At 43.5% G+C, this 108,839-nt stretch overlaps 4 protein-coding genes across 4 annotated transcripts; 1 reads left to right on the top strand and 3 right to left on the bottom strand.

Moving 5' to 3' along the window:
• Nucleotides 1-10,271: 10,271 nt before the first annotated feature.
• LOC134582797 (uncharacterized) lies at nt 10,272-13,448 on the top strand. Its single transcript, XM_063439450.1, has 6 exons — nt 10,272-10,481; nt 11,072-11,221; nt 12,032-12,154; nt 12,350-12,460; nt 12,796-12,913; nt 13,219-13,448. Exons 1-6 carry the CDS (start codon nt 10,416-10,418, stop codon nt 13,251-13,253), a joined length of 603 nt encoding a protein of 200 aa, XP_063295520.1. The 5' UTR covers nt 10,272-10,415; the 3' UTR covers nt 13,254-13,448.
• Nucleotides 13,449-20,945: 7,497 nt separating this feature from the next.
• Nucleotides 20,946-31,687, bottom strand: PSMD4 (proteasome 26S subunit ubiquitin receptor, non-ATPase 4). The gene is made up of 10 exons (XM_063438902.1): nt 31,604-31,687; nt 27,764-27,904; nt 25,917-26,031; nt 24,402-24,488; nt 23,911-23,979; nt 23,453-23,668; nt 23,100-23,208; nt 22,880-23,011; nt 22,272-22,339; nt 20,946-22,188 (listed from the first exon to the last, which is right to left on the bottom strand). The coding sequence occupies exons 1-10, from the start codon at nt 31,627-31,629 to the stop codon at nt 22,018-22,020; spliced, it is 1,134 nt and encodes a 377-aa protein (XP_063294972.1). The 5' UTR covers nt 31,630-31,687; the 3' UTR covers nt 20,946-22,017.
• A 20,599-nt stretch (nt 31,688-52,286) lies between these two features.
• Nucleotides 52,287-77,621, bottom strand: PIP5K1A (phosphatidylinositol-4-phosphate 5-kinase type 1 alpha). Its single transcript, XM_063439627.1, has 17 exons — nt 77,060-77,621; nt 75,668-76,984; nt 61,320-61,354; nt 60,877-60,969; nt 60,584-60,714; nt 60,178-60,295; nt 59,621-59,773; nt 59,112-59,411; nt 58,734-58,939; nt 58,381-58,464; nt 57,375-57,423; nt 57,201-57,285; nt 55,390-55,527; nt 55,184-55,313; nt 55,019-55,099; nt 53,772-53,880; nt 52,287-53,148 (listed from the first exon to the last, which is right to left on the bottom strand). Exons 2-17 carry the CDS (start codon nt 75,708-75,710, stop codon nt 53,146-53,148), a joined length of 1,758 nt encoding a protein of 585 aa, XP_063295697.1. The 5' UTR covers nt 75,711-76,984; nt 77,060-77,621; the 3' UTR covers nt 52,287-53,145.
• A 4,893-nt stretch (nt 77,622-82,514) lies between these two features.
• On the bottom strand, nt 82,515-93,173 carry PMVK (phosphomevalonate kinase). The gene is made up of 5 exons (XM_063440093.1): nt 92,920-93,173; nt 90,098-90,161; nt 89,593-89,745; nt 83,200-83,329; nt 82,515-83,023 (listed from the first exon to the last, which is right to left on the bottom strand). Exons 1-5 carry the CDS (start codon nt 93,000-93,002, stop codon nt 82,875-82,877), a joined length of 579 nt encoding a protein of 192 aa, XP_063296163.1. The 5' UTR covers nt 93,003-93,173; the 3' UTR covers nt 82,515-82,874.
• Between the last annotated feature and the right edge of the window lie 15,666 nt (nt 93,174-108,839).

Here is a 108,839-nt window from a genome sequence, read left to right as displayed (position 1 = left end):
TGTCTAAATATACATAGGGATTAAGGAGAGAGCGTATATAACTTTTTTTCCTTTGGTTTTTAACTATATATTGGGGCTGATGTGTACTGTGGTCATTGCTGCCGCCCAGGAGTGATGGGAGTGAGCGCAGGACTTCTCTTTTTGTATTAAAAAAAACTTGCCTACGCCAAGATGGCGCCTGCACATACCCCGGTCTCCCTTCCGCCAACTCACTCACCTGGCCTCCAAATCCTCAGGGGCTCTCTGCCAACGCTTTCCTCAACGCTGTTACAGCTCTGCCCTCCATTCTTCTCCCTCTCTTCCCCCCACCCGCCCCCAGTTTTAGGGGTCCACAGTATGGCCGAGCCCCCTGCAGTGATGGGCCCGGTCGCAGTTGCGACCACGGTGGTTCCACCTCTGGCTCTATACTATCCCTGTATATCTGGGATATGGCTCAGATCTTTACGAACACTGTATATCTGGGATATAGCTCAGCTCTATACGAACACTGTATATCTGGTTAGTAAGCTCGGGTCTTTAAATAAGACATTCGCCTGGGGCATCGTTCTGTCCGGGACGCCCACCGGGAAGTTTCCTGGTGGGCTGCTCCTGTTTGGGGCCGGAGCACTGGGCGAGCGGCTCTTTAACCAACCCACAGCACAGCCATTTCCTGTGATTGTCTCCCTCGAAGCTGCTGCCAATTATGTGCTTTACTGTAACCCAGCGCCCGTGCGGAACCTAATACCTTCCTGCAGGAAGGGGAAGCTGGGATGTGATCCAAGCTGCCCCCTGCCTGAGAACACTGGAAATACTCTGAAGGGAACAGGAAGCAGTCTAACTAACTGTACATCTGGAATACAGTGCAGGTCTTTCCAAGCCCTTTATGTCTAGCATATAGCTCAGCTCTCTACTAACCTTGTATAGAAGGGATACAGCCCAGCTCTTTACTGATCCTGTATATCTGGTACATATTATTCTAACCTTGTGTTTTTGGGATATGATTCAGTGCTTTACTAACCATGTACATCTGGGGGTATGGCTCAAGTCCATACTGATCCTATATTGCCCCAAAAGTCCCTACCCTCTTTGTTATTATACAAGTTAGTTTCTCTTTCTCATTAATCATCCACAAATTATTGATCAGGTAAGCAGGAATTACAGAATTAAAAAAGGAAAATTCCAGCAAATAAGTGCATTTGCTTATCATGTTGCAGCATTCTAATGGGCTATTCTGATTACTGGAACCTCATGTCCCCCTAAAATAAAAAGGATAGTTAACTCTAACCAGGGGTGAAAAGATTCAGATTTATACATTTATAAAGAGACAACATATTGCACAGTGCAAGGCATGTAGTCTAGCAGCAGAGCTGAATGGAAACACTCATTCACAGCTCCAAGCCATTTAAGTAATTTCTTCTTTTTTTTGGAAATCAAACCCTGACTTGAGCAGCTGGTGGCACGCACGAGTAGGGCTGCAGAGCCAAAATGGGTCGAAAGATCGAAAAACAAAAGTAGGACAGTCCTCAGATTAGCTCCTGCAGCAGGTGCAAGTCGGAAAGAGGCCCAAGATGGCTGCCTATCCAGAGGCCTACTCCAATTTCTCTGATGAACTGTCTCTAGTGGAAAAAAAGTGGTTTTACTTGCCAGGCTGGCACCAGTATCTCCGGGTCGAGATACATCTCCAGTGACAACAGCAGTTTTAAAACCTTATTGACCCATGTGGCAAAGCTGCAAACAGATCTCCAAGGCCTGACAGGCCGGTTGACAGTGTTGGAGACTACCTACGGGAAGCACACTTAGCACCTGGCATCTATGCAGAAGATGATACAGGGACTTCAGCGACAACATGACCTGTATGAATGGGGATTTGCAGCAACGGAGGACTTGCAGCGCAAAAACAGTGTGAAAATATGGGGCATCCCGGAGGACAAGCCGCCAGAGGATTTGCTGCATGTGTTAAAGCGCCTCCTGGTGGCTTTATTACCCACACAACGGGCTAAGGCAGTGGTGCTGGATGTTTGCTTCCGCAATCCCAAGTTTCCAAGAGCTCCAGAAACAGTTCTCCTGGACCTGGTGGTCCACTTTCAGAATGGCAACGACAAAGCGTCAGTACTAACTGCTGTTAAGGAACAAACACCGTTCAATGCAGACCTCGAGAGGCACGCCAGCATGGGTAACGTCCCTTGGAACATTCACAACCCTCATCAAGAGACAGCACCCAGTACCGCTGGTGACTGCCCTGCATGCTAATGGTCTTCAAGCAGGACTCCTAGCATACAGTGCATGATCTCTGAGAGGCAACAGCCCTACTAGCCACACTGTTACTGCTGCAGGACTCTCTGACATCTACCAGGCCCTGAGCAGCCACTTCTGAAGCCCACCGATGGGACCCAGCGAGGGTGGCCGCATCAGACATATATGCAGCAAGCCAGCAATTACCAGATGAATACCCTAATGGGACGGATCATCTTCACCTAACTTTGCCTTACTTTTTTTTTGTCATTCTTTCTTTATTCACGGTCAATAATTCAGGTTACATGACCATAGAGCTGACAAATGGTAAGAGATACGTAAAATAGACATAACCAACCATACTGCATATAACATGGATAAGAATGAAGCATTCTAGGCCGTAGGTTTTTGTATTTTATATGAATATATGTAGTAAGTTGTATACTGCATCCAATACCCTCTGTAAGCTAAGTAAATGGTAAATAGTATAAGGGATACTTAAGGGTATGCCGCCTGCGTAAAATATTATGACCAAGAGGAGTTGTACCTCTATGTTGTTCGAGGGGGCTAGAGACCCCACTTAAGAAGTGGTGGAATAGTTAGTGTAACGTGGTTGAGTAGTGGGGAGTGAGAAATCATAGGGTCCTTATGACCATTAAGGGTGCCTGTTAGGCAGTGTCAAGGCAATGTGGCATTTAAACAAGTGCCATATACTCGATTGCAAACAAAACTATAACAGTAATGAACAAAAAAGAAACATAAGGTATAACAGTAAAGCATGCAAGAGTGTACACATAGGGCACTATAGTGCGGACTTTGGCGCTATCAGTGCACTGGCACTGTTAAAGAGCTTCCTCTGCAGGCCGCTGGTATGAACGGTATGACCCTCTCCGGGTCCAAGGTTGCCAATGTCGGCTGGGGTGCGGTCTCAGGGGTCTTTATGGATTGTCCAAGCTGGAGCAGAACACCAGCCGTCTCCAAAGCCTCCAAGACTTTCAGTGTTCCGGTGTCCTGGGTGATAAGTAGACAGTGAGGTGTATCCCATTTTTATAGCATTTTGTTTGTGGCTAATGCCTGCGTTAGCGGTCTCATGGATCTACGCCAGTCCACGGTGGCCTTGGATAAGTCTGGATAAAATGTGATGGTATGCTCCTCAAACTTGAGTGGAGTCTTGTGGTGGACGGCCATGCAGTCTTGTCCTTGTTGTAAGTGGAGAATTATGTCTCTGCCCATCTTCTGTGTGCCCATAGTGGGTCCCGGAATGAGGTACCAACTGTCCAGGGTCATACATAGCTTTGGCATGCTTGGAAGAGAAGAGCATAGATAGTCTGCAGAAGAGGTGCGGGAATTCGGCCACCTCCATAGCATCCGGTAGTCCGCGGATTTTGATGTTCTTCCATCTCTGTTTGTCTTCTAGTACTGACATGCGGTCGTCGGTTTGCATTTGTGACTGTTGGAGTTTGGTTAGGGACTGCCCCAGGGTAGCAATGCGGGTCTTGTGAGCTGCAGTGTTGACCTCTGAATTGTGGAGACGAGTCGAGAACCCATTTACTTGCTCCCTGAACTGCCCGATGTCGGCTGTGACGTAGTTCGTCCAACAGGCCCCGCAGAGTGTCCTCTGTGACCGGAGGCTTGTCGGTTTGTTTCTGCGGTGAGTACGGCTTCTTGTTGTCTAGCCGGGCCTTTTAGGGCCTAACTCACCACAAAGACAATTCCTCACTGGTAGTGCGGGACGGTTGCGTCTGAGAGCGGCACCATGACAGGCCTCTGTGAAGAGTGCAGCTTCTTATAAATCGCCAATATCGGTCGTTGTAGGGGGTCGATCAGGCTTGCTCTTCTTGCTCCGGCGTACCATGACTGTAGTTTAGTGGCAGGTTCAGTTATTGCTAATGACTGATCGATTTTCTCGTAGTTTAAGCTCTTTTTGGTGCAGATGCAATCGGAGATTCAGTGTGCGACTTGTCAATATGGCTGCTCACTTGGCCTTACGTTATTTGTTTCTTCTTTCCATGGTTTTGTCCCAGTTTTATAGTTAATTTTGTGCATTCCAATAACCATTCTTTACCCTCAGAATAATTGGTCATTAGACCACATAAATACACCCCAGCCTCCCCTCCAAGCTGTAGTAGTGCTGCGATCATGATATAGTGAGCACCCATATAGACGGGTGTAAAACTCCTTGAACCAGCTATACATCCTGTATAATTTGTTTTTCAGGAAGTATTACTTTACAGAGAGAGTAATGGATGCATGGAATAGCCTTCCAGCTGAAGTGGTACAGATTAACACAGAGAGGGAGTTTAAGCATGCGTCGTATAGGCATAAGGCTATATGCCTTATCTGTTACCATCCCATGTCCGTCACATTCTATGTTTCTGCTCTTAACATGTTCTACCAACAAGGCAAGCGATTCAGGTATAGCCTAGCACTAGCTCGTTTACAGTATTGAGCTATATGTATTTTGTACAGTTTAGAAGTGCGAATCCAATACATAAATTTTCATTCACTGTGTGCAACGCATTTTCCCATTTTGCACCATGTCACGTGCACAAAAAATCCAGTGCATGCCTACTATCACCAATGTCTTATATATTATTATTATTTTATTATTTATATAGCGCCAGCAAAATTCCGTAGCGCTGTACAATGGGTGTGAATTAAACCAAACATAAAGAATTACAAATTGCACAGTGCACCACTTGACATTTTCCATGAATAAAATGCCGACATATTCGACAGTGCATCCCAATATTTTATTAAGAGAGGCACACATATTTTCTGCATAACATCATATACCATTAATATTATTTTAAATAGGCCAATATTGTTAGCAGTATGCCCATTGACTTATTAGGCGATTTAAGTCTGCATGTTTGTGAAATCAAAGGGATTAATTAGCGTGGCTAAATAATTCTGAGATGAGGTGGTTAATATAAATTGGGTTTGTTCCCCCCCCCACCCCCCCTATGTGAACGTGCTTTGATCTGCAAGTACTCAGGAGGAAGACAAAGAAGTCCTTTGTGATAAAACTCCTCCTCCACTGGATGAAATGACAATACCTAAAATCCTACAAGGAACGGTGTTTGAGACATAGGGAGGGTGATGGGGGTTCTGCAGTCTTACCTGGCAATGTCTGTGACCATCCCATGTCCCTACCGTGGTTGAGCATAAGTAACATCACTGCAAATTGGAGATTTCTATGGGAAAAGCAAGTCTTATGGCTTGACTGGTGTTTGCAGATCTGTGTTTAACAATGTATTGAGTATCCACTGACCTCAGGTGGAAGGGGTTTTCAATTACAATTTTTCCCCACCGTAATTTTCTTGGTTTTTGCTTCGCAAGTACTGCCAAGCCTCAATAGCAAGCCAGTAACCAACCTCACGCTGATGAGACACTGCTGTGCTAAACACTAAAATATTATGGACTGGCAAAGTAATGAATATTTGTTTTCCATTTGACCGACATTCGTTTTAAGTTAAATACAGTCAAAAAGTATTTTAAACTAGTCCAATTAAAATTACTATATTTAATAAGAGAGTAGCCCTTCTAGGAGCAATGTGGATATGTAACTTGGCCCTCTGAATGTTTGTGAACTACATTTCTTATGATGATAACCTCTCTAGGATACCAACGTTATCCATACTTGAACTGAGACTTAAAGCGGCTCTGTAACCCGAAAAAATAGTTTGTTTTTTTTAATAAAGATCTTATCTTATTTCATGGAAATTCCAACACCGTCAAAAGATATCATAAGACAAAGTAGGGACAATCCTCAAGTTGACAAAACTTGAATACAAAGCTATCGCTTTTAACTTTTGTTACTTTTCCTTAGACTTCATTAGTGACAGCTGTGGGAAAAATACTTTTTCCTGCTCATTGCGAGACAATATCTATGCAAGCTTTCAGTATTTCAATTTTCGCAGGATCTTACATAGACATCAGTGTTGTGCAATCATGCATGTACGCGTGTACAGCACCGACATGGGCTCCTGGCAGACGCAGCGTCAGGAGCTAAAGAAGATGGCGGTGTGTGTGCAGAGGACAATATCAGATAAGTAAAAGTCACCTTTGTGGCTTTCCCGGCTAACACACACCAAGCATCGATGTCACCATTGCTGATTTTTAATAAATATGCAACAGCCCCAGAATGTGACATAGTCACTTTAACAGGGTTATCCACAAAAGTGAAATTTCAAAGTGAATTTCGAATTGAAGGTCAGATGAACCGAATCGGAAAAATTCTCAAATTCAGATATGCTCTTAGTTCAGTTCTTTAAATTTGAAATTCTTGCTTTAGTGAATAAATCTATAAGTGTGTAAATTCAGGAATATTAAGCAAAGCTAAATCTTTCAGAACCTTCCATAAAGTGTCCCCCTGGACATATAGGGAAGGGGGAGCATGACTGCTGCCCAGGATAGTGGGATGGTATAATGGGAGCAACAATGTTGCAAAGATGGAAGGATTTATAAGGGGGGAGCAGGGGAGGAGACTTACCAGTCAGAAGGAGATTGTCAGACCAGTCACCCTGGTTTAATTTCCCACCCTCCCTCCCTGGTTTGTGTTGTGGTGTGTTGGTGGTTTCTCGTGTTTTTTCTCATTGTCACAGCTGGCGGTTTTCCCTGGACAGCGGGATCGAAAAGGAAAGGAGTATGACGCAAGGTCACCTTGGGGAGACGACAGTCGGCGCAAGGCTGATGGCTAATGACGGCTGTGTTGGGCTCTTGGCGAACAAAGAAGGAGAACTGCCTGTTGGGTCCTCACCCAACAGCTGGCAGGAATTAAGAATTAACTTTTACTGTTTAATAAAGCTGTGGCCGTTGCCCTTATCCACTTAAAAGGTGTCCAGTGTATTATTTTGGGGGCAACGGTGGGATGGTATATGGGTCAGCAGTCAAGTCACTCGACCTCCTTAGCTATGTTCTTAAGATCTAGGGATCAGTGATTTATTCTCAAGAGATTATTCACTAAAGTAAGAATGGCCAAGAATGCAAAGTGCATTTCAAATTTAAGGCAATAATAAACTAACTAGAAGCATAGATGATTCGATAATGTTTTCCCCCACAATTTGACTACTTTGGTCTTACATTTGAAATCCACATGAATTGAATTATCTTGAATGTTTCTGCTTCACAAATCCCCCCCTTTACTGAAATGATTCATATATATTTTCAATACAATAGATGTGGGGCAGGATAACATGTCTTCACCTAATAATACAAACTAATTATAAGATTTGTTTTAATTTAAAAATGAACACTTTGAATGATAAATGTATGACAATCGTGGATCGGCATTGTTTGGTTGGTAAAAATTAATAAATAAAAGTGCACTGACATGCAAGCTTGACTGAACGCCCTTCGGGCTAATGGGAACATTAGTAGGGATTTATTCACTGAACATTGAATTGGGAAGGATTGACAAGGAAATAGCACATTTAGGCCAAAACAGGTCAACTTTGAAAAGTACCGGAGTAAAAGATTTTTTTCCAGTCTGACTACTTTAACCTGGAACTTCCAATTTTGTTGTTAATTTGATACAATTTTCACATTTTGCTGGTGGTTATCAAGGAAAAACAAGAACTAATCGGGGGGAAAAGTAATAAATAAGGAACAATCACCATGGAAACTAAAGCACCTGTTTTTCCTTTATAAACTGCAGGATTCCAGATCAGGCTTTTCTGGGGAGGGTAGTGTTTGAAGGGAATGAATGCAAGGTGGTGGGGGAGTGGAGCCGGGTGGAGGGGGAGACACCGGATTTTGGTGTGTAACTGGGAATGTCTTTGTGCTAGAAATTCTGTACAAATAACACCATTCATTGGCTTTGGAACCAAACTGGAATCCATAACAGAAGCTTCTTGTACTAAAGACAAGGTGCTCACAAAGCTCAGGTAACAAGCTTCTGGCAGGCCCAGCAACTCAATTGTCAGGATGGAAGTCAATACGCTTTGGGGCTGGAAGGCCAGCAAAGCTCTATCCTCCATGGTGGGGGCAGTAAGAAGGTCAGGAGGGGTTAATAACTATCTACAAGACAAATGGACTGACCTCAGATTTCTAATCGCCAAGGACTTATCGGATAGTAAGAAAACCTGTGTCCCGCTCCATACACAGTCATGTATGTCACACTGATACAGTAATAACAATCTCCACATTCAATGGATACAAGAAGGTAGACACTGTAGAAATAAAATGGCTTCATTATGAAACAACATAGACTGTTAAAGGGACATTAAAGGCTTATGACAAGTGAACTCATCATTACTTAACATTGGTACCACATTAACCCCTTAAGGACCAAACTTCTGGAATAAAAGGGAATCATGACATGTCACACACGTCATGTGTCCTTAAGGGGTTAAAAGGAATGTTGGCATATTCTTGCACATTTTAAATATAGCTCACCATTTTATTAACACACAGGTAAAGTATGATTAAAAGGTTCCCTGCACATGATTTGTCATGTGTACTTTGCAAATAGTGTATATTTGTGTAGTACGTTAAAAAAAAAGGGGGTACGTTTAAGGCGCTCACTATACTATATAACGTATAATGGTAATGGGCAGCAGTAACCTATAAAATGATTCCCAAACCTTGTAAGTACCAAAGGAACAAAGAGAAACAATAGTGCAATATGATATATCCAGTGGGTGAGTGTTAAAATAATCTAATATAGTATCACTCACATTTCCTAGAGCTATCTCAGAGCTCTGCTGTAATGTGCATGGACGGAACAATCCCCGTCTAAGGATATAGGAAGCTCTAGTCCACTCTTGTATCTCCGCTAAAGTGCAATATGCAGATCATAAAAAAAACAAAAGGATATTGCAATAGTGAAGTAAGTACTTATAAGTGCTCAAAACAGAATAAAGTCAGGTACTCACATTTACTAGAGCAGAACTTGCTCCGGTATATACAGCATATGTGGTATAATCCCCACCTGGGACTAGGATAGTGCCAGGAAGTAAATGAAGATTTTTGTTTTTTAAATGGATATAAAAACTTTACCATTTATTCAAAACAATAAAAGCAGTATAAAAGTCTTCAGAGGGTCCCACTTTACGCGTTTCACCTCTAGAGGCTTCTTCAGAAGTGTGGGAATGTGTACGTATGCATATGTATGTGTACGTATATCATTTCTATACCTTACTGTTTGGGGCGCGGTTTCCTTCCACCCTTTTCTATACTCTATATTCGTGTAGTAAGTTGATAAAATGTCCCTGTAATGTAATATTACAGATAAAACTATAATAAACATTATTTTTATATATCAAATTTTAAAAAAGCATATATATAACTACTTGTCCATTAAACACAATACTTCACTCTCCTGCCCTCGCCCCCCCCCCCCAAAAAAATACACTATTTAGTAGATATATCCAAATGAAAACATGCATACATGTAATTATATATTATTATCCACTGGGAGTAGATCTAAAAAAGCTTGCAAAAGCTGTAGATCTCTTGTCTGGAGCCTTTGCAAGCCCGCCACTTCTAAACCACTCAGAATATGTCTGGCTGTCCAATCTCAGTTCAATGAGAAACATTTGCAAGTCAGGTGCTCTTGGCAAGTGAGTTTTAGCCCCATTGCACTAAACTACCAAAAAGAGACAAGACCAGTTGACTGATTAACAGCCATGGGGGTATGAAAATTAATGAAAGTGCCAATTTCTATAGAAATCTGCACTTTTTTGCAAAAAGAAAAGTGGACACGCTTTTAATGTATAAAGTACTTTAGAGGTTTGGAGTATTCTTTTAACAGATGTTTGCAATTAATAAGTAAGAGGGAAATTATTGTTATACAATCAAAAAACTTAATTCCAGAATTGTCCTGGCCTTTAAATAGCAAACTACGTCTTTAAAGGGTTAAATAAGTAAACACTATAAGTATGATTTATGGTTAACTACATTAAAACTTTAAAAGGGTTTGCGAAGTTTAACCAATGTCAGAATGGTCATATGCCATGGGTTACGGTAGCCCAGCTATACCTATCCTTTGTCCTGCCCCCCTGTATGGGAGACAGGTAATCCAGAAGCTTTGAATTTGGGCAGAGCCTGTCCAGCATCAGGTTACTCTCTGTGGATTGGTCAGGGATGAGCAGAGGGAAGGGGGTAAATTGTTATATAAAAACCCTCAATCACCTACGCAGCACCTCTCAGATAATCATAGCTCCCTCTCTGATCCAGTACTGCCTTTCAACAATTCTGACATGTCTGCTGAAGAGAAGACGCCCGAGTCCTGGCCTCCCAGGGTGCAAATAAAGAGCCCACCGTATGTAAGTAACTTTGTATGATACTACACTCGTATCATTAAGATATACCATAGAGATTAGCATTATTGAGACTATTATTTTACAACGGTATAAAGGCGCCTTGCAATGCAGATACAATACTAGCAATCAGTGCATGCATGGGACCCCATTCTGTACTCAGCACAGTGGGCTGCTGCAATATTGACATTTTATCATGTGTACTCGATTGGAAACAAGTAGAGAAAACATACATGGCACAAAGGGCACTGGACACACTCTCATACACTAAACACAATAAACAGAATGGACATAACCAGATACATCTGGGACATCCGCCATCACCCAGCTTGTTCTAGGACAGGGATGTCGAACATGCGGCCCCCCAGATGTTGCTGAACTACAACTCCCATGATTCTTTCAATGAAACAGATAGCCAAGGAATCATGGGAGTTGTAGTTCAGCAACATCTGGGGGGCCGCATGTTCGACATCCCTGTTCTAGGATATATGTTATTTTTAAGGAGATATTGGGCGGGTGTGAGGGACCTGTGAATTATTAGCTGCATAGATTTTCCAATTAGGAAGTTTTCGATTAAGATTTCTTGTTTTTCCCAGCCATTCCCGACCGCTCTGGACTTCCCCCCGCCACCCTCTCCATCTGGCCGCAGGCTGCTAATAATGACCGTGGGGGCAGTGGCCGCTCTGGCTATCAGCGTGCTGGGAGTACTGCTGGCCACGTACTTGGGAAAAGCTGCATGCACACAGGTGGGCTGGTGGAGAAACTGTTACTAATACTTGTGCATATCACAGTGTATTCTAAGGCAGATATTGCAGATTGCAAAATCTGAACATCTTAAAAATCAATGATGCTCTGTGTTGTCATAGCAACCTGTTCTTTACATATGCAATAGCAAAATAGAATGTCCCTCTCGCATAGTGACGGCAGGGTCACTAGAGTATGATGTTGGAAAAATAAGTAATTGGTCCTTGAGGAGTTAATTACAAATGGCTCTCTTGATGTATACATCTTAATATGTTTTTTTTTTTTTAAATCTGGTTTCTTGGGGTGAGACACTTAATGCACACTAACACACAAAATACATTTTTTACTGGGGGAAAAAAAAGTTTTTCACGCTTAAAATTTTTATAGTTACACTATAGCGTTAGGAATATGTGTTCCTAACGCTAGAGATTTTTACTACCAATTTTAGTGTCCCCCCTATGAATGTTTGAAAGGCAAGTATTACTTACCTCTCAGTCCTCGCCGCACCAGGCTCTGTCTTGCGGCTCCGACTCTTTGGCTGAGATCATCAGTGTTGATAATCCCAGCCAATCCAATGTTTCATCACAAGAAATGAAGCGGTCTGGATGCTACCTTTAGCCCTTGCATAGAAAATCTGCAATGTTATACATTGCAAGGTTAAAAGGACAGTGCTACTGCACCTAGACCACTTCATTGAGATAAAGAGGTCTTGATGACTTTAGTGTCCCTTTAAATAATCCCTCTAATTTTCACTCATTGTGTACCCAATGGGGGAATGCTGCCTGAGTCATTGAATGTACCTATCTTTACAGAGAGACACGTCTGGTTATCTGCCAGCCCAACTCAACGTCCAGAATGAGGCATCGCTGCTCCTGGCACTCAGTGATCTCACCGAGCAGGGTTCCACACCGGGCATCACATGTGACCTTAAAAATGTAAGGAGTGTTAGCGACAGGAACTTGGGTGCAGAAAAATGTCCTTTTGTGCTCACGTAAGGCTATACAGGGACTAAGAGTAGTTAGATTAGCCCCGGATGTGCTCTCGTATGTGGCATAACTATGGGGGTATTAAGGACATTTCTCCATGTTTAAAGAGGGCAACATGAACAACATTGACTCTTGTTCTTTCAGCACCTGATGGTTTATCACGGCCAACCTGAAGGATGTGTAGCAAGGCGAATGGATGCTACAGAGATGTTGCCTTCCTGCCAAGACTTGGAGAGTTACTTCCAGGCAGTGCTGGTAAATATTTCACAATCTGTGACAGAGGACAAAAACTTCACACCTACACACAAGCAGGAACATGGGGAAACAGCACAGAACTTCCACACCTGCATGCAGGATTTCCAAACATACACATGGCTAGAAATACAAGGCCAGGACACAATGTAATACGCGCATGATTATAAGGTACAATATAGAGCCCCAAAACATGCACGTAGACATACATGTACATGGCAGTAATATATGGATACAATGGGATCAACAACCACGTAGCAACATGGGATACATAACTACACCTCTATAGGTTATTTAGTTATTGGTATGGATTACGGCGGTTTTCTCCCTGCCTTCAGAGAAACGTAACCCTGGGCCTGTCACTGGACGTGCAGGTTGCTGCTGCTGGGACATTAGGAAGCCTGGTGACCCTGCTTTGCAACAACAAACCAACATACTTACTCACTGCGTTCACACGTAAGTATTCTCGTATTACTGTCATAATTATTCATCCCCATCTAATGATCCTAGCAGCCCATGAGGTCTCTCAGTGCCACATAGAGACAGAACATAAGATAAAGCTCACCGCTTTGGCAAAGAAAGGCCCAAAGCTATACAATGCTTATAGTGGTGTCAGTTTTGCTTTATTGCACAACATTTTGAGTAGTGCTAATGTCACACAATGTGCCGAAAACAATTATGAACTACATAAGAACTGCAGCAGTTTGTTTTCTGTCCTGTATCTCTGCTGCTTTATTAATTGCAGATATTTGTACCTCTAGCTCCTGCTCGGGGACGAATTAGCCTCGCTGCCTGAAATTCACCAGAAGCCAGTCTCCAGCGTCACCAGATTCTGAACACTTCTACCGACACTTCATCTAAATCTGTATATAACAAACTGTGGAGAACTTAGAGAAACGCAAAACACAGTGTACGATTAACATAAAGACACGAACTGCCTGTCTAAACAAGAAAATCAAAGCAGGTTCCCAGCATCAGAAATCACAGCCAGTGTTTGAAACCTCAGACATCTTTAAACGGTCACTGTCTATCAAACCATTTCATGCATCTATCACCCAATTCACCAGCTCAGAATGACCTGTGTTTGATGCACAGAGCAGACAAGAACTCTAATCTCTGACGCTTTGGCTAAATTGATGCACGTCCCCTGCTGTTTATTTATGGTATTTACTCCTTTCATTCAGAAATAAATGCAGTTAGTCACTTGTCGATTCTATACTAAAACATAGCTATCAGCTACAAGCAGTATATCTGCCAATCTGGCCTCGTCCTGCCACGTAACTACATTTTATATTCCCTTATCCCAGGGGTGGGGAACCTTCGGCTCTCCAGATGTTTTGGACTACACCTCCCATGATGCTTTGCCAGCATTATGTGTGTAAGAGCATTATGGGGGATGTAGTCCACAACATCTGGAGAGCCGAAGGTTGCCTATCCCTGCCTTATCCAAATGTTTTGTTAGTCAATTACTTTTTTACATGAGCCCACTATATACTTGTAAAGAGCTGCATAATATGTTGACGGCCATATTAAATGCCAATAACAACTGATCTTGATACTCAGAATCTAATCTTATATACAGTCAAACCCATGTCCCAACGAAGCGTGTGCATTATATTACAGGCACACTTTGTGGCTCTAATGTCTGATTTCTGATAAATAATTTACAGCTGAGCTCCATAAATACAATTTAAAGGGTCTCATGAAGCACCACAGCCATAGTAAGGTGTAGTGATATTTTGCTTTGTGTCCCTTTAAATTATCTGCTCCAGGCTCCTTCTATCCAGTTCTCTTTTATGAATTAAGCTATTTGCAGACTATACAGCTTTTAAATCAACTCCAAATTTCCAAAAACCTTCAGTACAGAGTTCCACAGAAACATGAGTCAACTGGAGTGTGATCAAGAGAAGTGGGTTTGCCAAATTTCATGGAAAACTGACAATGAATGCGGCACATTATGGGAAATAGAGTGACTTCATCCATACATTCTATATAAACGCTATATTTGAATTTGTGGGAATTGACAATTCGTCTTCCTGTTGGTAACTAGTGATTTGCTATACATAGCACATTCCTTGACTCTCCTTAACCCCTAAAGGACCAAACTTCTGGAATAAAAGGGAATTATGACATGTCACACATGTCATGTGTCCTTAAGGGGTTAAGAGCCCAAATTTACTGCTCCCCTTTATTTTCTCCTAAAACTCATTTACTAGTTTTGACAAGCTGAAATTAAATCGACACAGTGGCCAAGTAATGCTGTTCTGTAATTAGAGAATCTTCTAAAGAATTCTTGCCCCGATCTGTGTTTTACTAGCCTGTTAATGTATTCATCCAATTGCAGTCTTACCACTTAGTGTGTCTCAACTAAGATGCAATGACATTCTAATCAGCAAAACATCCCTGGTGGTCCAATCCGCTATATGTATTAACACTCCGTACAACGTTTGAGAATTTGTTTCATCTTATAAGAATTATTAATAAATGATCCAATCATTTTGATCCCTGAATGACATCACACACCGATATCATAAAAAAATGGCCATTCTTCTAACGTTACAGTAACAAGCTTTTGCCCTGCACAGCTAAAGCCACTGTTTTTTATACAATCGCTCCTGCCAGCATATACAGGTAAGGACTAATATCTTATACATGGGATAATCTAAGCCCATAACACAGTTTATGTATCTGAATGTGATTTCGTAGTGATATGGTCATCATAACTATGTACCGTATACCAGTTGAGGCATGACTCTAGTATTCACCATATATCATTTCTTAATAATCTTTCTATACCTGTAATACAAAAGATTCTTTGATGCCTGCCTAGTGTTGGATATAAGGTTCCCTTCCTCTGCTCTTAGCTAAATATTTTACAAAATAAATGTATTTATAAAATTTGTGCAGTCGCGTTTATTTCTACTGTTAGCCACAGCCTCTACTTGTATGTTCCTGTACCTTGTCACTCCTGTCATGAAAACTCTATCACCGAAAAGCACAATGTCCCTTTACTCATACCACTAATAAAAGAAAAATGACTTACCTGAGGCAGCGGCGATGTCCCTCGTCGCTGTCTCCGCCTCTGCGACGCTCCTCCTCTTCATTGCGTCGGCCGGTGGGCGAGACTGGTCTCCCCATAGGAAAGCATTGAAAAATAATTTCAATGCTTTCCTATGGGGTTTTGAGCGACGCTGGAGGTCCTCACACAGCGTGAGGACGTCCAGCGACGCTCTAGCACAGGTTTCCTGTGCTAGAACCCAGGAAGTGACCTCTAGTGGCTGTCTAATAGACAGCCACTAGAGGTGGAGTTAACCCTGCAATGTAATTATTGCAGTTTATAAAAAACTGCAATAATTACACTTGCAGGGTTAAGAGTAGTGGGAGTTGGCACCCAGACCACTCCAATGAGCAGAAGTGGTCTGGGTGCCTGGAGTGTCCCTTTAAGTCAGGGCTTTACAAATTTGCTTGAAATCTAGTTGCCAGCTAAAAAAGTTAAGAGCCAGATTTATCGTCAGACAGAAATACACTTGCCACCAGAACCACTACAGCTTAATATAGGTGTTCTTTAGTCTATACACTGTCCCTGCACACTTTACAATGTAAAATACTGACTTTTTAGACAAAAGGCAAGGTTTACATTGCTGTCTGGTAACACCTCTAGTGACAGTCACTCAGATGGCCTCTAGATGTGCTTCCTGGGTCAGTGGAATTCAATCCATCTCTATGAGAAGTTGATTGCACAGCATGGGGATTGCACATGCACAATAGTCTCCCAATGGATTTCAATGGGGAAGCATTAGATTGCCTGAGATCAAGATTGATGATCTCAGCCATGGAGGTGGGGTCAGCCACGGCGTCACCAGCACGGCGTGGGGAAAAGGGTGAGTAAAAACACCTTTCCCATGTGATTGATACGGTGCAGGTCACCTAAACACACACTCAACACACTGACAGACAGTGATTTGAAACACATTCACACACACACACACACACACTGCAACACCCACTTACAAATCATTACTTTTATTATTTTAAATCCACCCAGCTTCTCTACCTTTGAAAAAGCTGGAGTGGATTAGATTCCCCTAGGGTCCAGTGGGGCTGCTGTCATCTCCCTGCTCTGCTCCCTTGAACGTTGTTTAGGGATGCGGGGAAGGAATGACGTCATATTCCAGCATCTCTGGAGGGTGCGCGAGAGAGCAGAGCAGGGAGAGTACAGCTCCCTGGCCGCCGCACTCATTCAGGAGCCTGCGGCCAGCTGCACTCATTCAGCCGTCCGCCTCCCTACCTCAGCTCTCAATGAGCCGACAGTCTGCCCGCCTCAGCCCTGCATGAGCCTTCTGCCCCCTTCCAATCACGGGCAGCCGGTCACCTCAGGGGTTGAACATACTTACAAATTCCAGGTGCCAGGACAAATTTCGTGGTCATCATGGCAACCTGGAATTTGTCGATCCCTGAGTACAATTTTTTTTTTTTAAATTTGCTAAAAATATATTTGCCAGTAGAATTTTTTTTTGGGGTTGCAAATACATCTTGCTTGCTCAGCTGAAATAAAATATTTTTAAAAGCCGCACATCAGAGATGCAACAAATACAGAAATATTTATCGGGGTTTGTAATTTCACCTGTGCTCAAGCAGACACAAAGCAAGGAAGGATAAAATGCTCAGACTTTACAAACTAAAAGTAGGATGGGCCTCTTAAATTAATGGCAGGGCGGAGGTTACATACCAGATTCTTGGAATGACATTAGTTGTTGAATCAAAAAAATAAATGGTCATGACTAGTTAAAGGAACACTTATAGCATTTGGAATGCAAACTTGCATTCCTAGTGTTACAGTGTCCCTATATCTACACCAGTAAAGCTTCCAGTGGCCTAGATCATTGGTTCCCAACCCTTTTCACTTGAGTAGCCCCTTGGCAGCCCATTTCTATAAATTGTATCCCCCATATTAGCAAAGTTCTTATTTTTTGATTAATATTGTTGCTGTTATTTAAAGCAACAATATTGTTGCTGTTATTTAAAAGTTACACATTTCTCTCTGCCCCATCTCCCCCTTTCCCTGCACCAGGCTGCCCCCGCTCCTACGCTGCCCCACTATCTCCCTGCTTCTCCAGGTTCCTCATGCTTCTCACAGTACAGATAGACACGACACACAGATACAAGGATTGACATACATACAGATACAGACACAAAAACAAACACTGATACACATTCAGATGCACAGACACACATACAGATCCAAACAATGACACACTCACACAGATGCAGACATACAGACACACACGAGAGATGCACATACAAACACTGACACATACAGATACACAGACACTGCCACAGATGCACAGAGACACATATACAGACACTGCCACAGATGCACAGAGACACATATACAGACACTGCCACAGATGCACAGAGACACATATACAGACACTGCCACAGATGCACAGACACACATATACACATAGTGACATACATAGAGATGTTCAGACAAACACTCAGATACATGGACATACAGATCCAGATACAGACATACAGATACACACACTACATACATACAGACACCCAAAACACACATACGGGTGAGGGTTTTAGCCACCCTCTAGTTTCCTACCTTATGGGAGCAGAAGGGTGGCTTCTGCTGGCCGGGGCTGTTGGGAGGTAGGAGGCATACATAGCCATGGGGGCTATATATGTTATAGAGACGGGATTAAAGGGACACTATAACCATTTCATCTATTTGAATTGTTTATGGTGCCTGGAGTCCCCATGCACTGTCCCTCCATTCAGTGCTAAACCATTTTAGAGCACTATTTAACACTATATAAGGGTCTCTGGCCACCCACAGTCCAGCCCCTTCTGGAGGTGTGGCTAAAGCAGAGATTACACACTTCCTTGTAGTCATACCCTTCATACCGTCAGTTGGAGGTTTGATAGGCTAAAAGTGGTCAGCTGACACTCAACCAATCACAGGTGCCCATTGCTGCAGGTTAATACTTCCTCATTAAGCAAAGCAGCATAGAGGGGGGAGGAGGGAGGGCTACTGGCAAGTCTTATTTAGCATTAAAACATAAAAAAAACGTTTAATGCTGAATTAAATTATGGTACCAGGGGACTCCAGACACAATAAACAGTTTCATAAGGTGAAGCAGATACAGTGCCCCTTTAAAATGTAGTGGGCAGAGGCATAATGGCAAAGGGGGCGGTGTTTAAATGTGGGCAGATGAGGGCAGGCACTAACGCAGCAGTCTGTTTGAGCTGGGAGGAAGTGACCGTCTCTCACTTCCTCACAGCTCTCCCTGCAGACATGAGGAGGCCCAATCGCACTAAAGTGCTGCAGCACACAACTGGGCCCCTCATTGTTCAAATCCATTGGATGGCCCTAAGGGTATGGGGCACCTGATGGACCTTCACCTATGTTTCCAGCTTGTGCGCTGTGGCTGCACCAATTTTTTGTTTGTGTACCCCCAAGCAGGGACGTATTTGCCTTGGGCGGCACTTTCCAGGAGGCAGCAAAAAACGCCGCCCCTGAATGCCCAGGCAAATACCTTGTTAGCCTGGCTGCTGCCAACTAAATATCCAGGCGGCACTGGCGAGGGAGCACTGATTAGTGAGCTCTCTGCTCAGCTCCCTCGCGTACCGCAGAGTGATGCCAGGAGCGCTGAGCAGAGACAGCTCACTAATCAGTGCTCCCTCGCTTGTGCCGCCCGCCCGGATTTTTAGTTAGCCACCCAACCGCCTGCCTCCCTTCCTGTCAGAAGCCCTATTGGACCCTAGGTAAAAAAAATCCATCCAACACTCCCAAAGGTGGGGAGGCTGGGTGGATTTAAACTAAAATAGAAAAAGTAAAATCGGTTAATGTTTGGGGAGAGGGGGCTGTCAGTGTGTGCCTGGCAATGAGATAAGGTGGGCAGACTCGCTAAACGACAAAATCGCCCCAAAAAAGAGGCTAAACTAAGTAAGTACTGGATGCTCACCCACATAAGGCTCTATCCCCTAAAGAACACAGAACACATAACAATTTGAATAGAGTAAGGAGCACAACCAAATCTTTATATATACAAAAAATCTTTATTAATATGGGTATATACTATAGGAATGTCTCTAAAGATATTCTCAACAAGAATACAAAGTCATATTATTGTAAAGTATATAACTGAAAACAATTCTGAACATGTATAAACACGCAATGCGTGATATGTAGATGAAAGAAATGACAAGCAAACAGACCACTGTAATACTAGTATAAACAAAACCCAAACCTAAGACAAAATACAAAAAAGCATACCAAGTTCAGTGAGAAGCAGGGACAGTCAATAAAAAAAAAAAAAAAAAGTTTCGGCTAAGAAGCCTTTATCAATGCTCCCTTGATAAAGGCTTCTTAGCTGAAACATTGGGGGTTTTTTGATTGACTCTTGAGAATATCTTTAGAGACATTCCTATAGTATATACCCATATTAATAAAGATTTTTTGTATATATAAAGATTTGGTTGTGCTCCTTACTCTATTCATAGTGTGTGCCTGGCTGTCAGTGTGTGTATGTATGTCAGTGTGTGCCTGAGTGATTGTGCATGTCAGGCTGTCAGTGTGTGTATATCAGTGTGTGTCTGGCAGTCAGTGTGTGTATGTCTGTCATTGTGTGTGTATGTGTCAGTGGGTGTCTGTCTGTCAGTGAATATGTGTTTGTTTCTGAGTGATTGTGTTTGTGAGGGCGCCTGTGTGTGTGTGTCTGTGAATGAGTGTCTGTCAGTGATTATGTATGCCTGTTAGTGTGTGTGTGTGTAGTGAGTCAGTGATTGTGTCAAATCAGTGTGTGTATGTCAGTCAGTGTGTGTTAGTCATTTAACAGGAACAGGTGTGGCATTGACAGGAAGGGGTGGGACAAATGTAAATTAGGGGGTGCCCGAGTTCAGTCACCGTTCCGCACAGATACTAAATACATCACTGCCCCCAAGGGCACTGGATTCTACCCCTGAGGGTATAGGAACCCATGGCCTAGATGACTTCAGTGATACAGAGAACCAAGTTTATTTGCCTTGTTCATTATTTTGCATTTTGTACCAGAAGAAGATTTAATAAGAGAGTTTAATACATCAGAGAATTAAGATATTAACTCATAACAGCTTCATACAACTATACTCCCATACCACACAGCCCAGGGACTCATTAAATGAGAACATAGGTTACACATTACTGAACTAGTCATGTGACACATCAAGGATTTGGTTTGATAAACGACTAGGTAAAATGTATATGAATATAGCTCAAAATTGGATGCATTAACTTGGCATATAATAATTTGGAAAATAACATATATAAGAAATACTAGTTCCTGTATGAGTGAGTGAAGACATAGTTTAGGAAGATTGTAGAGAATATTTCATGAATGTGTCAGTATGTGAATATCGGTAACATGAAGGCTGTAGCACATTTGGAGGGAGACACAGAGTAAACGGTTAGAATTCTCATAAGGATTTATCACTCAAGTAAAAGAAGGTTGTCACCAATTTTATTTTCAATACTTTATAATTTCAAATATCTTTTGCAAAAGTTTACAGGTTTAAAGTAGGAGCAACAACACAGCAATGCCGTCTCTGCCCCTAAATAAGCAAACAGCTGTGAGGGACATTTCTTTTTTTAAATAACTCAAAAATGATCTTTAGAACCAACATCGCCATCACAGATTCTTGTAACTCCCGTTTATATTTAGCTCAATCACTGCATACTCTTACCAACACTCCCACATCCTGCACCTACACACTCCCACTATTATCACTTTGAACATCAGACATTACATGGTGGGCAATGATTTAGGATATACAGGCAAGTTGGAATTTATTTTAGTATACTGTCCCTCTATAGGATCACCTTGTTAGAGTAACCGGCAGATTTGAACAGGCTGTAGGCAACCTGACAGAGCTTTCATCCACTGCAGATTAAAATGGCAATGTAGTTATCATCACTTTCATATTCAATATGTCTCCCTGAGTAAACAATCTGGGTTTTATAGCACTTTTCTAATTCCAACGCAGGATCTATCAAGGGAGTTTATGGGAGAGTTTTCTAAAAAATACCCCGAAAAAAAATAAAAAACAAACAAACAAACCCATAACCCTCATGGAAAGGGATCACACAAACTGCTTTGTAATTCACCACCTCAATGAGTGACAGAAAACAAGAGTGCAGGAGGCAAGGAGTGAGGGAAGAGACAGTGAGTATATCTAATGTAGTATGCGGTTCTCAGCTTCTCCAACAGGATTTAGCACACTTTATATTCTAGAACATGATTGAGCAGAGTGTCTCTGAGCAATAAGAGTGAGTCCTCATACTGACAATAGGTAGGATTTAGATGATGGTTGACGTGAGCACTCAGCCCTTCCAGGAGCAGGATGTTCTTTCCAAGTGGCTTGGTTAAGTAACCAGTGATGGGTGCCAGATCAGAGGGATAGTGTGTATTTTTATTAATGACTACAACCAGTAACAACGTCTTCATGCCCGACCCCCAGCACACCTCTGAGAGCCCATAATAATTAGTTTATAAGCACAGAGCTGCAGCACCTCACTTCTTGTCCTCCTCCTTCTTGTCTTTCTTTGTATCCTTTGATGCTTGGGAAGCCAGAGAACCCATGGCATTGCGAATGGCCTCGTTATTTGGGTCAACGCCAGGTAAGTTCTCAAGGACACTTTGTAGAAACTCTGGGTCCTGCATCACATCATAGTCCTCCTCCTCCTGTAAAGGGAAGAAAATGGGGTATCAATCAGGGTCAAGGAAGAAACGAAGATGGAGAGATAGGTCTCAGGGAGATAGCTCACCTTGACAGGCTCAGATGTGTCCATCACACCACTGCTATCTAAATCACCTGACTCTGCTTGGCCAAATTCTGCTGGGAGAAATTAAAAATGGTATTTAAAAAAAAATTATATACAAAGCCTCATTGTCAAAACACAAAATATTTAATATAAAATAAAAAATTACCTTGGGGGTACTTTAGTGCATTTAAACCAGATATTTGCAAATTCTGTTCACGCTTAGCACTTGAGCCAGCCTGGAAGGCTTGGCTCAGTGGAACTAATGGGGGCATATGTTACAGCTGTTCATAACAATCGTCAAAGGATCTTTAAACAAAACGAGACAGGGTCCAACTTTCAACCAAGCACAGGTGACTAACCTCCTATTAAATAGGACCTTCCTTAAAAGACACAAATTACATGCTGGTATGTGGAATAATCCTGAAAATCTCCGCAATTCATTTTAAAATGCATTGCATGAGTAGCTCAGAAATCACTGAACCATATATATTACGCTCAAGAGTCCCTGAGATCCCAGTGCTGGTAAATGTGTTTGTTTTACTTCATAAGGAGCCTATTCAAAGAGCAAGGCTGTTGTAGCAGGTTACTGTGCAGTGAGTCCCAGTCTATACCTGCTCCTTGTAAAGACATTTGCATTGCATAAGCGATCTGTTCATCCTCAGTCATGCTGCTGAAATCTGGCAGACCGGTCCTGCCCCCTTCCTGCTGGCCAATGGTCATCTTCAGCAATGCCTCATCTGAATCTGCACACATACACCAACAATAAGTAAATAGAAGAACACAATGCAAAAGTAGCAAAGAGTTAGAGGGTTACAGGCTAGAGTTTCTCACCATCGGGTGCAGTCGATGTTATTCCAGCCTCAGCAGCGGATGCAGCAGCAGCTCTCCTCGCCTCCTCTTCCTGCCGCTGTCTCTGCTCTTCCATGGACACACGCAAAGCCTGAGGTAACACACAAATAGTGCTAAATTCAGGCAATACACAAACATGCCAAAAACATCCACACAGGGAGAAAATCATTACAGGAAGTTTCAATCAGTTAAATCTCTGACTTTGTATTAGTTTTAATTCAAGCTAGGGAGTAAGGCAATTTTAATGGCTCTCGAAAATTGTCCAAAGATCCTTGGATACATGTGCATAGAACCAGCATTTACATACATTCCAAGGATGAAATTTAGATACTCACCAAAGCTAGCTCTGGGTCAGCACTGGGATCCACTCCAAACTCAAAGTCGCTGGCACCAAGGCCTAGCATTGCACCTCCCTCCCCAGCCAGGATGGGAGAGCTGATCAAAGCATCAGCTAGGCTCGGGCCTGGGGGAACTGTGACTAAGTGAGAGCCAGTGCCATCCTTTCCATTCAGTGTGTTGATAAATGCAGTCAGCTTCTCGGTGTTAGATTCCTGGGAAGGAGTAAAACAAATGGTCATACAAAAGCCATAAACTGCAGACCCCACTCCAAGTCTTAAAGCTGCATTGTCACTTCTGTGTTTTTCAAACAGATCACATCTTTATGAAAACAATAGTGTATTTCATCTGAATGTTACTAAAAGGTCTGATCATAGCAAGACTTACAAACTGTAAGCAAAAGTAAAAGTAACTAGGTTGCTTCAAAATATCCAAGTTCAAGTATCAGAGTTCATACCTCCTCTCCAAAGTTGATAATATCTACGCTAACTTTCTCCTTCTTCAAACGCTTTGCCATTTTCACCAACTGAAAGAGAGTGGATATTTAACATAAGGCATTTATGAGACATGACAATCCAGTTAATGTGATAAAACTCACTCTAATATACATGTTCTACTGCAAGGGTAGGCAAACTTGGGCAGTACTAATGTTATGGACTACATCATCCTTGACGCTTTGCCAGCATTCTGTCTAGAGGAGCGTTATGGGAGATGTAGTCCACGACATTTGAAGTGCTAAAGGTTGCCTAACCCTGCTCTTCTAAATCTTGCAAACATTAAGCTTATGCCACGGTTCTGGTTTACAGCTGACAGTTTTAGCGCCTGCTTTTTTTCACCAAATCCAAAAGAGTGGTCTCATAATATATATACATATATATACATATATACACACACACACACTGGTTCTTTTATGTATGGATGTGAAAAACGAACAAAATGTAAACTCACATCCTTCTCAAGGTCTTCCACAGGACTTCCTACGAATGCAATGATCCGCATTTTATGATTCTTTCCTTGCCGATGTTTCAAAGCCAACTAAAAACAAGACAGACCAACAAAATTATTTCCAGCAATACCCTGCCTGATCCCACCCCATATCTGATATTCACAAGTAGATCAGAGAAAAATTAATAAGGACGTTCACATTTGAAATTTCAGCATTTGTTGCAAAACACTAGAAAGTACACTCCTCTCAAGCTAAGAAATCAAATTAGCCATTCATGCTCACAGACTTTGTTAACAACACCTGGGCTGATTAGTGCACTGTGCTACCTACACACTTAGGGTTTATTGGAAATGTATAAATGCCATTTTAAAAATTAAATTTTGCCATAATTTACATAATTAAACTAATAATTGGAGTGACCCTTAAAATTAAGCAAGCATGAAATAAGACTTCCCAATTATGTCTTGAAGTATAGGCTAGGACACATACCTTCTTTTAGAAGACTATTTATAATAAACAGAGCACATTAGGCCCTCCCCATAGGAAAGCATTGCATATCAGAAATTGACAGGCAAGGAATGTCATCATGCAAAGAGGGAGGATGTCCTGTTAGGTCAAAAGGACCCAAAGTCCCATAACCACCAGGAAGTGCCTCTAGTGATTGTCTGACTGACAGACCCTAGAGGCAGTCTTAACCCTGCAAAGTAATTATTGCAGTTTCTCAGACTGCAGGAATAAGGGGACAAGATCACTGCACCCATACCACTTTAATGAGATGTCCCTTTAAGCATTTTGAAACAGCGTATAGATAAATCATTCTACAGCTCTGACTCTGGATTACAACCATGGAAAAATAATGCTCAAGTTTGCCAAAAGATGAATGAAGCTGCAAGTAAGCATTTAGCTGCCAGCGGCAGCCATTTTACTCATGCTGCTTTGAGCGCCTAATTACATATCTTGGAAACTCCAATCCAAAATGGGTATATAGAATATGTGCTCAGCAAATGATGGGAGTTGCAGGAATGGACAAAGAATTTTCAGCTACTTCCTGGTCTGGGCAGATCACCCTGCAGCAACTGAAAGTTCCAAGTATTTGCACAAAGTACAGGAAATTTTGGGTTGACACCATCTTGGTGTGTCACTTCAATAGTAAAAACGGTCATCTATCCTCAGAAAATGCTGTGTTTAATACATAGGTTATGTACTCACACCTGTGCTCAAACAGGGTGCACTTATTGCTTAGAGAATGCAATAGCGAGACTCACGTGTGCAACTCGGATACCGGTGCAGAAGCTGATTTTCCCAATTGGCTGTACAGAGTGGAGCTTGGAGAGGATTCGCCCTGTATCTATTGTGTCACTTCAATAGTAAAAATATTGTATCTATTGTGTCACTTCAATAGTAAAAACGGTCATCTATCCTCAGAAAATGCTGTGTTTAATACATAGGTTATGTACTCACACCTGTGCTCAAACAGGGTGCACTTATTGCTTAGAGAATGCAATAGCGAGACTCACGTGTGCAACTCGGATACCGGTGCAGAAGCTGATTTTCCCAATTGGCTGTACAGAGTGGAGCTTGGAGAGGATTCGCCCTGTATCTGGTGTTAATGTAGTTAGGACCTCACAGTTACTGAAAAAAAAAGGATGCAAAATTAATTATACATCTCAAGCAATGAACACACTATGCTAGCGAGAGACACTGCACTCAAAGAGTTTACCTATTGTACACTACATTATGCTGTAAAAATGTTTTTATTGGTAATACTGCCACACTCTTCTAAAACTGTGTCACGCACAATGAGATGTCCCAGTAAACATAATAGTATAGTCAACACAATGTATGTTAAAGAAATATACAGTTAGTTTAGGTCCTTTATGGCTTTACAATAAGAGCCTTTCATGTTTTAAATGGGACAGACTCCTTGGAGAAGTAAGGCGGACCTATGGCACATACAAGTTAGTGTGCTCCACTAATCCAATACATCTCACAAAAAAGCACCAAATATGTGGGCATTAGTGGAGTGTCATCACGATGTTGCCGAGTATGAAGTTTTCCAAAAATCTTCGTCATTCTTAACCCCTTAAGGACACATGACATGTGTGACATGATTCCCTTTATTCCAGAAGTTTGGTCCTTAAGGGGTTAAGGAGAAAGTGCCTCTTGTGGCTGTCGGAAATGCAATGTTTTGTACAGGCTGAAGAAAGGCACAACATCTATTCACCGAAACTACTATAAGAAGAAGTTGTTTTAGTGCTTAATGCAGGAGTGTGGATTTAAATTTAAAAAAAAAATGTAAAATCTACTTCTCCAAGGGACTAAAGTGGTAACCCAATCTGTGTCCCAACATAAAATAATTTCAAATAAAAATATTGGATCCACTGCTAAAATTCATGGGCTATATGCTCAACTCTGAATTGTCACAAACTAAACCTGAAAGGAGAAATTGAGGTAAAAACAAGCTAATGTGGAAACATTCTCTAACTCTGCTACAGTCACAACATGGCTAACTTTGCCTCAGTTGTGCCATTTGGATTTATTTAGCAAAATAAGTCTTACAAATTACCCTGAATGTTTTACTCTCTGAGGTATGATCATGTTGTTATGATATACTGACATTAACCCATACACAAACACGCTGACACAGACCAACAGCACAGGTTACCAGCAGCTGATGTTCAGTGGGTGTGCAGCCTGACCCACACTCACTGTGCCATTCACAGCGTGTTGGGCATCAGGACATGATATCACGTTAAATTTCGATGTATCACAAGGAGCGGTTGGCTGCTGCTCCTCACACCTCCCTGCAAGCTGCAGCCAGCCCCAGTCACTGCACTCTGCTATGCCTGCCAGACTGTGCCGCTTGCCCGTAGTGGGGCTAAAAAACGGAAAATCTGCCTGCCCGGTACTGCACGTCCAGGGTGTAGGGCGATATAAAGTCCACTCCACACCCATTATTGTTGTTCCTTTAACCCCTTAAGGACACATGACATGTGTGACATGTCATGATTCCCTTTTATTCCAGTAGTTTGGTCCTTAAGGGGTTAAAGCAGTTGTATCACTTAAGTTGCAATGCTAGAAGGAGGAGAGTATTGACCAATATTAAAAGATGTGGAGCTTGACTAAAGCTCCACCCTTTGTCAAAATGCAGTTTATACATAAGGAATAGTAGTCCCTACTTTTTCAAATGTATACCTTTAAAAATAAGTGATGAAATAAATAAAACGTAGACATACCAATAAAGAAAAAATAAGCAACAGATCTGCTTTAGAAATTTTTTTTCCAATAAAGAATTCAACTTGACTTTACATATCAAACAATAGTATTGAGGTAACAATTGGAATAATACTTATCTACCACATACTTTGCCAAGGTGATTAGTCCCACGTTGTTCTCAGGGTTGCTGCGAGTCTTGGAGTGACATACAATGTTAACGGCATCCTGCTGGGCCTGTAATCTGGTAGGTAAAAAATCTCCATTTCTCATATATTCACTGTTGTCCACACTACAAAAGGAAAAACAATGTCAGTTTAAATGCTTGTACTCTCCAAGCTCCCTGACACACTCTCCTCCCCTGTAGTCAACCCCCCAGTCTTCCTTAGACAGGCCCCTTCAGTCTCCATGACCCAGTTTTCTTTCAGTTTCTCTGACAGTTCCCAAACTGGGATATTATTCCTTTCCGATTGTCACCGCCCTCCATTCTTCTTGGCAGAGCCCCTTTACCAATTGTTCTCCGCCTCCATTCCCTGCAATACATTCCTGAATGTAATTTTACTATAATTCTTCCTGACACATGTCAGTCTTCCTTTTCCTCCATTCTAACAGATATAGTCCCATAACTGTGCGGTCTTACTCTTCCTCCCTGTTACAGTCTCATGTACCTGCGGCCATTACCCTCCAGTCTTCCTAAAAATGACCCTTATTAAAGTCTGCCTGCTCCAACTGCCATCCTCGTCCGCTTTCCCACATTACTGCTCTATGCCCCTGGTGCCTGCTCTAGGCCCCCGGGGCGTGAGCGCTAGGCCCCCGGTGCCCGGTGTGTGCTCAATGCCCCCGGTGTGTATCTATGTCTCCGGTGCCCGGTGTGTGCTCTATGCCCCTGGTGACCGGTGTGTGTGCTCTGTGCCCCTGGTGCCCAGTGTGTGTGCTCTGTGCCCCCGGTGCCCGCTCTGTGCCCCCGGTGCCCAGTGAGTGTACTCTATCCCCCCGGTGCTCAGTGAGTGTACTCTATCCCCCCGGTGCTCAGTGAGTGCTCTATGCCCCGGTGAATACTCTATGTCCCTGTGTGTACTCTATGCCCCCGGTGCCCGTTGTTTACTCTATGTCACGGTGTGTACTCTATGCCCCTGGTGCCCGGTGTGTACATTATGTCCCCGGTGTGTACATTATGTCCCCGGTGCCTGTTGTTTACTCTATGTCACAGTGGGTACTCTATGCCCCCGGTACCTGGTGTGTACTCTATGCCCCCGGTGACTACTCTATGCCCCCGGTGCCCGTTGTTTACTCTGTCACAGTGTGTACTCTATGCCCCCCCGGTGCCCAGTGTGGGCTCTATGCCCCCCGGTGCCCAGTGTGGGCTCTATGCCCCCCGGTGCCCAGTGTGGGCTCTATGCCCCCCGGTGCCCAGTGTGGGCTCTATGCCCCCCGGTGCCCAGTGTGGGCTCTATGCCCCCCGGTGCCCAGTGTGGGCTCTATGCCCCCCGGTGCCTGCTCTATGCCCCCGGTGCCCAGTGTGTACTCTATGCCCCCTGGTGTTTGTCCTATGCCCCCGGTACCCGGTGTGCGTGCTCTGTGCCCCCGGTGCCCGTGCTCTGTGCCCCCGGTGTGCGTGCTCTGTGCCCCCAGGTGCCCAGTGAGTGTACTCTATGTACCCGGTGCTCAGTGTGTACATTATGCCCCCGGTGCCTGTTTACTCTATGTCACAGTGTGTACACTATGCCCCCGGTGCGTACTCTATGCCCCCGGTGAGCGGTGTGTGCTCTATGTCCCCGGGGAGTGCTCTATGCCCCCGTAGCCCATTGTTTACTCTATGTCACAGTGTGTGCTCTATGCCCCCGGTGCCCGTTGTTTACTCTATGTCACAGTGTGTGCTCTATGCCCCCGGTGCCCGTTGTTTACTCTATGTCACAGTGTGAACTCTATGCCCCCGGTGACCGGTGTGTGCTCTATGCCCCCGGGGAGTGCTCTATGCCCCCGGTGCCCGTTGTTTACTCTATGTCACAGTGTGTGCTCTATGTCCCCGGTGTGTACTCGGTGCCCGGTGGGTGCTCTATGCCCCCGGTGCCCGGTGCCCGCTCCATGCCCCCGGTGCCCGCTCCATGTCCCCGGTGCCCGCTCCATGTCCCCGGTGCCCGCTCCATGTCCCCGGTGCCCGCTCCATGTCCCCGGTGCCCGCTCCATGTCCCCGGTGCCCGCTCCATGTCCCCGGTGCCCAGTGGGTGCTCCATGTCCCCGGTGGGTGCTCCATGTCCCCGGTGCGTGCTCCATGTCCCCGGTGGGTGCTCCATGTCCCCGGTGGGTGCTCCATGTCCCCGGTGGGTGCTCCATGTCCCCGGTGGGTGCTCCATGTCCCCGGTGGGTGCTCCATGTCCCCGGTGGGTGCTCTATGTCCCCGGTGCCTGTTTACTCTATGTCACAGTGCCCCCGGTGCCCGGTGTGTACTCTATGCCCTCAGTGAGTACGCTATGTCACAGTGTGTGCTCTATGCCCCCGGTGCCCGTTGTTTACTCTGTCACAGTGTGTACTCTATGCCCCCCGGTGCCCAGTGTGGGCTCTATGCCCCCCGGTGCCCAGTGTGGGCTCTATGCCCCCGGTGCCCAGTGTGGGCTCTATGCCCCCCGGTGCCCAGTGTGGGCTCTATGCCCCCCGGTGCCCAGTGTGGGCTCTATGCCCCCCGGTGCCTGCTCTATGCCCCCGGTGCCCAGTGTGTACTCTATGCCCCCTGGTGTGTGTCCTATGCCCCCGGTACCCGGTGTGCGTGCTCTGTGCCCCCGGTGCCCGTGCTCTGTGCCCCCGGTGCCCGGTGTGCGTGCTCTGTGCCCCCAGGTGCCCAGTGAGTGTACTCTATGTACCCGGTGCTCAGTGTGTACATTATGCCCCCGGTGCCTGTTTACTCTATGTCACAGTGTGTACACTATGCCCCCGGTGCGTACGCTATGCCCCCGGTGAGCAGTGTGTGCTCTATGCCCCCGGGGAGTGCTCTATGCCCCCGGGGAGTGCTCTATGCCCCCGTAGCCCATTGTTTACTCTATGTCACAGTGTGTGCTCTATGCCCCCGGTGCCCGTTGTTTACTCTATGTCACAGTGTGTGCTCTATGCCCCCGGTGCCCGTTGTTTACTCTATGTCACAGTGTGAACTCTATGCCCCCGGTGACCGGTGTGTGCTCTATGCCCCCGGGGAGTGCTCTATGCCCCCGGTGCCCGTTGTTTACTCTATGTCACAGTGTGTGCTCTATGTCCCCGGTGTGAACTCGGTGCCCGGTGGGTGCTCTATGCCCCCGGTGCCCGGAGGGTGCTCTATGCCCCCGGTGCCCGGAGGGTGCTCTATGCCCCCGGTGCCCGCTCCATGTCCCCGGTGCCCGCTCCATGTCCCCGGTGCCCGCTCCATGTCCCCGGTGCCCGCTCCATGTCCCCGGTGGGTGCTCCATGTCCCCGGTGGGTGCTCCATGTCCCCGGTGCGTGCTCCATGTCCCCGGTGCGTGCTCCATGTCCCCGGTGGGTGCTCCATGTCCCCGGTGCCCGGTGGGTGCTCCATGTCCCTGGTGCCCGGTGGGTGCTCCATGTCCCCGGTGGGTGCTCTATGTCCCCGGTGCCTGTTTACTCTATGTCACAGTGCCCCCGGTGCCCGGTGTGTACTCTATGCCCTCAGTGAGTACGCTATGTCACAGTGTGTGCTCTATGCCCCCGGTGCCCGTTGTTTACTCTATGTCACAGTGTGAACTCTATGCCCCTGGTGAGTACTCTATGTCCCGGTGCCCGTTGTTTACTCTATGCCCCAGGTGTGTACTCGGTGCCCGGTGGCTGCTCTATGCCCCGGTGTCCGGTGGGTACGGCCTGCTCTCAGTGAATGACTCAGGGTTTCCGGGTCGGGTCCCCCCGGGTTCCTGCTTTCCCCTCTCTCCGCTCTCCAGGCCGAGCCCCCGGGCTCCCTTCTCCCCAGTCACTCAGTGACTCCCTCATACCCGCCGGTAGCCCGGTTTCTCACCAAACCATAGTACTTTCTAGCACCATCTTGCTGTATTGTCACTGCAGCTCTGACCCTCCAACACCGAGCGCTCCGATTGGCTAAAGGGTCCGCCCGCCGTCACTTCCTCTCTCCGCGCAAAGCTTCACGGGAAATGCAGTTCTAACCCGTCTCCCAAAGGGAGAATTGTAAGGAATTCACAGGGAGTTTAAAATGTAAGGCCAAAGGCGGTGTTTACAGCCCAGGGCCACCTCCAGTGACAGTCACACAGAGGGCCACTAGGGGGGCTTCCAGCCTCTTGGGCAAATGAGGTCCTGGGCCCTTTCAACTTCCATATATATGTATTAAATAAATGCTAAATATAACTTTGCAAATACATGTTGTATGTGTCAAAGTAGGGATGTATGTGTGTTATGTTGATATGTGTGAAACCCAACGTTTATTTCATGTACTGTACTTCCAGTGAGTATAGAGTACATGTGTTTATTTGAATGTAGTGTAAAAGTTTGATTTATAGGGAATTATGACATATGTGTTTGTATGGAATATTGATGTGTAAATGCACAAATATATTTGTATGACGTCTCAGTGTGTGAATAGGAGTGTATTTGTGTAGTGTTTGTGTAAAGAAAGGAATGTGTACATACATGTATTTGTGTGGAAAAAGCAGCCTGCATAAATGAAGGGGACTGTTGTTGTGTGAATGTCGGTGTGTATTAGTGTGGATAGTCTGTGTATGGATGCAGGGATAGAGACCGGGATAGAAATCTTGAAGGCGAGCATCAGAGGTGGGAGTACGGACAGAAGATAGACGTAAGTCTTCAGCAGATCGTAAGGGCCTAGACGGGACATACTTGTGTATAAGGGAGGATAGATAGGTGGGAGCAGCATTATGTAGAGATTTGAAAGCAAGAACCAGAATTTTAAATTGAGTCCTATATCTTATAGGAAGCCAATGTAGGGACTGACAGAAGGGTGAGGCATGGGAGGTGTGGGCGGACAGGAAGATGAGCATCGCCCCCCCGCATTTATTATGGACTGTAATGGTGCAAGTTGGGAGCACGTAAGACCATTGAGAAGCAGATTACAGTAGTCAAGGCGAGAAAGGACAGTGGAATGGACCAGCACCTTAGTCGCATCTGGCGTTAAGTAGGGGCGGATGCGCGCAATGTTTTTGATATGTAAATTACAGGATTTGGCAATAGACTGAACATGAGGCGTGAAGGAGAGGTTGGAGTCAAAAAGAACACCTAGGCAGCGAGCCTGCGTGGTGGAGCTGATGGTAGCACAGTTGACTTGGAGGGAGACAGGCACAGGAGTAGCAACACTTGAGGGAGGAAAGACCAGAATTTCAGTTTTGGTCAAGTTTAGTTTAAGGAAGTGTGCAGCCATCCAGTTAAAAATAGCAGAGAGGCAGTCAGAGACACTAGTCAAGAGGGATGGAAATATACCAGAGGAGAGAGAGAGATTGAGAATTTTAGTGAGAGGTGGAGAAAGAGAAGAAGACAGAGTACGGATGAGATGCGAGGGAATTGGATCTAGGGAGCAGGTGGTGGGGTGGGAGGACGGGAGCAGAGCAGAAACTTCTTCCAATGTAGCGGGTGCAAATGAACATAGAATAACAGAGGGAGTGAAGCTAGGGGAAGTATTGTAGAGATCTTGTCAGTGAAGTGAGTTGCAAAGTCCGAGGCGGTCAAGTTAGTAGGTGGAGGAGGAACAACAGGGCGAAGAAGAGAGTTAAATGTGTGAAATAGTTGTTTGGGTTCACGGGAGAGTGTGGTTATGAGGGTATTGAACTAATTTACTTTTGCAGACGAAAGAGCCAAGCTGTATGAGCTCGGCATAAATTTATAGTGGAGAAAGTCAGACTTAACTCCATGTGAGTAATTTGGAAATTTTAACGAATAATCCCGTTCGTGTTAAAAGGTATGCTCATAATTGTAATAAAGATACCCCAACCACTAAAAAACAAAGACAGCAAACCTACCAAAAAGTGTGCCCTCTTACAACACCAAAAACAATAATGTAACAAAATAAAGGAGTAGGGATGCAAAACCAGAGATACACTTCTAAGGTGCAGATATAAAAAAATATATATACAACCTTTCAATAACGAAGTAGGCGATATCTATAAAAATAAATCGCACATAGTGTATTACAGAATAAACATAGAGGACACGCAGGATGATAATGTGGAACTCACAAGATTGCAGTGATAATCAAGCCCATCATCCTCAGTCAGAAAATATCTTCAGAATATATGAAACACAATCTTCTATTTTTCCTTGTAAGGTAAAAGAGACCAAATAATAGTGCAGATGTAAATAAAATTTAACAGAATTTATTATTCAATGCACTTACAACAGGGTCCAAATAAAAACGCATAAAATCCACTCCGCAAGGTGGTAGTGACAGCATACAAAGTAAGTCCCCCAAAAAGTATAATCCGACGCGTTTCGTCTAGATGACTTCCTCAGGGATTCTGTTTCTCTGTTCTCAGGTCGCCGTTTAAATATGCCGCCAGAATACCGGAATGTGCTTCATCTGTGTGGCTTCTCCGTCGTGTGCGTTTCAGTTTGGAACGCACTACATCCGTCCGGCGTCACTTCCGGTTCCGGTTTGGCGATGTAACACTTCCGTGCGTTCCATGTTGGAACGCATAGGCGAAAAAACGGAACATAAAAGAAAAAACTATTTACATAGTTACAGTAAGATGTCCCATAATGAAAAGACATCCGGCTATTGATAATATAAAGAAACTTGTATGAAAAATGAATAGCTCAAAAATGAATGGATAAAAATGAATGAATATAAAATAAAAATGTTATGTATCTAATAATCATGGGACACCTTTTGACATCCATATCGAATAAATGTGTATCACAATACTGTTTTTCCAAAAAACATACGTATCTATTATAAATATAAAACCAATATGAATATACATATGGGCACTCCAATACAAATATTTATTAATTGATATTGATACTCCAGTAGAAATAAAATGAATGAAAAAAATGAATAAATATGAAATTGTTGCTCCAAAAGATATTTCTGAAACTTAAAAGACAGAAATTAGAACCAGAACCAAAAATACATAATTATAAACAGAATAGTATCTTGTATCCAAAAAGAGAAAAAGAGAAAAAGACAGAAAGAAAGTAGGAAAGAATTTAAATTAATCCTGTAAGATCTATATCCATATTTAGGCCTTGTTTAAGGGTGCCTAAATTATAGATCCACTGTGCTTCCTTTTTATTCAGTAATATCGATCTGTTACCTCCTCTCCAATTTTTTTCCGCTCTATCAATCCCAAAGGCCAAAAAATTCTCCCATGAAAAAAATGGGCAAGTGTTGCAGTGTTTGGGAACACTATGTTCCGTTTTATTGGTACGGATATTATAAAAATGTTCCGCCAGTCTAGTATGTAGTTTGCGTGTTGTTCGTCCTACATATTGTGCACCACAACCGCATTGTAAAAGGTAAATGACAAACGTGGTGGAACATTGAATAAATTTTTTTATCTCATACTTTTTATTAGTATACGTACCAGTAAAATCATGTGTGGATCTTTTTTGAAATTTACAGGTGGAGCATTTCCCACAACTAAAAAAACCTTTTAAATCAAATAAACGGGTGTTGACTTTTTTTTGTGCGCAATAAACTAGGTGCCAAATGGTTTTTTAGATTTTCTGCCTTTTTATATATCACCATTGGTTTTTCTGGAATCACTTTTCCTAATATGTCATCCTTCTTTAGTATGTGCCAATGTCTTTTTAGAATTGTTTCCATTTTTTTGGCCTGAGAATTAAATCTGGTGATGAAAGCATATTCATTGAATATGCTTTCATCACCAGATTTAATTCTCAGGCCAAAAAAATGGAAACAATTCTAAAAAGACATTGGCACATACTAAAGAAGGATGACATATTAGGAAAAGTGATTCCAGAAAAACCAATGGTGATATATAAAAAGGCAGAAAATCTAAAAAACCATTTGGCACCTAGTTTATTGCGCACAAAAAAAAGTCAACACCCGTTTATTTGATTTAAAAGGTTTTTTTAGTTGTGGGAAATGCTCCACCTGTAAATTTCAAAAAAGATCCACACATGATTTTACTGGTACGTATACTAATAAAAAGTATGAGATAAAAAAATTTATTCAATGTTCCACCACGTTTGTCATTTACCTTTTACAATGCGGTTGTGGTGCACAATATGTAGGACGAACAACACGCAAACTACATACTAGACTGGCGGAACATTTTTATAATATCCGTACCAATAAAACGGAACATAGTGTTCCCAAACACTGCAACACTTGCCCATTTTTTTCATGGGAGAATTTTTTGGCCTTTGGGATTGATAGAGCGGAAAAAAATTGGAGAGGAGGTAACAGATCGATATTACTGAATAAAAAGGAAGCACAGTGGATCTATAATTTAGGCACCCTTAAACAAGGCCTAAATATGGATATAGATCTTACAGGATTAATTTAAATTCTTTCCTACTTTCTTTCTGTCTTTTTCTCTTTTTCTCTTTTTGGATACAAGATACTATTCTGTTTATAATTATGTATTTTTGGTTCTGGTTCTAATTTCTGTCTTTTAAGTTTCAGAAATATCTTTTGGAGCAACAATTTCATATTTATTCATTTTTTTCATTCATTTTATTTCTACTGGAGTATCAATATCAATTAATAAATATTTGTATTGGAGTGCCCATATGTATATTCATATTGGTTTTATATTTATAATAGATACGTATGTTTTTTGGAAAAACAGTATTGTGATACACATTTATTCGATATGGATGTCAAAAGGTGTCCCATGATTATTAGATACATAACATTTTTATTTTATATTCATTCATTTTTATCCATTCATTTTTGAGCTATTCATTTTTCATACAAGTTTCTTTATATTATCAATAGCCGGATGTCTTTTCATTATGGGACATCTTACTGTAACTATGTAAATAGTTTTTTCTTTTATGTTCCGTTTTTTCGCCTATGCGTTCCAACATGGAACGCACGGAAGTGTTACATCGCCAAACCGGAACCGGAAGTGACGCCGGACGGATGTAGTGCGTTCCAAACTGAAACGCACACGACGGAGAAGCCACACAGATGAAGCACATTCCGGTATTCTGGCGGCATATTTAAACGGCGACCTGAGAACAGAGAAACAGAATCCCTGAGGAAGTCATCTAGACGAAACGCGTCGGATTATACTTTTTGGGGGACTTACTTTGTATGCTGTCACTACCACCTTGCGGAGTGGATTTTATGCGTTTTTATTTGGACCCTGTTGTAAGTGCATTGAATAATAAATTCTGTTAAATTTTATTTACATCTGCACTATTATTTGGTCTCTTTTACCTTACAAGGAAAAATAGAAGATTGTGTTTCATATATTCTGAAGATATTTTCTGACTGAGGATGATGGGCTTGATTATCACTGCAATCTTGTGAGTTCCACATTATCATCCTGCGTGTCCTCTATGTTTATTCTGTAATACACTATGTGCGATTTATTTTTATAGATATCGCCTACTTCGTTATTGAAAGGTTGTATATATATTTTTTTATATCTGCACCTTAGAAGTGTATCTCTGGTTTTGCATCCCTACTCCTTTATTTTGTTACATGCTCATAATTGTGAAGGTATTGGCTAAAGTCTGTACTGTACCAACTGAGAGCTAAATTGCAAAATGAAGGCAGTAGCAGCTGATCTAGGAAAAATCTCCAACTGGGCTACAGGCATATTTTTTCTAGAGCAACTATTATAGCCTACATTTTCCGTTCAGATTAAATTCACCCCAATTTTTGATTCCTCTATTGAGTTAAAAGTTACAATACACCAAAGGCGTTTCTGTTAATATGTTTATGGTCTTCGTCTGCGGAGGGCCTCCCTCAACATGACCTAGACGAAGTCGCTTCACGAAGAGATCTGTTTAACAGATGTATTCATAGGCAATTCTATTGTCCATCCCATTCCCTGCTTTAGTGACAAAAAGAGCGTCTGTCATTGGTACTGTTTTCTTAATTATGCTCTTTCTTTAACCCCTTAAGGACCAAGCTTCTGGAATAAAAGGGAATCATGACATGTCACACATGTCATGTGTCCTTAAGGGGTTAATATGCATACCTTGATAGATGACTATGCACAGTCACCTAATGTTTTTTATTACATTGATCAACATAGACTTGTTTATTACCTTAATAAAAGACTATTAAAAAAAAAAAGTTACTTTAACCCAGTGGCGTACACATAATCCAGGGCCCCCCAACCCAGCTCCCCACCGCCACCACATACTGTGCACTGTGAATGTTTACATGGTGTGTTCAATAAAAACATGGTAACATTTCATTCTTTGTGTGTTATTAGTTTAAGCAGACTGTGATTGTCTATTGTTATGACTTAGATGACGATCAGATCACATTTTATGACCAATTTGTGCAGAAATCCATATCATTCCAAAGGGTTTACATACTTTTTCTTGCAACTGTAGACTAACACACACATGCAAAATATTTTAGTCACCCTCTTATTACCTACCTTTTAGGTGCAGGAGGGTGACTTCCCTGGGGTCCAGTGGCTCAGGTTGATGGGAGTCAGAGTTCCCACTCTGACTCTTTTTCCTTCCTCCCGCGCGGCTCCCGGTGGTTGCTTGGAGGAGTGAGCGGGGCAGTCACTTTCTCCCAGCGTCTCTCATCACCGGTCGCGCTGTTACCGGGCCCATTCTGATGATGATATTCATTTCCATCGGGTAGCCCTAACAGCATGGGCCACCCGATGGACCCCTTCACGTTTGACCGCGGTATGTACGCCACTGCTTTAACCCCTTTTTTCCCCAACACAAATTTCCATTGTAAAATGCCTTATTGGAAACTATTGACTAGATCCGGTACTTATATTTGCAGTAAAAACTACAAACAAAATTATTTTACTTACCTGGAATCCAGCTCCCAGTGCCATCTTCCATGCTTCTACAAGACATAAGCCAGGGCCTCGCACAGTCCAAACAAAGGCTTCTCATAGAGAAGACTCTAAAGTGGACCGTGCTCTCTTTACAAGGGAGGGGAGCAAAGCAATTAAATAAAAGAAAAATGGAACTCTGATAAAGGGAGGCAGGGAGACAAAAAAAATCCCTTTGCAGGCTCTCCCTGCAAAATAGAAGCTCAATATGTCTGTTGTCAGCATGTCATGCGCGCTGACCACTGATGTAAAATATGCACAGAATTCACATTAGGCAGTCCGGAAGGGCGTTACAGGCCACCTAAGTCACATGTGCTGGCCAAACATTAATATATCTCAGTATAGGCGTAGTTTCAAATAGAAACAATACACATACTGACCTCTGCCACAATGACCACTTTTAAAAGTAGTATTGATCACTGGTTGGAGTTACCCTTTAGCTACCAAAACGAGGTTAATGACGGCTTTTTGTAATGATTGCTTCTATTAGCACTAGAAACATCCTGCAAATTCGGAGAATTGGTGGATTTGGATGTCCAGACAGCTGATTATTTATTAATTGGTAGTTTTGATAATCCCAGTTAGGTTTTAATTAATAACCCTGGCATGGGTGTTCACTAAACTCCAAATTGTACAAAATCAAAATTCATACTGCAGAATAGAAGTAAAAAAGCCAAGCTGCAATAGACCAGCTCCATTTTCCCATTCAAATTTTTATTTATTCATGTTTAGTAAAAAAACCTTGATGATTAAATAAAATAACAAAAACCCCACCCCTTAACGACCCTCTGTCAACCTACAACAATACCCCAACGAACATGGGGAGAAGAACACAGAAGGTACTAACCGGCCACCAGGCAGAGCAGACCGACATAGGGGCTCTGCTGCAGAGGCAAGCACAATCAAAGATGGCCGCGGAGGCCCCACAAACTCCGACAACGGCCCGGACAGAGTCCCACACACCTGCTCAAGCAGAGAACGAATGCGAGTACACCCTGACACCAACACAGGCACCACTTGACAATACACTGGCCACTAAACAAGACCTCCATAACTGGGTCCAAGACATTAAGGAGACACTGGCCGCGGACGTGGGCCTGCTTAAAGGGGAAGTACAGAAAGTAACTGAGAGAGTAAGGGTGACTGAGGAGAGCATTATGTCCTTCCACACAGAAATGACAGCAGTAAAGGAAGAAATAAAACAATTGCAGTCCAACCAACAGGGTCTCTCCCTACAACTAGCAACACACGAAGACCGAGCTCGCCGCAACCATGTCAAAATCCGCGGAGTACCCTCTGATATAACACCTGAAGAACTACCTCACTATGTGAGACGGCTCCTGGCCACTAATCTTGCCGCCACCGACAGCACGGAAGATGCTCCTCGACGGGCTGTACAGACTCCCACCCTCCGCCACAATGCCTAGCACAACCCCCAGGGATGTTATTCTGCGCTGTGCCACCACACAGGACAAAGCCACCATTATGGCGGCAATACGGGACAAAACCCCCTTGGCCTTTGAGAATACACAGCTGCTTTTCTTTCAAGATCTGACCAGAGCCACACTTCAATGGCGCCGGACACTATCCCACTTTACGAGCTTACTACGCTCCGCGAAGTTGCCATACCGTTGGGGGACGCCTCGATCCCTGCTAATTACCCAAAACGGGACCACACACAGGGTCTCCGCGACCAGAGAAATACCTGCAGTGCTCGCTAAATTGGGATTACAAGACAAAAATGACGCAACAGAGACCGCTGCTCAGAGATGGGACCCAAACAACACGGTGCCATTCATCCCGAGAAACAAGGGACCGACAAATCAGGACACTTGAAAAACAAGGACTGAAACAATTCCCACACGTCATACACAGTCCCTAGAATCACGGCGGACTTAAAACTTTATTTTAAAACTTTCTTTTAGACTGACTGCCGCCCTTCTTCGTAATTTTTCCTTTTGTTATGTTTCTTTTTAACATTACTATTGTTGATTCCTTGAATGCTGACACCCAGCTTGACACATGTCTAAATGCTACCTATACGTGACAGCACGCATAGACACACTAACTCACAGTAGACCGCACACGCTGAGAGCCTCACGTAACAGTTGGAGAGGCAGGAACTATAGGAGCTCCCTCTCCACCCCCCCCCCCCCCGCCACCCCCTACAAAGCCCCCCTCCGGGACACCCTAGACACACGGGCGTATAACCCGATGAAACCTGAACACAAGTTAGCCTGCAGCCTGACTGAGACGCCCTGACAAAGGACTCTCCCCGCACGAAGCATGCTAAGCGATATTGCCACAGACGATCATTAAAGAGAATAGGGTCACACAGCACCATAAAAAGCCACGTACCCGGAGGCATACTCACCTGACCACGACAAACATAAACTTATCTAGTCTACCTGAATAGTGGACACCCTGACATGACACCACGTGAACGCCTGTACTAACAAAACTGTAACCATGAAGACTACAACCACTACCACTACCAGTCGCCACTACTGTAATCACACTTGCTACCACTCACTACCATACGCCACACTCGATTTGTGCGAAAGCACAATATAGAAATGTCCTGGTTCTTAATATAATGATACTGTTATGTTTTATCCTGTCTTATTGTTTATATATTTCCGCCTTGTGAAATACTGTGTTGTTCTCCACGATTTAAAAAAAAAAAAAAATGTGCAGCATGCCTGGACTATGTCCGCCCCAACATTGTCAATATACCTTGTGTTAAGAAACCAAAATGTAAACTGTACTAATCACTGCACACCCAAAATAAAGAATTAAAAAAATAAATAAAATAAAATAAAAAAAACCTTTAGCCAATTGTTTTCATCACACATACATCGTTAAAGCGGCATTGCCATCATCAGGGAACTTTGCTAAAGTCGCAAATTCCCCTTATGGTGACATCGCTGCTGGTGGTCCAGGAGGAGCAGATAAGGGTGAGGTTACTTTCTCTTACATCTTGGTCGCATTGCTCCTGCCGACATCCCTGCTGTACTGTCGTGCATGTGCAAGAGTACAGAAAACTGTGGGATCCTTCATAGACCCAGCCACTGTCACTGATGGCGGCTGCAGTTTATTGACACACAGGCTTTGCCTTGTGTCAGGAAACGTCAGGTGGACGTGAAAATCAGGACCAAAGTAGTCCCTACTTGAACGAGTTGGAATGTCAATGAAATTCCAACACAGTCATGACGAGTGTTGATAATGCAGATACTCTCTTTATGAAATGCTATTTTTTTTTTTTTTTTATGGGGGGTGACAGTGCTGCTTTAAGGTGTTTGAAATCAGGATGGGCACTTGATTTGCAACTAGGCAGCTGCCTACAGGTGTCTGAACAAGTGTACCAAGTAGTTATACCACCACCAGTGCATACAGTGGAGCGCTAAAGAATATAAAAACAGCACACTTACCCTTATATAATAAGAGATACCATATACAATGAGAGTTATAATATAAAAGAAAGCACAAAATGGTGCAATCAAGTCTAAATCAGGATTGTGACAAAGTGATTGATTGAATCTCACTCACAAGTGTAGAGCCAATGGGATAGGCTCAAATCACTCTGACAGATGTGTTCTATGGTGACACTGTCCCTCGTCAGTCTTTAGTTGAATGAACTCAAAAGGAAAAAAATAAAACAGATGCCTCTGGTGAAGTATATCAAGAAATATAGTGTGACTCAGTGCATAACATGTAAATATACTGCTCACCTTCTTTAGGAACCTCAAAACTTGGCTCCAAGTAAAATATCCTTTGTGTCACTTAAGGGGGACACTACCCTCTCCTTGGAGTTGAAGTAGATTCTAAAGATAGCCCCAGACACTATTTTGCAAAAAATAAGTTGACATTTATTAATATATATAGTAACTCTAAAAAACAATAAAAACTTGAATACTCTTGAGACACGTTTTGCCCCTTTTCATGGCTTTTTCAATCAGTTGAACTTCCTATGTCTGGATGTTTTTTAATCGTCCAGACACGATCCTATTGGTCGGTTCTGTTCCTTACTGGCCAATCGTAGACATCAAATTACGCGGGAGATGATGGTGCCAGCTAATCCCTCTTGTCCTCCTGAGTAGACAGAAATGGCGCTACATAGTCCCAACCACGTCACTCGTCTTAAGTAGAAGATCTTGCCAAGAATCCAAGGTGGGGATTATACCACCTATGCTGTATTAACTGAGCAGTTTTCCCTGCTCAGGAATATGTGAGTACGTTTTACCTAGCATTACTCCTGGTTCTTTTATTTTACACAATAAGCACTAGTGTTGCTTTTTTTCTTTTTCTGTTTTTGGTCCTGTACTCATCTGGTGACAACAACTTCTGCTGACCATACCTTCCATCAATATACTATAAGTAGGGGATCAATACCATTGCATGCACAACACACCAGAGCTGGCTAAAGCTCTAGTACATGTGAGTAGATTGGAATTATTTTATACGTTTAAATTTTTTGTGGACTTATTACACTACTGGAGTTTTTCTTTCATTTTTCTTTTTATATATATATATTTATGAATACGGAGTGTCCCTGGTGATCAACAAGCCCAAGAAGGAAGATACCATTAGGAACCACCATTCGTCTTCAAGACTTTAATTCAGTTTTTGGGACTGCTGCTAATTCTCCTTTGGGTACTTGTTTTATTTTCAATAGAGTTTTTCAATAATTGTGTTTATATTATTTTATTATTTGCATGTTTACCGGTTTTTATTGTATAATGCTCTGATTCATCACTGGCGAACCCATCCTTCCTTTTTTTTTTTTTTTTAATTCTTTATTTTTGGTGCAGTTTCGGCGAGTACATAGAAAAGTAGTCATGCCACAACATTAGATGCACAATAAAACATTCACAATACAGTCGACTTATGTGTTGGGCCGAGTCGAGTTATGCACATTTTGTGTTGGTGTGGGCTATGTGGTTGTAGCGAGGATCCGGACATGCCAGTGGTGTGTGTTTCTATGTGGCTGTTGTCATCCCGAGGGGACTATACAACTATGTTAGAACACTGGCACAGGTTATGGCCTTGGTAATCATTTAGTTCCTTGTGTGGTGTGACGTGTGTCCTGGTGGGTAACAGGTAGAATCTAAGCCTTTATGTCTCGTCTAAGTGTGAGTGTGGGATGAGATGGAGTTCAGTTTATGTTATGTACTGTGGGGGCTGTGCCCTGTAACCCTGGGCATTCAGGGGGGGGGGGGGGATGAAGCACACTAGTTGAACCTAGGCCGTCGTTTCATCGTCACGGGGCCGTATGGTCGGTGTCACCCAGTGAGGGTGGGTCAGCGGACCAGGTTATGTGTGGTTTAGGTCGTCTTCAAAAGAGATATCAAAACAGGGTGCGATATACATTGAATATAGATGGCATAAAAACATAATAACAGTAAATGAAAATAAGAGTAATAGTCTGGTGTGACCAATGCAGGTTTCAGGTTGCCGGTCCCGGCAGAGTTGTGGCTGGTGCCCTGGTGTTAGTGGACAGTCCCAGAGTAGTCAATAGAGCCGGTCCTTCTCCTACATTGGAGATCTTGTAATGTAGGTCATCTTTAGTCACCCATAGTGTCCTGGGAGTAGCCCATTTGTACTTGAGGACCGCTGCTTGCAGGGTGGTCGTGATGGGTTGCATGCTTTTGCGCCAAAGGAGAGTGTCTCTACTCAAGTCCTGAAAGAAGGTAATTCTGTGTGTTTCAAAGTCTTTCATTGTTTTCTCTTTGATGGCCATCATCAGGGCTATCTTGTCTGTCAGGGATTGACATCGTAGGATGATGTCGCGCGGGGCTGCTTTCGGTGCCTGCTGCGGGTTTGCAATGCGATATACTCCGTCAAACATGAAGTGTTTCGCTTGTCTGTTGGGGAGGAGTGCAGCTACCAGGCGTCTGATAAAGTGGGGCAGTTCGTCCAGTAATACCACCTCTGATACCCCCCTGATTTTAATGTTCTTTCTCCTGCCCCTATCATCCAGTATAGCCAATTGCTTGATGGTGTTTGCTTGTGTGGATTGTATTTGGGAGACTGTGTCTTTAAGGGTAATGATGTCTTGGCGTATTTCTCTCACCTCTTGTTCTGCGGCCTGGGTTCTTGACGTTACTGCCTGTACCTCTGCCGCCAGCCCTTTTAAGTCAGCTTGCCACATGTGCTGAAGGTTCTTTTGGAGACCGTCCAGCATGTGTGCATACTTGCGCTTCCCGCGCCTGCCTTAATCACACTGTGAGTGGAGTCTTCGTCCTCTGACCCCTCGGGCGATGTCGCCTCCATGTCTTGGGTCCGTGCAGGCGGAGGGGATTGCAGCATGCTGCATATGTCCCTTTGTGGCTTGGGGGTGCTCGGGATCGCTTTGTGGGTTTTCCGCCCCATTTCTTCCGTGGTGTGGAAGTCGGCGTCGTAGAGTAGTGAGTTCCCGCCGAGCCACGAAGTCTGCTCCCTGGTTAGGTGGCGTTCACTCGTGCGGTAGGCCCCGTATCCCTTGGTTCGGCGTTTGGTGCCCGATTTTTGAAAAAAAGGCATCTGCGAGATCCGCCGGGAGTCCTGAGAGTGGCCCTGCGGTTCTTTTCAGTCGATGGGCTGTTGGTGCCGTGTTTGGGCCGGTTTTGCACGCTGGCTTGTCGGAGCTGTGGTAAATGGCGACCGCTGCAGTGTGCCGCTAGCTCCGCCCCCCCCCCCTTTTTTTTTTTTAATTTTTTTTTTTGTAATAGGGTTTGTGGAAGGAATTCACCTTAAATGTGCTACCTCTGAATTTAGCGCTGCTCTATCTCAGTCTTTTTTCTCTTAGTCTTGTGTCTCCTTCAAGTCATCGTGCCAGCAAGAGAGCACTAGATTTTGGAGGAGTATGGAAAACCTGTAAATCGCACGCCGACCAGTCCCAAAATGTAAATCTGCATGTAGGTGGTGTTGCCATAATGGGGTCATGCCAGTGATGATGGGCTGTGGCTTGAAAGAGTATATACTAACTGAAACATATATTTTTCTTTAAAGTGTTGTTTTTCACTGTTTATTTCGTATCGCTGCTGCACAACCATTCCTGAAGAACCTTATTCCGATACTGTTCCAGGAAAAGAGATATTGATGTGCCTAACTTTGGTTTTTATCTTGTGAGTGCAACCTAAATGAAGCTGTTAACTGTGTTTATATTGCTACACTATGTGTTTGTCTCTCTCCTTTCCTTTCATGTACTAAACGGGAGGGAAGAGAAAAGTCCTACACGATAAAGGATTTTTTTTTTTTTTTTTTACGTGCCTACTATCAATTGTACCTTTGTGAGTACAATAATTACCCCATCCCTTTTCTGGGGACATGCAGTACTATACTATTTGCGTTCTTTTTTTTTATTCCTTTAGATTGTAGATATGTTTTAGTTTTTATCAAAGATATGAAGAATCTTCTCACAATCGACAGTTAAAGGGTAATTTGTTTTGGTTATTTATTCACACACTTTTGTGGTGGTCACCTTGTTATATATAGTGGATTTTTTGCATTATATGTACTAACTGAGCATGTGAGCAAGTACTAAAGGCAATGCAATCAGAGTACAATCATGACACTAACATAGCCACAAGATACAAGCTGCTCTCACTCTTCCTTGGCTCCATTCAATGCAACACTATAACAATATGCAATAAGTAAGCTACCAGGAAAATCCAGAGGAAGCAGGCAGATGGCGACAGAAAGGGAAGAGGCTGGTGTGATGCAGAGGACAGAAAGCAAACCGCCTGATGTGTAAGGGATAAATGGAAGTCTGGTTGGTGAGGAGGGGGTATTGGAAGTGAACAGCCTGGTCTGAAGCAAGAAGCATCGCCGGAAATCCAGTCTGGCCCTGAGGAGGAATAGGAAGCAGCCTTGTCTACAGGGAAGGGACTGAGCAGCCTGATCTGCGAGTAGAGGGTCTGCAAGGGAAGGGAGACTGGAAGCAAGCTGCATCGTCTAACGGAGGGTTGACTAGAAATGGGCAGCATCATCTACTGGAGAAACCTTGAGAAGAGAGAAACCTTGTCAACAGGGTTTGGCCTGGAAGTAAGCAGTCTTGTATAGGGGGATATGATGGCATGGAAGCAAGCAGCTTGGTCTGCCTTTGGAGGGATTGAAAGCAAAATGCTGCCTGGTCTATGGGTATGGGGGCAAAGAAAGAGCAGGCTGGTTTATAGTTAGGGGGTAATGGCAGAGAGCAGCCTGGTCTATGGTTAGGGGGTAATGGAAGAGAGCAGCCTTGTCTATGGTTAGGGGGTAATGGAAGAGAGCAGTCTGGTCTATGGTTAGGGGTTAATGGAAGAGAGCGGTCTGGTCTATGGTTAGGGGGTAATGGAAGAGAGCAGTCTGGTCTCTGGTTAGGGGGTAATGGAAGAGAGCGGTTTGGTCTACGGTTAGGGGGTAATGGAAGAGAGCGGTCTGGTCTATGGTTAGGGGGTAATGGAAGAGAGCGGTCTGGTCTATGGTTAGGGGGTAATGGAAGAGAGCGGTCTGGTCTATGGTTAGGGGGTAATGGAAGAGAGGAGCCTGGTCTATGGTTAGGGGGTAATGGAAGAGAGGAGCCTGGTCTATGGTTAAGGGGTAATGGAAGAGAGCAGTCTGGTCTATGGTTAGGGGGTAATGGAAGAGAGCAGTCTGGTCTATGGTTAGGGGGTAATGGAAGAGAGCAGTCTGGTCTATGGTTAGGGGGTAATGGAAGAGACTAGTCTGGTCTATGGTTAGGGGGTAATGGAAGAGAGCAGTCTGGTCTATGGTTAGGGGTTAATGGAAGAGAGCGGTCTGGTCTATGGTTAGGGGGTAATGGAAGAGAGCAGTCTGGTCTCTGGTTAGGGGGTAATGGAAGAGAGCGGTTTGGTCTACGGTTAGGGGGTAATGGAAGAGAGCGGTCTGGTCTATGGTTAGGGGGTAATGGAAGAGAGCGGTCTGGTCTATGGTTAGGGGGTAATGGAAGAGAGCGGTCTGGTCTATGGTTAGGGGGTAATGGAAGAGAGGAGCCTGGTCTATGGTTAGGGGGTAATGGAAGAGAGGAGCCTGGTCTATGGTTAAGGGGTAATGGAAGAGAGCAGTCTGGTCTATGGTTAGGGGGTAATGGAAGAGAGCAGTCTGGTCTATGGTTAGGGGGTAATGGAAGAGACTAGTCTGGTCTATGGTTAGGGGGTAATGGAAGAGAGCAGTCTGGTCTCTGGTTAGGGGGTAATGGAAGAGAGCGGTTTGGTCTACGGTTAGGGGGTAATGGAAGAGAGCGGTCTGGTCTATGGTTAGGGGGTAATGGAAGAGAGCGGTCTGGTCTATGGTTAGGGGGTAATGGAAGGGAGCAGTCTGGTCTATGGTTAGGGGGTAATGGAAGAGAGCAGTCTGGTCTACGGTTAGGGGGTAATGGAAGAGAGCGGTCTGGTCTATGGTTAGGGGGTAATGGAAGAGAGCAGTCTGGTCTATGGTTAGGGGGTAACGGAAGAGAGCAGTCTGGTCTATGGTTAGGGGGTAATGGAAGAGAGCGGTCTGGTCTATGGTTAGGGGGTAATGGAAGAGAGCGGTCTGGTCTATGGTTAGGGGGTAATGGAAGGGAGCAGTCTGGTCTATGGTTAGGGGGTAATGGAAGAGAGCAGTCTGGTCTATGGTTAGGGGGTAATGGAAGAGAGCAGTCTGGTCTATGGTTAGGGGGTAATGGAAGAGAGCAGTCTGGTCTATGGTTAGGGGTTAATGGAAGAGAGCGGTCTGGTCTATGGTTAGGGGGTAATGGAAGAGAGCAGTCTGGTCTCTGGTTAGGGGGTAATGGAAGAGAGCGGTTTGGTCTACGGTTAGGGGGTAATGGAAGAGAGCGGTCTGGTCTATGGTTAGGGGGTAATGGAAGAGAGCAGTCTGGTCTATGGTTAGGGGGTAATGGAAGAGAGCAGTCTGGTCTATGGTTAGGGGGTAATGGAAGAGAGCGGTCTGGTCTATGGTTAGGGGGTAATGGAAGAGAGCGGTCTGGTCTATGGTTAGGGGGTAATGGAAGGGAGCAGTCTGGTCTATGGTTAGGGGGTAATGGAAGAGAGCGGTCTGGTCTATGGTTAGGGGGTAATGGAAGAGAGCGGTCTGGTCTATGGTTAGGGGGTAATGGAAGAGAGCAGCCTGGTCTATGGTTAGGGGGTAATGGAAGAGAGCAGCCTTGTCTATGGTTAGGGGGTAATGGAAGAGAGCAGTCTGGTCTATGGTTAGGGGGTAATGGAAGAGAGCAGTCTGGTCTATGGTTAGGGGGTAATGGAAGAGAGCAGTCTGGTCTATGGTTAGGGGGTAATGGAAGAGAGCAGTCTGGTCTAAGGTTAGGGGGTAATGGAAGAGAGCGGTCTGGTCTATGGGACAGTAATTGAAGAGCCTAGTCTGAGGACAATCAGAAACTACCAGCATGGTGTGCAGTGGGGGATCTGGAAGTGAGCAGTCTGTGTCTATGGGTAGGAGTGAATGAAAGAGAGCAACCGGCTTCACATGGGAGGAATTTGGAAGTAGAGGGGAATGGAAGAGAGCAGCCTGGTCTATGGGAAGCGGGGAATAAAAGGGAGCAGAAAGGTCTGTGCAGGGATGGGGGGACAGGAAATGTACAGCCTGGTCTGCATGGAGAAGGTACCGATATGTGAGCAGCCTAGTTTGTACGGGGGACAAGAAGCAACCTTGGTCTGCGAAGGGATTGAAAGTGAGCAACACAATCTACAGGGTGCACAGGGAGCATGCAATTTGGTCTGCAACCTAGAAAATATATATATATATATATATATATATATATATATATATATATATATATATATATAAAAACAGTAAGTCAGGCACTCAATCCTCAAAAGTAAACAAAAACACTTACACCAAGGTGCTGCTCTGCGCTGAATATGTAAAGTATTATAAAGATGAGAGCACTCAATGGATTTCCAAACAAAAAAATTTATTAGAATGTTGCCAATATGGATCAACGTTTCGACCAAACAGGTCTTTATCAAGATGGCATCTTGATAAAGACCTGTTTGGTCGAAACGTTGATCCATATTTGCAACATTCTAATACATTTTTTTGTTTGGAATTCCATTGAGTGCTCTCATCTTTATTATAATTAATAAATAATAATAATTTATTATAAGTAATAAATATCGGTCTACAAGATATTGCTCTCTCCTGGTGCTCCTCCTACCTCTCCCAGCACTCTTTCAGTGTTTCTCTCTCTGGCTCTGCTTCTTCTCCCCAACTCCTCTCTGTTGGTGTCCCCCAAGGTTCAGTCCTTGGTCCCCTACTGTTCTCCATCTATACTGCCTCCCTTGGTAAACTCATTAGCTCCTTTGGCTTCCAATATCATTTCTATGCAGATGACACGCAAATCTACCTGTCCTCTGCTGATCTCTCCCCGTCACTCTTGACTAGTGTCTCTGACTGCCTCTCTGCGGTTTCTAACTGGATGGCTGCCCACTTCCTTAAACTAAACTTGACCAAAACTGAAATTCTGGTCTTTCCTCCTTCAAGTGTTGTTACTCCTGTGTCTGTCTCCCTCCAAGTCAACGGTGCTACCATCAGCTCCACCACGCAGGCTCGCTGCCTAGGTGTTCTCTTGGACTCCGACCTCTCCTTCAAGCCTCATGTTCAATCTATCGCCAAATCCTGTCAATTCCATCTCAAAAACATTGCGCGCATCCGCCCCTACTAAACACCAGATGCGACTAAGGTGTTGGTCCATTCCACTGTTCTTAATCCGCTTCTCAGTGGTATTACGTGATCCCAACTTGCGCCGTTACAGTCCATAATGAATGCGGCAGCGAGGTTCATCTTCCTGTCCGCCTGCACCGTCCATGCCTCACCCTTCTGTCAGTCCCTACATTGGCTTACTATAAAATATAGAGCTCAATTTAAAATTCTGGTTCTTGCTTTCAAATCTCTACATAATGCTGCTCCCACCTATCTATCCTCCCTAATACACAAGTATGTCCAGTCTAGGCCCTAACGATCTGCTGAAGACTTACGTCTATCTTCTGTCCGTACTCCCACCTCTAAAGCTCGCCTTCAAGACTTCTCCAGAGCTGCACAGTTCCTGTGGAACTCACTTCCCTCCTCCGTTAGATGCTCACCCAGTCTCCACTCCTTCAAAAAAAAATCATTAAAAACCCCCTTCTTCATAAAAGCGTATCAATTAAACTGTAAATAGCTCCCAACTGATTCCTCTTCTGCAACTGTCACTAGTCTAACACTATCCTTACCTTTTTGTGACCCCACTCTCTCTAGCATGTAAGCTCATTGAGCAGGGCCCTCAACCCCTCTGTTCCTGTGTGTCCAACTTGTCTGGTTACAACTACATGTTTGTTCGTCCACCCACTTTGGAATTTGACGGCGCTCTATAAATATCATCATAATAATAATAAATATATATATATATATATATATATATTTTTTTTTTTTTAATTCTTTATTTTTCACGTGCAATGTGTACCATTAGGATTAACGGTTACATTCTTGACAAAACATAAAGGTAGTGATATTTTGATAAGTTAAAAGTAGTTATTTTCAAAGCACGTATTTTTATGTATTAATTGAGATACACTTGTTGTGAAGTCGGTTACCTAGTGAAGGCGTGTGTGTGCAGTTTGTGGATCAGGGGTCTGTCTAGACCAGTTGGTCACTTCACTTTGGCATAGTGTGATATGTCGTAGTTGGTGTTTGGGAAGGTACTGTAAGTCTATTGTGATACTGTCTGTTAGGGAGGTGTGCTCAGTATTGGGTGTCGAGTACGTAGGGTGCCTAAGCGAGAGCCCTATCCCTGGCCTATGTCCAGTGGTGGGTGGTTGAGGCGCACCTCAAGGGTTGGTACAGTACCCTCATGCATGGGAATGGGTGTGTTGTCGTGCGTCGGCCATGTAGGTCTCTATAGTCGGAGTTTGGGGCTGTCTTGTGCGGGTAGCTGAGGCCCTACAAGGGTTCTAGTATGTCTGCTCCGGTGTGTCGAGTTTTGTGTGTTGGTCCCCTTACCTTGGGGGAGTGCGGGGGGAGGTGGTGTCTCCGCGAGTCTTGGCGAGTGTTTAGTGAGTGTGGGGTGCGTCCTGATAAGATCTAGTGACTAGGAGCAACATGAAAAGCTCAATCAAAACCTTTCACTTCATTTTTTTTTTTACTCCAGCAGCTGTAGCTCCTCTTCACATTACAAAATAACTGCAGCCAACAATACATTCTTTCAGTTGTTCCTTTATATGTTTCTATAGATACAGATATATAACTCTGCTCCAGGAGCAATCATTTATCAAGAATTAAAACACATAAATAAATAGTAAAACATTGTGAAATAAGCAAAAAAAAAAATATATGTAGCAAAGAAAATAAAAATAAAAATGGAACTTTGACATTCCAAGCACTGGTTAAAAATAAAAATAAAAATCCATAAAATCACCAATTATCCATGGTCTGGCAAGAGGTGGGCATTTATAAATATAGTGTTTTGGGACCTTATAAATGGAGTCTACATGCACCCACAGTACGTCTTGGAGTGGAGGGATAAAGATTTAATTTACCAAGTTAGTATTATGGAAAGAAAATAAAAACCATTGAACGCAAATACTAACCCCTTCACTGCCAGGAGGGTCACAGTCTGCAGACGCAGTGGCCAACAAGTAGCTGTGCAGCTATGGTGGAACTGCATCGTGGGGCTATGCCAGTCACATAAGATGTAGCTGCACAAGTTGCCAGATGGCTACTCTGCTCTCCAGACAGTAGCCCTGGAGCTACATAATCAAACAGAGGGCTGTATAGAGGAAACAATTCAGAGTTCATTTATTGCAGACAGAAAGTCTATTTTACATTCATGTCGCTCTTTGCTGCCCCCTGTGCTTTATTTTGGAGCTGCTGGAAGCAGACAGTATTTTCCAGAAAAAAAAAAAAAAGTCAAAACAAAATATGAGAGCATGGGTCACTCCTATATACACACACGTATGGTGTAAGGACTTTGGCATCAATGCACATGCAGAAGGCAACAGACAGGATGGAGCTTGTATGTTGGCACAGTATGTTTGGTTAAAAGGTGTTAATGGGCAAGTTCGATTGTTCAATTCGCCCCAAGGGTAACATCCTCACACTGCCACCCGTTTTCAACACTGCAATAAGGTCACCTGACCCTGCTCCGGCCCTTTTAAACACAACAGGGCAAGTGATGGATGAGGTCACAGCTCCTCGCAAGGGAAGGAGCCACAAAATAGGCAGCAACTGCTTTTTAAAGTTGTTTTTGGTCCGTGTTTTTTTTCAAAAGCATCTTAAAAAAAAAAAAAGAAAAGAAAACCACAAGTTCTACGTGTAACGATTGGTCTACTTCAAAAATATATATATATTAAATACGAAAAGACGTGAAACTCTTTCCACAAAGGGGGTAGTAGAGTAAGGCAAAATGGAGGAGTCCTTCCCCCTCCGCGAGTGACCTTTCCAGAAAGCAGCCATTTTAACCGCTTGTAACAGAAGCCCTTGGACAGGGCAGAGGAGGCAAAGCAAGTTCAGTTACTGACAGCACAGGTTCCTTTCCGAAAACTGAGCAGCAGAAGTAGTGTCCTCTTCCGGACTCTGTCAGCAGAACTTCACGAATGCAGCGTGCAATTGTCAGCAATCCACTTATTCCATCTCACTGAGGAAACAAAAAGAGAATATGTCGAGTGCAGATCATGTCCATTATGTGGTCTGTGTCACATACATATTCACCAACATTTACCATACCTCACTGTACTTCAATGCATTACTCAATCTACAGTATGTGTCAAATTTCTACTATTTTTACAATGCATACTATAAATTATATTTATCTAGAGAATTCTTTGCCAAGCAAAACATGCCCCTAGTCCCAAAAAAAACCCCGAACCTCTGGGTTTTCTTTCAGAATTAACGGTGTTACGGGTTTTTAAAGGACCAATAAATGCACCCTTCTCCACTTTATGTCAATCAAGTGGTCCGGGTACAGCTGTCCTGTAGTTTTAACCCTGGTATACAAAACATTGCGGCTGTAATGTTTATATTGTAGGGTTAACCATACACGTAGGGGCTGACGTTGTGTGAGACGGAGCTGGCAGCAGAACAGAGGGAGTTTTGTGCTGCAAAAAGTGTAATCATTTATTATTTTTAGTTTGCATAAAGGGGGTCCTGAGTATAAATATGGCCTTGGGCACAATACCGCAAGGAATGCAGGTTCATTTTCCTAGTGCTATAGTGTTCCTTTACTATGAAAATGTACCAGACAGATCAGGAAACACTTACAAAGCAGATTTCGGTCTCAATTTGGTTAACATCCAGAGCATCATCCTCATCTTCTTGACCTCCACCTCCTTGCATCTGCATTTCATCCGGTGCCCCGGGTCTGCGGGCACTAAAAAACAAACAAGGAAATTCAATAAGAAACCTGTGTGTGTTTTAGATGAGAGGGAGAATGACCAAGAACAAAGTAAGGGGAAAGCCAGGCACTGAATGTATGTTTAGACTGGAAGAATAGTCAAATAGGACGAACAATAGGAATGTGATTTGAAGGGAAGTAGTGGCCAGAAAGAGGTTTCAAAGGGTGGGATTTGGTAACCTGGATGAGGCTCGGAAAATTATTAGAATTTGACTTGATGCCAAGTGGAGATAACGTGGATGTATTTTGAAGGAAAGGAGGAGAAGATGGAGTGATGTTTGAAGGGGTGGGTGACTAGGTTTAGCTAACAGGAGTGACAGAACAGAACATGATTCAGAGAAATGATCAGGACAGGTAAAGTAGAGGGGTATGTATGACTTTATTAAAGGACCACTATAGTGTCAGGAAAACAAACTTGTTTTCCTGACACTATATAATCCTTAGGTCCCCCCAGCCTCAGGGCCCCCCTCCCGCTGGGCTGAAGGGGTTAAAACCTTTATCCAGGGTCGGGCTCTATTGGCGCTGGTGACCTCTCCTACCCCTCCGACGTCAGCTCCTGAGTTTTGCTGAATGCGCATGCGGGGCCAGAGCCGCGTGCGCATTAAAAATGCCCATTGTAAAGCATTTCTCAATGCTTTCCTATGGATGTTATGCGTGCTCAATGCGATTTTCGCATTGAGCGTAGGGGGAAGCGCCTCTAGCGGCTGTCAGGTAGACAGCCACTAGAGGTTGGATTAACCCTGCAATGTAAACATAGCAGTTTCTCTGAAACTGCTAGGTTTACAGCTGCAAGGTTAAAACCTGGGGTACCTGGCACCCAGACCACTTCAATGAGCTGAAGTGGTCTGGGTGACTATAGTGGTCCTTTAAGGCAAAGAATAAAATTCATAAATATTTTTTTTTTCCCTTTTCTTGAATATTACATGATTGACATTACTACTACATTTGTGTTTTATTATGGTTCAGTTTGCCTAACTAAATTTAATTATTAGAAAAAACATACGCATACATCAAAAAAAATGAAAATACAATGAAATGATCTATTAAAGGCTATTGGTTAGGTGGTAGTGAGGATTGAAAGATCGGGGCGAGGCTTGACAGACTCTTAACTCACGTGTCAGAGATGCTACTGCTGCGTCGAGTTTGTAAGTCGTAGTCTGGCACCTCTGATTTGTGCACCTCCACTCCCACAGACCTGGAAAACAGAGAGAAAGGGTTTAGTTGTAGGCAGAGTACTCCGGATGCAGCTTTATTGTTTATCAAAGCCCATTAAACCTACCTGTGTGCAGGGGAATTTAACCCTCCGCTGCCCAACGAGGATGTGGATAAAGTGGTCGCTAGTGAGTCACTGGCAGCTTCATCTACAGGTGGAGTTCGGGGAAGGAGGTCTGGCCTTCCTAAGTGTGCACCTAAACGAAAATCCACTGTGAGTATAGAGAGGTGCAGGAAGGAGTACATCGATAAAGGCAATAACTGGTGACTCACCTTGTTCCGAATCTCCTTCAACTGCAAGGTACTGCTTGGACTCTCCAGTCAGCTGTAAATGAGTAGGCACTGCACTCTGGGTGGCTCTGCGTGTCAAACCAGGCATTGTCCGGCTTTTCTTAGAAGGTGATGCTTTTACTGAGAATAGAATGTGGAACCTTTTCATTTGCTCAAAGCAGCACTGTGTCTATCTGAAGCCTAACACTATGATCAAGACACGCCACATGCAACTATGTTTTAATATAGATTTTTTTGCATTTGTTAATCTTTAAATGGACACTCCAATGCAACTTGAATGCATTTGGTCGTTTTCGACACATTAATATGCTATATTATTTTGAATGCTCAAATCTTTGTTCTTCATACAAAAATAAATAAAATAATGTTAAGCATAATGCTGCACCGTAAGCCTGACTCCTTAGCCACACACCCCATACCAGAAAGACTTCAAATGTATACACAGTCTCAGCCCCAACACTGAGTGAGCTGCCGACAGTTAGGATATCACTACCGGTTTATAGTTTCTCCGACTATAGGTCTCCCTGGATGTCATCTACTTCGAGTGCAAGTTGGTTTTAAAAAAAAATATATATATATATAGTGTCAGGAATATGAACATGTTTTCCTGATACTATAGTCCTAAAATAATGTTTGGGTTTAAATATAATAGGTTCCCAGGGCCCCCATCTGTGAATTAAAAAGGTGATTGTATTCACCTTTTCTTGCCAGGGCTGACCCACAGGAAAGCATTGGGAGTGTATTGCGCATGTGTGGCAAAATGCCATGCCAATCAGCATCGCCTCATAGACATGCTTTGAATCAATGCATCTCTATATGGGGAACGTTTAGCACTGACAAAAGAAGCACCTCTAGTAACCGTTTGAGTGACTGTCACTAAGGGCTGTAACATAAACACTGCCTTTTCTCTGAAAAAGCAGTGTTTACATTGAAAAGCCTGCAGGGACAGACTACAAACACCAAAACAACTACATTAGAATCTTTTTGAAATACTCATTTTAACGGTGTTGGAATTTCACCAAAATTCCAACCCAGTCATTAGATTTACAGAGACAAAGTAAGGACTTTTTCTCCGCCTAGCTTTCTTAGACACATGGCGGAGTCTGAGCGACAATTCCGACAGCTGTCACCAGTGACGGCTACGTCTATGGAGGATCCCCGTGATCTCACGGGATCATCCATAGACCTCAATGCTGTACTCTTGTGCATGCAGCTCAGAGGACCCGCCAGATCAATTAGACCGCGTCCACGAGGGACAGGTTCAGGTAAGTAAATCTCACCTTTACCTGCACTCGCTCCCCTCCCCAGAAGCGATGTCACTGTCTGGGTTCTTTGCAAATTCGGCGATGTACCCAGTCACGTACCCTCTACAACTTTAGTCTAAATCCTCTGGCTCTAGATCTTGAACTTAAATCCGTAAGTTAAAAATCATACAGTTATAGAGATGTAACAGACACTGTGTTAAAGCTGAACCCATTACAATAACACTCTTCCCCTTTAATAAACAAATTGCACACATTTGGGCTTTAAGCCTCTCAATGTGCGTTAACATCTCCTATTCGCGGACCAGGATTACAGCCAAGACTTATCTATCCCCGTCAGTCATCTTACTCTAAAGCTCATATTTAGGTAGTGAAACATATCAACTTGCAGACCAGGAGACTATTCTTGTCCTACTGCTCCATGCCAACTCATTTACAGGGATGGGAATAACTATAGATTAAACTACATCATCCTCATTCTATCCTTCTTTAGAATATTATTTAGGACAGAAATATTGAAGATAAACTCACATGGAATCTTCTTGAAAACCGTGTTACACATGAATCTCTGGAAACGTTCAGCATAGAACCCCGGCCTGTGAACAGACACCGTGTCCTGGACAAACAGAGAGATAAGGAGGAGTGTGAGGATTCAATCAGGACATCGCACAGACATATAGGCTATTACAGGAGTAACAGACTCACCCCATCGTGCACCAGCGCTTTCCACGAGTGCTCCAGTTTCTTAATAAATCTAAACAAAAACAAAACGCCAAAACAATAAGAGCCTAATTGGTCTAATTTCTGACGAGTAAGAAGTATCACACAATCAGTATCTACACATAATGACAACTGGGACATCTTTCAAAGGATAGAACACTTAACATGTTATCGATTAGTATAATAAGAAGGAAGGTTATCAGAAATAATTAAGTGATATTCAGATGTACTGCTCGAAGGGGAACTAATTAGGGCGGACAACAGAATTTATATAAAGATGCTCGGTAATTTCAAAAATGGAATACGCTGCAGAGAATAAAAAAAAAAACCGCAAGAAGCAATAGTCTACAACTATAGGGTGAAAGGACTAAAATGTAATATAAGAATATATTACTACACTGAAAATATGGTGTGTGCTGACATCCCCTTGTAACTGAAGTTGTACAGGATATTATAGTACTGTGATTTACATATACCTAGGATTGGCAAAGTCTATACTACATTGTAAGGGTGTAGGAGCACATGGAATCCAGCTGAAATGATGGAGGATAATAAAGTAAAGGAATATACATATATGCATGCACATGTCTATACTTGACATAAGAAAAGTTGAAGCCCAGATAGGTACAAGGCTTAGAAAAAGATTGCAAAATCAAATCTTACCAATTAAATATAGGTTAAAAAAATACTGCAAATTAATTATTTTGTGGTATGTTTCATCTTTAGGACTGCTTAAATAGCTTGGGCGTCTTATCAATAATTTATATATGTTCTATATTTCACACATGGACTAGTCCCTTATATTTGGAGGGTGATATACACAGGGGCAAGCCTACAGGGTGGACATTGCACACGTTTCCCTACACACACACTATACACAAACTGTGCTCAGAAACAGGGGAGGAGTATTAATATTTTAGTAAGGGTAATGTGTTCCTTTTTAGGGCTGTAGTCTGGCTCTTGAGCGCTACATCTAATAAAAGCCACTGACCTGTAAGACTGTAACACATCAATAACTCCAATATACAGTGAGAGACGTTCCCCTCTGGCGTTACGAGACGGAATACCACCCATCCTAGGAGAAAGACATTGTCATTATTCACAAAACAGTGTTACATATGAATTAGCCAATTATCATCAGGTTTCCTGTTAAAAAGGCTCCTCATATTTGCATACAAAACCATGAAAGGCCTTTCTCAATAGCACAGCAGAACAGTGGTATGAAGCTTTCTCTACAAGGCCTGAAGGTTAAACAACAGACTATTTAACTTTCCTTAACATGTATCAAAACATAGTTACATTTTTATAGTGTAAGCATGGAAATATTAAATGATGCAAACATACTGATCGTCAGTCTCAATGGAACCGCCATGCCGTGCCTCCCCTTGAATGGACTCCATGGCAGTGGAGTAAAGGGCTTTCTGTGCTGCTGGCCGCTTTGTATCAGAATTGTTTTGTCCATCCACTATTGCACTCTCCTTCTGAGCGTGGTCGATGTTGTGGACACCCACAAGCAAGCTGTAATCCATAATCTTGAAGCTTTGAAGAACCTGAGGAACAAAGCAATGTTTACTCTCTAGAACCATACTCGAGAAAGCTCCATTAATATGGTCATCGGAATATTTCACAGCTGGACAGCAATCAACATTCTTATATAGGGAAAGTAGGGACCCCTCCACATATTCCATTACAAACACCGTAATACACTGTGAGCACCCTCACCAGGCAGTCTCTTTGGATGGTCTTTGAAAGAGCACTGTACATGTCAGGATCCAAGAAAAGTCCATCTGGCATATCCTGTATGAAGTCCAAGTCCTTGTAGGTGGGGAAACTTTTCTCTCGCTCTTTTGGGGACGCTCGCCTTTTGTACGTTGAGCCCTTCAAGTCATATTTCAGGTGCATTTTGACGGAACGGGGAAGCAAATTATTCATCACAACTATACGGATATTCTTTCCGCCCGCCTGCACACAGTATAGTCCATAAAACTTGGGGAGCAAGGTCCGAGGGTTCTGGTTCAGGTTCTGACGAAGAAAAACATCAGAACAAATTGTTTTTCAATAATTAATGAACAAGCATTTCCAGCGGGATGAGACAAATTAAGTATTGCAGCGATAATACACAGAATATTTTACAAAGTTAAACATAGCAACAGCAATCCAATTATTGCAAATGAACACCTAAAATAAATCAGCAACGTCCAGTCGTAGATACAGTAATACGTGTCTCTTACCATATAATATCCAGGCAGCAGTTTCTGAAGGAACTCGGCCTCCTTGTGCTGAACTGTTTTAATGATAAATTCATCATCCCCAGACACATAGAATAGGGACCCACTGGCCCCCGAGTTAGACAGCTCAATGAGGGGCTCATTACAGAGAGAATACTGTGGGGGGGAAAAAGGGAAAGAGATTTAATATTAGCTCTATGCTAGGGGTAACAGTGTCTACTTCATCACTAGACTAGACATTACACGAGCAGACTGAAAGCTCCGATGACTAATTTCACTAGTTTGGCTCCATGTGTATGTAAGGTATATAAAGAATAATCCGATACTCTATGCTTTTGCATGAGGTGCCTTCCATTATCTAATTACAATTTCAACATTTTGATTAGGCTCTAACATTATAACAATATATTTTTCACTCCTTAGAGCAGAGCCTCTCCAGCACTAGACTACAAACTCCAGCGATCATGAATTGTTAGCGGTCTGGTCAGGCTCCCTCTTAAACCTTTCGGTTTGCAAGCCAATCAGAATGCTTCTTTAGCATAAGGTCCTACCGTACATACCAAATAGTCATCTGGTCGAATGCCAAAAAGCTCCCTGAAGTAGCGGAACGCAACAGGAGCATATGTCTTAAAGCGGAAATCGTTATAATGATGGGCAGGAGTCAAATTGCTCCCCTCACTGCAAGAAAACAAGATTTTGTTAAAAACTATGTTATCTATCCACCCTGCGGTTTGTGAAAATATAAGGGATTGTATATTATCCATTATAAGCATCAAAGCATGATCATCAAATGGAATGTTATTACTTATTTAAAAACACAATTACATTCTTTCCTTTACAATCGGATAGGTTGATGATATTTTGCAAACTTGTATTTCAGTCAAACAACTGGCTCTGAGTAATACACAACCACAATGTGACCCCTTTAAAAGACAAAAGTCAGAATCCAAAAGGAGCTCAACATACCCGGGGAAAAAGATACTTTCAACCACGTAGAAATCCTGCATGAGGACATCTCTCTCCGGCTTGGTGCTGAGGCTGCCCACGGTGTGTGTAATGCCAAGCTGGATGGCACCTTTCAAGGCAGAAGACGTGGTCTGCGTAAGAGAGTGGGAAGGGTGTAAAAACTACTACTCAGTGGGGAAACAATGACATATTTAAAAAAAAAAAAATAAAAAAAAAAAAGAAATTAAAAAAGGAAATTTGAAAGATGCCAACAAATTACCCTAGAGTAACTGCCACCAGATGCCCGTGCTAACCTTTTTATAAGTGGTCTCTCCCGTTGAGTCCACCCCTCTGTGACCAATCTTCTTCATAGTCTGCACACCAAACTGATTCGAAGAGCTGGGCATCTACCAGCAAAAGAATACATGGTCAGTTTTCTTCCAGAGGGACAGAGGCTCATTCCACCCTGAGATCAGAGAAATTCTCCCCACCCATGAAAGGAGATGCACATTGAATGTACAGGGCTCTAGCCTTAGCCTGATAGGGATTATGGTGATGCAGTCAGTGGCTTAGCATCCTGTTAATTGTGCCAATATCACATCTACCTTATAGCCAACAGACAATCTCAGGACCAGGCAGAACCATGGACAATTCAATGTGGCGTCTCTGCAGAGGATTAATCAGCGATTTGATTGGAAGCGAAAATCCTTTTAAACCAATATTTCCACCCCCCTCCCCTCCAGAGATGGTGCCTCACCTCAGACGAAGCATTCTTTGCCACGGTGCCAGATCCTGCGAATGAGAAACATGTACAGAATTAGAAAGGCTCTGTTTGCAGAACAACTGTATCCTACCAGAACAATGATTTGCTGGAACATCTTGTACACAAATGGGGCACACACACGGTTTGCATCACTGCTGGAGGGGAGAACAAAAATGCCTTCTCTGTTAGAGAATTACATTTTTTACAACAGGTATCTCAGTGTGAAAGCAGACTAATAACTATAGGTTACAAGTCAATCAAAACTTAGAAAAGCTTAATGTTTTAAACAGCCAGCTTCAAAAATGGAAATAACTGCATTTTTATCAGCACACTCTGAACAAGCAACACAGCACACTCTGAACAAGCAACAGGTCTTTACACTATTGCAACGGTGAATTCTCGATCCGTTTTATTAATAGACGGTATGTTTATTGGGAAACCTCCTAACACTTTATAGTTCCTTGAGAAAGCTTACAAACATGTAATCAAACAAAGCATTACTTGGGTAAGGCTCTCTCATTAAACCGCTGTGTTGTAATGTCTGGGTGGCAGATCCGCACATAAAACCTGTACTTTTAGCCCTTTGATCAGTCTCCCATGATATACCGCTCAATTGTAAGCTCCTCCTGGCAGAGTTTTTCCATTATTTTACTACGTTTTCAGTTCTGCGAAGCACATGCTTCAAATATACAACTAGATTGTCAGTTCTTTGGGAGTGTCCTACTTCATCACTGGATTTCGAACAATGGATGTCTTATCTGAATTATTGCAGAACGTCTGCAGTCATTTTATGTTGATACTGGATTTGTTACTACCCCCTCTGTATGTACATCCCTTCTCCGTTTTAGTGTACTTGACACAAGAAGTAACAGGATTATAACTGTAGGCATGCTGGCATCACAATCATGTGCACTAGTAACAAACAGTCCCAAAAAAAGGAACACCATGCGCAGGGATTATGGAGCACTGTATCCAGTGTCCTGACGCACACACCACAGGGTATACTTTGTGCCGGGTGCTCACATTAAGTACTATACAGTCAGTACACACTCAATAAGTGTAAAGCAGTTTCAGTCACCAACAAACGTGCAGACTGCACTGACACGAAGTGTCACACTCAGCATACAGGATTCCAGTACCTCTACGGGACAATCGCGAGTTCAGACCACAGCACAAAAAACTTAGAGCTGTCAGGAAGGGAGAGAATGGCTGATATTGCATAAACGACGATATTGGTGGTGTACATCCTAATAATCAGTAAATACATTGGGAGCCAAGTGACAGTTCATGATGATTGAGATTATATTTTTTCCCCCAGTTTTCCAAGCATGGCATATGATCCAAAATTCAGCATAGGTGGCAGAGGACTGTACAGTAAAATAGGGAGAGACATCAGGCTAGACGAACATGAATAAAACACAAAGACTTGGACAACCGACAGCAGTAGAACAAAATGGTTTTATATATATATATATATATATATATATATATATATATATATATATATATATATATATATATATATATATATATATATATATATATAACGTCGGACATAGGCTGTGATAGCTAGCTAAATTGTAATTTTGTAAGCAGCGCCCTCTACACTCACTGTGCCTGTTTGTCATACGTGTTTGTTTAGAATTATTCGTTTGTCTTGTTGACCTATTATACACTGCTGCAGACTATGTTGGCGCTATATAAATAATTCTAATTGTGCTTGGCTTCATGCCAGCATAGCACAGGTCTCAAAATGTTCAGTGGTAGCAAGTAACAAAAATGATATACAACTGGCCAAGCACGAGGGAGCACACAGGTGAGAGGACGAAGGCAGCATCCCTGCCCGGAGACTCTGCTCCGGTTGTATAATATACTGGAAGATGTTACGTCTTTATCCCTCTCCCCATGTGGATTTAAATAGTTCCTATTTTTCCCATTCTTTTTGTTTTACATTTCCACATTGAAAGACGTTTAAGGCGCCACTTTCACTTGCTCATAAAGTCGAAGGGAATGTCCTGAACTGTGCAATATCAGTCAGGCAGCAGAACGGGGAGGGCCGTGGTTCCAATCAGAAGGAAATGGACTCCAATTATAAGTTAAGGAAACACTTTTGCAATGATTAGGAGAGGAAGAACCAGACTCCTACAACTTGCATAATGGAAAGGAATGACGAGATAGCAAAAGGGCTTCAAGTAATGACGTAATTTAGCCAGACAATAGCTTATCGATTTATCACTTTGGTATTATTCAAATTAGGAAACTGAGCCTGCAGGGAAGGTGAGTACTACATATGGGTTTAACCCTGTTCTCGTCAGCAGTACACGTTTCTCCCAGGTTAACGATTACTGGCAGGAACGATTACGGAGAGAGACATTTAGCATGTCCTCTTCCTCTAGTTTGGACACCTGTTAACAAGATACGTAGCACACAGAATTTAAGCAAAATGAACACTGAACTGCTCAATTGAGGCTAAACAGCGAATCCTAACATTTCTAAACTCTGCTATAGTCACAGCGTGGCCATTTTAACCTGAGCTTTGTAATTCGTTTCTCTGATCACAGTAACTTAATGTGTAGTGAATAAATCCCCAAGAAGCACCAAAACAACTTTAGCTTAATGAAGCAGTTTTGGTATAGATCATGCTCCCAGAGTCCCACGGCTCAATTCTCTGCCATTTAAGGGTTAAATCACTTTGTTTATGCAGTACTAGTCACACCTCCCTACAAAAAAAAAAGTACATTTTAAATGAACACTTCGAGCACCATAACTACTTAATGTAGTTGTTCTGAAGTCTATTTCCTGTCCCTGAATGCTTTTCAATGTAAATGCATCTCAATGAGAAGTTAAATTGGCACAGTCGCATTTTGCCGTGCATGCGCAATAGTTTCCCAATACTTTCCTATGGGGAAGCATTGCATTGGCTGAGCTCGTCAAGTTTGATAATCTCAGCCATGGAGGTGGGGCCAGCCGCGGCGTCACCAGCCCGGCGTGGGAAAAATGGTAAGTAAATACACCTTTCCCATGTGAATGGAGGAAATACACACTCACTGACCGACACACACAATCACAGACAAACACACAAATAATGACTTTTTTTATTTAAATGTAAATCCACCCGGTCTCACTACCTTTGGAGAGCTGGAGTGGATAGGCTTTCCCTGGCGTCCAGTGGGGCTGCTGTCATCTCACTGCTCTGCTCCTTCTCGCGCACTGTTTAGTGAGCCGGAGTGATGTCATAACCCGGCTCCCGGCATCACTACAAGGGGTGCGAGGAGGCAAAGCAGAGAGATTAGAGCTCCCTCGCAATAATCAGCCGTCCGCCTCCTTAAGCTCTCCATTTGCCAGTCGGACGCCCCCTCCGTCCCTCAACTCTCCATTAGCCACCCAGCTACCCCCTCATTCCCCAGTTCAGCCGCCTGCCTCCCTACCTTAGCTCTTAATGAGCTGGCCACCTCTCTCCCTCACTCAGTCCTCAGTGAGCCGACTGTCCGCCTCTGCTCTCAGGCAGCCGGTCACCTCGGGGGCTGAACAGGCTCACAAATCCCAAGCGCAAGGACAACATTTCCTGGTCGCCATGGCGACCTGGGATTTATAGAGCCCTGGTAGAGCGTCAGCTGGGCTGTCTGTGCATAGAAACATGTACTGAATTGAGAATAGCTGGCCCGGAACTCTGGTTCTGGACTGGTTAATGACAGCATAAAGACACTACGGTAGGTGGAGTTCCACTTCTGGCACGAATATAAAATATCTCTGTATGTGCAATGTTTCAAAGAAACTTTGCACACTGAACTCCACACACCATGAACACTTCAAAACACGAATGTGGTTATGGTGTTTAGAGTAACCATTGAAGCCTAACAGTGGAAATCCAACACAAATCAATGAGGATTTGCCACAGGAGAGCATAACGAGGTTGTGAGCGAATTCAAACATAAGAAAACCGTGCTAAAACAGGATTACTAAAGGGTTTCTCCAAACACCATGACCACTTCTGTTTTCATAGTGCTTGGGATATGTATGTGCAGCATACCTTGTTGGCAGCGGTGTAAGCAAAGCTCTGACAGTGTCAGAGAGTCATTTGACTCTCAGAACAAGATTTGCTAAAAGACGAAGGAATATTTTTTGGGGATATGCATAAGGCTATCCTACCTGGAAAAATTGGGCAGACTAGATGGGCCGAATGGTTCTTATCTGCCGTCACATTCTATGTTAACATGAACTTTAGCTGTAGTGTAATGGCCTGTCATTGGATAAAACAGAAGAGACCAGTTAGCAGTTCACTGGAGGCCATGGTCAATGATACTCAAGAAGCAATATTGTTACATGAGATAAGCATATGACCCTAATCAATCTGGTAATCAATTATGAAATCTCACAGACACGCTTTGGTAACAGATCGGCAGGCAGCCCATCTAGTCTCCAAATCTAAAAAAAATAAAATACATAAAACTCACAGCTATCTACTAACCGGTCTATTTCACGGTTTATCTTCATTATGCCCACTGTAAAAACATTCCAGATATCTAATATTCCTTCTACACAACAGTATATTTTTCTCTCAGCCAATGAGCTAAGCCCTGTACTGCCGGGGAAAATCACAAAGAGCAAAGACAAATACGATCGATTGCTATTATATATTTATATTTAGCGTTTACATAGCGCCAACTTACTCCTCTGCGCTTTACAAAGGGGGCCATGTTACAATAAATAAGACAATTAAATGTTACAGAAACAATAGGTTGATGACCTGCATGTGATGTGATTTAGGAGGGCAAATACTGAGCCAAGGCTTAAAAAGTAGAATCTAAATTGGGGTAATTGTCCTGCATAGTTGAACGTCATGTACATTCTGACTTCCTTTAACTTGATTGGGAAGTATAATAAACCATTAAAACCCCTCTAGCATTTAAAACATTCATCCTGTTTGTAGCGGCTTATAATGAGCAATAAGTCTATTTTATTCGGGGATTAAACACAAACATTTTCATTTGTCAGAGCAATTATCTATAGACCAAATGTTAACAGCAAACTCCGCTGTGTTCCATCTGTGCAAGACGGCAGAGAGTTTTTAGAAACCTTGCTATCACCGACCTAATCAATGGTGGTTTAACATGTAGAAAGCAAGTTCCCTTTTCTGAGAATATTGCTCATTTGCACTAAGCTACCACACTTAAAAACCATTACACATTTTTCTCTTTAAAACAAGTTTCTAAATCAGTGTTCAACACCCAGTAAACATAAATCTACATGTGAAACTGTGATCGCTCTCATTCTGCAAAATAAAATATAAAAAAACTCTTCTCATTGCTGAAACAATATAGGGATTTCGAATCATTGTTGCTTTCAAAACACAGTGTATCACACCTATGTGTTACATTACCTTTTGGGTAAACCACAAGCAGGGAATCTTCCAAGTGTTATCGATCACAATTCTTTTACCAAGGGACAATACATTACTCATTATAGGGGAGGACAGGTAAAAGGTTTGCCCAGAAACTTTATTTCACATGTGATGTAATATATTTGTTACGTGGCGTGCTTGAAATGTAGGCGACGCTACACAGGCAATACACAACACAATGCTGGAACAAAAACATTGACAAACCAGTCTCATTCTATTTAAATCTCACTCAATAAGCACACAGTAGCAGTGGTTAAAGGACCACTATAGGCACCCAGACCACTTCAGCTTAATCAAGTGGTCTGGGTGCCAGTACATCTAGTTTTAACCCTGCAGCTGAAACTGAAAACTGAAACTGCTATGTTTACAAATGGGTTAATCCAACCTCTAGTGGCCGTCTCATTGACAGCCACTAGAGGCGCTTCCGCACTTCTCACGGTGATTTTCACAGTGAGAAGACGTCAGCTTCCATAGGAAAGCATTGAGAATGCTTTCCTATTAGACCGGCTGAATGCGTGCGCGGTTCCTGCCGCGCATGCGCATTCAGCCGATGACAGTGATATGGAGGAGAAGAGTTCCCCGCCCAGCTCTGGAAAAAGAGGTAAATTTAACCCCTCCCACCCCCTAGAGCCCGGCGGGAGGGGGGACACTGAGGGTAGGGGGGGGACCAAGAGACCCTATAGAGCCAGGAAAACGAGTATGTTTTCCTGGCACTATAGTGGTCCTTTAAAGGAACACTATATAGTGTCAAAAATACAAACGTATTCCTATGTGCTGGAATACATAGGTGAGATAAAAAAAAGTTACTTTACTTACCGTTTCTACCACACCAGTCTCGCCATGGCTTGCCCCGCCTCCTTGGCTGAGATAATCAATCTTGAGGATCTCCGACAATTCAATGCTTTCCCATAGGAAAATATTGGGACGCTATTGCACATGGGCGGCAAAATGCTGTGCTGCTCCAATCAGCATCTCCTCATAGAGATGCACTGAATCAATGCATCTCTACGGGGAGCGTTCAGCGTCTCATGCAGAGCATGGAGATGCTGAATGTAGGTGTTGCACACTAGGCAGTAATGTAAACACTGCCTTTTCTCGGATAAGACAGTGTTTACAGTGCTAAGCATGCAGGGACAAACGTTTGACACCTGAACCACTGCATTAACCTGCAGTGTCCAGTTTAATGTCAATGCATAAGAACACTGCTCACCTCTGGGTGCTCTGTGTCAACAGGGCTATACAAATCCAATAGTCATAAAACCAGGCAGCAAGCAATCAATGTAGAATTTCCAAACTTTATTCGGCATAATTCCCAATAAAATCAATGATGTTTTGGACAAATGGCCTTAAAGTAAATCTCAAGTACACTGAATACATCATGTTACAAAGATGTAACAGGGTTGATGTTCCAGGAGGGATACTGGCAAATGATTTAGGTAAATTAGAAAAATGGCCAGAGCTGTGGCAGCTGACATTTAATATGGATAAGTGCATTAATCTTGGACTTAAAAACCCAAGGGCAGAGTTCAGAATGTTTGATAGAGATAATAACTTCAACATCTGAGGAAAGGGATTTAGGGGTAATTATCTCAGATGACTTAAAGGTAGGCAGACAATTTAATAGAGCAGCAGGAAATGCTAGCAGAATGCTTGGTTGAATAGGGAGAGGTATTAGCAGTAGAACGAGGGAAGTGTTCATGCCATTGTACAGAACACTGGTGAGACCTCACTTGGAGTATTGTGCGCAGTAATGGAGACCGTATCTCCAGAAGGATATTGATACTTTAGAGAGAGTTCAAAGAAGGGCTACTAAACTGGTTCATGGATTGCAGGATAAAACTTACCAGGAAAGGTTAAAGGTTCTTAAACATGTATAGGTTGGAGGAAAGACGAGACAGGGGGGATATGATAGAAACATTTAAATACATAAAGGGAATCAACACAGTAAAGGAGGAGACTATATTTAAAAGAAGAAAAACTACAACAACAAGAGGACATAGTCTTAAATTAGAGGGACAAAGGTTTAAAAATAATATCAGGAAGTATTACTTTACTGAGAGGGTAGTGGATGCATGGAATAGCCTTCAAGCTGAAGTGGTAGAGGTTAACACAGTAAAGGAGTTTAAGCATGCGTGGGATAGGCATAAGGCTATCCTAGCTGCAAGATAAAGCCAGGGACTAATGAGACTATTTAGTAACTAGAAAAGCTACAATTTCTGGGGAAATTGTGTGAAGTGTTCTTGCCTCCACCAGTAGTCTACAACTAGAGTGGGCGGAGTAACTGTTATCATTTATATAGCACATTTAATTGCAACTTTGTTGCACAGTTACATTAACCCATACATTTATAAAAACACAAGCAGGTGTACAAAAGGCTTTGTCTATGACATCACTTGCTGCTGCAGCCTGGCACAGGTCAGAGTATTTTGGCGGTTGCCATCTTCAAACGGTCGTATTTTAAAAACTATAAATCCTACAGTGAAGAGGTTTATATTGTGAGAATCACAAGACCCAGACCTACATTTCGATGCATAGTATGTCTCTGCAATATTAACAATGAAGGCACAGTCGCCAGTTTAGAAATTGCCCTTCAAATGTGAGCTTTGCAGAGTGGAGTTTCAATGAATGTCAATGGACGGCGTGAGTTGCAAACAAATGGTCATATTGTGAAAATTATCAGTACTATGACTTCGCTGTGGAAATTTTTAGTGGCAGCAGGGATAGCTGAACGTTTTGATATAAGATTTGTGTAGGTGGGCCTGAACATGAGGGAGTGGTGGCAGTTTAGAAATCATGTCCTGATTTTTCAGCTTTTGCCAGCTCCCACTCTAGCTTTGCCATTCATTCCTATGGGACAAATTTCGCCACAAGAACGACGATATTCCGACAACCATTCGGCGAAACGTTCCACAAAGTAATAGCAATCCGATCGGAAACAATCTGCACGTTTTGGTATATTTTTGTCTATGTAGTGTAAAAACTGTGGGAGAAGTTAGGGTGGCAAATTTGGCTATAATAATAATAATATATATGTGAGATAACATTAAGTGGTCTTGCTATGCAAGAACACTTAATGAGTATTTATTTGGGCAGACTAGATGGGTCGAATGGTTCTTATCTGCCGTCACATTTTATGTTTCTATGTATGACAAAGCTACAGGATGTATTCAAAGCAAAATGTGGAGATATCACTCACAATACCCCTTATCCAGCGTCACAATTTTCTTATGTTCGTGGGTGTTACCCGTGACTGCTCTACCTGCCCTCTGTTTTCATTTGCCCTGCCTAGGCACATTTCCCCAGGCTGGGAAAGCCTCATGTGTGATGCGTTTATGCTGGCATGTCAATGGAGTAGCTGACATTCCAATACAACCTAAGCAAGTGCTAGCATCATCAGCTAGAGAGTTTCCATAGCAATCACGACGCACGCTTGGGTAGGTACTTTCTTCTCTCCCTTGTCTATGCCGATATGACTGAGAAGTGGGAGAAGACCAATTTATAAATAGTCCCCCCTTCAATCTATACAGTTATTACAAAACTGTATAGATGAATGTGTATGCTCTTTAAAATGAGCATAAGTTGTACGTACCATGACAGTAACACTTGAATTGTGTATTGGTTATGGTGCTAAGAGTGCACTACCGCCTGCTCAGTGCATGTAGTCAAACCGATTATAAACAGTTTGGCAACTTACCCGGGGTCCGCCAGTCACGCCCTCTTCTGGAGCCGGAAGCCCCTGCGAGGAGCTTCTTTTAATTCCACTGACCTAAGCTCTGCTTTGTGCGGCCGGCTTGCAGGCTGCAAATGTCAGCTGAGTGCGCTATTACAAGCTTGACTACTTACCTGGGAAGGCTCCAGGGCACTGCTGACACTAAATCAACTACAGAAGACCACAGTGGTTATGGTACTTGGAGTGATTCCAATAACTATATTGGTTGCATGTGTCAGACCACTAGTACGTCAATGAACAGCATTGCTCTCTTCATCCCAGGTTCTCAATCTATACAATACGATTATTCTTTCTTTGTACTTTTCAGTTTGTTTATTTTGGCGTTTCAGCAAAAAAGACATTACTGTAACTGGTATTATCCCAGAAAAAGAAGTAAAATGGGGCATCATTGAGTAGGTCTTTATAGTGTAAACAAAGTGCCATGTTCTCTCATTTCAAACAAAGTAATAATAATAATAATAATAATAATAATAATATGTTGGGTCATGGCAAAAAAGCATTTTGTGCCTTTATTACATTATAGTCACAGTAAAACTATTACATACTTGCATATTATTGTATTGCTGTTATCTTAAGGGCATATATCTGTTTTTTTTTTTATTGTCATGAAAAGATAAACAGCCACATTACAAAGGGATAGTAGCACTTTGGCAAAGGTCACAGTATTACCCAAGAAGGGGCAGCACTTTGGCACCAACCACAGGATTACAAACAAGAGGCAGAGATCAGGACACATGGAAGACAAATGAATGTCTTAATGAGGAACAATAAACAGATCCACTACATACACACAGTGTTTCCCCATGTGTACATCTGTTTGCGCTGGATGGAATATCCCAAGATAAGCAGTATGAATAAAAGAAAATAGAAGGAGGAGACTGGACTCGTACTTCCCTGTAACTGCAGTCAGTGACATATCCATGAGCAAGCACTGAGCTATTAAAAGCCTGGACAGCGGCTCTCATCCAAGCCTTCTGTAAGACTCCAGAACAAAACATTAGCTGTTTCCTCGCACAGATACGCCAAGTCCACCCACTGGACAGACAAAGTCATTAAACGTTATAGGAAGGAGAATTAGAATGTGGCATTATTAACAGGCTAGGAACACGCACAATAATGATGCACACAGTGAGTCTACTAGTTGTAGTTCCATGGACTGTAGGACCTATAGATACTTTGGATTTGGCAAAATAAAAATAAAAGTAGGACCTGTACCCGAAGACTAAGTCACCTATAACTACTACAATAAATTGTAATGATAATAGTAAGTAAAGGAACACTCCAAGCAGCATAAACACTGCTGTACTATGAAGTTGTTATAGTGTGAGTAGTGCCCTGGCACCCCCTTTCAAATATCACGAAAGGCAATGCTCCTAAGAGGTGGTTTCTGGCTCTTCATCCAGCAAAAGGGAAGTGTAAGTCGGCACGTGGTGAGTAAGTAGTCAAGTGTTTATAAACGTGGGGGAGAAGGGCATACAGGGTGCCATCACACTGCTGGCACTATAACCACTACAGGTTTGACTACTTACCCAGGAAGGTTCTATCACCGTTGATAATACATCCACTATTTGCTTACAGTAATACACTATATGTATTTTTTTCCCCCACCTAAACATTGAGTGCTTCTTCAATTTTCTATTGTTGGTGGGCTGTTTGGAGTGCTCACAAAGTGTCTTCCTAGCTGCTACACAGATTCAATACCAAATAATCACAAACTAAGCGCCTGTAACCACACTGTTGTGTTTTCTGTTTGAATTCTCACTTGCCTATGGCTAGTAGGGATTTTGAAGCTCTGCTTAAATTGTCCCTTTAATGAACGTAACATATGTAAAATACTAAACACCTGAGCGCTCCATGGGTAAATACACATTATATTAACATTACAAATAGAATCAAAGTATGTCTTGACAAAGGCATTTAGGACAAAATTCTGGAGTCCCCAGAGCCCTCCTATTTGACTCAGGATCTGTAGATTAGTGGATCTTTTATTTATATCTATTTAAAAGAAAATTGTTTAATATGAAACGGCTTTTAGTTTGCTTATTTTTTTCCATTCTTTTTGAAATGCTAATAAAATGCCTGTTTTTCCTGTGGAGGACTGTGGTATTTTCAAGTTTCCATACACTACAAACTAAGCCAACCTGCTTAGAGGCAGGGTCAACCCAGCCAGGATAAGAGTCTGAGTATTGCAAAAACTATGTAACATTGTCAAGCGCTCTCATACTTTAACGTGTACGTATGTACACAGACATGACACTGTGGCACCCATCACGTGTGACATTATAGCCGACAGCCTAGGTGGGGCAGGCAGTGCTCAGGTTTCCAATGCAAAACAATTTTTTTTTTTTTTTTTTAATTGTAAAATAATTAAAACACAATTACCAACAAGGCCCAAGTCACTCCCTGAAGAAGCAGAATGTATTTTTAAGCTAGGAAAGTCCTGGGCAGTAGATGTAAGGGGGTGGATGGACTCTGATTACTGAAACCTTCAAACAACAGATAGAATGCAGGGTGTGTGGCTGGGGACTTGCCATAGCAACAGCATTTGTTGCTATCACAATCCATGGAAAAATATCGAGCTGTGACAGAAGATAACCACAGCTCGTCAACAATCCCCTTAATCTGTCAGATAATCGCTGCTGCAAAACATCACATCCTCGCAAGGATCCATAATGTTGCCTTTCATTCCCTGCCCCATTACCAGTGTAATCGCATAAAAGCTGGGATGAGATGCTATGTTGGACTCTGTTGCTAAGCAAGATATTAAGTGGAAGATTACACCAGCTCTGATCCACGAACATGCGCCCAAAAAGAACCTCTTTGTGCACTGTGTTAATAGAATCAAAATAAAATGTATTCTGGGGGACATTACAGGGACATTCAGATAAGTTTCAAACGTGTATAACTTCTCTAAACTCACCCTATCCAGATACCAGATTTCTAATCGATAAGCGTTGGGTGGATCATCTACCCAACATCAAAAATAACACAATAGTTATCAAATCACATTATATACAAGGGTCATAGGATTGCAATATCAACTACGCTAATATTTACTCCGAGATCATATTCCAAAATCCAAGGGATTGGACGTTTGTATACTTAAAACTCATTTAATGTCTGCGAAGGAGCACAAAGTTACTGTAAACAGTGCAGCCATCCTACAGATGGTCCATTTTCCACTCTGAATTTCAACAAACATAAAGCAATGATTGTCCTTAAGGTAGAGGGCTCTTTGTAATGATGCACAACACAAATAATGGTCAAATGAATAAATCAGTGCTGGGAATTTAGACGTATAGTGCAACATTCAGAGAAACTGAAGCCTGTTACTTGAGCAGGTTTCTGAATTAGATACTTTAGTCCAAATATCAACAAAATCTGGATTCTAGAGAGACAAAAGATTCCACTGCAAATACAGATTCCAGGCTGTGCTTTGAGAGAGCTTGGTCTGTGGCATGTTTGGGAAGTGTCATGTCGTTACCATGTTCGCAATGACAATGTGCAGTGCACGCAAGTGACTCCCACGTACAGGTCAAGCAGTAATTATTCCAGGAATTACTACACAAACATAAGGATTACGGGATGGGTGTTCACCTGATTTCCAAACAAAACAGAAAACACATTTTTAAAACCGATTCACCTATTTTATTAACATAGCTTAAGAATATCCCTTCTCATTATGGATTTTAAGTAAGCACAGCAGCTGGGGTTCCTCTTATCAACATTATGGATACATATTCTATACACACAATAAGTCAAGTTGTTAAGCCAAAGCTCGGCATAGAATAACAAAATGTTCTTTACCCTGATGACCCCGCACACGGGTGGAAAGAGGGCATGTGTGTGCATAAGGCACCATGAAAGAAATGCCCGAGTGTGTACGCCTGGACAGCACAAGAACCAGACGAACTCATGAAAAACGTAACGCCTATCTCCTTCACTCTTTACCTCAGTGATAGCTTCATAAGCAATATATGCAGAAAGTTAGTAAAAGGGGAGATGACGAGTCTCCTTTAACTAAAAATGTGAGGTTTTTGTACAGCGCTTACTGTACCTCCTCTAGTGTTCGCATTATACCCGTTTGCACTGTATACATTTTCATTATTCCACGTACAGAACTCATTTTATAAGGTCGGCTAGTAAATATGATTTTAGAACCGTTGGACTTAGAACAGACAGTGCATCTCACATAAATGGGTGACTGATTAGGCACAAGCACTGAATGGTAATCAGATCCTTTGTGTGAGGGTCAGATGTAAGCTCTTTTGTATGAAGGAGCTTCCCTTCCCCCATAGAACACATTTTTCTATGGTAAATAACAGATCTCTTTGAGGAGCCATTTGGGACAGTGTGTCATGGATTTCACACTAATATCTGCAATGTGAAGTCAATGGGGGCGATTTCTATAAGGGATTGCTAACAGACAAGTTGGTGCAATTTATATAAGCAGAGCAGTCACCATGAAAACTAATGGAACTGTTCTCTGGATGTCCTAGGTTTTCAGGACCCTCAACTGCTGCTCAGATAAATGATAAAATCAACTTCTGCATAAGGTTTCCTAACTTAGACAGGTTTAAATTCTGGGCACTTGCAAAATATTACTACCATCCAAGTCTGGATTACTTTGAAACAGATCATGTTCATCCACAGGGCACTGGGAGAGGGACCAAAGCATTGGGTACTGAGGACAAAGCAGAACTGAGAACCAAAAGACTCCTTGCACAATCACCACTACAGTAAACTGCAGTGGGTATGGTGCCTAAAGTGCTTCCTTATCGTAAAAGGCCATAAAAGAAAAATGTGAGCTTCCTTATAAGGAAGCAGCGAAGTTTCTCTGCATATAGTGAATGTTTTTATTGTGGGAAATTACCTGGGGCTTAATCAATATGATGTGCATTTTTACATGTAATGATCCACTCAAATGTAAGTAGAACAAATATTGGGCCTGATTCTGGGGTTAAAAACTACAAATCTCTGCAAAAGGTATGATAGAATTTGCGGAATTTAAAATATGAGGAATTGATTCTGGCACCCCCAGAAGCAAAACTTCAAGTTCCATAATTTTCTGTCGCACCTATGGTCTAAAAGGCTTTTGTTTTCAAGCCAGGGTCAAATCTTGTTCTGCTATCCCTTTCTTTCAGATAAGTAAGCCTCGTCGCAACATTTTAACCTAGTATCACAGCTGCAATACCTGGATCAGCGACTTACCTGGGCTAGTGCCACTCATTGTTTCAGAAATCGCAGATGCCATGCTAGCTCCAAGGTTGATGGACTGCCCCAGGTCACTTACTCCAGGAATGCAGTGTGCGATCCCAACATACTCAGACTTGCTTTTATGAGTATACAAAGGGTGAGTGTCACTGTTCTTGACTTGGAGCCTTCTAGATTATTAATTTTTGAACAAGTGGCCAAGTCCTGTACTTCAATTACAATCTACTCCGCTGTAAACATGAGATCAGGATTGGGGTCTGCAGGTGTATACTGTATTCAGGACGTGTTCCAGGAATTAAAACTTTGTAAATAAAGGAATGTTTAATCTTCTAATGCAAGTACTCTGAGACCCTTCTCTGATGCTTTACCTTGGGGTGCACTGGACCAGTTACTGCTGACTTGGAGTGCTGTTTAGTCAGTCTTTCTTGCAAATACTTAGGACACTGTGATGCTTTAGGACTACTCCTTGCTTAGAGTTAGTGTGCTCTGAGACACCTCGTCTCTGTTGAGTGGTGTAGGCTCTCTGAAACCCCTCTTCTCATCTAAATAGTGTAGGTGCTCTTGGACTCTTCTTTCAGCCGGTTCTTGTGGGTGCTCTGGGATTTCTCCTTTTCACCGGTTACCGTGTGTGCTCTGGGATCCCTCCTTTCAGCCGGTTATTGTGGGTGCTCTGGGATCCCTCCTTTCAGCCGGTTATTGTGGGTGCTCTGGGATCCCTCCTTTCAGCCGGTTATTGTGGGTGCTCTGGGATCCCTCCTTTCAGCCGGTTATTGTGGGTGCTCTGGGATCCCTCCTTTCAGCCGGTTATTGTGGGTGCTCTGGGATCCCTCCTTTCAGCCGGTTATTGTGGGTGCTCTGGGATCCCTCTTTTCAGCCGGTTATTGTGGGTGCTCTGGGATCCCTCCTTTCAGCCGGTTATTGTGGGTGCTCTGGGATCCCTCCTTTCAGCCGGTTATTGTGGGTGCTCTGGGATCCCTCCTTTCAGACGGTTATTGTGGGTGCTCTGGGATCCCTCCTTTCAGCCGGTTATTGTGGGTGCTCTGGGATCCCTCCTTTCAGCCGGTTATTGTGGGTGCTCTGGGATCCCTCCTTTCAGCCGGTTACTGTGGGGTGGCTCCAAGATTCTCAATGATACTTTACAGTGCGATTTTTGAGCGGCTCTTTCTTGCTTCACATTGGGGACCTCTGGGGCCACTTATCTCCCTGACACTCGGGGTGTTCTGCAGTCTCTCTTTAAGGCCCCACTTTGTAGCGCTAAGTTGGGGTACTCTGTGTCCCCTCTCTGTTCCTTGGGTTCTGGGAGTCCTGGGGCTCCTCTAACTCTGTAAGCTTTGTTTTAGGGCCTCTCTCTTCTCCTACAGACTGTGTTTTACTGCCCCTCTCTATGACTGTAGGCTGTGTCTTAGGGCCCCTCTCTGCTCTCACAGGCTGTGATTTAGGGCCCCTCTCTGCTCTCACAGGCTGTGGTTTAGGGCCCCTGTCTGCTCTCACAGGCTGTGGTTTAGGGCCCCTGTCTGCTCTCACAGGCTGTGGTTTAGGGCCCCTGTCTGCTCTCACAGGCTGTGGTTTAGGGCCCCTGTCTGCTCTCACAGGCTGTGGTTTAGGGCCCCTGTCTGCTCTCACAGGCTGTGGCTTAGGGCCCCTGTCTGCTCTCACAGGCTGTGGTTTAGGGCCCCTGTCTGCTCTCACAGGCTGTGGTTTAGGGCCCCTGTCTGCTCTCACAGGCTGTAGTTTAGGGCCCCTTTGTAGTTGGGGCAGTGCTGGGAGTCCCTAAGGCTCCGGGGGGCTGCACTTCCTGTGGGGGCCCAGAAACACTGCCCTGTATCCGTTGTTATTGTAGAGCGGCAGTTCCTGGGGTCCCTTGCTCGCACTCGCTGCTCCCGGTGTCTCTGCCACAAACCGTCTTGGCCCGGCCGCGGCCGCCTCCTTTGCGCATGCGCACTGAGCGTCCTTAAGGGGGGCGGGGCCGGGTTGACGCAAGAAAACACGTGGTAAGCCACGCCTCATGTGATCACCAGCGGATGGCTTGCTGTCACGTGACGCGGAAGTGAGTGCTAACCCTCCAGCCAGATCACGTGGTTAGAACACAGTCTGACAAAGTGACAGGAGGCAGCAGGCCAGTCATAGCAGGCTCACACATGGAAACTAATGGCGGCAACTGGGGGGAATTCAAAGTGAATTTCAAAGAGCAGATTAGATAAACTGATATCTAAAACATGGGGAATGTTTCCAGTTTGGGTAATTTAACCAAAAATGTGAGTTCCTGACACCTCAGGCTCTGGCACCCTATTGACTGGAATTTGTTCCTTCTCAATCTTTTTCTCCCAAAACACATACAACAGAGTAGGGACTATGGTGCCTTATATGTTTCCCCTCTGTTTCACATATGTGGGACCTACCTTTGTCAGGTTTTGTCCCGCTCATGGCAAGGCACCATCCGTGTTGTCTCCTATATGTACTGTTCATTGAGATCCTCCATAGGCTTCAGTGTTGTACTCTCCTTACAGAACTGACTTGGGCTCCTGGCAGATGAAATGCCAGTTGCTAAAAAGGTTCCAACCAATGTAAATGGCAGCCGCCATGAGGGACTGTTTCAGGTAAGTAAAATGTACCTTCCACATGGCCAGCGAGCAGCAAAGAAGTCAATATCGGGGTCTTTCCAAATGATGCAAAGACCCCAGAATGTGACAGAGAAGCTTTAAGGGGTTTATTTCCCCAGGTCTTATTTGTTGTGGATGTAAAAGACAGCAACATTGTGGCTAAAATAGATGATCTCTAACTCCGCTAAAGTTTGCAGTTTGAGTTTTCTTACAATTTGTTGTTTGGTGAATTAGACGGTTAGTGAATATCCATGCGTAAAAGGGAATTTATAACATGGGGTAAGGAAAGAGAGAGAGCCAGGCTTGGCTGGATGAGGGACAGATGCAGGTAATAATGTATGGGAGAAGAGAAGGGAAGCTTGAGGGAGTGAAGGCAAAGAGAAATATGAGGCAGAGGCAGAGACAGGTAAAGAACTGACAGGGGAAATCTAGTTGATGGTCAGAGACAGGCCGGGGTTTCTGAACGGCCTGAAAGAGAATGCAGAGCCAAGGGCAGGAGACTAGATGAGGACCCAAAATAGTATGTGAGCTTGGAGTCAGTTGAAGTGATGGCTGGGCGAGGATTTTTTTTTTTATCTTTAGGAGTCAGTTCTCCATATTATAATGCTCAAAGCTTCAGGGCTCCAGTTGTTCATGGTGGACCCCAGATAATTAGTCAAACCATTACAAAATGATTTCTCTACTTACAATATGGGGAACCAGGGCACTCTCGCCATCACAGCCATTACAATACTGTATGTTATGAAGGCTGGCATGTTCCTTTAAGTATAGAGTGCATATTTTCATGATCTTTGTAGATAGTTTAGCCATTGAACAGTCCCATCTTGGACTGTCAGGGTTGAACACAATCTGGAGTATGGTAGGAGGGGTCAATATCTCTTTTTTAAATGTATTTATTAATGAACCAATTTCAATGATATTCCATACAATGAATGCTTAAAAGACCATTATAGTGCCAGGAAAACAAACTTGTTTTTCTGGCACTGTATAGTCCTTAGGGCCCCCTCCTGCTGGTCTGGAGGGTTAAAACCCTTTCAACCACTAACCTTTATCCAGCGCCGGTGACCTCTCCTCCCCCTCCAACGTGAGCTCCCGAGTGGAGCAGAGTGCGCATTTAAACCGCCCATAGGAAAGCATTACTCAATGCTTTCCTATGGACGTTGTGCATGTTAAGTGCGATTTTCGCATTGAGCATCGCAGAAGCGCCACAAACTGCTATGTTTACATCTGAAGGGTTAAAACCTGGGGGACCTGACCATTGAGCTGAAGTGGTCTGGATGACTATAGTGGTCCTTTAACGTAAGGAGATTTGTTTAACTAGGCATGGAAGTAGACATCTTTTAAATGAGCTCCATTTTGGTACCCCGCAAAGGGGGTCTCTTGCGATTGCATTGTTCATAATATTAGTCAATGTTTCAGGCTCTAGCACTCAAATTTATGCCCGATAACGTGCTATGAGGTCACCCTGCACCAGACAGTGCCTTTGGTAGGATGCAATTGGTGCTGATGAATTATCCATGGATTTTCTGTACCCCAGAAAGGACAGTTTTGCTTATTGACGAACCCCTTTAAATTAAAATGAGCTTTGTCAGACATGAGTTGATGCATAAATTGTTTTCTCTGGCTAATTTTGTTCCTTATTGAAATTACCCATGATAAATCTCCCAAAACTCAGTTATAATATGTACCTGCAACAACAAAAAATGATGTACTAATTAAAATGTTATTTGCCTGTCCTACTCTGAATTTTGGCCCACCCTGTATAATGCTAGAGAAGAGATCTAAAAAAGCACTTGTAATAAAGAAATACTCCCTGCAAATATTTATACACGTGATATATCTGTTGTGTACTAGGTAGATAATAGAAGTAAAAAATCAAGTGCATCATGTTTAGTGTTTTACACACCTTGAGATCTGGTATTGAATCAACAGAAGGCAAAATAAAACCCAAATTAATGCAGTCGTGTAGCACAAAGAGAATACATTCTTTCTAGATTTCAAAGTAGCAATCACATTTCTCCTACAACAAGCGATTCAAGTCCCAAAAAATTATTATAGCCCTGAATATTCTGCTTTGACAAAAAAAAAAGCATCAAAACTTTTAAAATGAGTCTGTTGAATTTGATAAAGGAGAACATTCTGTATCTTTGTCATTGTCAAGAACCAGTTCCTTTGATTTTGATAAGATCTTATGTTCCCTCGTTGATTTTATTGTAGGTATGCAGATGATCCAGTTCTATAACTCCCAGTTTGAAAAACTGTACACAAAACTACGCCCCAGGTGTTAGCATTGTATATCATAATGCAAATATCTTTTCATCAATAGGATGTAGGTACTTTCTATACATGACACTACCTTATTACATAGTTACATAGGCTGAAAAGAGACACGTGTCTATCTAGTTTAACCTTCCTCACATTTGGTTTTTGTTGTTGATCCAAAAGAAGACAAAACAACCCAGTTTGCAATTTTGCAACAAAACTCCCTCTTGACCCCAGAATGGCAGATTTATCCTTGGATACAAGAAGCTATTACCCCACAGTTAGAAAATTATATCCTAGAATAATATGTTTTTGCAAGTATGCATCTAGTTGCTGTCTAAACATCTGTATAGATTCTGATAAAACCACTTGTTCAGGCAGAGAATTCCACATCCTTATTGTTCTTACAGTAAAAAAACCTTTTCTTTGCCTTAAAAGCGCTGAATGAAATTTAATGTTTCCTATGTTCTTAGCTACAGGGATAAACACATTCAGAACTAGGGACATTATTGTTTATAACAATAGAAAATAATATGTTTTCAGACAATTAGACTCTGAAACAGATGCATTCATCTAGATTACATACAATTATATAAAATGAGAATTAAATAAATGCTAGTAGTAATTATGTATTAACGGCAAAACGTAACAAAATAAATATGCCCCATATTCAGCAACTGCTTGCTGGTAGACAATACAAATTTTAGTAAACTCTTACACAAATATAAAGAAAAACATTTTATTGAAAAGAAAAAATTATAGACAAATTAATAAAAAAGAAATTATGTTAACGTAGAATACCTGTAAATGTTCTTTAAAACAATTGTAATGTATTGATAAAAAAAAAAGAAACTTTGTCCTTAAAGGATGCTGTAAGCACACTGTAGTGGTTATGGTGTGAGCACTGTCCTCCTGTTCTGCAACGAACAGTTTTTTTAATTGCTTTTAATAAAACCAAGTGGTTTCGGATTCTGAGTGACTGGTCTAACGCTCACTCAACATATTGCTATTGTAGAAGATACACTTCTGCATTAGCTATATCAAGTGCATGCATTCATTGGCTTACAACGTCAGCTGACACTCAGCCAATGAATGCCATTTAAATTATGGCAAAATTAATATTGTTATTTTAGAAATCTTATATCTGCGCTAAAAGTATGCCAAGCAATAGAGGGGCTGGACCACAAGTGCTGGGGGACCTTTAATTGGTGCAAACCAGTTGAAAACAGTTTGACACAGAAGTATTTGTCACGCAAAGGGGCATGCTGGCAACATATCCAGGGAGCTGTAGTAGTTATGGTGGTTAGAGTGTTATTTTCAACTGGCAATGGAACAGATCCCAAAGGACTGCAAAGAAGGGAATATTACTGCCAGCTATTCCCATGATCTCCTCTACACATCACATACAAATATATGGGGAAAACTTAAAAAAAAGTGCAAACAGGAAGAACATTTGATTGCCATCTGTTGTGAAAGTTTATCCCACAACCATTATTTATATTGAATCCCATATTTTCACGTCTTGTGTATGTAAATCGGTGCTCATTTTGTCGACTTAAACTAGACTAAAACAATTCAGATGATTAAAATACGACAAACTAAAATGGTGTTTTTGTCAAAAGACTATGACTAAACCTAATTGTAATTTGCAGCAAAAAATAACACTGCACAGGGCTGTGGAAGGGGCAAAAGAGACAGACCTGGGCTTGGGAAAGAGAGACATAGAGGGGCTAAGAGTACACAAAGAGACACAGAGGGGCTGGGGAAGGAGAAATAGACAGAGGCTTTAACAAAACCCATTAGATTTTCGTTTAGTCGACCAAAACAAACAATTCAGATGACTAAAATACGACTAAAACTAAAATGATGTTTTAGTTAAAAAGACTATGACTAAAACTAAACTAAAATTTGCCGCCAAAATTAACACTGGTGTGAATGAGAGCACGTCAAAAGCAATCAATGATTTATGTAGTTTCTAAAAGTGGGCACCAAAAATTAGCTTTATTATGGGTTGAGACATCTTTCCTTATTATTCTGTACTTTATATAGAGATGTACCTGTAATAACCAGGAAATAAATAGTTACACCGATAATTGTCACTTATAAGGAGGCACTATTTTAGGATAGTCCACCTGACGGAAAAAAACAATCTGCATTTGGTGATTTCACCCATAAATTAACAAATAAATTAAAAGTGGAAGTGGTGGAGAGGTGTTTCTCACACTTGAAGAGTGATTGTGATTAATATATCTCCGGACACAGCATGCAGACTGTCAGGACGATCGCCGCGGGCCTGTCAATGTAGTTTTGTGGTTATAACACGGCCAAAACAATCCCACCCATCAAACGGACGAATCTAGCTTGCTGTGAATAAAGTCCATTAGCTTGTGCAGCTGCTCGTCCAATGATTCCTGATCGCCATTGTTAGTAATGACCCAGTCAAAGGATGTTCCCTGATCCAGGCCACATTCTGAGTCTGCATCGTCAATGTCTAGAAGATAATAAAAAAATAGAAGATGTTTTATGTTTGGGGTATCAGATTTTCTTTAGTTATCATGATGTCGCACAGCATGGATAAAGAGATTGGGACCTTAGCTTAAATCACTGGTCCAATCTGATTGTTGACATAAAGGCCATTGCTGTGACTACAATATTTTGAGCACTCACCCGGTGTATAAATCCAACCTCTGGCTTTCCTGGTCTCTTCAGAGGCTACAACGCGAACAGTTTGTGTGACAGCACCATAGGAACTGAGAAACCAGTCTATATCAGACTTTCGCCGAGCATCACTAACAATCTGTGGGATAGAAAAGCCCTTTGTCAGGAGGGTTCAGACAAACTCAACTTCTGCAGTTTTTCAACATCAACACAATGGCATATGAAAATTTTAATTATATGTCTCAAAAAAGAATCTAATCAAAGCTTTCAAAAATGAATGCATCGTTTTTCAAGTACAAGTAATCAAAAACCTTTTTTGAAGCCTCTATCACTTCCACTCGATGTTTCTATCCAAAACCTTGCAAACACTCACACTGACCAGTTTTACCATCCCCGTTCTAAAACACTAACTCATTCAGATTGGGTATGTCAACTCAACTCCACAATCACTTACCAGGACTGGTTGTGACACACACTAATTCAACATACAAACATAGAATTACAGGGAGAGCTCTACTGAAAAATGGGTAGTAAATGTGTGGTTTATAAGGACAGAGCTTCGGAAGCTTGTCTTTCACTTAATGACAACGGCTTTTTTTGCTGTTTGCGCTCAACTGCAATTTGCATTTTACTAATTTATTGCACCGACGCATATTATATACCGTTTTTTAAAGGACAGAAAGGGCTTTAATTTGATGTAACATATATATACATAAATTCTTATTTATTATAAAAAAAATACAGAAAAATGCAAAAAAAAATGAAAAATTTAGTTGTTTTTTTTTAACAGTTTTTGCAATAATAATGTGTGCACAATTAGTGCAGGTTAAGGAAAGTAATTAAAAATAAATTCATTTAGTTGTTCTGATTTACAGAATATATAATGTGTCTGGGATTTTAAGTTTGTTTTGGTAGTTACAGGTCACAAAGCACAAGGAGTAAAATAAACTTTTAATGTGGAGCGATTTTAGAATTTGGTATGTTTGTCTTGTAAGCTTAATAGCCATAAAAGAAAACAAAATTGCCACACAAAAGTATATATTTATATAAAGAAGACACCACAGGCTATTTACCTAAGGTTGTTTTGACACTTTCTACGTAGCCATTTTACCGCCAACTTCTGCTAAATATTGGAGTAAAATTGTGTTTTTTGGGGGGTTTTGGCACACAAACTTATAACAAAGAACTTCTCATGTGTATTTTGTAAAGTTGGTGTGTGCTATTCCTGTACAAAGTTTTATTATGTGTTCAGTTACTTCTGCTGAGTACAACGGCACCCTCATTGTATGTCTTTGGCACTATTTCGTGAAGCTACAGTGCCATATAGGAGACCTGTCCTTTTCAGTATTCACAGTCAAATTTTGAGAGACGGATTTAATGAGCCAATGCTTCCATTTGGGGTATTATAGTAGTTTGACTGTTCAAAAAACCCCACAAAGGCCTACCATTTGTAAAAGTAGACACCCCAGGGTATCTCATAAGGTGCATATTGTGCCTTAACATGCCCCCATTATTTCACCATTATATGCCAAAGTATGTGGTAAAAAATAATTTTGTGCATTTTTTACATACGAATTGCATTTTTGCTGGGCATTTTGTATATTTCATATGTGCCACTAAGTTCAAACCCCCCAAATTATGCTCAGCTAAGTCTTCTGAGTAAAAGGGCACCCCCCCATTGTATGTCTTTGGCACTATTTCGTGAAGCTACAGTGCCATACAGGAGACCTGTCCTTTTCAGTATTCACAGTAGAGTTTTGAGAGACGGATTTAATGAGCCTATGCTTCCATTTGGGGTATTATAACAGTTTGACTGTTCAAAAAAAACCACAAAGGCCTACCATTTGTAAAAGTAGACACCTCAGGGTATCTCATAAGGTGCATATTGTGCCTTAGCATGCCCCTGTCAGGGTACCTGTGGTCTCTACCTCCAAAAGAGGTAGAGACTTAGCTGTTCCACCATCCAGACGGTCTGATGACTCCCTTCCCCGCGGTCTATCCGGTCATGCAAGGCCGGCCGCGAGGGAGTGACTGCCTTTTACACCATCTAGGCAGGAAGTCATCATCAGGACACTCCCCCGGATCGACCTGTCAGTCAATTGCTGCAGGACCAATCAGGACGTCTCGGAGGTGTGGTTACTGCTCTGAACAGGGTATTTAACAGAGCTTCCTTCATTAGCTCATTGCCCTGTCGTGGTTCTAGCTTGTTCTAGTCACTCAGTGCTTGTGTATTCTATTTTCCCTTTTGGTTTTGACCCGGCTTGTTTACCTTACTCTGCTTATCTCTGTTACCCTTGATTCGGCTTGTCTCTCGCTTACCTGTCTTCTGTTACCCTCGACCTCGGCTTGTCTTTGACCATTCTATACGGTACTACTTACGTTAGTCCGGCCATTCTAAGGTCCAGTATACGTATCTGGCTACTGTTTGTAATCTGCGTGTTGGATCCCTGTCCCGATCCTGACAGCCCCCATTTTTCCAGCAATATATGCCAAAGTATGTGGTAAAAAATTATTTTGGGCATTTTTTTACATACGAATTGCATTTTTGCTGGGCATTTTGTATATTTCATATGTGCCACTAAGTTCAAAACCCCCAAATTATGCTCAGCTAAGTCTTCTGAGTAAAAAGACACCCCCAATGAATGTCTTTGGCACTATTTCGTGAAGCTACAGTGCCATATAGGAGACCAAGCCATATCAGTTTTTACCGAACTTTGAATTTTGACGCTGGGCCTATGTGCAATTTCCAAGCATCTTCGCAGGTTTTAAATTCAAACTACCCCACAAAGGCCTACCATTTCTTAAAGTAGACACCCCAGGGTACTTCAAAAGGCATATTTTGAACCTTAGTGTAGATCATTTTTCCGCTAGCTTGTACCAAGTGTAGTGGTAATAAGCGTTTTTTTCTGCCTTTTTGACACACAAAGTGAGTTTGCACAGTATATTTTGCACACCTTATGTGTACTACCACTGTATAATACTTCATATGTTGCTCAGCTATGTCTGCGGAGTACAAAAATACCCCCGTATGTACCTTTGCCAGTTATATGTGGACATCGGAGGGGCACATTTGGGACACAGCCATTCCATTTTTTCAAACTTTAAATTTTTACGCTGTGCCCATGTCCCATGTTAGAGTATTTTACCAGGCTATATAATCCAAATACCCCATGAAGCCATACCATTTCTTAAAGTAGACACCCCAGGGTATTTCAAAAGGCATATTTTGAACCTAAGCGTGGGATCATTTTTCCGCCCGTATGTACCTTTGCCAGGTATATGTGGATGTTGAAGGGGCACATTTGAGACGCAGCCATTCAGTTTTTTTCTAACTTTGAAGTTTTACGCTGTGTCCATGTTCCAATTTGGAGTAGTTTAGATGGTTGGTTATTGAAACTTCCGCACAAACACATATTATTTATTAAAGAATACACCCTGGGGTAATTCAAAAGGCATATTTTGAACCTTGGCGTGGGATCATTTTTTCTCTAGTTTGTTCCAGGTGTAGTGGTAATGAGCGTTTTTAAATGTATTTTTTTAACTTTTTAAAACTTTTTAAACTATTTTTTAAACTTTTGTTTTGCTTATTAATTTTTTTTAAAGTGTCCTAAACTTGTTTTACAGATTTAGCATTTTTCTAAGCTTTTTCTTTACCGTTAACCCCTAACTAGCAGTAAGCAGCACTAACAGTAAATTCCCCATTTTCCCATAACTCCCACCCACCCTAGCTAGCAAAATATTTAATTAAACAATATTTAAATTAGTTAATTAAATAAATTTAACCCCCCGAGGGTTAAAAAAATAAATAAAAGTTAATCGTCAGGGGTTAAAAAAAATTAGATCACAGTATAATACTGTGATCTGTATTTTGATCACTGTAGGCAGTGATCGACTGGCAGGGAAAGGGTTAATTTTTATTTGGACTGGGTAAAGGGGGGTGTTTTTTTTTATTTTTTTACTTTGATGTTATTAAAACTTTTTTTTAACTTAATTCTTTTAACTTTTTAAAGCTTATTTAAAAACTTTTTTTTAACCTTAACCCCTAGTTAGCTTAACACTAAATCCCCCAACTCCCCACTAACTTCTACCCTCCCCAGCTAGCTAAATTTATAATTTTCAAATATTTAAATTAATTAATAAAATAAATTTAACCCCTGAGGGTTAAAAAAAAAAGAATTAACCCTCAGGGGTTAAAAAAAATCAGATCATAGTAAAATGAAATCCCTGCCAATTGATCACTGTAATCCCCTTTGTGTCACTATACCCCACTCCCTCTAGCATGTAAGCTCATTGAGCAGGGCCCTCAGCCCCCTCTGTTCCTGTACGTCCAGTGGTCTGATCTCAATTATGTGTCTGTTAGTCCACCCATTGTACAGCGCTACGGAATTTGTTGGCGCTATATAAATAATAATAATAATAATAATAATAAAAATAAGAAATAACCCCAGGGCACACCAAGGTTTTGCACATAAAAAAAAAAAAAAAAAAAAAAGTATTTATTCATGCATAGAAAATACAACAGAATATCCCCAAGAGGAAGGCTTCACAGCCAAAACGTTGGGGTTTCATTTCTCCTGCTCTTGGTCAGTATACCTTTTTTAACGGGTTTTCGCATTTAGCACTTTATTTATACTGTGGTTTTGGTACTATATACTGGTTTAGCACTGTACTATGCACTTTCTCTCTGTTAAAAAGATATTCTGTTGTATTTTCTATGCATGAATGAAAACTCTTTTTTATGTGCAAAACCTTGGTGTGCCTTGGGATTATTTCTTATCTTTTTTTTTTTTTTTTTTTTTAGACATTCTTTATTTATTAAGGTTTTTTCAAATAAGGGAAGGAGACAGAAAAAAGGAGAGGGAGGGGAGGGAGGGGGTAACAAATATCAAGTTACAATGTATGACATATACAAGAACAGTGCTTCGAGCCCGGCATTAATACAGAGTCGGGTACAACTTTTCACTTATAACCATGACACAACCAGTTTACAACATGTCCGCCTAGGCGGGTCTTGATTGGTGGTTTGGGGCGAGTTTCATGGGTGTAATATATGGTACGGGTGAGTCCGCAGTAGTCAGTGGATCAGAAACGTACGTTGGTGCTCAATGGGGCGTTGTTACCCTGTAAGAGGGGGGTGGGGGGAGGTGTGTTCTCAACATACGAGGCGTCCCTGAGATCTCAATCTAGTGGGTTGTCGCGTTCTGTTGGTGGGCATGTCTGGTGAGTCGCAAGTTGGTTGGGTAGAGGGGGGGGGGGGGAGGGTATCTGGGTCTGGGATCTTCCCAGCATAATAGGGGTAGCAAGGGCGGGTATCAGGCGTCTCCTGGGAGGCCAGGAGTACAGGATCAAGCCCGTCCCCGTGCGGTGTAAGACGTCCAGGGGTACCATTGGAGGGCGCATTTATCCGAGCGTTCTCTCAGGGACGCAGTTAGCATTTCCATCCCGCGAATCTCCTCAACCTTGTCAACCCATTGCTTGTAGGTGGGTAACGCCTGGCTTTTCCAGTGCAGTGGGATGAGGCTTTTCGCAGCAGAGAGCAGGTGTATCGTGAGGGATTTTTTGTACTGTTGTGTAGGTATGGATGTGTGGTGAAGGAGCATTGGCAGTGGCAGTAATGGGAGGTCTGTATCCGTAATTTCCTTGATCTTAGCGCGGACCATGCGCCAGTATGGAGCTATGCGGGGGCAAGACCACCAAATGTGGAGGTTGGTGCCCAGGGCGGAGAGGCATCTCCAGCAGTCACCAGAGGTTGTGCCGTGCATGTGTCTGAGCACGTCCGGGGTCCTATACCATTGTGTGAGTAGTTTATAGCTCATCTCCTGATATTTGGAGCTAAGGGAGCATTTGTGGGTTAAGAGAAAGATTTTGTCCCACTCCTGGGCAGTCAGGCGTGTGTCCGTCTCTCGTTCCCACTTGTCCGTGAACCCTAGTGGGTGTACATTGCCCAGTGTCTGTAAGCTTGCGTAGAGGTAGGATATAGTGTGTTCCAGGTGTTTTCTGTCAGTGCATAGTTGTTCGAAGTCAATCAATTGTCTGTGAATGTGGTATTTCTTATCTTTATTACACACTAATTCAACTCCTATTCACCCAGACGGACACACAATTCCCTGACACACACACACACACACATTCACCTCATTCTGATACGACACTACGCTATTCAACCATACTAATTATGCCAATTGTTTTGTGCCACCCCCACCTCCCCAGGACTATAGATAAAATCCCTGAGTCAACAACAACTGGTTGTGTTACCCTCAGAAGTCATGCCCACTCACCCAGCCCAGGTGCATCTCCCGTGTATTAAATTAAAACTGGGCAGGCAAAATTCCTGGTCACATACCCAGACAGACTGAACACTCTGAACCTTTAGCATCTCCTCCGATCACTTGACCCACTCACCCAAACCAGTTGTGTTACTCCTTGTATAATAATCCTACAGAAGAATCCTGGGTCAGCATTCCTCCGTTCCTCTCCCCAGGCGATCATGTCTGCTCTGTATTTCTCTTTGTATTCGCTAGCATCCAGGAGGCGCTGGAAATCCAGGCCTTTCTCCTATGTTGAGGAAGAGAACCAGACAACATTTAAATCCATGAGGAAAATTGAACAATTTAATCTTTAAATGTATTCACTGTAATGTTTCTCTAACCCATATTTTAGGAAGTCCATGACTCCCGTAAGATTTGGACACAAAGAAATTCCGGAGATAGGTGCTAAATGAGAAGCAGTTACCATAGAAACAAATGGAACTACCCTTACAATGACTCAAATTTTAGCACTTAAGCACTAATTGCACGGTCACATAATGGCTTGTTCCCTCTACACAGTATTAATAAGGAGCGAAGATTATATATTTTCTTCTGGCCAGGTTACCTACATTCCAAAAATAAATCCCTCAGGCACTCACCTGGGCATATTGCTCTTTCAGGGGCCCGGACAGGCGCAGAACAGCACAGGTGTCAGGACCCAACCTATGGTACATAATGTGAGCGATTAGGTCACTCTCACCCCACTCCATCCACATCATTCCTTTCTAAATTCCCTATGCTTACTTACGGACACTGCACCCTCAAAAACACACTGTACTCACTTTTTTCCTGGACCTCGTCCTGTCACCTGATGATTCTATACGTGTTCTCAGATTCTGAAATTTCACCTCTTCACGTAGACAGCCTTACAATCACTCTAAAATAACCTTTAGTGCAAACATATCGTTTGTTTCCCTACTTACCAATAAGTAGAGTTATTTTTCTCCACATTCACAACCCCAAACATTGCGACAACCTGCTTCATTTATTGACCCCACTATATGACACTCACTCATTCATTGCCCCCAATATTACTCCCATTCAATGTCCCCCACAATATGACTTCCACTCATTTATTGTCCCACAATTATATAAACCCCATTAATTGTCCCCCAAAATGTAAATCTGATCCATTCACTACCCCCCAATAACATGACCTCCATTCATTGGCCCCAAAATATGACCCCCGGCTTGATAAAATATGACTGATCCATTCATTGCCCCCCATAATATGACACCCTATAATTTATTGCCCTCCAATAATGACCCCCTTTTAATGTCCCTCACAATATGACCCCACCCATTCTTGCCTCCAATTATGACTCCCACCCATTCATTGCCCCCTCAATAACACAACCTCCATTAATGTTCCCCGACAATATGACACCCACTCATTCATTGTCCCCCAATATGACCTCCATTCAATGTCCCCCAGAATATGACCCCACCTATTAATTGTCCACCAATTATTTAACCTTTCCATTCTTTGTCTCAACACTGTGACTTCCAATTCAGTGTCCCCCCCATACTCTGACTCTACTTCCCCCATTCAGTGTCCCCCACTGACTCCCCCCACCTCCCCAGTGTCCCCCATTGACTCCCCTCCACCTCCCCAGTGTCCCCCACTGACTCCCCTCACCCCATTCAGTGTCCCCCCATACTCTGACTTCCCTCCCCCATTCAGTGTCCCCCACTGACACTCCCCCTTTCAGTGTCCCCCCATTCTCTGACTCCTCTCCCCCATTCAGTGCCCCCATCCTCTGACTCCTCCCCCGCATTCAGTGTGCACCATTGACTCCCCTTTCCCCCCTTCAGTGACCCCCATACTCGGACTACCCTCCCCCCATTTAGTGTCCCCCAATGACTCCCCTTCCCCCATTGACTCCCCTACTCCCCATTCAGTGTCCCCATTAATTTCCCTACCCCCCATTCAGTGTCCCCATTAACTTCCCTACCCCTCCATTCAGTGTCCCCATTGACTCCCCTACCCCATTCAGTGTCCCCCATTGACTCCCCCTCCCCCATTCAGTGTCCCCCATTGACTCCCCTACCCCCCCATTCAGTGTCCCCCATTGACTCCCCTACCCCCATTCAGTGTCCCCATTGACTTCCCTACCACCATTCAGTGTCCCCCATTGACTCCACTTCCCCCCTTCAGTGTCCCCCATTGACTCCCCTACCCCCATTCACTCCCCTACCCCCCCATTCAGTGTCCCCCATTGACTCCCCTACCCCCATTGACTCCCCTACCCCCCCATTCAGTGCCCCCCATTGACTCCCCTACCCCCATTCAGTGTCCCCATTGACTCCCCTACCCCCATTCACTCCCCTACCCCCCCATTGACTCCCCTACCCCCATTCAGTGTCCCCCATTGAGTACCCTACCCCCATTCAGTGTCCCCATTGACTCCCCTACCCCCATTCAGTGTCCCCCATTGAGTCCCCTACACCCATTTAGTGTCCCCCATTGACTCCCATTCCCACCATTCAGTGTCCCCCATTGACTCCACTTCCCCCATTCAGTGTCCCCCATTGACTCCACTTCCCCCATTCAGTGTCCCCCATTGACTCCACTTCCCCCATTCAGTGTCCCCCATTGACTCCACTTCCCCCATTCAGTGTCCCCCATTGACTCCCCTACCCCCCCATTCAGTGTCCCTCATTGACTCCACTTCCCCCATTCAGTGTCCCCCATTGACTCACCAACCCCCCCCCCATTCAGTGTCCCCCATGGACTCCCCTACCCCCCCATTCAGTGTCCCCATTAACTTCCCTACCCCCCCATTCAGTGTCCCACATTGACTCCCCTACACCCATTCAGTGTCCCCCATTGACTCCCATTCCCACCATTCAGTATCCCCCATTGACTCCACTTCCCCCATTCAGTGTCCCCCATTGACTCCCATTCCCACCATTCAGTGTCCCTCATTGACTCCACTTCCCCCATTCAGTGTCCCCCATTGACTCACCAACCCCCCCCCCCCCCATTCAGTGTCCCCCATGGACTCCCCTACCCCCCCATTCAGTGTCCCCATTAACTTCCCTACCCCCCATTCAGTGTCCCCATTGACTCCCATACTCCCATTCAGTGTCCCCCATTGACTCCAATACCCCCCCATTCAGTGCCCCCCATTGACTCCACTTCCCCCATTCAGTATCCCCCATTGACTCCCCAATCTCCCCATTCAGTGCCCCCCATTGACTCCAATACCCCCCCATTCAGTATCCCCCATTGACTCCCCAATCCCCCCATTCAGTGTCCCCCATTGACTCCCCTACTCCCCCATTCAGTGTCCCCCATTGACTCCCCTACCCCCCATTCAGTGTCCTCTCGTACTCTGACTCCCCCCTCCATCTCCTACACTCATTGTCCTCCATTCATTCCCTGTCTGCACTCACTAAGACCCGCACTCACACTCACCTCTCCCTGATGAGTTCAGTCACATAGTCCTTGCCCGATTTCCTCTTCCCGCTGAAGACAAGCACCAAGTGTGGCCCCTCCATCCCGGGGCCCCTGTACCTCACCACCAGCAATGCCGGGAGCCAGAACCGCCCACCGCGCAGACCACGCCCATCACTCCACGTTCACACCACAGGCCCCGCCCACTCCTCCGCTGTCACACCACAGGCCCCGCCCGCTTCTCCACTGTCACACTACAGGCCCCGCCCAGGGAGGGGCTGATTGGCAGCAGCCTAGAGAGAAGGGGGAGGGGCAGGGTCTATTGTCTGTGTGTACATAATACTAAATATAGAGCTATATACACACTATATCTAATAATACATATAGCCAGAGAGCTGTATAATGAGTTATATATAGTAGGATAGAAATATTACATAATATACAGCTACAGACTGAGCTAGATAGAAATATTACATAATATACAGCTACAGACTGAGCTAGATAGAAATATTACACCATATACAGCTACAGACTGAGCTAGATATAAATATTACACCATATACAGCTACAGACTGAGCTAGATAGAAATATTACACCATATACAGCTACAGACTGAGCTAGATAGAAATATTACACCATATACAGCTACAGACTGAGCTAGATAGAAATATTACACCATATACAGCTACAGACTGAGCTAGATAGAAATATTACACAATATACAGCTACAGACTGAGCTAGATAGAAATATTACACCATATACAGCTACAGACTGAGCTAGATAGAAATATTACACCATATACAGCTACAGACTGAGCTAGATAGAAATATTACACAATATACAGCTACAGACTGAGCTAGGTAGAAATATTACACAATATACAGCTACAGACTGAGCTAGATAGAAATATTACACCATATACAGCTACAGACTGAGCTAGATAGAAATATTACACCATATACAGCTACAGACTGAGCTAGATATAAATATTACACAATATACAGCTACAGACTGAGCTAGGTAGAAATATTACACAATATACAGCTACAGACTGAGCTAGATAGAAATATTACACCATATACAGCTACAGACTGAGCTAGATAGAAATATTACACAATATACAGCTACAGACTGAGCTAGATAGAAATATTACACCATATACAGCTACAGACTGAGCTAGATAGAAATATTACACAATATACAGCTACAGACTGAGCTAGGTAGAAATATTACACCATATACAGCTACAGACTGAGCTAGATAGAAATATTACACCATATACAGCTACAGACTGAGCTAGGTAGAAATATTACACCATATACAGCTACAGACTGAGCTAGATAGAAATATTACACCATATACAGCTACAGACTGAGCTAGATAGAAATATTACACCATATACAGCTACAGACTGAGCTAGATAGAAATATTACACCATATACAGCTACAGACTGAGCTAGATAGAAATATTACACAATATACAGCTACAGACTGAGCTAGGTAGAAATATTACACCATATACAGCTACAGACTGAGCTAGGTAGAAATATTACACAATATACAGCTACAGACTGAGCTAGATAGAAATATTACACCATATACAGCGACAGACTGAGCTAGATAGAAATATTACACAATATACAGCTACAGACTGAGCTAGGTAGAAATATTACACAATATACAGCTACAGACTGAGCTAGATAGAAATATTACACCATATACAGCTACAGACTGAGCTAGGTAGAAATATTACACCATATACAGCTACAGACTGAGCTAGATAGAAATATTACACCATATACAGCTACAGACTGAGCTAGATAGAAATATTACACCATATACAGCTACAGACTGAGCTAGATAGAAATATTACACCATATACAGCTACAGACTGAGCTAGATAGAAATATTACACCATATACAGCTACAGACTGAGCTAGATAGAAATATTACACCATATACAGCTACAGACTGAGCTAGATAGAAATATTACACCATATACAGCTACAGACTGAGCTAGATAGAAATATTACACCATATACAGCTACAGACTGAGCTAGATAGAAATATTACACCATATACAGCTACAGACTGAGCTAGATAGAAATATTACACAATATACAGCTACAGACTGAGCTAGATAGAAATATTACACCATATACAGCTACAGACTGAGCTAGATAGAAATATTACACCATATACAGCTACAGACTGAGCTAGATAGAAATATTACACCATATACAGCTACAGACTGAGCTAGATAGAAATATTACACCATATACAGCTACAGACTGAGCTAGATAGAAATATTACACCATATACAGCTACAGACTGAGCTAGATAGAAATATTACACCATATACAGCTACAGACTGAGCTAGATAGAAATATTACACCATATACAGCTACAGACTGAGCTAGATAGAAATATTACACCATATACAGCTACAGACTGAGCTAGATAGAAATATTACACAATATACAGCTACAGACTGAGCTAGATAGAAATATTACACCATATACAGCTACAGACTGAGCTAGATAGAAATATTACACCATATACAGCTACAGACTGAGCTAGATAGAAATATTACACCATATACAGCTACAGACTGAGCTAGATAGAAATATTACACCATATACAGCTACAGACTGAGCTAGATAGAAATATTACACCATATACAGCTACAGACTGAGCTAGATAGAAATATTACACCATATACAGCTACAGACTGAGCTAGATAGAAATATTACACCATATACAGCTACAGACTGAGCTAGATAGAAATATTACACCATATACAGCTACAGACTGAGCTAGATAGAAATATTACACCATATACAGCTACAGACTGAGCTAGATAGAAATATTACACCATATACAGCTACAGACTGAGCTAGATAGAAATATTACACCATATACAGCTACAGACTGAGCTAGATAGAAATATTACACCATATACAGCTACAGACTGAGCTAGATAGAAATATTACACCATATACAGCTACAGACTGAGCTAGCAGGAAGCAATGAGGCCGCCATCACCAGCTCCCTGTCCGTATTCCCTATCCCATGCTCGCCAAGCTTCACCAAACCTCTGTGTTGTCTGACTGGATGTGAGCGCCATTCGCTCATAGGTGTGGAACGGTCATATTTTGTCAAGTAACTGGGACAGGAAAGGGCAGTCTAGGGATTTCCATTTTTGAGTTATAAGGATTCGTGCAGCTAGTAGAACCAAAGCAGTGACTTGTTTCTGGCCATAGGTCAGGGATTCAGGGAGCAGCAGCAGTAGGCAGATAGGTGCCATTAATACGAAAGTAGGGATGTCCAGTGTATCAAGGACAGAACGTACTATAGTCCAGAAGGGCTGAATGCCCCCACAGGACCACCACAAATGTATGAGTGTGCCTTTATCCGAAGCACACCTCCAGCATGTCAGGGATGAATTGGGGAACATACGCTGGAGTCTCTGAGGGGTCATGTACCAGCGATATAAAAGTTTTCGATGGGCCTTAATGTGTGAGAAGCATTTCGTCCATCTAGATAAGTCATTGAGGGCATGGACTGGAGCCAGTCCTCATCCGTCAAGGGCCTGCCACAGTCTATTTCCCACTGTGTCTTGTGCTGTTGGGGTTTGGTTGGTAAAAGCTCTTGCCAGGACTTGTAGCACAGAGTAAGGGCCTTTGGTTTAGTAGGCAAGCATAGCTAGAACTCCGTGTGGTATGCGATAGTGTCGTATGAGCGTTCAAAATGCTCTTTAGCTGTGAATAGGAAAAGATAGCACTAATTGGTATCTGCCATCGCTTCTGTAGTGCTGGAAATGACATTACCCCATTGTCTTCTATCTGATGGGAGATTTGTGTGATGCCTGCCTCACGCCAGTATTTGAGTGAAATATCTGGCAACATGACCTTAAAGGACCACTCTAGGCACCCAGACCACTTCAGCTTAAAGGACCACTCTAGTGCCAGGAAAACATACTCGTTTACTCATACTCAGGGTCCCCCTCCCGCCCGGCTCTGGAAAGGGGAAAAGGGGTAAAACGTACCTTTTTCCAGCGCTGGGCGGGGAGCTCTCCTCCTCCTCCTCTCCGCCCCGTCGGCTGAATGCGCACGTGCGGCAAGAGCTGCGCGTGCATTCAGCCGGTCGCATAGGAAAGCATTTACAATGCTTTCCTATGGACGCTTGCGTGCTCTCACTGTGATTTTCACAGTGAGAATCACGCAAGCGCCTCTAGCGGCTGTCAATGAGACAGCCACTAGAGGATTAGGGGGAAGGCTTAACCAATTTATAAACATAGCAGTTTCCCTTTTTTTTATAAACATAGCAGTTTCAGAGAAACTGGTATGTTTATAATAGGGTTAATCCAGCCTCCAAATCCTCTAGTGGCTGTCTCACTGACAGCCGCTAGAGGCGCTTGCGTGATTCTCACTGTGAAAATCAGTGAGAGCACGCAAGCGTCCATAGGAAAGCATTGTAAATGCTTTCCTATGAGACCGGCTGAATACGCGCGCAGATCTTGCCGCGCGTGCGCATTCAGCCGACGGGGAGGATCGGAGGTGGAGAGGAGGAGGAGAGCTCCCTGCCCGGCGCTGGAATAAAGGTACGTTTTAACCTTTTACTCTCCATCCATCTAGCCCGGCGGGAGGGGGACCCTGAGGGTGGGGGCACCCTCAGGGCACTATAGTGCCAGGAAAACGAGTATGTTTTCCTGGCACTATAGTGGTCCTTTAAGGGCCGATATGGGTGATTTGGCATGGAAAGTATTTCCATAGCCCATGGCCAGCATGAACTCATCCCAGAACGCTATTGTGGTTTGTGTAGTCGGGAATAGGTCAGGCCTCTTTGTTCTGAACTGTCTCAGCGTCCACATGTAATCTATGAGGGACTGATCTGGAAATTGTGTCTTCTCCATATCCGTCCATTGGATCATGCTGGGCCAGGCATGGAGGAGGATTCCTGCAGATAACACTGCAGCCTTATAATACAACCTAATATTCGCTAGTCCCACACCCCCGAGTCGTGGCAAGGTCTGTAAGAGAGAAAGAAACACCCTGGGTCTCTTGCCTCCCCCTATAAATGCACCACAAAATATTGTAAATCTCTACAGAAATTGTGTCGTGATTTTAATAGGTAACATCCTAAAAACATATAGGATGCGAGGGAGGATCATCATTTTATAAACGTTAACTTTTCAGAGCCAGGAGAGTAGTACCTGTCTCCGTGTATTAGTTTCATTCATAATGCAAGCAGAGGTGTGTAGTTTAATTTCAGGATAGCGGGCATAGTGGGTGCAATTGAGGTAGGTCGATCTCCAGTCGAATGAGTAGCTGTTGCGGAGGGAGACTAATAGGAAGGGCTTGGGTCTTGTCTTGATTTAACCAATAATGGGAAACATTACCGAACGGTCGTAGTAAATCTAGGAGAGGAGGAAGGGATTGTAGGGGGTCCAAAAGTGCTATAAAGATACTGTCTGCAAATAGTGCTAGACTATATTCTCTGCCATGAATGGGGATACCTTGTATTAAGGGATGTTTGCGGATCTTGCATGCTAGGGGTTCAAGGGACAGTATGTACAGTAGGAGCGATAAGGGACAACCCTGTCTGGTTCCATTAGTGATGGAAAAGGGCGTAGACAGGAGGGGTGCTATAGAAGTCCATGATGCCTCATATTGTTTCTTCTGGAAAATTGAATTTAGACAGTACAGTATTCATATATGCCCAGTTCAGCCGGTCAAGGCCTTTTCTGCATCTAATGAGAGAAAAAGGCCCTTAGTACCCCAGGTCTCCAGAATTCACAAGATGTTAAGTATTTTTCTGGTATTGTCTGATCCCTGGCGGCCTAGGATGAAGTCTGACTGGTCGTTATGTACAAGCTTGTGGAGTAAAGGGGCAAGTCTGTTGCTAACAAGTTTGGCATAAATCTTGGCGTCCCCATTAAATAGAAAGATGGGTCTAAAGTTCTTCCATTGGGTCGGGGGTTTACCGGGTTTAGGGAGGGTCGATATATGTGCCATGAGCATTTCCTCTGGAAGAGCGCCTTTCATGTCGCAGTGGTTCAGCAGGCTTAACAAATGTGGGGATACGATAGAGGAAAAGGTTTGATAATACTTATTTGAGAGGCCATCTGGGCCTGGAGCTTTGCAAGCTGGGAGGTGGGATGACTTGTGTGATTTTGTCTAGGGAAAAAGGGTTTTGCAGAAGGTCAAGGTCTCCCTCTGTCAATCTGGGCAAGTTGAGGTCTGTTAAGAAATCGTCAATTTCGGTTTGGGTGGGAAGGACTGTCTGTGGATCATTTTTCAGGTTGTACAGATCACCATAATATTCTGCTAATTGGTTAACAATAGCATGTGGGTCTAACTTTTTTCCTTTACCATTTTCTAGGAAGGCAATACTGGAGGCGACAGACCTGTACTTCAGTTGTGACATCAATTTGGTGCCCGCCCTGTTGCCATTGGCAAAAAAATTGTATTTAGACTATGCGGAGTAAATTGTCAGGATCGGGACAGGGATCCAACACGCAGAGTACAAAGAGTGGAAAGGTACGTATACCGGACCTTAGAATGGCCGGACTAACGTACCGAGAGTAATAGAGAATGGTCAAAGACAAGCCGAGGTCAAGGAAACGAGAAGACAGATAAGCGAGAGGACAAGCCGGGTCAAGGGATAACAGAGATAAGCAAGGTAGTACAACAAGCCGAGTCAAAACCAATAGAGCAAACTAGAATACCAGAGCACTGAGTGACTAGACAAGCTAGAACCACGACAGGGCAATGAGCTGAAGGGAGAAGTAAGCTTAAATACCCTGGCTCCGGAAAGCAACCACGCCTCCAACAAGTACCGATAGGGTGTCGGACACTTGATTGGCAGGTCGCTCATGATTGGCGTCATGACGTCACGTATCGAGCGTCCTGTTAGAAAAGGACGTGGATTCCTCGCGGTCGTTGTATAAGTGACTGGAAAGACCGCGAGGAACGGGAGAAATGGCACGTCCGGATGGATAAACCTCTAAGTCTCCACCTCTCTCAGAGGTAGAGACCTCAGGTACCCTGACAGTACCCCCCCTCTCAGATACGCCCACCGGGCGGAAGGTACCGGGACGAGATGGAAAGCGGGAGTGAAACGCCCTGCGGAGGCGAGGAGCATGAACATCCTCCTGAGGTACCCAACTCCTCTCCTCAGGACCATATCCCTTCCAGTTGACCAGATACTGCAACTTGCCCCTTGAGATTCTTGAATCAATGATGGAGCTGACCTCGTACTCCTCCCGACCCTCCACCTGAACAGGACGAGGAGAAGAAACCTTAGAGGAGAATCTGTTGCAGATTAATGGCTTCAACAAGGACACATGAAAAGAGTTCGGGATGCGTAAAGCAGGTGGCAGAGCTAGGCGATACGCAACCGGGTTGATACGAGTGAGGATCCTGTAAGGACCTATGTAACGAGGAGCAAATTTCATGGATGGAACTTTTAAACGAATGTTCCTAGTACTCAGCCACACCCTATCCCCAGGAACAAAAACAGGAGCCGCCCTTCTGCGCTTATCAGCGTGTTTTTTTACCAACGCAGAATTATGCAGAAGAATTTGACGAGTCTGATCCCACAACTTCTTCAGATTGGCGACATGATCATCGACCGACGGTACTCCCTGAGAAGAGGAGACCGAAGGAAAAATAGAAGGATGAAAGCCATAGTTCATGAAGAAGGGGCTAGAACGAGTGGAATCACAAACAAGGTTATTGTGTGCAAACTCTGCCCAAGGAATCAAACCGACCCAATCGTCCTGGTGTTCGGAAACAAAGCAGCGTAGATATTGTTCAATCTTTTGATTGGTACGTTCAGCAGCTCCGTTAGACTGAGGGTGATAGGCAGAGGAGAAGTTCAATTTGATGCCTAATTGAGAACAGAATCTCCAGAATCGCGAGACAAATTGAGAGCCTCTATCAGAAACAATCTCTGAAGGAATACCATGTAAGCGAAAAATTTCTCTCGCAAAAATCTCTGCCAATTCAGGAGAAGTCGGGAGTTTGGGTAATGGCACGAAATGGGCCATTTTAGTGAATCTATCCACTACTGTGAGAATAACAGTCTGTTTCTTGGAAGCAGGTAATTCTACAATAAAGTCTATGGATAGACAGGACCATGGTTTCTCTGGAATGTCCAAGGGGTGTAACAGGCCACATGGAGAAGTATGAGGTTGTTTAGTCTTGGCACAAGTCTCACAAGCTGCGATGAACTCTTTAATATCCTTTCGTAAGGAAGGCTACCAGAAATCCTTGGAGATCAGAGCATATGTCTTGCGAATGCCAGGATGGCCAGCTACTTTACTTTCGTGGAAACATTGTAAGAGCTCCAGTTGGAGTTCCGGAAGGACAAAGTTTCTTCCCTCAGGAGTGTGTCTGGGTGTCAAATGTTGTGACTTCATGATCTGGTCAAGTAACGGAGAATGGATTTTGAGACTAGTATTAGCAATAATATTGCATTTGGGTACAATGGAGGACAGAAGCGGTTCAGCTGAATCAGAAGGTTCATATTGGCGAGATAGAGCATCAGCTTTAGAATTTTTCGAACCAGGTCTGTAAGTGAGAACGTAATTGAAATGGGTAAGAAATAACGACCAACGAGCCTGCCTGGAGGACAATCGCTTAGCCTCTCCAATATATGACAAATTCTTGTGGTCTGTTAAAATGGTAACAGGATGTAATGTCCCTTCCAATAAATGTCTCCATTCTTTTAAAGCCTTGATAACCGCTAGTAATTCTCTGTCACCAATGTCATATCTGCTTTCAGCACCAGACAATTTTTTAGAAAAAAATCCACATGGATGTAATGGTTTATCAACGCCTAACCTTTGAGATAGGACAGCACCTATACCTGTCTCTGAGGCGTCTACCTCAAGTAGGAAAGGCAGAGAAGTGTTAGGGTGTACTAAAATTGGAGCGGAAGCGAAAAGCTCCTTGAGAGTTTTGAAAGCAAGGAGAGCTTCAGTAGTCCAATTCTTAGTATCAGCCCCCTGTTTGGTCATGTTGGTGATAGGCGCGATAATTGAAGAGTAACCCTTAATAAAGCGCCTATAATAATTAGAAAAACCAATAAATCTCTGGACAGCTTTAAGACCCTTGGGTAAAGGCCACTCTAGAATGGACTGGAGCTTATCTGGATCCATCTTAAATCCTTCCCCCGAAATCACATAACCAAGGAAATTTACTTGGGCTTGATCAAAGCTACATTTCTCCAACTTGCAGTACAAGCCATGTTGGAGAAGTTTGTGCAAAACCCTCCTGACTTGTTTGTGATGAGTCTCGATCTCACTAGAATGTATGAGTATATCATCTAGGTATACAATGACGCACTCCTGCTGAAATTCCCTAAGAACCTCGTTTATCAGATCCTGAAATACAGCTGGAGCATTGCATAACCCAAAAGGCATTACTGTATATTCATAGTGACCATATCGAGTATTGAACGCCGTCATCCACTCGTGTCCCTGCTGGATTCTCACCAAGTTATATGCCCCTCTGAGATCTAACTTGGTGAAAATAGTAGAACCCTTTAAACAATCAAAAAGTTCAGTAATCAAGGGAATCGGATAGGCATTTCTAATGGTTATCTTATTCAGACCTCGATAATCAATACAAGGTCTTAAAGAACCATCCTTCTTTTTAACAAAAAAAAATCCAGCCCCGGCAGGAGAGGAGGATCTCCTAATGAATCCCTTGTCTAAATTTTCATGAATATACTCCTCCAGAACTGAGTTCTCTTTTGTAGATAACGGGTATACATGACCCCTGGGCGGCATGGTACCAGGGAGTAGGTTAATTTTGCAATCAAAGGACCTGTGTGGGGGTAAGGTATCGGCTTTCTTTTTTATCAAATACTGCCTTTAAATCTAAGTACTGAGACGGTATTTGTGTCTCTGTAGGGTAGACAGAGTTAGCCGAGGTGTTGGCTGAGCAGAGAGGTGAGACCTTCCGCAAACATCTCTCTTGACAATTCTGTCCCCACGAGACTATCTCCCCTGACTCCCAATTAATGATAGGGTTATGTCTCCTCAACCAGGAGTACCCCAGGACTATGGGAATAGACGGAGAAGAAATGAGCAGTAAGGATATGTCCTCTCTATGTAGGACGCCAACAGTTAAGTTAACCGGTATGGTTTCACGGAAAATAACAGGCTCAAGTAACGATCTGCCATCGATGGCTTCAACAGCCAGTGGTGTCTCCCTTAACTGGGATGGGATAGCATGCTTGGCAACAAAAACCTGGTCAATAAAGCTCTCAGCAGCTCCAGAATCGATTAGTGCCATGGTCTCTACTACTCCCTTCTCCCAAGTTAAAGAAACGGGTAACAGAAGCCTGTGCTCTTTGTAGTTGTGAATAGAGGACAAAATAGAAACACCCAAGGCCTGTCCTCTAGAGAAACTTAGGTGCGAGCGTTTCCCGAACGATTAGGACAATTTAGGCGTAAATGACCTCTGACTCCACAATACATACATAAACCCTCCCTTCTCCTGTACTGTCTCTCCTCCTCTGTGAGATGAGTATTACCTATCTGCATAGGTTCAGGAAAACGTAAGGCCTCGAGCTCAGAACTTTGAAAGGTAGGAGCTAGTTTAAAGGAGGGTCTACGGGTCCTATCTCGAGTGTTCTGCCTCTCTCTTAGGCGTTCATCAATACGAGATATAAAAGAAATTAAATCCTCCAAATTCTCAGGGAGTTCTCTAGTAGCGACCTCGTCAAGAATTACATCTGATAATCCATTCAGAAACACATCTATATAAGCCTGTTCGTTCCACTTAACTTCTGCCGCCAAGGACCTGAACTCTAGTGCATAATCCACAAGTGTTCGACTGTCCTGTCTAAGGCGCAACAGTAATCTAGCTGCATTGACCTTTCTACCAGGAGGGTCAAAAGTTCTTCTAAAAGCAGCTACAAAGGCATTATAATTATAGACTAATGGATTATCATTCTCCCATAAAGGATTGGCCCATCTCAGGGCTTTCTCAATGAGCAAGGTAATAACAAATCCAACCTTCGCTCTATCTGTAGGATAAGAGCGGGGTTGTAATTCGAAGTGGATGCTAATCTGGTTTAGAAAGCCACGACACTTCTCTGGTGACCCACCATAACGTACTGGTGGAGTAATACGGGAAGAAGCACCTACAGTGGCTACCTCTAGACCTGAGCCTGCAGGATAAATAGAAGGAGTACGCGTCTCCTCAGGTGGGTTACTAGCACGGGACAATAATGCCTGTAGTGCTAGCGCCATCTGATCCATCCTGTGCTCCATGGCGTCAAACCTGGGATCAGAAGAACCAAGCTGACTGTTTGTACCTGCAGGATCCATTGGCCCTGTCGTAATGTCAGGATCGGGACAGGGATCCAACACGCAGAGTACAAAGAGTGGAAAGGTACGTATACCGGACCTTAGAATGGCCGGACTAACGTACCGAGAGTAATAGAGAATGGTCAAAGACAAGCCGAGGTCAAGGAAACGAGAAGACAGATAAGCGAGAGGACAAGCCGGGTCAAGGGATAACAGAGATAAGCAAGGTAGTACAACAAGCCGAGTCAAAACCAATAGAGCAAACTAGAATACCAGAGCACTGAGTGACTAGACAAGCTAGAACCACGACAGGGCAATGAGCTGAAGGGAGAAGTAAGCTTAAATACCCTGGCTCCGGAAAGCAACCACGCCTCCAACAAGTACCAATAGGGTGTCGGACACTTGATTGGCAGGTCGCTCATGATTGGCGTCATGACGTCACGTATCGAGCGTCCTGTTAGAAAAGGACGTGGATTCCTCGCGGTCGTTGTATAAGTGACTGGAAAGACCGCGAGGAACGGGAGAAATGGCACGTCCGGATGGATAAACCTCTAAGTCTCCACCTCTCTCAGAGGTAGAGACCTCAGGTACCCTGACATAAATATGTTGTTTTGGCAAGGTCCATATATTTCAGTTGAACCTGGAGATGGAGCAGTTTAGTGTACGTGGTTGAGTTAGGCTTCAGTTTTTTAGAATGCGTTAGTAATCTCCGCTATAAGCGAGTTTTATGTGGCAAGTCTTAATTTCTTGGCGTGGCTGGCATTCTTGATAAAGCTGCCTCGAATGAATGCTTTATGCACTAACCAGATCTGGTCAGTCATAAATGTTGTTTTCACGGAAATAGTGTTGTAGGTCTGTAGAGATTTGGTAGACTATGGAGGGGTCAGTGAGAAGGGATTCATTGAGCTTCCAATTAATTATATTCGGGAAGTTTTCTCTTATGCTCAGGATAATTGGAGCATGGTCCGACCCTGAGAGGAGTCCAATGCTGGACTCTTCGATTGTGGGCAATGAGGTGGCAGGAATAAGGAAGCGGTCAATTCGGGAGTAACTGATGTGTGTTGCTGTATGACAGGTATAATCAATGTCGGTCGGGTGCTGGATGCGCCATGGGTCTACAAAGCTAATGGCTAATGTAGCACAGATTCGTGCCGACAGGGTTGATCGTTTCCGTAAGGTACGAGAAGAGAGATCTGCAGAAGCGGTTGAGTCTGCCATGCCATCTAACAAAATATTTGTGTCGTCTCTAATGATTACCTCCCCATATTTATACATATCATCTAAAACTAGTACAGTAAGCAAAAAATTGTGCGGATTCTCATTGGGGCTGTAAACGTGGACCAGAGTATACAGATTATTAGTGAGGAGACATTGCAATATTAAGTTTCGCCCTTTTTTATCGCTATTATTATGGAGCAATGAAAATGATGCATCCTTGCTTATCAAGGTGGAGACACCATGTTTTTTGGCCGAGTAGCAGGCGTGAAAATCATGTGGAAACCAATTGGAATTAAATTTAGGTCTACTACCCCATTTAAAATGTGACTTGAAAGAACGCAACCAGGGCTCCACAGTGTTTAGCTTCCCTCATAAGCAAACTGAGTTTTTTTTTTTTTTAGGGGCATTAAGCCTTTTAGTGTTTAAAGATATAAGTTTTAACACCATCCTAAATGGCCTAGAATATCAGCTGTGTCATAGTTAAGAGACCCTGTAATAGCTTGTCAGACAGCCTATTTGATAACGGCCACAACAACTCCATTCGTGTGGGGATGCCTCTCGCTACCCGGAGACCTGTATACAACACCCGACTGAGTGTAGCTTTTGTAGGTAACATACTCATAATAAAATAAAGGGGGTTAACAAGATGATAACTATATACAATGTTCCACTTGCCATAGGAGTATGGCATTAAGCTGCTCGAAAGCAATGGACAGTAAGGGATATAGAGGAAGTATTGGGGGTAGTCGTAGGAAGTGAGAAGCGCCAAGATCTGTGGGATTTTAGAAAGATTGTCGACTGTGTTGGAATCAGAAATGGACGTACGGGGGCGTGGCCTGGCAGCGGAACGGAATGGCCGCATAAATCTTTAGCTCCTCCAACCAAGCCCGAAAACAGCTTACAATCCGCCGCCTCACCCCGTTATGGGAAAGCACTCTAAAGCAGGGAGTACCCCCAGGCCCTCGGGGACACGCCAAACACAGATGCATGCCTCTATGCGGCAGTTTCTGGCCGCGACACCGGACCCGACTTCCCGGGCGGCCTCGGAGGCCTACGCGCAGTCTGAAGCCTCTACTCCCACCTCGCAATCTCCAGAGAGAGGAGACCACATGGCAGCCCCACCACCGGACTGGCTAAGCCTCCTGAAAGAGCTACCCACCCGGGCAGACCTGGCGACCGCCAACACGGCCCTTCAGGCATCCATCAGGGCAGACCTTCAACTAATGAGGGCGGACATACAAGGTATGGCGGACCGCATGGCCCAAATAGAGGCAGACCATGATAAATTGACAGAAGCGCAAACTTCCCAGACAAAGACTCAAGCTATCCAAATGACCCAAATGCAGGCCATGGCACGACATATAGAGGACCTAGACAATAGGGGCCGCAGAAACAACATACGGATAAGGGGACTACAAGAAGGGGACGAGACCCCCACGCATATTTAATGGCCTGCTGGAACGCCCCGAAGAGACCCCCATAACATTTGTCAGGGCACACAGGGCGCTTAGACCCAGAGGCCCGCCAGAGGCCCCGCCAAGGGATGTGATTTGCTGCCTGGAAGTCTATGCGCTGAAAGAAGAGATCCTGCACGAGGCCCGCAACAAAAGAGAAATCACACACAACGGACAACAGCTTCAACTGTTTCCAGACCTTTGCCCTGCCACCTTGGGATACCGCAGAGCTTTGAAACCACTGACCAGAGCTCTGGCTAACCAGAACATTAGGTACAGATGGACATTCCCGACAGGCCTTATTGCCAGTACTACAGGCGGCCCTAGACAGATCCGTACAGCACAAGACCTGAAAGACCTCACAGATGAACTCCATTTGCCCCCGCTACAGATGAACTGGCCGGACCCACTGGACTACTATAACAGCCCTCCGCTACCACAACGGGGACAGCCACAACCACAGCGCCGGCAGAGGACCCGGACAGAAACTGCGAGACCGACCAGGGCGATCCACTAGCCACGTCAAGCGACCATGGAGACGAAGAGGGGCCGGCGGAACACGTAACTATAACCGCAACCAACTGGGCCCTAAGCCACACAAACACACAGACTTTACACAGGGACACTGTTTTTTCGGCCCTTGCTGTGTCTCTGGGGTGGGGGGAGGGTGCAGAGGAACACGTAAGGGACTTGATCTATATTGGGGACTCTTTTTGAAATGGGACTACCGGGGCCTGGACTGATCAATGGGGCAACATGGCTGCTTGGGGAGGGGGGTCTGGAGGGTGGGAGTAGAAGGGAGAGGTGGTCCGTCCCCCCCCCCCTGAATTAGTAGACCGGAGAGGTCGGCGGAGAGGCCACCTCCATAACCTGAGCTACTCGGCCCCGCATCCTTGCCCTTTCCCCCCCCCCCCAGGGCCCCCACTGCCCGAACTCATACCACGGTATACTCCTGAGAGGTACAAGCCTTCCTCTGGAGACGAGAAGGGAAAGGCAAGCTAAGAGTCCCACACAAGAAATACTACCGGGGGGAACTCCACCCGAGCCACAAGACCAAACCGCATGGTTACCAGACCCCTGGGCCAGAATGGGGATGGGCGATGAGGGGCAATCAAAATACGTAGGCTACCCAAAACCACTCTGGCTACGCAGACCAGGCCAGATACCCTAGTAGTAACGGGACACCCGAGGGAGGGGTCTCCCACACGATACTGACCGCTAAGGCTGGCAAGACAATCTCCTAGAGGGGCGAGGAAGGAGGACATAGGACAGGCAGAGATTTCCTATATACAGTCCTCTGGAAGGACACACTTTAATACCACCCAGATTCCCGACCCCTAGACAGAGATCGACCTTTGGGGACAAGGAAGGGACAGGTCACGCTCCCACCGGACGGGGGTGTACAGTTTACGGCAGGGGGACCCGACTGGACCGACTGGTACGGCCGAGTCGATTCCCACCTAGCCCACACCTTTACCTTAATAGGTTATATAGTTAGATAAACAGTTAATTGTTCACGGTTCATTTTGTTACTTTTTTGAGTGCGCGGCTCTCGCTCCGGGGACCCGGGAGAGGGAGGGGCCGCTGAAGGCTAACGCTGGTAGCGTAACCCTTCCCGCCACCCACACCCTCTCAATACTAACCACACCTACCCACCCCTTCCCACAAGCAGACAACCCGGAGACGACATGACCTCGCACTCACACACCACACACAAGAGAGCGGAGATTAACCTCCTATCCATTAATGCAAAAGGTCTGAATGTACCAGAAAAGCGTTCCACAGCGCTCCGACACTTCCACAGTCAAAGGGCACATGTTGTCCTAATCCAGGAGACACATTTTAAGGAGGGTCAAGCCCCTAAACTCACAGACCATAGATATACCCAATGCTTCCTCAGTAACAACCCGGAAGGGAAAACTAAAGGCACGGCGATTCTGAT

The sequence above is a fragment of the Pelobates fuscus genome, chromosome 13 (genome assembly GCF_036172605.1).
Source record: "Pelobates fuscus isolate aPelFus1 chromosome 13, aPelFus1.pri, whole genome shotgun sequence".
In the NCBI taxonomy this organism is placed as follows: Eukaryota; Metazoa; Chordata; class Amphibia; order Anura; family Pelobatidae; genus Pelobates; species Pelobates fuscus.
The sequence above is the reverse complement of the archived record's forward strand: the minus strand, read 5'-3'. Positions and strand labels throughout refer to the sequence as shown.

What these genes read in the sequence shown, in the direction of transcription:
- LOC134582797 (XM_063439450.1), top strand. Translation starts at nt 10,416, where the DNA reads ATGTCTGCTGAAGAGAAGACGCCCGAGTCCTGGCCTCCCAGGGTGCAA. An exon ending in GAAAAGCTGCATGCACACAG is followed by an intron (nt 11,222 to 12,031) that starts GTGGGCTGGTGG and finishes CTATCTTTACAG; the next exon opens with AGAGACACGTCTGGTTATCT. An exon ending in CTTACTCACTGCGTTCACAC is followed by an intron (nt 12,914 to 13,218) that starts GTAAGTATTCTC and finishes TTGTACCTCTAG; the next exon opens with CTCCTGCTCGGGGACGAATT.
- PSMD4 (XM_063438902.1), bottom strand. Translation starts at nt 31,629, where the DNA reads ATGGTGCTAGAAAGTACTATGGTTTG. An exon ending in TGGAAGACCTTGAGAAGGAT is followed by an intron (nt 23,980 to 24,401) that starts GTGAGTTTACAT and finishes ACTCTCTTTCAG; the next exon opens with TTGGTGAAAATGGCAAAGCG. An exon ending in CTGACCCAGAGCTAGCTTTG is followed by an intron (nt 23,209 to 23,452) that starts GTGAGTATCTAA and finishes GTGTTACCTCAG; the next exon opens with GCTTTGCGTGTGTCCATGGA.
- PMVK (XM_063440093.1), bottom strand. Translation starts at nt 93,002, where the DNA reads ATGGAGGGGCCACACTTGGTGCTTGTCTTCAGCGGGAAGAGGAAATCG. An exon ending in ACTGAACTCATCAGGGAGAG is followed by an intron (nt 90,162 to 92,919) that starts GTGAGTGTGAGT and finishes TATGTACCATAG; the next exon opens with GTTGGGTCCTGACACCTGTG. An exon ending in TGAAAGAGCAATATGCCCAG is followed by an intron (nt 89,746 to 90,097) that starts GTGAGTGCCTGA and finishes TCCTCAACATAG; the next exon opens with GAGAAAGGCCTGGATTTCCA.
- PIP5K1A (XM_063439627.1), bottom strand. Translation starts at nt 75,710, where the DNA reads ATGGCATCTGCGATTTCTGAAACAATGAGTGGCACTAGCCCAG. An exon ending in GGTTTTCAAGAAGATTCCAT is followed by an intron (nt 55,528 to 57,200) that starts GTGAGTTTATCT and finishes TTCTATTCTCAG; the next exon opens with TAAAAGCATCACCTTCTAAG. An exon ending in TGAAGGAGATTCGGAACAAG is followed by an intron (nt 55,314 to 55,389) that starts GTGAGTCACCAG and finishes ATTTTCGTTTAG; the next exon opens with GTGCACACTTAGGAAGGCCA.